Consider the following 144,179-nt stretch of genomic DNA (forward strand, 5'->3'; position numbering starts at 1 on the left):
TGTTTTCATACAGATACTGTATTTATATATTATTTATATATTATTATAATAATAATATAATATGCCATTTAGCAGACGCTTTTACCCAAAGCGACTTACAGTCATGCGTGCATACATTTTTTTTTTGTGTATGGGTGGTCCCGGGGATCGAACCCACTACCTTGGCGTTACAAGCGCCGTGCTCTACCAGCTGAGCTACAGAGGACCACTGAGGACCACAATTATTATCGCCATATATCTAAACAGTGAAGCAAGCGTGCATGTTTTAGCCAAGTAATCTGTCCAAAGTGCCTTGCGAGAGGAATAACAGGGAATAATTCCAGTGAACTATAGGGACATTTACCTGAGACTTTAATTCATTTAGGTGCAAATCCTTCCACATACTTCAATTTTTCAGTTGGTGTCAATGGGAGACTAAGTGAAAATTCTACTTGAAGTGGAAGTGAGGATTCACCCCTAAGTGCATATGTATTCTAACAAGAACAGAGTTTTGGTCATGAAAGAATTCTACGTTCATAAATTGTTGTGACTGTTTTCTTATTCAGAAATGTCCATCCCCAACTACAACATTTTCTGTCTAGATAGAACTGCCAAAGGGGGTGGAGTTGCAATCTTCTGTAGAGATAGCCTGCAGAGCGCTATCATACTATCCAAGTCTGTGCCCAAACAGTTTGAGCTCCTACTTCTAAAAATCCACCTTTCCAGAAATAAGTCTCTCACTGTTGCAGCTTGCTACAGACCCCAGCTGTGCCCTGGACACCATATGTGAATTGATTGCCCCCATCTATCCTCAGAGTTCGTACTGCTTGGTGACCTAAACTGGGATATATTTAACACCCCGGCCATCCTACAATCCAAACTAGATGCCCTCAATCTCACACAAATGATCAAGGAACCTACCAGGTACAACCCTAAATCCGTAAACATGGGCGCCCTCATAGATATCATCCTGACTAACTTACCCTCTAAATACACCTCTGCTGTCTTCAACCAGGATCTCAGCGATCACTGCCTTATTGCAGAAGGCCTTCCTAATTGACCTGGCCCAGGTATCCTGGATGGATATCGATCTCATTCCGTCAGTAGAGGATGCCTGGTTGCTCTTTAAAAGTGCTTTCCTCTCAATCTTAAATAAGCATGCCCCATTCAAAAAATTCAGAACTAAGAACAGATATAGCCCCTGGTTCTCCTCAGACTTGACTGCCCTTGACCAGCACAAAAACATCAAATATAATAATAATAAGCCATTTAGCAGACGCTTTTATCCAAAGCGACTTACAGTCATGTGTGCATACATTTTTTACGTATGGGTGGTCCCGGGGATCGAACCCACTACCCTGGCGTTACAAGCGCCACGCTCTACCAATTGAGCTACAGAGGACCACATCCTATGGCGTACTGCATTAGCATCGAATAGCCCCCGCGATATGCAACTTTTCAGGGAAGTTAGGAACCAATATACACAAGCAGTTAGGAAAGCAAAGGCTAGCTTTTTTAAACAGAAATGTGCATCCTGTAGCACTAACTCCAAAAAGTTTTGGGACACTGTAAAGTCCATGGAGAATAAGAGCACCTCCTCCCAGCTGCCCACTGCACTAAGGCTAGGAAACACCATCACCACCGATAAATCTACAATAATCGAGAATTTCAACAAGCATTTTGTTACGGCTGGCCATGCCTTCCACCTGGCTACCACTACCCCGGCCACCAGCTCAGCACCCTCCGCTGCAACTTGCCCATGACCCCCTGCTTCTCCTTCACACAAATTCAGACAGCTGATGTTCTGAAAGAGCTGCAAAATCTGGACCCCCACAAATCATCTGGGCTAGACAATCTGGACCCTTTCCTTCTAAAAATAGCAGCGAAATTGTCGCAACCCCTATTACTAGCCTGTTCAACCTCTCTTTCGTAACGTCTGAGATCCCCAGAGATTGGAAAGCTGCCGCGGTCATCCCCCTCTTCAAAGGGGGGTGACACTCTAGATCCAAACTGTTACAGACCTATATCCATCCTGCCCTGCCTTTTCGAAAGTTTTGAAAGCCAAGTTAGCAAACAGATCTCCGACCATTTGAATCACACAGTACCTTCTCCACTATGCAATCCGGTTTCCGAGCTGGTCATGGGTGCACCTCAGCCACGCTCAAGGTCCTAAACGATATTATAACGCGATCGATAATAGACAGTACTATGCAGCCGTCTTCATCGACCTGGCCAAGGCTTTCGACTCTGTCAACCACCGCATTCTTATTGGCAGACTAAATAGCCTTGGTTTCTCAAATGACTGCCTCGCCTGGTTCACCAACTACTTCTCAGATTGAACTCTATGTGTCAAATCGGAGGGCCTGTTGTCTGGACCTATGGCAGTCTCTATGGGGGTGCCACAGGGTTCAATTCTTGGGCAGACTCTCTTCTCGTGTATATCAATGATGTCGCTCTTGCTGCTGGTGACTCTCAGATCCACCTCTACGCAGACGACACCATTTTGTATACATCTGGCCCTTCATTGGACACTGTGTTAACAAACCTCCAAATGTGCTCCAATGCCATACAAAACTCCTTCCGTAGCCTCCAACTGCTCTTAAACACTAGTAAAACTAAATGCATGCTCTTCAATCGAACGCTGCTGGCACCCGCCCACCCGACTAGAATCACTACTCTCGACGGGTCTGACCTAGAGTATGTGGACAACTACAAATACCTAGGTGTCTGGTTAGACTGTAAACTCTCCTTCCAGACTCACATTAAGCATCTCCAATCCAAAGTTAAATCTAGAATCGGCTTCCTATTTCGCAACAAAGCCTCCTTCACTCATGCTGCCAAACATGCCCTCGTAAAACTGACTATCCTACCGATCCTTGATTTCGGCGATGTGATTTATAAAATAGCCTCCAACACTCTACACAGCAAATTGGATGTTGTCTATCACAGTGCCATCCGTTTTGTCACCAAAGCCCCATATACTTCCCACCACTGTGACCTGTACGCTCTTGTTGGCTGGTCCTCACTACATATTCGTCGCCAAACCCACTGGCTCCAGGCCATCTATAAATCACTGCTAGGCAAATCCCAGCCTTATCTTAGCTCATCGGTCACCATAGCAACACCCACCCGTAGTATGCGCTCCAGCAGGTATACAGTGAGGAAAAAAAGTATTTAGTCAGCCACCAATTGTGCAAGTTCTCCCACTTAAAAAGATGAGAGAGGCCTGTAATTTTCATCATAGGTACACGTCAACTATGACAGACAAAATGAGAAAAAAAAATCCAGAAAATCACATTGTAGGATTTTTAATGAATTTATTTGCAAATTATGGTGGAAAATAAGTATTTGGTCAATAACAAGTTTCTCAATACTTTTGTTATATACCCTTTGTTGGCAATGACACAGGTCAAACGTTTTCTGTAAGTCTTCACAAGGTTTCCACACACTGTTGCTGGTATTTTGGCCCATTCCTCCATGCAGATCTCCTCTAGAGCAGTGATGTTTTGGGGCTGTCGCTGGGCAACACTGACTTTCAACTCCCTACAAAGATTTCCTATGGGGTTGAGATCTGGAGACTGGCTAGGCCACTCCAGGACCTTGAAATGCTACTTACGAAGCCACTCCTTCGTTGCCCGGGCGGTGTGTTTGGGATCATTGTCATGCTGAAAGACCCAGCCACGTTTCATCTTCAATGCCCTTGCGGATGGAAGGAGGTTTTCACTCAAAATCTCACGATACATGGCCCCATTCATTCTTTCTTTTACACGGATCAGCCGTCCTGGTCCCTTTGCAGAAAAACAGCCCCAAAGCATGATGTTTCCACCCCCATGCTTCACAGTAGGTATGGTGTTCTTTGGATGCAACTCAGCATTCTTTGTCCTCAAAACACGACGAGTTGAGTTTTTACCAAAAAGTTCTATTTTGGTTTCATCTGACCATATGACATTCTCCCAATCCTCTTCTGGATCATCCAAATGCACTCTAGCAAACTTCAGACGGGCCTGGACATGTACTGGCTTAAGCAGGGGGACACGTCTTGCACTGAAGGATTTGAGTCCCTGGCGGCGTAGTGTGTTACTGATGGTAGGCTTTGTTACTTTGGTCCAGCTCTCTGCAGGTCATTCACTAGGTCCCCCATGTGGTTCTGGGGATTTTTGCTCACCGTTCTTGTGATCATTTTGAACCCACGGGGTGAGATCTTTGCGTGGAGCCCCAGATCAGGGGAGATTATCAGTGGTCTTGTATGTCTTCCATTTCCTAATAATTGCTCCCACAGTTGATTTCTTCAAACCAAGCTGCTTACCTATTGCAGATTCAGTCTTCCCAGCCTGGTGCAGGTCTACAATTTTGTTCCTGGTGTCCTTTGACAGCTCTTTGGTCTTGGCCATAGTGGAGTTTGGAGTGTGACTGTTTGAGGTTGTGGACAGGTGTCTTTTATACTGATAACAAGTTCAAACAGGTGCCATTAATACAGGTAGCGAGTGGAGGACAGAGGAGCCTCTTAAAGAAGAAGTTACAGGTCTGTGAGAGCCAGAAATCTTGCTTGTTTGTAGGTGACCAAATACTTATTTTCCACCATAATTTGCAAATAAATTCATTAAAAATCCTACAATGTGATTTTCTGGATTTTTTTTCCTCAATTTGTCTGTCATAGTTGACGTGTACCTATGATGAAAATTACAGGCCTCTCATCTTTTTAAGTGGGAGAACTTGCACAATTGGTGGCTGACTAAATACTTTTTTTCCCCACTGTATCTCACTGGTCATCCCCAAAGCAAACACCTCCTTTGGCCGCCATTCCTTCCAGTTCTCTGCTGCCAATGACTGGAACGAACTGCAAAATCTCTGAAGCTGGAGACTCTTATCTCCCCTCACTAACTTTAAGGATCTGTTGTCAGAGCACCTTACCGATCACTGCACCTGTACACAGCCCATCTGAAATTAGGCCCACCCAACTACCTCATCCCCATATTGTTATTTATTTTGCTCATTTGCACCCCAGTATCTCTATTTGCAGATAATACTAATTGTAGTTATTTTGCACTATGGCCTATTTATTGCCTTACCTCCATAACTTGCTACATTTGCACACACTGTATATATATATTTTCTGTTGTATTTTTGACTTTATGTTTTGTTTTACCCCATATGTAACTCTGTGTTGTTGTTTTTAATCGTACTGCTTTGCTTTATCTTGGCCAGTCGGAGTTGTAAATGAGAACTTGTTCTCAACTGGCTTACCTGGTTAAATAAAGGTGAAAAAAACAAACAAACAAAAAAAATCAATATGTGCATGTCATTTCTACATTGTTTCTTTCAAAAATAAATTCAAGATACATTTGTTACGCTTTCAAAATCGTTACAGTAGTCCAATGTAGACTTTTATTGTTCTTATTGATATTGATTAATGTACTGCATTGTTGAGGGAGCTAGCACATATGCATTTCACTGCACCTTTTATACCTGCCGTAAACTGTGAAGAATAACATTTGATTTGATGTAAAATCTTTATTGGTGCGTGTCAGTAAGCTTGGCACATCTAGCCACTGGGATTTTTGCCCATTCTTCAAGGCAAAACTGCTCCAGCTCCTTCAAGTTGGATGGGTTCCGCTGGTGTACAGCAATCTTTAAGTCATACCACAGATTCTCAATTGGATTCCAAGACATTTAAGTGTTGCTTTAGCAGTATGCTTAGGGTCATTGTCCTGCTGGAAGGTGAACCTCCGTCCCAGTCTCAAATCTCTGGAAGACTGAAACAGAATTCCCTCAAGAATTTCCCTGTAGTTATCGGCATCTATCATTCCTTTAATTCTGACCAGTTTCCCAGTCCCATCCGGAAGAAAAACATCCCCACAGCATGATGCTGCCACCACCATGCTTCACTGTGGGGATGGTGTTCTGGGTGATGAGGTGTTGGGTTTGCGCCAGACATAGCATTTTCCTTGATGGCCAAAAAGCTCAATTTTAGTCTCATCTGACCAGAGTACCTTCTTCCATATGTTTGGGAGTCTCCCACATGCCTTTTGGCGGAACACCAAACATGTTTTTTTCTTTAAGCAGTGGCTTTTTTCTGGCCACTCTTCCATAAAGCCAGCTCGGTGGAGTGTACGGCTTAAAAGTGGTCCTATGGACAGATACTCCAATCTCTGCTGTGGAGCTTTGCAGCTCCTTCAGGGTTATCTTTGGTCTCTTTGTTGCCTCTGATTAATGCCCTCCTTGCCTGGTCCGTGAGTTTTGGTGTGCGGCCCTCTCTTGGCAGGTTTGTTGTGGTGCCATATTCTTTCCATTTTTAAATAATGGATTTAATGGTGCTCCGTGGGATGTTCAGTTTGATATTTTTTTTATAACCCAACCCTGATCTGTACTTCTTCACAACTTTGTCCCTGACCTGTTTGGAGAGCTCATTGGTCTTCATGGTGCCGCTTGCTTGGTGGTGCTTAGTGGTGTTGCAGACTCTGGGGCCTTTCAGAACAGGTGTATATATACACTGATATCATGTGACAGATCATGTGACACTTAAAGTCCACCTGTGTTCAATCTAACTAATTATGTGACTTCTGAAGGTAATTGGCTGCGCCAGATTTTATTTAGGGGCTTCATAGCAAAAGGGGTGAATACATATGCACGCACCACTTTTCCGTTATTTATTTTTTCCTTTCACCAATTTGGACTATGTCCATTACATGAAATCCAAATAAAAATCTATTTAAATTACAGGTTGTAATGCAACAAAATAGGAAAAATGCCAAGGGGGTTTCATACTTTTGCAAGGCACTGTAGGCAATACCAAACACACAGACCCTTAATTTTTCTGAAAATGGCAGAACAATTTAATTTGCACCAGCGATTCTATACTGACTCACAATGAGAGCGCTTGCTTACAAAGGCAAAACAGATTAAATAATTTAGTTACATGGATTACAGTGACCCCCAAATCAAAAGCAACCATAAAAAAAATAAAAAAATAAAAGTAGAGTATAAAAAGGTAGCAGCAGACAATTTAGCAGTTCTTAAAATATATATATATGTCGGAAGTTTACATACACTTAGGTTGGAGTAATTAAAACTCATTTTTCAACCACTCCACACATTTCTTGGTAACAAACTATAATTTTGGCAAGTTGGTTAGGACATCTACTTTGTGCATGACAAGTAATTTTTCCAACAATTGTTTACAGACAGATTATTTCACTTATAATTCACTGTATCACAATTCCAGTGGGTCAGAAGTTTACATACACTAAGTTGACTGTGCCTTTGAAACAGCTTGGAAAATTCCAGAAAATTATGTCATGGCTTTAGAAGCTTCTGAAAGGCTAATTGACATAATTTGAGTCAATGGAGGTGTACCTGTGGATGTATTTCAAAGCCTACCTTCAAACTCAGTGCCTCTTTGCTTGACATCATGGGAAAATCAAAAGAAATCAGCCAAGACCTCAGAAAAAAATCGTAGACCTCCACAAGTCTGGTTCATCCTTGGGAGCAATTTCCAAATGCCTAAAGGTACCGCGTTTCATCTGTACAAACAATAGTACGCAAGTATAAACACCATGGGACCACGCACCATGCTTCACTGTGGGGATGGTGTTCTCGGGTGATTTTTACTACACCCGCAATAATATCTGCTAAATATGTGTATGTGACTAATAACATTTTACTTTATTTGCCTAGATAGCTGCATGTAAATCCCCACTTGAGTTGTGCATTGGGGCAAAAAAATACATGTGAGTTTGTATGAACATGTTGATCATGTCTTTTGTGTAGGCTACATGTAGCTATTTACATGTTGTAGCCTAACTCCACTCCTGAAAAAAGAACATGAAATCGCGCTTATGCTTAATAGCCTACTGAGGGATGGAATGCAATAGCTGGAACATGCGGAGTGGACAGCAGCTACATAAGAAATTCCAACACATGCGCAGAAAATTTTACCAGCACTTGCACTTGACCCCCCCCCTTCTAGCTCTGACTCTACTGATAGCTACGTTATTAAGGAAAAATGTACTTTCTATGCCTGTGATATGTGGTTGTCCCATCTAGCTATCTTAAGATGAATGCACTAACTGTTAGTCGCTCTGAATAAGAGTCTCTGCTAAATGACTAAAATGTAAATCTCTATCTGTAGCCACGGCAAATCGGGTTTCGAGAAAATCCAGAACTGCAGCCACTCCGTTACACACCCCTCCTTTTGCCCTCAGAACAGTCTCAATTCATGGGGGCATGGACTCTACAAGGTGTCAAAAGTGTTCCACAGGGATGCTGGCCCATGTTGACCCCAATGCTTCTCACAGTTCTGTCAAAGTGGCTGGATGTCCTTTGGGTGGTGGACAATTCTTGATACACACAGGAAACTGTTGAGCGTGAAAAACCCAGCAGGGTTGCAGTTCTTGTCGTAAACCGGTGTGCCTGGCACCTACTACCATACTCCGTTCAAAGGCACGGTGTATATAATATTTTGTCTTGCCCATTCACCCTCTGAATGGCACACATACACAATCATGTCTCAAGGCTTAAACATCCTTCTTTAACCTGTCTCTTCCCCTTCATCTACACTGATTGAAGTGGATTTAACAAGTGACATCAATAAGGGATCATAGCTTTCACCTGGATAGTCTCATGGAAAGAGCAGGTGTTCTTAATGTTTTGTAAACTCAGTGAAGATATATGTATATATATACACACACACAGACAGACAGGATACTCCACTGAAATCAATGTAGAGCAGATTTACATAAAAATTGCATGCAGAAAAGTGTAGAAAAACAAGAGTTAGTGATTTAGGAAGAGGTGGAATAGGGTGAGTGTTGGAACAGAATCATTAGCATCTTGGACTGAACTCCGCTAACTAGCCGATGAAAAAGGTTTAAGACGTTTTTCCCCCTCCTATATCAACAGTAAAATAACACTGTGTTTAACATATACACATCACGGCAGATAAACACAGTGCCACAATGATACATCTTGTCAAGCACGTCATTCAGTAACTGTCAAATGAATTGTAATGTGATGACGGCTACGCAACAGTGGCAGTTAGGAAAGTCCCTCAGGTACCCTACTTTTTCAAAGAAAATATAAAAAACAAACATGTATATTTAGGGAAAGGGGAGACATTTCTGGCACATAGTTGTTTACAATCAGAGCAGTGACCGTGACATTCACACACATACAAACACATTGTTTTACAGACACATACAGACTGCAACCTGCCATGACTTGCCTTCTGATAGAGGCACACTATTCGCCAGCACACACACTAAAGCTGTTGTTTCCAGGGCCGTAGAATGACCCTAAAGCAACCAGGGAGTTCATCCTGAACATGTACCAGGAGCAGAACCTAGACAGAGAGAAGACTGTTCACTCCCACTTCACCTGTGCCACCGACAGAGAACATCCATGAGTAGTTTACTGCCTTGAATACTCCCCACCGCGGCCTCTTCTACAACCTCCCGGCAGACCAAGCTGGCTTAGGGAAGTGCAAGGAGCTAGGAGATATTTCTGCCACATGGCTGTGTACAACCGGGAGCAGTGATGGTGTTAGCTAGTGCAGTCTGTGTGTCTGCAAGACGTCCAGACAGACAGACAGTCAGTGTGTGTGAATGAAAGAGCAAGTCTAACCTGAGAGTAAGTAGCTAGTATACTGATGGAGGCACACCCTAACCTAGCACACACACACACACACACACACACACACACACACACACACACACTATCAGGCAACGTTGTACTTTTGCCATGTCTCAGTGCTGGTTTGTGGCACTATGGAGTGACCAGTCAGTTTTATGTAGACTCTCCTGGCGTCCTCCAGCTTGGTAAGAACCCACTGTAGATAAACAAAACCATACACATTTCAATACCAAACCATAGAATTACACCGTCAACAGTCACATTTAAACTGGAACCACATCCTAGATTAACTTGAGTTTGGTGTCGTTGGCTGATAAATATTGTTTGGTATGTATAACGACAGAAACATGGCAGCAGTTTAGGTTGTGCTAACCCACCTCGGCTATTTCTGGACTTCTGAAGTTTAGAATCTTCCCAAACTCTTTGGCATGAAACACAGACTTTACTCTCTCCTGAAACACATACAGGAAAAGGTTGGTATTTTTTATATTTTTTAGATAGCACATGAGTTCTGAGAAATAGGGGGCCGTACTATGATATAATGTAGAGGAATAAACTGTTTGGATGCAAATGAGTGAAGGGGTATTCCCTACGCAGGGGTTTCCAGCTAGCGGGAGATACTGCTTTGGAAACGGGGAGCGGTTTATTCAGATAGTTATGATAAGCAGCTTGGTTAAGATGAGTTTCATTCACGTTGTATCAGTTAATACTTGTGTGTGTATGGATCACTATAATGGGCAGATGAGGATACCTTTGCCCTCAATCCGAAGCCTCCTCCCCTCCGCGATCATGGGCTTCTTGGTGAACTCGTCAAACAGATACTGCCACTCACAGGTCAGCTGCCCAAATGTGCCTTTGGTCACGAAAAAGACTCCACTGGTGAGACGAGAGAGACAGAGCCTCAGAACATTCACTGACAGACAACAGTCACACAGGAAGCCATTACTGAAACAACAGTATCGGCCACTACAGTCTATTTTAATACTACAAACCCCAGCCAGCCTCTTACCTTTTGGTGATCATCAAGAAATCAGACTCGTTTACTTTGGCGTGAGCAAAGTATCTGTACTTGGCGAACTGTCCATTCTCAATTTTCTAAAAGAGAAAAATTAGCTTATCAGATTTCTTCAAACACAATTCCAGAAAATAGACACACGTCTTTATCAAATTGAACATTTAAACACACACGCTATGCTACACTAAATGTTAAGTCTACTGCTGATAAGATACGTAAAGAGTCATTGGGTACCTTTTTCACACTTCGATTAAAATGGCTTTGGGATGTTCACAATTCACACTGGCTCTGGCAGAAGATCTGATGAGTACTGTTACTGATCTACATTGACTTCCCCTACTGATCTGACAAAGGCTTGCATGCAGGACACATCCTAGGCTCTGTTTGAATACTTGATGAATTCCTCCTTCCTTTCTCCATTCCTTGAAGAAATCCCTGATCTGACATGGTTGGATTGGAGAAAGCTGTGCTACAACAGTTGCTTCACACATCAATTTGTGTTAGATCAGTGATAACTTCAAGGGAAGAAGGAAGGAAGGAAGGAAGGAAGGGTGTGTTTTTAAAGTATTCAAACAGGGCCATCATCTTTCCACTTGACTTGTGGACCATCTGTCATGTGACCAGAGATGTCAAACGACATCTAAATATTCCCCTGTGGTACACTGATACTTATTTATTGAGTCTAACACATACCTGTTATAAACCGTTTAAACGGTTCATAATGGCATGGTAATGAATGTTGATAAAGTGATAGGAAAAGGTATGGATGAGAAAACGATGAAATAGATGTTTCAAAATGCACTTTATACAGTAGGAAGAGCAGTGGTGTTGAATGAGTGAACGACTGAGCGCATAGCAACAACTCTTCTGAAAGAGGGAGGGGCCTAAATGCCATGAGGGAGGACTGCTGACTGACCATTACGTCACTCCAGACCAATACAATATATTTCATATTAACTTCATATGAATAATATCAACTTTTCACATAATTTTTCATGGCTCTCTGATAGCATACCATTAATTATTATTTAATCAATTATATTATTATGATTATCGATCTCTTGGTTTTCTGACTCCGCCCCCTTACATGAAAGCGCAGATGGTTGAATGACAGATGAAGGGTAAAATAAATAGAATGATGGTTTTACATGACAAAATGCAAGGGGATCCTGCAGCAGAATCCTGAGAATACATGGGTGTTTTATAAAAAATGCTGGGCACATCTCCAGTTACCAAAAAATAAAGAATAGCCGAGAATGACAAACATTGCCTGGCAGCTGGTTATTCAGGAGGCCTAGAGTGATAAAATGTCCTGCTGGAGCAGGCTACTCCACAATGACCGACACAAACATACAGTACACATTAAAAGCTATGGAAGACCAAATAATTAACTAGGACTTAGCAGTTCGACTGTAGCAGTCATCATCACCATCACTGCCAGTCCTACTCCAATCAGTGAAAGCCACCCTTTTCTGTGGACATGACAAGAGAGAAGACAAAGCCAATGTCAGGGCAGACAGACAAGCCCGTCTCTAATAATATCTGGCTCTACAAAAACACATTGTTTCCATTTAAGCAAATTATCACATAATTTCACCACTTAAAACATCAGTACAGCAGTACAGTGCAGCTTCAAGACAAACTATGAAAGACCAAAGCATTACCTAGTGTTTATCAATTCCATTCTAGTTGTCATCATCCACATCAATAATACATTTCATTTCTATAGCACCTTTTCATCATCATCATCACCACCACCACTGCCAGTTCTACTCCAATCAGTGTAGACCACCATTTTCTGTGGACATTACAAGAGAGAAGACAAAGCCAATTTCAAGACAAAGACAGACAGAAACACATACAGAGAGACAGACGGTACCATGTCTGACACTACGATTCATCTCCAGCTCTACAAAAATCTTGTTTGCATTGAAAATAATATTATCCATCACTTCCCCTGTGAAACATCAATACAGAAGTACATTGCAGCTTCAAGATAAACTGTTGGTACTCAAGCAACTCAAGTTCCTGCCCAACTACATTGCTGACGCATGCCAGATCTTTCAAAACCTGGATATGTATTTAACATATCAGGTAACCAAAATTATACGTTATACCAATCTGATGCCTGACTGCACAGTTGATGTGGCATGGAACAATTGGTTGATGCAATGCAACACCTGCGCATCTAGTCAGGCAGGAGGAACTCGACCTCTGTCACGGTTTGTTCACACTGCAGGCCTTAATGTTCAAATCAGTTTTGTTTTTCAAATCCGTTTTGGAATACTGACTGTCCAAACAGCAAGTTACAAGCTTACCAAATCAGATTCGTGACAGTAGTCATTTGCTGACATGGCTACGCTTAGTTGTCATAGTAACAACAGTGGTGTATGCTGACTGGTGGCAGTGGTGTAAGTTCACTGGGTGGTGGTGCTTGTGCTTCCTCTCACTCACACAAGTTGTGTAGAACAGGGCTCGGGCAGCCGAGCGGAAATGGAGGAAAACTAGACTCCCCTGCGGACCTGGCATCTTTTTCACTCCCTCCTCTCTACATTTTCTTCATCTGTTTCTGCTGCTAAGGCCACTTTCTACCCACTCTAAATTCCAAGCATCTGCCTCCTAACCCTAGGAAGCTCTTTGCCACCTTCTCCTCCCCTGCTGAATCCCCCCTCCAATCTCCTGATTCTGCCTCCTCAACCCTCCTCTCCTCCCTTTCTGCATCCTTTGACTCTCTATGTCCCCTATCCTCCCGGCCGGCTCGGTCCTCCCCTCCAGCTCCGTGGCTTGATGACTCATTGCGAGCTCACAGAACAGGGCTCCGGGCAGCCGAGCGGAAATGGAGGAAAACTAGACTCCTCGCGGACCTGGCATCTTTTCACCCCCTCCTCTCTACATTTTCTTCATCTGTTTCTGCTGCTAAGGCCACGTTCTACCACTCTAAATTCCAAGCATCTGCCTCTAACCCTAGGAAGCTCTTTGCCACCTTCTCCTCCCTGCTGAATCCCCCTCTCTGTGGATGACTTTGTCAACCATTTTGAAAAGAAGGTTGACGACATCCGATCCTCGTTTGTTAAGTCAAATGACACTGCTGGTCCTGCTCACACTGCCCCTACCCTATGCTTTGACTTCTTTCTCCCCTCTCTCTCCAGATAAAATCTTGCGACTTGTGACGGCCGGGCCGCCCAACAACCTGCCCACTTGACCCTATCCCCTCCTCTCTTCTCCAGACCATCTCCGGTGACCTTCTCCCTTACCTCACCTCGCTCATTAACTCATCCTTGACCGCTGGCTATGTCCCTTCCGTCTTCAAGAGAGCGAGAGTTGCACCCCTTCTCAAAAAACCAACACTCAATCCCTCTGATGTCAACAACTACAGACCAGTATCCCTTCTTTCTTTTCTCTCCAAAACTATTGAGCGTGCCGTCTTTAGCCAACTCTCTTGCTATCTCTCTCAGAATGACCTTCATCATCCAAACCAGTCAGGTTTCAAGACTGGTCATTCAACTGAGACTGCTCTTCTCTGTGTCACGGAGGCTCTCCGCACTGCTAAAGCTAACTCTCTCTCCTCTGCTCTTGTCCTTCTAGACCTGTCTGCTGCCTTTGATACTGTGAACCATCAGATCCTCCTCTCCACCCCTCTCCGAGCTGGGCATCTCCCGGCGCGGCTCACTCTTGGATTAGCGTCCTGCCGGACCGGTCGCTCCTACCAAGTGGCGTGGCGAGAAGCTGTCTCCGCACCACGTGCTCTCACCACTGGTGTCCCCCAGGGCTCAGTTCTAGGCCCCTCTCCTATTCTCGCTATACACCAAGTCACTTGGCTCTGTCATATCCTCACATGGCCTCTCCTATCATTGCTACAGCAGACGACACACAACTAATCTTCTCCTTTCCCCCTTCTGATAACCAGGTGGCGAATCGCATCTCTGCATGTCTGGCAGACATATCAGTATGGATGACGGATCACCACATCAAGCTGAACCTTGGCAAGACGAGCTGCTCTTCCTCCCGGGGAAGGACTGCCCGTTCCATGATCTCGCCATCACGGTTGACAACTCCGCTTGTGTCCTCTCCTCCCAGAGTGCGAAGAGCCGGCGTGACCCTGGACAACACCCTGTCGTTCTCCCGCTAACATCAAGGCGGTGACCCGATCCTGTAGGTTCATGCTCTACAACATTCCGAGAGTACGACCCTGCCTTACACAGAAGCGGCACAGGTCCTAATCCAGGCACTTGTCATCTCCCGTCTGGATTACTGCAACTCGCTGTTGGCTGGGCTCCCTGCCTGTGCCATTAAACCCCTACAACTCATTCAGAATGCCGAGCCCGTCTGGTGTTCAACCTTCCCAAGTTCTCTCACGTCACCCCGCTCCTCCGCACACTACACTGGCTTCCAGTTGAAGCTCGCATCTGCTACAAGACCATGGTGCTTGCCTACGGAGCTGTGAGGGGAACGGCACCTCCCGTACCTTCAGGCTCTGATCAGTCCCTACACCCAAACGAGGGGCATTGTGTTCATCCACCTCTGGCCTGCTGGCTCCCCTACCTCTGCTGAAGCACAGTTCCGCTCAGCCCAGTCAAAACTGTTCACTGCTCCTGGCACCCCAATGGTGGAACAAGCTCCCCTCACGACGCCAGGACAGCGGAGTCACTCACCACCTTCCCGAGACATTTGAAACCCCACCTCTTTAAGGAACACCTGGGATAGGATAAGTAATCCTTCTACACCCCCCCTTACCCCACCCCCACCCCCAAAAAAAGTGGTTATCCCGCACACTAAGGTGAATCTTCCATTCCTCTCAAAAATTTTAGAAAAAGCTGTTGCGCAGCAACTCACTGCCTTTCTGAAGACAAACAATGTATACGAAATGCTTCAGTCTGGTTTTAGACCCCATCATAGCACTGAGACTGCACTTGTGAAGGTGGTAAATGACCTTTTAATGGCGTCAGACCGAGGCTCTGCATCTGTCCTCGTGCTACTAGACCTTAGTGCTGCCTTTGACACCATCGATCACCACATTCTTTTGGAGAGACTGGAAACCCAAATTGGTCTACACGGACAAGTTCTGGCCTGGTTTAGATCTACCTGTCGGAAAGATATCAGTTTGTCTCTGTGAATGGTCTGTCCTCCGACAAATCAACTGTACATTTCGGTGTTCCTCAAGGTTCCGTTTTAGGACCACTATTGTTTTCACTATATATTTTACCTCTTGGGGATGTTATTCGAAAACATAATGTTAACTTTCACTGCTATGCGGATGACACACAGCTGTACATTTCAATGAAGCATGGTGAAGCCCCAAAATTGCCCTCGCTAGAAGCCTGTGTTTCAGACATAAGGAAGTGGATGGCTGAAAACTTTTTTACTTTTAAACTCGGACAAAACAGAGATGCTTGTTCTAGGTCCCAAGAAACAAAGAGATCTTCTGTTAAATCTGACAATTAATCTTGATGGTTGTAAAGTCGTCTCAAATAAAACTGTGAAGGACCTAGGCGTTACTCTTGACCCTGATCTCTCTTTTGTGAACATATCAAGACTGTTTCAAGGACAGCTTTTTTCCATCTACGTAACATTGCAAAAATCAGAAATTTTCTGTCCAAAAATGATGCAGAAAAATTGATCCATGCATTTGTTACTTCTAGATTGGACTACTGCAATGCTCTATTTTCCGGCTACCCGGATAAAGCACTAAATAAACTTCAGTTAGTGCTAAATACGGCTGCTAGAATCCTGACTAGAACCAAGAAATTTGATCATATTACTCCAGTGCTAGCTTCCCCTACACTGGCTTCCTGTTAAGGCAAGGGCTGATTTCAAGGTTTTACTGTTAACCTATAAAGCGTTACATGGGCTTGCTCCTACCTATCTTTCCGAGTTGGTCCTGCCGTACATACCAATACGTCGCTACGGTCACAAGCACACGGCCTCCTAATTGTCCCTAGAATTTCCTAAGCAAACAGCGGGAGGCAGGGCTTTCTCCTATAGATCTCCATTTTTATGGAACAGTCTGCCTACCCATGTGAGAGACGCAGACTGGGTCTCAACCTTTAAGTCTTTACTGAAGACTTATCTCTTCAGTAGGTCATATGATTGAGTGTGAGTCTGGCCCAGGGAGTGTGAAGGGTGAACGGAAAGGCTGGAGCAACGAACAGCCCTTGCTGTCTCTGCCAGGCCGGTTCCCCCCCTCCACTGGGGTTCTCTGCCTCTAACCCTGTTGCAGGGGCTGAGTCACTGGCTTGCTGGTGCTCTTTCATGCCGTCCCCTGGGAGGGGTGCGTCACTTGAGTGGGTTGAGTTACTGACGTGATCTTCCTGTCTGGGTTGGCGCCCCCCCTTGGTTTGTGCTGTGGTGGAGACCTCTGTGGGCTATACTCGGCCTTGTCTCAGGATTGTAAGTTGGTGGTTGGGGATATCCCTCTAGTGGTGCGGGGGCTGTGCTTTGACGGAGTGGGTGGGGTTATATCCTTCCTGTTTGGCCCTGTCCGGGGGTTTCCTTCGGATGGGGCCACAGTGTCTCCGGACCGCTCCTGTCTCAGCCTCCAGTATTTATGCTGCAGTAGTTTATGTGTCGGGGGGCTGGGGTTAGTTGGTTATACCTGGAGTACTTCTCCTGTCTTATCCAGTGTCCTGTGTGAATTTAAGTATGCTCTCTCTAATTCTCTCGTTCTCTCTTTCTCTCTGAGAACCTGAGCCCTAGGACCATACGTCAGGACTACCGGGCATGATGACACCTTGCTGTCCCCAGTCCGCCTGGCCTTGCTGCTATTCCAGTTTCAACTGTTCTGCCTGCGCTACGAAACCCCTACCTGTCCCAGACCTGCTGTTTTCAACTCTAAATGATCGGCTATGAAAAGCCAACTGAGAGACCTGAGCCCCTAGGACCATACGCCGGGACTACCGGCCGTGGTGACTCCTTGCTGTCCCCAGTCCGCCTGGCCTTGCTGCTATTCCAGTTTAAACTGTTCTGCCTGCGGTTATGGAACCCCTACCTGTCCCAGACCTGCTGTTTTAAACTCTAATGATCGGCTATGAAAAGCCAACTGAGATTTATTCCTGATTATTATTTGACCATGCTTGTCACTTATGAACATTTTGAACATCTTGGCATGGTTCTGTTATAATCTCCACCCGGCACAGCCAGAAGAGGACCGGCCACCCCTCATAGCCTGGTTCCTCTCTAGGTTTCTTCCTAGGTTTTGCCTTTCTAGGAGTTTTTCCTAGCCACCGTGCTTCTACACCTGCATTACTAGCTGTTTGGGGTTTTAGGCTGGGTTTCTGTACAGCACTTCGAGATATTAGCTGATGTAAGAAGGGCTATATAAAATAAAATTGATTGATTGATTGAATTCACCAATTTGTAAGTCGCTCTGGATAAGAGCATCTGCTAAATGACGTAAATGTAAAACTGAGTGTGGACTGTCTGAATTGGGTTCTTCGGGTGGCTGTGTAAACAAAGCCTATGTCGGATTCCACACACAGAGCGCTACAACATCCATGCTCTATAGGAGAACTATAGAGCAGCCGAGTCAAATCTAATCAAATGAAATGTATTGGTCACATACACATGGTTAGCAAATGTTATTGCAAGTGTAGCGAAATGCTTGTGCTTCTAGTTCCGACAGTGCAGTAATATCTAGCAAGTAATATCTAACAGTTCCACGACAAATATCTAATACACACAAATCTAAGTAAAGGAATGGAATAAGAATATATAAATATATGGATGAGCAATGTCATTGTCAGAGCGGCATAGACTAAGATGCAATAGATAGTATAGATAATCAGAGATGAGGATGAAAGAAACAATGAAGATGAAAATCTATCTGGACTCTGAGATGCAATAAGTGGCTGAGAGTGAGAGAGGGAGGGAAAGTGGATGTTTATGTGAGGCCACACATTAACATGAACCCTGACACCTGACCTTATGGGGTCGTGTTCGTTAGGATACGAATTGAAAAACAGTTTAGAAGATTAGAGTTTCTTATTGGAGTTCACATAATCCCTCCCAATTGAAGTCAGAGGAGTCCTCTGTTTACGGAGGACATAAGGGTTAGTTTATGTTTTAAAGATCATTCCTGTTACCTGTAATATCTGGCTGCCGACGCCTTCTCTCTCCTTATATGGTCGGATGACCCCGTCCTCGTGGATGAAGCGAGGCGGACGCAGACTCTCCACGTCCTGAGACGTCTCAGCCGCCCTCTTGATGCCCTGGAAGGTGCTGCTGGCCATGTCGATGACGCCTCCTGTGGGTCTGGCCACAGCCCCCACCAGCCCCTTCCCAACACCCTTAAAGAAGCCTGCCATACCCTCCTTCTGAGCACCTCTAATGGGCTTGGTGACGATCCCTGTGATCCCACTGACGAAGCCCTAAGATGGAGAACGGGAGTGTTACAGACAGAGAGAACAGACCGTTTCTACTGCCCAGCTATGCTGGTAAGACTCACAGACAGCTGGATTGTGTTCAGTAGGCACCCGACGGGAGAAGACTATCTGAACTTGACCATTAGGAACACCTATTGCTATTCATAAAGCTTCTTTAGTAATAATATTTATATAATAATACGTCTCTTAGGCTGTGTTTACAAAGGCAGCACAATTCTGATCTTTTGCCCAATTATTGGCAAAATAGCTGTTCTGATTGGTCAAAAGACCAATTAGTGGAAAAATATCAGAATTAGGCTGCCTGTGTAAACACAACCATATCTTCAATTTCCCCTGCAACGTAGTAGGTTACGTTGTTCTACTACACACATCCCGGTTCTGTTGTGCTGATATTGCTGGGTTCGATTCTCGGACACCAGTTAGGTTGTACTGGTGTTTGTGTTCTATAGTGGGTCAGACTCACAGACACCAGTCCTTTGCCTCCACGGGTCAGGCCCTCTCTCAGGCCGCTGGGCTGCTTGTTCATAGTCTCTCGTCTCTTCTGCTGGTACTCCTCATCCATCGTCATGGCAGCCACACCCTTCGCCATGGCGCCTGTTATCCTGGAGGCAGCGCCCGCAATGCCCCCTGGGAGAGGAGACAGAGTGAACACACAGTCGCGAAGAGGAGAGAGGAGAAAGAAGAGAGGGGGGCGAGAGAAGAGAGAGGGCGAGAGAAATGTCAGGGTGTAAATATAGTTAAGTAAGTCAGAAGTGGAGGGAAGGCAATGAGGGAACTAAGCAGAATCAAGGTGAGCAGAAAAGAGATGAACGAGAATGACACTTACCCACTGCTCCTCCAACCAGCGCCTTCACCCCCAGTGCCATACCCTCCACAAACTCCTCTGGCCCCTGGATAGCTCCCTGGAGAACCCCCAAAACAGAGTTACTCAGATGCATACCATCTATACAGATAACTACTGCACAGTGTCAAGTATTACACATTCATACTGGCAGTGTTTGACGCTACACAGTACCAGTCAAAAGTTTGGACACACCTACTCATTAAAGGGTTTTTCTTTATTTTTACTATTTTCTACATTGTAGAATAATAGTGAAGACATCAAAACTATGAAATAACACATATGGAATCATGTAGTAACCAAAAAAGTGGTTACTACTTTTTATATTTTATATTCTTCAAAGTAGCCACCCTTTGCCTTAATGACAGCTTTGCACACTCCTGGCATTCTCTCAACCAGCTTCATGAGCAATGCTTTTCCAACAGTTTTGAAGGAGTTCCCACATATGCTGAGCACTTGTTGGCTGCTTTTCCTTCACTCTGCGGTCCAACTCATCCCAAACCATCTCAATTGGGTTGAGGTTGGGTGATTGTGGAGGCCAGGTCATCTGATGCAGCACTCCATCACTCTCCTTATTGGTCAAATAGCTTCAAATAGCCCTTACACAGCCTGGAGGTGTGTTTTGGGTCATTGTCCTGTTGAAAAACAAATGATAGTCCCACTAAGCGCAAACCAGATGGGATGGCGGCAGGTAGCTTAGTGGTTAAGAGCGTTGTGCCAGTAACCGAAAGGTCGCTGGTTCTAATCCCCGAGCCGACTAGGTGAAAAATCTGTCGATGTGCCCTTGAGCAAGGCACTTAACCTGGATAAGAGCGTCTGCTAAATGACTAAAATGTAAATGTAATGGCGTATCGCTGCAGAATGCTGTGGTAGCCATGCTGGTTAAGTGCGCCTTGAATTCTAAATAAATCACAGACAGTGTCACAAGCAAAGCACCCCCACACCATCACACCTCCTTCTTCATGCTTCACGGTGGGAACCATATATGCGGAGATCATCCGTTCACCTACTCTGCGTCTCACAAAGACACGGCGGTTGGAACCAAAAATCTCAAATTTGGACTCAGACCAAAGGACAGATTTCCACCGGTCTAATGTCCATTGCTCGTGTTTCTTGGCCCAAGCAAGTATCTTCTTCTTATTGGTGTCCTTTAGTAGTGGTTTCTTTGCAGCAATTCGACCATGAAGGCCTGATTCACACAGTCTCCTCTGAACAGTTGAGATGTGGCTGTTACTTGAACTCTGTGAAGCATTTATTTGGGCTGCAATCTGAGGTGCAGTTAACGCTAATGAACTTATCCTCTGCAGCAGAGGTAACTCTGGGTCTTCCATTCCTGTGGCGGTCCTCATGAGAGCCAGTTTCATCATAGTGCTTGATGGTTTTTGCGACTGCACTTCAAGAAACTTTTAAAGTTCTTGAAATTCTCCAGATTTTTAAAAATATTTTTATATTTTGTATTTAACCTTTATTTAACCAGGTAAGCCAGTTGAGAACAAGTTCTCATTTACAACTGCTACCTGGCCAAGATAAAGCAAAGCAGTGTGATAAAAAACAACAACACAGAGTTACACATGGGATAAACAAAACGTACAGTCAATAACACAATAGAAAATCTATATACAGTGTGTGCAAATGTAGTAAGTTATGGAGGTAAGGCAATAAATAGGCCATAGTGCAAAATAATTATTTAGTTCCAGTCATTGGCAGCAGAGAACTGGAAGGAATGGCGGCCAAAGGAGGTGTTGGCTTTGGGGATGACCAGTGAGATATACCTGCTGGAGCGCATACTACAGGTGGGTGTTGCTATGGTGACCAATGAGCTAAGATAAGGCGGGGATTTGCCTAGCAGTGATTTATAGATTACCTGGAGCCAGTGGGTTTGGCGACGAATATGTAGTGAGGGCCAGCCAACGAGAGCGTACAGGTCACAATGGTGGGTAGTATATGGGGCTTTGGTGACAAAACGAATGGCACTGTGATAGACTACATCCAGTTTGCTGAGTAGAGTGTTGGAGGCTATTTTGTAAATCACATCATCGAAGTCAAGGATCGGTAGGATAGTCCGTTTTACGAGGGCATGTTTGGCAGCATGAGTGAAGGAGCCTTTGTTGCGAAATAGGAAGCCGATTCTAGATTTAACTTTGGATTGGAGATGCTTAATGTGAGTCTGGAAGGAGAGTTTACAGTCTAACCAGACACCTAGGTATTTGTAGTCCACATATTCTAAGTCAGACCCGCTGAGAGTAGTGATTCTAGTCGGGCGGGCGGGTGCAAGCAGCGTTCGATTGAAGAGCATGCATTTAGTTTTACTAGTGTTTAAGAGCAGTTGGAGGCTACGGAAGGAGTGTTGTATGGCATTGAAGCTCGTTTGGAGGTTTGTTAACACAGTGTCCAATGAAGGGCCAGATGTATACAAAATGGTGTCGTCTGCGTAGAGGTGGATCTGAGAGTCACCAGCAGCAAGAGCAACATCATTGATATACACAGAGAATAGAGTCGGCCTGAGAATTGAACCCTGTGGCACCCCCATAGAGACTGCTAAAGGTCCAGACAACAGGTCCTCCGATTTGACACATTGAACTCTATCTGAGAAGTAGTTGGTGAACCAGGCGAGGCAGTCATTTGAGAAACCAAGGCTATTTAGTCAGCCAATAAGAATGCAGTGATTGACAGAGTCGAAAGCCTTGGATTGACTGACCTTCATGTCTTAAAGTAATGATGGACTGTCGTTTCTCTTTGCTTATTTGAGCTGTTCTTGCCATAATATGGACTTGGTCTTTTACCAAATAGGGCTATCTTCTGTATACCACACCTACCTTGTCATAACACAACTGATTGGCTCAAACGCATTAAGATGGAAAGACATTCCACAAATTAACTTTTAACAAGGCACACCTGTTAAATTAAATGCATTCCAGTTGACTACCTCATGAAGCTGGTTGAGAGAATGCCAAGAGTGTGCAAAGCTGTCATCAAGGCAAAGGGTGGCTATTTGAAGAATCTCAAATATAAAATATATTTTCATTTGTTTAACACTTGTTTGGTTACTACATGAGTCCATGTGTGTTATTTCATAGTTTTGATGTCTTCACTATTATTCTACAATGTAGAAAGAAAAACCCTTGGATGAGTAGGTGTCCACTCTTTTGACTGGTACTGTAAAATATTTAGGTCATACGTTGTTTGAGCTGGCGTGGTTCATACTGGTTGCACTGTGGTCTTACCTGATAGGGCTCATAGAAGAAAGCCTCCACTCCCTCAGACAGACCTCGGATCAGTCCAAAGGGGTTTCCCAGCACGTCCAAGCCCAACACCAGCACATACATCTGCTTTATCGCCTGAGACACGGATGGGAACATGGCTCAGTTCTCTTGTGTATCATAGTAACTACATTACTTGTCAGGGAGGGGGGGATCCTAACTTGAGGAACTTGGATAGAACTAAATTTTCACATAAATCATTAATTGAAATGAATGGGTGACTTGTTAAGAATTGGCCATTAGGTCCCACTTGGAGTGGAGTGTGTGTGAGATGTTACCTGTTTCGAGTAGTGTCTGATGACCTCCCATTGTAGTTGCTGGGTAGTGCGAAACTGGAATGTCAGCTCGAAATAGGCCAATCTAGGGAAGTTACAGAAAATGACTGTGGGTCAGACGCTAGTGTAAATGTATGCAAAAAGGGGACATGGTCAAATAAAGCCTTGTCAAAAGCAAATAAATAGCATGAAGTGGTTTTGTAGAGTTTCTGTTTGTTACGTGTGTGTGTGCCATTGTATGTGTCCATACTTGAAGACGACGTCCTGCACGTCAGTGAGGGTTGCTCCGATGCTCTTCAGCAGCAGATTGAGGGATTGGACAGGGATGACCTCAGTCTCCCTCTTCTCCTTATTACCATCCTCTCCCCCAGAACTCAAAGAGAAACTCAGGTGCAGCTGCCAAACAAACACACCTTACTATATATAGATCATCCCTAGACCAGGAGTTTTCCTGATCCCATGACTATGGTGCATAACTGGTAAATAACAGTTCATGACTAGAGGGCCTACTGTTTTTTACTGGTCAGGCCATGCTGTCTAGAAAAACTCCTGGCCTAAGGTATGTAGCATACACACAGTAAAAGCACTGTGACGACACTGAAGCTCACCTTGATGGGAGAGATGTGGAAGTACTCAAGAGACTGATAGGGGGCGTGTCAGCGGCTGAGATGTGGTTCATCTCAGTCTTCAGATACTCAATGTCCTTCTCAAACAACTCCACCTGAACACCACCGAGAGAGAGGAGAGAGATATATTCAGTCTTAAACCTTAACAGGAGGAGCGGAGAGTGAACCCCGGAACTTTCAGTGCGTTTGTAAACAACCAGCGGTTCTGTCGCGGCTGTAAACAGCTAGCTAATTTTCCCCAAACATCAGACACCCACTGACCTCGGACACTTTCTAGCGGTTGGAGAACTGAATCACCTCGAGCTCAACATTTAAATGGGCTGAAAAATAACGGTAAGTTTTGTGACTAACGACACCCTTTTAGCTAGCTGACCACCGATTTTCAGTGCAATTTATGTAAGTTAAGTTAGGTTTTGAGAGTTTTCAAAAAGTTATATGTACACATTTTGTGGAACACGCTGCATATTGTAAAAATTCGACTGCGCGACAGACCACACCTAATTTAATATCCAACTTTTTACCTCTGAAATATAGCTAACGGATTTTCTAATGTTGCTATCTTAGTTGCTAAATGTTGATAGAACTGCTAAGTAAGCAAAAAGGAAAGAAATTGTAAGTGTTAGATAATACATATCACGAAAACAGCTGCATGTTGTCAAGCTTTACCGTATCAAAATTGGAGTCCTCTGACGGAGGCGTTTTGCACAATCTGCAAAAATGTATTTGGAAATTTGAACCATGAACTTTTCGAGCACCTATCACTGTTGGCTATATTTCATCTTACAACAGCTACATAGAGGCAGTATTTAGTTAAATGGTACAATGTATGCATCAATATTACACTAATTGGGACACTAATTTTCATTACAGATAACATCAAACAAAAAAACGTGGTACACTTTCAGTTATTGTGAAATACTTTCATCACCTTTCAATGCCTTAGCTTTGAAATGTAAATGTTTATACATATTCAGATTGAGTTATCTTTCTAAAATGTGTATAGTATGCCAAGTTATTTAGCTACATGTATTTACCACTGCAGCATGGAGAAAGTCAAGAGAAGCAATGGAGTGAGGTGGACCTATGTTCCATGCCATGGAGGACTGCCGGGGCGGGATGGCTATCCGCCAGGCTGCCAAGGTTAGGCATCTTTTGTTTTTAGGGAGATTACCATGTGTATGTGAATTTTATCTGCTAGTACAGTTTTCTTTTCTTATCTACCAAGGTGCATGGTGTACCTCAGCAGACCCTGGCGGACAGGCTGAGCGGCCGGGTGACCCATGGTTGTCATGATGGACCACCCACATTGCTGCACCAGAGGATGAAAAGTCTCTGGTGCAGTGCTGTATCTACTGCGCCAGCCATGGGTTCCCCTTCACCCAGACAGAGGCTGATGAAATACGCAGACAAATCCGCAGGTATTTGGTGTTCTGTGTTTATGTATGTAGAATGCTGACTGACTGTTATCAATGTGTGTGATGTAAATGTGGATGTGTAGTGATGCCAAACAAACATTTTCATCCTGGATGGACAATTATATATTCTATTCTATTGTAGGTTTCGGCACCCCGGGAAACAATCCCACCACTGGGGGAAGAGGTGGTGGGAAATGTTCAAGAGAAAACACAAGAACCTAAGCATGAGGAGGCCGGACACCCTGGACAGGGAGAGCTGAGTGTGCCACACGTCCGACGATGGACACCTTCTTCGCTTCTTATGAGAAGCACTTGGAGGAGAGTGGGTTGAGGGAGAAACCCAGACAAATCTATAACTGCGATGAGTCTGGGTTTCGTACGCGACCAGAGCAGGCTCAAAGTGCTGGCTCCCGGGCGCAAACACGTGTACCAGCAGGCTCCGGGGACCAAGAGCACATCACAGTGCTGGCCTGCTTAATGCAACTGGGAGGACATCCCCCGTTTATCATCTACCCCAAGTGTTTCCCCGGTGGCCACTACACACTGGGAGGCCCCCCCAAGCCTTGTGGGACGGTCAAGCAGTGGCTACATTGTGGGGACCTGTTCAAGAAGTGGTTTCAGCACTTCATTAAGTATGCAGTGAAAGAGCGCCCTCTCCTTCTCCTCTTTGATGGGCACAAGAGCCACATGGACCCGGAAGTGCTCGCGGTGGCACTAAGGGGAAGGGGTTATACTTCTTTGTCTTCCACCACACTGCACCCATGTCCTCAGCCGCTGGACGTGGCATACTTTGGCCCTTTAAAGGCTGAGTTCTCCGGTAGCTGGAGACCTTAGCCATTTTGACCACTCCTACATGGTAAACAAATCAGAATTTGCCAGAGTATTCGCTACCCGTACCAGCGATGCAAGGACATGCGCTATGTGGTGAAGGGTTTGAAAGTGTGCCCTCTTCCCTTTTGACCCTTCAGCCATTGATGGGTCCCGTTTAATGCCGTCTCGGACCCTACCGGGTCCCAACACCGCCTCTACTGGAACCGTAGCAATGTGCCATCCATCAGACACCTCCTCCCCAGCGACCACAGGAGGACCCTCAGCCCCTGTCCCAGTCCCAGCCGCTGCTCCAGTCCTATCCCTGGCTCTAGAAGAGCACCCCCTAATAGAGGGGGCTGAGTAGCGAGACCTGGGGCACATCCTTACTGTCCTGAAGTATCGGCTGGACCGATACAGAAGACTCCCTGTGGTCGCCACATGCCTCACCGGGGAGGAATAGACGCGCCAGTGGCAGGAGAGGGGTGAGAAGGAGAGGGCCGGGCAGAGGAGAAAGAGCGTCGGGCAGCCCTCAGAACACAGAGGGCACAGGAGAGGGCTGCCATGGATGAGACCACTGACGCCATCGCCTCTGCTGGGCCCCCTGCTGGAGACCACACCTGACAGCTGCATCACCACTGCCAGTGCCTCCCAGTGTGCAACACCTGTAGGAGCCGCCGGAGTCCCCAGCTGCAGAAGAAGGCCACATGCCTACTCCCCCGGCCACACCATCGTCGGCCCCCTCAACCCCACCATTACAAACACCAGCTCCTCCAAGCCGTCGTCGGCGGTTTTGTCCACCACCACCACGATGTACACCACCCCCCATGTCTGTCACCACCAACACGGCCTCCTCTGGACCAACTGCCTCCTCCGTCTCCCCTGGTCACACCACCATAGCAGCCTCGTCTGATGTCCCTGCCCCCCTGCAATTTGAATACCACCACCTCACAGGTAAACACATGTTAAATTACGAAAAAAATGACTGTTTGTTATCTGTTTTATAAAACAGCAATGTAAAAAAATATATATATATATCTTTATATATCTACAGTAAATAGCACCAGCCCTCAAGTCATCTCCGCCTCCTCCAAAACCTCTGCAGCTTCCTCCAGAGTATTGATGTAAAAAAAAGTTGAAAAGGGTTTTCATGCAACATGCTCTCTAACACCACTTTTTCTCAAACTGCAGCACAGAAAAGGAGAGAAAAGCTACACCCGGTCACATCTGATCACACCACCCATGGCACCACTCTCAGGTACTTCATAATCTGTTTTTCTCGCTCTCTCAGTTGTATCAATTACTATTGTTGTTGAAGAACTTCTACATTTTTAAAAACCATATTAATCAATTTGTATTATTATTTAATTTTTTATAAAAGAAGACACCACCTGCTGTGCTCGCTGCGGGAGCGTGATCCGCCCTGCAAGCTCCTCTCAGGAGTGTAGGATCCGAGGTGCCATGGGTGTGCTGTGACTTTTGCCAGCACTGGTTCCACTGCAGGTGTGTGCAGTGGGATCCAGAGGTAGCGGTGGAGCTGGATTTTTATTGTGATTTTTGTGACAATATAGGGATGGAGGTCGAGATTTAATTGTTTGTTTTGTTTGTGTTCATATGAAATTATGTATTTGTTCAAAAAAATAAATGTCTAAAATATAATATATATATTTGTTGAACCCATCTTGTGTATTTCTTCCTTTACTTTCCAAGTGCACCTCTGCAACACAAACTCCAACAGTGTTTTCATTGTTTTATGTTAATGCACATAACTGAAATTAAAGTGTATTTGATGTAAATTATTAATACTCATATTTCATTTGGTTACAACACTGAATATGTTGGTGAAGAACCATTTTTATGAGTCCACAAGAGGGCGCACCGTACGCAATGAAAAGTTGACAGGCAAGTCATTATTTTTACCTGAAGACTAGCCATCTAGTAAACACTTCCGGGTACGTGGTTGGTGTCTCTTTTTTCAACAAAATTAAACGGATATATCTTGTAATTGAACAAAATAGTAAGGTGCCCAATAACTGGGGGCCGTATACAGATAATACGGGACGTATTTTTTTGCTAAACCGCTTATCAAAAGCAGATAACAGTAATATTTTCAAATGAAATGTCAAACTTGCTAATTGCTAAACCGTTAGCTAACATAGTTTAGTTGTTTTCATAGTAATCGCGGGTGGGATGGTCATTACGTCTGGGGACAAATCTATTTTAGAAAATTAAAGTTGATAGATTTCCCAAAGAAAAATCGCAGCTGGCTGCATTGCCTGCATGGATAGTAACATTAGCAGCAGGAGGTGGCGGTGCCAGGATGATATGTAGCACACTGGTAAATTGTTTATCAAGTTAACCAAATATTCTAGGTAACGTCAGTTAGCTACATACAAATAGGATAGACAGCCATCCAATATATATTTTTTAATGACACCAACGTTAGCTTGATCTGCTACAAACAACCTTAGCTACCTAACTAGCTAAAGTGTTTAGTATGTAGCCAAATTAAGTAACGCCTCCACCACAGTCCCACTGACTATTTCTTCACTGGAACACCATGCAATTGGTTTATTATGCATTCTACAATAATGCGGGCGCGCTAAGATTTTGTCATAGACACATACTTTGGGGTTAGACTGATCAGTTTACCATAGTAGGATCTACTTAGGGTTGATTTAGAATGGAATAGGTTTAAGGGGTGCATTTTATATTTGGGGTAGCAGTCAGACAGCTGTAGGTACGTTACACCCAATGAACCCTTCACAGATTTTCAATCCCGAGTCCAAACACTGTCAGCCCTGAATTTGGTCGTCAAACAAATTTCTACTTAACTAACTGGTAAAAGGCAGAAGCTGACGCACCCCTAAAACATTTTTAGAGGTGCAGACTGGTTAAACTATAAAAATAAAGACAACACTATGTTCCCAAACATTTTAATGGGTATAGTAACCAACGTTTCAGCATTGCCGAAACATTGGCTGCTCTACCCATTAAAATGTTTGGGAGCATAATTGGTGTGCAACTTTATTTTTATACTAAACTAACAAGAACTCTTCCACTGAAAGTTGTATGTTATATTTGAGCTTCACTCTGAGATGGCCTGAACATAGCAGAACCTCTATGCAGGAGTCTGATTATCATACCGGTCTGGAGGAAATGCAAGGAATACAGTGTAGTTTGTATTAAAGAAAGGCTTGAAAACCCATTGTGTGTTGGTGGCTGAGAAATGCACTGTAGACCTTGTTTGATTTATTAGACCATGCATATGCAGTTTCTTGTCTTTGCTGTGTTCATTTTTCCCCTTCTACCACAGGCAGTTTTATGTCCTTTCCCCGTCTTGCTCTGCAGAACCAGTTTTCGGTCTAATTCGAAACATTGGCACTTTACCCCCTGGGTACAATTCAGTGTTGCAAATATATTTTGTGTGAAGCTAGAGATTTGCAGACTTTTGATTGCTTTCTATATAAGGAGTGAAAAGGTGGAATTTAAAGATACTATAGAAGTTATGTTTGAAGGTTATTTTATTCACATTTTGATTATTTTGGAAGTTTTATAGTGAACATGAAATAGGCTTACATTACTGTTCAACTGGCCTGACATTGGAATGAATAAAGGATTATGCACAAGCAAACTAATTGTCTGGATATTTTTGGTATTGCAGCAACATGAGAGTGTATTGATGCACCATTGTACTAGGTAACTAGGAGGAATGGGTTGATTTATGAAAAATGTTGAGTTGAAAATGTCCCTAATCAGAACCTACCCATGCATTTACAACTTCTCACCTGTCGCAGACCGTGTCAGTGTAGTAATGAAAACTTTCCACATGGTGAGACACCATACTGTACCTACTGACTTGTAGCTAGCTGGCAGCCAGCCAACTGCAGTATCAAAACAAATCCCTCACCTCTAATACCAAGTTAGCTAGTTTCAAATGTATCTATTGAAAGCTCATGTCTCTGAATAGTTGCAATTCAACCAAGAATTGTCTTGACGTTTGGTGCTGGGAGTCTCCCAGCACAATGACAATGTCAAAAGACAATTCTTGGTTGATTCGCAGCTAGTCTCTGAACAACCTGGCTACTAGTGTGTTCGCAACAGGTTTGCCTCTGCCTGACTCATATACCCTTTCCCACACCGCAGAGCGATTGACTGAGGTTTGGTTGAAGAAAATAATTAGGTCCCTGGTAATGAACAGATTTTCAGTCCCAAAGAGAGAACTATGACAAATTATACAAAAAAACAAATATCACATGTTATATCACTTGAGAATAATGAAGCAAGTCCTGGTCTAATTTCTAATGTTTTCTATCCTCAGATACAGAGACCTGTGAACGCTGCTAAACCCTGTCTGCGGATGAAGGTCACAAAGAGAGTCCCAAGTCCTGGAGAGACTGAAGGGTACAGTGCATTCGGAAAGTATTCAGACCCCTTGACTTTTTCCACATTTTGTTACATTAGACTTATTCTAAAATTGATTAAATAAATACAAATATTCATCAATTTACATACAATACCCCATAATGACATAGCGAAAACAGGTTTTTAGAAATGTTTGTAAATGTATAAAACCAAAACAGAAATATGCATTTACATAAGTATTCAGACCCTTTGCTATGAGACTCGAAATTGAGCTCAGGTGCATCCTGTTTCCATTGATCATCTTTGAGATGTTAGAAACTTGATTGAGTCCACCTGTGGTAAATTCATTTGATTGGACATGATTTGGAAAGGCACACAACTGTCTATATAAGGTCCCACAGTTGACAGTGCATGTCAGAGCAAAAACCAAGCCATGATATCGAAGGAATTGTCCGTAGAGCTCCGAGACAGGATTGTGTCGACGCACAGATCTGGGGAAGGGTAGCAAAACATTTCTGCAGCATTTAAGGTCCCCAAGAACACAGTGACCTCCATCATTCTTATAAGGAAGAAGTTTGGAACCATCAAGACTCTTCCTAGAGCTGGCCGCCCGGCCAAACTGAGCAATCGAGGGAGAAGGGCCTTGGTCAGGTAGGTGACCAAGAACCCGATGGTCACTCTGACATAGCTCCAGAGTTCCTCTGTGGAGATGGGAGAACCTTCCAGAAGGACAACCATCTCTGCAGCACTCCACCAATCAGGCCTTTATGGTAGGGTCGCTAGACGGAAGCCACTCCTCAGTAAAAGGCACATGACAGCCTGCTTTGAGTTTGCCAAAAGGCACCTAAAGGGCTCTCAGACCATGAGAAACAAGATTCTCTGGTCTGATGAAACCGCGATTGAACTTTTTGGCCTGAATGCCAAGCGTCGGGACAAGTCTCTGAATGTCCTTGAGTGGCCCAGCCAGAGCCCGGATTTGAACATCTCTGGAGAGACCTGAAAATAGCTGTGCAGCGATGCTCCCCATCCAACCTGACAGAGCTTGAGAGATTCTGCAGAGAAGAATGGGAGAAACTCCCCAAATACAGGTGTGCCAAGCTTGTAGTGTCATACCCAAGAAGACTCGAGGCTGTAATCGCTGCCAAAGGTGCTTCAACAAAGTACTGAGTAAAGGGTCTGAATACTCATGTAAATGTGAGTGCAGTTTTTTGTTTATTATCAATTTGCAAAAACTTCTCAAACCTGTTTTTGGTTTGTCATTATGGGAGCATTGTATGTAGATTGATGAGGGGGAAAAACAATTTAATCCATTTCAGAATAAGGGGTCTGAATACATTATAGTTTCTCTTGCTCCTAGAGATCTAGGTACTGGGTGTGCAGGTTTCTGTTAAAGGCCAGCCCTGACATTCTGCTAATTATTTGTATTAGACACTATTCAATCATCTCTTGTTTTGGAGTAAGATGAATGTCTATACCCACTAACCATTTACATAGGTGTTCTTTGTATGATATGAAATACAGTGTTGATTCTTTGATTTAAGTATAGTGTATTTTTTGGTCATTGAACATTCCCTGTTTGTCTGTTTTATTTGGTTGTCACTAATTCTCATTTTGTTTGATATTGCACAGATTTGCAGCTGATGTCCATGATCACTTGTGTGGGTGTAACAATCCCTATATGGCTGACCTAGGATGCAACCCCTGTCCACAACAGTACTTCATACCCACAAAGCAGCATCCATTATCCTAACAAAACCATGATCTTGGTTGGGCTAGGATAACAGGACTTTAGGTCTCAGGGTGGGTGACAGCACCACATGATGGCGTGGCGGTAGAGCCGTGAATCAGAAAACCAGTCAGTATCTGGTGACCCCATTTGCCTTATACAGCACGACATCTCCTTCGCATATAGTTGATCAGCCTGTTCATTTTGGCCTGTGGAATTTTGTCACACTCCTCTTCAATGGCTGTGCGAAGTTGCTGGATACTGGCAGGAACTGGAACACGCTGTTGTACACATCGATCCAGAGCATCCCAAACATGCTCAATGGATGACATGTCTGGTGAGTATGCAGGCCATGGAAGAACTGGGACATTTTCAGCTCCCATGAATTGTGTACAGATTCTTGCGACATAGGGCCGTGTATTATCATGCTGAAACATGAGGTGATGGCGACTGATGAATGGCATGACAATGGGTCTCTGTGCATTCAATTTGCCATCGATAAAATGCAATTGTGTTTGTTGTCCGTAGCTTATGCCTGCCCATACCATAACCCCACCGCCACCGTGGGGCACTCTGTTCACAACGTTGACATCAGCAAACCACTCGCCCACACACCGCCATACACGCTTATCTGCCATCTGCCCGGTACAGTTGAAACCGGGATTCATCCGTGTGGCCTCCTGTAGCCAAGTTGGTAGAGCATGGCGCTTGCAACGCCAGGGTTGTGGGTTCAATTCCCACAGGGGGTCAGTATGAAAAATGTATGCACTCACTACAAACTGTAAGTCGCTCTGGATAAGAGCGTCTGCTAAATGACTAAATTTTTATTTATTTATTTTTAATGTAAAAAGAGCACACTGTGCCAGTGAGCACCGAAGGTGAGCATTTGCCCACTAAAGTCAGTTACAACGCCGAACTGCAGTCAGGTCAAGACCCTGGTGATGATGACAAGCACGCAGATGAGCTTCCCCAAGGCGGTTTGTGCCGAAAATCTTCGGTTGTGCAAACCCACAGTTTCATCAGCTGTCCGGGTGGCTGGTCTCAGACGATCCCGCAGGTAAAGAAGCCAGATGTGGAGGTCCTGGGCTGGCGTGGTTACACGTGGTCTGCGGTTGTGAGGCCGGTTGGACATGCTGCCAAATTCTCAAAACTATGGAGGCAACTTATGGTAGAGAAATGAACATTCAGTTCTCTGGCAACAGCTCTGGTGGACATCCCCACAGTCAGCATGCCAATTGCACGCTCCCTCAAAACTTGAGACATCTGTGGCATTGTGTTGTGTGACAAAACTGCACATTTTAGAGGGGCCTTCTACTGTCCCCAGCACAAGGTGCACCTGTGTAATGATCATGCTGTTTAATCAGCTTCTTGATATGCCACACCTGTCAAGTGGATGGATTATCTTGGCAAAGCAGAAATGCTCACTAACAGGGATGTAAACAAATTTGTGCACAACATTTTAGAGAAATAACCTTTTTGTGCGTATGGAAATTTTTGGATCTTTTATTTCAGCTCAAGAAACATGGGAACAGCACTTTACATGTTGTGTTTATATTTTTGTTCAGTGTAGAACATGTTATTGTTTTGACAGTTGAAAAGGTCTATTGGCTCTTTGCACATGCTAGATCAGTGGTTCCCAACTCCGGTCCTCGAGTACCCCCAACAGCACACATTTTTGTTGTAGCTCGGACAAACATACCTGATTTAACTCATTGAGGGCCTGATGATTAGTTGACAAGTGGAATCAGTTGTGCTTGTCTGGGGCTACAATACATTTTTTTACTGTTGGGGGTAATCGAGGACCAGAGTTGGGAACCACTGTGCTAGAACAATTAGCTTCCTGGTTCATTACGAACCTGGAAGCTAATTGAGCTAGCATGTGCGAAGAGCTTATAGAGCACCACTACGGATTACTGACACTACTGTAATGGAAGTAGGTAGTGGGGGTAACGTGTGGAGGACAATTGAGGGGAAGAGAGGGGGGAGGGTCTTACCATCTGCTCTGATGTCATCACACTGGCGTTCTCCAGGGTGAACAGATCCAAGATGGCGTAGAGGAAACCCAGGTCCAACTTCAAGTCCATCTCCTGGATCAGCACCATGAAATACCTGACCAAGACGAGGGGGGAAGAGATTATATATATATATATATATATATATATATAATAAAGAGAGACAGGCAATGAGAAAGTTGGCCGAGAAGAGGTAAGGAAACAGAGAGAAGACACACAGAGAGAGAGAACAGAAGAGAGAGAGAGAGAGAGAGATGGAAGATAGGTGGAAGAAAATTAACTATAGCGATGGACTCACTTGATGCGTGAGATATCTGAGTGTCCGGCTGCCCTGGTAACAATGCTGATGTCGGTCAAAGGTTTGGGCTCTACAGGAAAGTGGGGAGCAGAAACACCCATAGCTATGTGTTTATCCAGAGTACTCCAGTCTAACAATGTCTATGGTTGCGTCGGAAATGGCCCCCTTTTGGCACCCACTTAGGCCCATGTAAGTGTGACTGCACAACACAGAAGGACTTGGACAGAGCATGGTACTGACCTGAGTCCATGGTGACAGACTTGGGTAGTTTTATTGGGTAGAAGACATGGGGGAAGATTGCTCCAGGCAGCTGATTCTGGATCTGTGGAAAAACAAAGGCCTTAAAAAATGAAAGGAATGGCATTGAATTTAATTGAATAGTTGGCCAAATGACTTAACGGTCAATGTAAAAATCTATGGTAGGATAGTCGGGTGGGGACCCACCATAGAGTTGGATAGAGTGCTCACTTTCCAACTCTCTGGAACCCACCTGTATGCGGTTGATCTGGACACGGTAGGTACTCTGGCGGGCCGATATGCTGTACTCCACCTTCACCCCTGGAAGGAAGTTCCTCCTGATTGGAGCATCATATGGCTTCATCATCCTCATGTCTTGCCTGTTTGGCGTCAGAGACACCTGACAACACAGAGTTAGCCCACACACACATGTTATACTGGAGCTGTGCAAAATTGAGAACCACCTTTACCTCTACAAATTGTATAATTTTCAAGGGGTAGGATATCAAGTGGATGGTATACATGATATCAGACGCATAGATTCTGTATAGTGGCATATACAGTTGCTGTCTGACCTGAAAGTTGCTCTCCAGGTCTAAGATGGCGTTGTCCACTTGTCCACTCTCGGTGTACTCTCTGAAATGGGTCTCAAGCAGCGCTGCATATTTAAAACTCAGGGGTTTCCAGCGAGACTTCTTCTTTGGCTTGAACTCCCACACCACGTCTGAACTACACACACAGGGGAAAGCACACTGAATATGCTGCTGCTCTGAAATTGGAATGCACGTTTCCACTCACAGTACAGTCAACTGTAGCACTATCATACCATAGTGAGTGAGTGTGTGTGTGTGTGTACCTGGTAATGCCGATGAAGGACACCTCCTGGTGGCTGCTGTTGTTGACCAGGGAGACACCCACGTCTTGTAGGGAGAGGATGATCTCCTGTTCAGCCAGTTCAGCCTTCTCACTCTCACACAGCAGCTTGTAGATCCGCCGGTCCTCGGTGAACAGCGCCACCCGCTGGAGGCCCTCATAGAACGAGATGAGGTACAGCTTACCCTCCTCATTCACATCCAACCGCAGGTCCTACACACACACACACACACGGATCAAGTGCACATCAGATGCAAAGAAAGACTCAACAACTTATAAAACTATGCTTATACTGCTGTAAACAATTTTCAACTGGTTACCATCACATGTTGCTTCCCTTGTAAAACTGCTCAGGTCATCAAACCAGTATAAGGGCGAAGAAAATGCAGTAACACTTTCAAACTTTCTGGTGGACTTAGCTAAACCCTTTACTAAGCCTTTTGAGGATCGGAGCCTGAATAATGAGACGATTTTAAAGTTGTATGTGATTATTGATGGACTAAACCATATTAAGCAGCTTTGTTAAACACTAAGCAGGAGATCCTTGTCTGTTTCATATTAGTTAATTTTTGTGTAATATGTATACATACAGTGCATTCAGAAAGTATTCAGATCCCTTGACCTTTTCCACATTGTTACGTTACAGCCTTATTCTAAAATGTATTAAATAGATTTTTTTCCCCTCACCAATCTACACACAAAACCCCATAATGACAAAACAAAAACGGTTTTTAGACATTTTTGCAAATAAAATAAAAAACTGAAATATCACATTTACATAAGTATTCAGACCCTTTACTCAGTACTTTTCTGAAGCACCTTTGGCAGCGATTATAGCCTCGAGTCTTCTTGGGTATGACGCTACAAGCTTGGCACACCTGTATTTGGGGAGTTTCTCCCATTCTTCTCTGCAGATACTCTCAAGCTCTGTCATGTTGGATGGGGAGCGTCGCTGCACAGCTAATTTCAGGTCTCTCCAGAGATGTTAGATCGGGTTCAAGTCCGGGCTCTGGCTGGGCCACTCAAGACATTGTCCTGAAGCCTCTCCTGCGTTGTCTTGGCTGTGTGCTTAGGGTCGTTGTCCTATTGGAAGGTGAACCTTCACCTCAGTCTGAGGTCCTGAGCGCTCTGGAGCAGGTTTTCATCAAGGATCTCTGTACTTTGCTCCGTTCATCTTTCCCTCGATCCTGACTAGACTCCCAGTCCCAGATGCTGCCACCACCACGCTTCACCATAGGGATGGTACCAGGTTTCCTCCAGACGCGATGCTTGAGATTCAGGCCAAAGAGTTGATTCTCATGGTCTGAGAGTCTTTAGGTGCCTTTTGGCAAACTCCAAGTGGGCTGTCATGTGCCTTTTACTGAGGAGTGTCTTCCGTCTGGCCACTCTACCATTAAGGCCTGATTGGTTGAGTGCTGCAGAGATGGTTGTCCTTCTGCAAGGTTCTCCCATCTCCACAGAGGAACTCTGGAGCTCAGAAAATACCCGATTTACATAAGTCTTCAGACCCTTTGCTATCAGACTCGAAATTGAGCTCAGGTGCATCCTGTTTCCATTGATCATCCTTGATGTTTCTACAACTTGATTGGAGTATTACTAATCGGTCTGATCGAGGCGTTAGACCTAAGCTACTATGCGTTGTAGGTAGGTTGCACATTGCTAGAATAATATGGAAATAGGCCTAGGCCAACCATCATTTATTTTAGCTCAGCTCTAAGTTTTCTTTTGACTTCTCATTCGTTTCCATCTTGGTATTGTTTGCTCAATTTCACTTATTGTGGGCGAAAATATTTGTCATTCAAAATAAAACTGATTTGAGAATAGAATATGATATCTGAGTGAGACTGACTACCAAAATCAATCGGGGCTCCCCAGACGGTAATTCGAGTGACCATCAATGATTGACTTAAGAGAAAATATGCTGATGCACAACCAAATTTGTATTCTACTATTCTAACTTACAACAGTAAGTTGATTCGAGGGCCTTCAAAAGTGGCTGCCAGTTGCCCATCCTCTGTCACATCACGATGTCATCACCATTGACGATGGCTGTCAATCATCCCCGATAGATGATACTATGGTAATATCACCCAACCCTAGTAGGAGTGAATAGAAAGCCGTGGTACAGTACCTCTTCGCTCTTCAGCTCGCCACTGTAGCTGCCACACTGCCAGACCAGGAAGCGTGACCCGGTGGGCTCAGCCCAGGTATAGTACACCGCCTTCCCCGGGCTCAGCTTGTCCTTCTCCTTCTGACTGCTACTCGCGCACACACACACACACACAACGAGTTAGAAAGCACAAACACGAGACCACGCAAAACCCACCAAGATGAAGATAGCTGACAGTCAGAAAAAAACAGGGGTGATGGAAATTGGTGGCTGGGGAAAATGGAAGGCGCTAGGAAGCAGAGGTCAGATCCCGTTGCCAGAGTCCCACTATGAAGCAAATTAACCTAGAACATGGGGGGGGCAAACGGTCATGACACTGTGAAGCCGGAGCTCCTCCTTGATCACTCCTCGCTCTGTAGTTTGGTCACTATCAATCAGATGACTCGTGGTTGTTGAACCATATAGTGATATTAATATGTAATGCAATGTTTTGTATCATTTATATAATGCACATAATCTATTTTCTTGTGGAGTGGCATGTAAGGAGCAGATCCGACTCCAGCACCAAAACAAAGCAAACAAACAAAAACCAAACAAAATCATAAACACACACAAACTCTGTCAACAAGAAAAAGCCCAGGTTCACATTTCAGACAAAAAACGTGGTACTAGCAAACAATTCTGACTGAAAGCAAAATAAGTGTAAATCACAACAAATCACAAACCAAAGGAACTTCATCCATGCAAACAGGGCAAATACAGACAAAACAACACAACATCAAATAAAACGAAAACCCTGTATTAAAACAAATACAAAGTAAGTGCAAACAACAAACAAAACCAAGGGACAACAATTAAAAACAAGAGATACTGGTGGATCCTGCACGCAGCACAGCCTGGGAAGTTTGCTGAACCGGAGGCTGTAAACATGCAGGTTTCATTCAGAAACCAATGAGGAATAGTAGAGCCTTAACACTTATTTTGTACCGTTTACTTATGTCCCCATAAATAAACGCTACCATCTCATGGACATTGCTAAAAGGAAAGTTGAGACATCCCACTTCAAGATAAACTGTAAGATTTATATAGGTTTTGTTTCAGGGCATTGCGCCTGTTTTAAGAAGAGTAAAATGCCACCCATATAATAAAACATTTCTGCTTATTGCCCTGTTACCTACCTTCCTCCTTCCCTTCCACCCCCCATCAATCCCCCTCCCTCCAGTCTCTCCTTTACCTCTGGTAGAACCCCAGCGTCTGCTCCTTGGTGTGGTTGATAATGAGGAAGGGGGCGGCTCCGTCGTGGTAGTCCGAGAAACGGATAATGATTGAGTGGTCTGATAGGTTCACGTCCACAATGACCCCACCCAGCTGGAAAACACAGGAGGAAGGCCAAATTAAAAGTAGTAGTACTAGTACTTTAAAGAACCCAACTTGGAAAATGTATTTATCACTACAAAGCCTCAGCATCAGTTTATACAGTAGTTACCCACAAACACTCCAGTACCATCCTTAAGTTTGTGTGTGTGTGCGTGTGTAGTGCAATCTCAGGCATTACTCACAGTGTTGTCCAGGTGCAGCAACAGGCAGTTTTCTGGTTTGGTGAAGTCCATGGTTTGAGGGGTTGACTGACAGCCTTCCACTTTGACTTTGAGCTTCTTGGAGTCCCTCTCGGGCCAGAATGGGATGGCTGCCTGAGCAGCACAGAGAGAACGAGAGAAACAAGTGAGCGAGAGAAGAGTGAGAGAGAGACAGAGAAAAACAGAGAGGTCAGTTTCACTACATGGATGTGCTACTTACTGTATGCAGAGTAGGGCTCCACTATTCCATTTCAAAATTCTGTCAATTTAGGAAATTAACTGATATTCAAGCCATGACTTGAACACATTTTTACTACAAGCACTTCCTGAATGGTTTGAATTGCATTTGGGGTTGTAAGTAGCTCTAGTTGTAGTACCTGGTGTGGTCTGGCCTCAGTCCAGTGGTCCTGGCCCTCCTCTCCCACCCTGATCACATGCTTGGTCCTGTTCACCAACAGGTAGTACGGCACAAAGCTCACAATACGGGTCAGGCTGAAACTGCTGGGGTCGATCTTCACCCCGATCTTCAATCAAACCATAGAAAGCCACAATCAACCTGAATAATTTAATCTGTTGATTGTTCAATGTTCAGCAAATCACACTCCATGACCCATCTGAAAGTTGTTGAAAGGGTGAACATCAGACTGTAATTCATCTGCTAGTAGTGTTGATCCACCACCACTCACCAGGTAATCTTTGTGCCTCCCTTTGCACTTTACTTCACCATAGCTACCCACGGTATCCAGGGAGAAATCATCAGACAGCTCGCTGTCCGAGATCATCAGCCGCACCTGCCACGGGGAGAGAAAAAAGGTTAGAGGTCGGCGAGACAAGCAGTAAGGGTTAGATCTTTAAGGTTAGGCGTTATCACTTAAAAGCCCAGTCCAACCCCACCCACTACCTTGTTGTTGTTCAGAAAGTTGCGTGGCTTGAAGGAGAAGAGCAGGGGCATGTCGTAGTCCATGGCGTGTTTGCGGTGGATGTCGTCGGCCTTGTATTGCAGCAGGCGGCCCGTCTTGTTCACCATCCAGTAGGGAGAATGGATGGCCACCTCAGTCTGGCCCGCGTCGTACTTCACATGCACCGCAATGTCCAGCTCTGCTCTCTTCCTCTCTCCTAACCTAACCTCCTCCTCTTCACCGTGCAGGGAGTGGAACACAATGAAGGTGATCTCGTCCTGGTTGCCACGGAGACCATAGTGGGCCTTCCAATCCTGCCCCAGGTAGTCGAGGAGGCGGAGTTCCAGGCTGGACAGGTCCATGACGGCAGTGTGTAGCTCTGCCGAGTGGCCTTCCATCAGGGTGATGGGGGCGGGCTCTTCACTGTCCTGTCAGCCAATCAACAGACACAATATCAATCAGTGACCAATAATAGTCATGTCATGTGAGGGGGAAGGTCTGAGGATATATGATATACATTTATATCACATATACAGTGGGGAGAACAAGTATTTGATACACTGCCGATTTTGCAGGTTTTCCTACTTACAAAGCATGTAGAGGTCTGTAATTTTTATCATAGGTACACTTCAACTGTGAGAGACAGACTCTAAAACAAAAATCCAGAAAATCACATTGTATGATTTTTAAGTAATTAATTTGCTTTTTATTGCATGACATAAGTATTTGATACATCAGAAAAGCAGAACTTAATATTTGGTACAGAAACCTTTGTTTGCAATTACAGAGATCATACGTTTCCTGTAGGTCTTGACCAGGTTTGCACACACTGCAGCAGGGATTTTGGCCCACTCCTCCACACAGACCTTCTCCAGATCCTTCAGGTTTCGGGGCTGTCGCTGGGCAATACGGACTTTCAGCTCCCTCCAAAGATTTTCTATTGGGTTCAGGTCTGGAGACTGGCTAGGCCACTCCAGGACCTTGAGATGCTTCTTACGGAGCCACTCCTTAGTTGCCCTGGCTGTGTGTTTCGGGTCGTTGTCATGCTGGAAGACCCAGCCATGACCCATCTTCAATGCTCTTACTGAGGGAAGGAGGTTGTTGGCCAAGATCTCGCGATACATGACCCCTTCCATCCTCCCCTCAATACGGTGCAGTCGTCCTGTCCCCTTTGTAGAAAAGCATCCCCAAATAATGATTTTTCCACCTCCATGCTTCACGGTTGGGATGGTGTTCTTGGGGTTGTACTCATCCTTCTTCTTCCTCCAAACACGGCGAGTGGAGTTTAGACCAAAAAGCTCTATTTTTGTCTCATCAGACCACATGACCTTCTCCCATTCCTCCTCTGGATCATCCAGATGGTCATTGGCAAACTTCAGACGGGCCTGGACAAGCGCTGGCTTGAGCAGGGGGACCTTGCGTGCGCTGCAGGATTTTAATCCATGACGGCGTAGTGTGTTACTAATGGTTTTCTTTGAGATTGTGGTCCCAGCTCTCTTCAGGTCATTGACCAGGTCCTGCCGTGTAGTTCTGGGCTGATCCCTCACCTTCCTCATGATCATTGATGCCCCACGAGGTGAGAACTTGCATGGAGCCCCAGACCAAGGGGTGATTGACCGTCATCTTGAACTTCTTCCATTTTCTAATAATTGCGCCAATAGTTGTTGCCTTCTCACCAAGCTGCTTGCCTATTTTCCTGTAGCCCATCCCAGCCTTGTGCAGGTCTACAATTTTAACCCTGATGTCCTTACGCAGCGCTCTGGTCTTGGCCATTGTGGAGAGGTTGGAGTCTGTTTGATTGAGTGTGTGGACAGGTGTCTTTTATACAGGTAACGAGTTCAAACAGGTGCAGTTAATAAAGGTAATGAGTGGAGAACAGGAGGGTGTCTTAAAGAAAAACTAACAGGTCTGTGAGAGCCGGAATTCTTACTGGTTGGTAGGTGATCAAATTCTTATGTCATGCAATAAAAAGCAAATTAATTACTTAAAAATCATACAATGTGATTTTCTGGATTTTTGTTTTAGATTCCGTCTCTCACAGTTGAAGTGTACCTATGATAAAAATTACAGACCTCTACATGCTTTGTAAGTAGGAAAACCTGCAAAATCGGCAGTGTATCAAATACTTGTTCTCCCCACTGTATATCTATGTGCAGTGTGAAGGTGATAGGGGAGCAGGCGTAACATACTGTAGGTCCATTTCTCTGCTGGTGGGTAGGGACTCAGGAGTAATGTGGGTAGTAGCCACTGATCTCTGTGGTTGTGTGGGTGTGTGGTTTCTTTTGGTTTTACTACCAGTCCTCACAAGGATAGTGAAACAAGTAACATTCGTGGGGAGATTTCGCCGGTCCCCACAAGGAAAAAGGCTATTTTAGGCTAAGGGGTTAGATTTAGGAGTTAGGGTTAGGTTTAGGGTTAAGGTTAGGTTAAGGGGATAGGAAAAATAAGATTCAATTGTTTGGTCCCCACAAGGATAGTAAAACAAGTGTGTGTGTGTACCTGTAGGCGATAGGTGATGGGGTAAGGCAGAAGGTTCCGGAGCAGTACGGAGGGCCACAGGTGCAGGATGTAGGGCTCGTCAAAGTGCTCCCCGGCCACTCCTGTGTGTTGTGATGTCACTGTGTCTTTCAGAGGGACGATGTTGACCATGAGCACGCTGGCGCTGTTGCCATGTCGATGACAGGTCTGCTGTACACGTGTGCCAGGCTGCTGGCTCACTGACTCGTAGCTGAAACCCTCTGAACAGTCGTAATGATTGTCTCCCTCGGTTACCGGCTGCAGGCTCAACTTTGACCTGGGGGGGGGGCACACAGCAATCAGGTGTGTGTGTGTGTGTGTGTGTGTGTGTGTGTTGAGGACAACTTCCTGGGCTTCAGGAGGAAGGCCAATGGAAAATTGGACACTCGTGCTGCAGGCTTTGGAGTCTGGTCAAATAAAATAAAAATGGTCACATGCGCCAAATACAACAGGTGTAGACCTTACAGTGAAATGCTTATTTACAAGGATTTGTACATTGCTAGTCATGACCGCCTTGTCGACCTGATAGCCAGCGAGTTGAGACAGGTAGTCTCACCAACAGCACACATCCAGGAAGCTGGTTTGATCTTAATGATGATGTGTTTTCCTGTGTGCCAAATACGCCAGATGTTGTTGTTGTTGTTGTTGTTGTTGTTGTTGTGGGGGGAGATGCTCATTTTGGAAGTGGGCTGCTCATTTAACGGCTACATGGAGCAGGCCTTTGCCGACAAGCTGCTTAAATACCAGCCCCTCGTGGCAAGCTTGGACAGCCTCGGCTGTAGGTGCAACGGGTGGCGCTGATATTTGGCGGTCTCGGCCACGTACACAGGCTTGCAGTGCGTGGTCTCCAGATTGCGGGACTGACAAAAACTAGGGCAAAGCAGTTGGCTGGATACTGCTCTGTTTCAGCTGTCGTGGGCAGCCTAACTGTTTGGAGAAGGAGGTGCTGTCTGTACCCTTGAGTGCCATGCATACAGGGATCTTTGAAATGTTTTGATACTTTTTTACTGTAAATTTGATTGGTGGATTCAAATAAAGTATGTAAATGTATGTGTGTGTGTGTGGGTGTGTGTGTGTGTATGTGTGTCACCTGTAGGAGTCCAGAGGAACGCAGAACTCCTCTGTAGGCAGTGAGATCCCCAGACACATGGAGCCCTCCATCACTCTGAACGGGATGGAAAAGTGGTTTATGATCTGTAGGGGAGACACGAGAAAGAGACACGTTGTTCAGATTGAAATTACATTCTCTGGGGTCAAGTTTAGTACATTCTGGGGTCAAGTTAAGTACAGTGGAGAGAGAAGGAGGTAGGGAAGCAACCAGTGTATATGGAGATGAATAATGAGAGTAAATTAGTATTTGGGTGATATCTGCACGAGTGGTTTTGAGAACAGTGAGGCTCCTTGGATGTGAGTTGGAGAAGAACACCCCCCCCCCGGTGACTGTAACTTGCCTGGAAGGGAGAGCGGATCTTGATGTGCTTGCTTCCCTGCACAGAGTAGATCTGACAGACCAGGAAGCGGGTGACCCCAGAGTCTTTGTGCAGGACACTGTACATGCCACGCCCCACTTTGATCAACGGAATCACGCTGGCTGAAGTGTGGCCTGCCGGAGCTGAGGACAAGAACATCAAAAAACCGTGAGATCAATGACTAAATTGACCCTAGACCCAGCGAACAAATCATGTTCGCTCCGCAAACTAATGCCCGAGCATTAGGTCAGAACGCTAACACGTTTGAATATCAGGGACCGTATTCATAAAGCATCTCAGAGTAGGAGTGCTGATCTAGGATCAGGTCCATTTGTGTCTGTATAATCGTATTCATTATGTTATAAAAAGCAAGACTGATCCTAGATCAGCAGTCCTACTCTGAATATGGGTGCTGGTCTGCACTGGTGCAACTGTTGTAACTGTGTTGCTTACTGGGCTGTATGAAGTAGTCCTTGGCGACCAGCGAGGTCATGGCAGAGAACTGGTCTGAGTGGGAGGTGGTGCGACGGTAGTCCATGTTGAGGCTCTCTCCGTTCTGCAGCTCTACCCGGTGCTCCACGGCCTCGCGGCCCAGGGGGCAGAACAGCTCACTGTACATCACTGACACAGTCAGACCCAGACGGTTCTTCACCACGAACGGAGCCTCGTCCTCTTGGAAACTCTCCGATGTCTGCTTGGCCGCCTCCGCAAAGGCCTGCCACGCACACACAAGCACATGTTGGGATGTACAAGAAAAAGGCCTACACCAAGCTATCCCAACACAATCAAAACAATCCACTTACACATAAAAAGTTATTTTGTTAAAATGTTTTGTGATTCTTATTGACAGTACAGATTATGTGATTCCATAACAAAAACAAGGTATATTTTCAGCTAGCCAATAGAATAGCACATACAAGATTGCTGGTAGGTGACATCATTGACTTACCGTGCCCAGGTTACTGAGCATGCCCAGTCCACACTTGGAGAGGGTGATGTTGAGCTGGTCCTTGCTGCTGATGCTGATGACGGTCTTGTAGTCAGGGATGCTGTAGTCCACTTCATCTGATATACCTGAGTACTTTACTGGCTTCTTCTTCATCTGCAGTTAGGGGAAATGATGGCCGTTAAGTGTGTGTGGTGGATAGTGTGTTTACACTATCCGGATGAGGGATGTGTGTGGAACATGGGACAGTGTTTGTGAGTTTGTGTGTGTGTGTGGTGTGAATGAGAGATTGTTTAAAAAGGTCGACTTTGCGCAAAAAAACACAAAACAACGCTTTAAAACTGTATAACTGATCAATGCACCATCATACCAGGTCATTTAATACTTAAAAACATCTCTACAGCTTCCGTCCAAAAACAAATCCCGTGAAATGTCGTCAACACATACTGGAGGAGTTACTGTCTAGCTACAGTGGCTAACAAACTAGCTACGTTGGTCACGGCTCGCAGGACCAGAATGACACGTTGATGAACCACCAAAGGCACAACCCATTTCTGTTTGAAACTTGAGAAAGAGTTGGACCGTTTTTCGTGCCCAAAGTCAACCTTTATTAAGGGTCACCTTTAATCCCAGAATCCAGGATCTGAAGCCGTCTCTGGTCTCGTCCTCTACGGGCTCCAGCAGAGGCTCCCACACCCCCATCACCTCGTTGAAGTAGTGAACCTAAACACACAACACTATGTTCAACTATGTTACAGTACACTAAATGCAGTCTTACTAAACCTGTTTTAGTTGAATTGAGGTTGTGTAGATGTTGTATAGAGGTAGCGTGTAGAGATGTGCAGTGTCTGACCTCCAGGTTGAGCTGGCTGTGCAGGTCGATGAGGGTGCTCCAGTTCTTGACGTCCCCGTGGAAGGAGGACTTGGCCAGCAGCATGGGGACGGTGCGGTGGCCCACCCCAGCCTCCAGGGTCAGGCAGATGGAGTAAATGGCCACCTGCAGGGACTCGCCCTGGGGAATCAACGGGACCAGGGACTGGGCATCTTCGTCTTTACCCTCCTCCTCCAGGAACCACAGCTTGAGGTCCCGCCAGGCCCGGCATTCCCACAGGTCTGGGGGTACGGGGCTCTCCAGCTCAGACTGGGGCGTGTCTGCACCGGCCGGGCTCAGCACCGACTGGATGGTGATCACTGTGTTGATGATGATGGGCGACACCTGGGGGGGGAGGGGCACGGAGGAGAATGGAACGTAAGACACATCACTCTGGTTCTGGTAGCTGTGCCAGAAATAAAAACATAGGAAAAAGTGACAATTAGGTATTTTATTAGTGAGATGCTTCTTCCCGTTCCGTTTTTGGCTGTGGCCTACCTTGAGTGTCAGTGCCTTGATGCAGACCTCCATAGCCTGCGGGGAGGTGGAGGACTGTGTGCTCTTGAAGAACACCTGGCAGGGCTGCAGCACAGTGGTTTCCTTGTTCCTCCTCTTCTCCTTCAGGAAGGGACAGGCCACCACCTTCAGGTCCTTGACCACTGCCGTCATCAGCTGACCATCAGGGTTGCTCTTAATCACCAGCTCGCACTCCATGGTCATGACCAGGGCCGGGGCGTCGGCACGCGTCAGGTCGGCCACAAAGACAATCTTTGGGTTCTTCACCAGAACGATCATCTCCGACTTGACCGCCACTGGAGCTGGAGTACAGACACAGAGAAGAAAGCAGGGGCGTGTTCATTAGGCATCAAATGGAAGAAATCGGTCAGAAACTAAGTGAAACTATCGGACTCCTCCACTATGACATTTGATGTCGTACAAACATGACATTTGTGGTGAATATTGTGTAGTGTGAAATGTGAATGTGTCCTACCTGGTTCCTTGGAAGCAGCGGTGGCTGTAACCGTGGGTTTAGTGCTGCTGCTGTTCTTGGGGACGGCTGAGGAGAAACCCTGCTGGCTGGCCTTGAGGAAGATGTCGGCCACGGTGAGCAGGAACTCCATGCTGGCACAGAGGTAGACGTCCTGCACCACCGTCTCCAGAGAGGTGCCGTCACACCCCTGCTTGTAGTTGACCTCCACCATCACGTTCCTCCCAGCACTCGGACGCGTCGCCATCATCCTGACAGACAGAGTCCAGAGGGACATGATGATCCCTACAGAAAGAGCAATAATAACAATCCCTACAAGGGTCCAATAACACACCCTATCATCAGTGCACTAAATACCTTGTAATCTGTTTGTCAATTGATGTTACATTGAGGAGTGAGACTAACTTTTTATTCTACACTACAGATTGAAAGATTCCATTCTCTCAAAACAATTTACATACCAGATGGAAATACTCATGGGTTTTGAGGAACTGGGAGTGCGAGATTAACTTAAAGCTGCTTTGACTATCATGGGGCTGCTAACAAAAGCCATTCATCTTAGGACTGTCACACAGCTATGTGAGTAGACAGATGGTAAAGCGGTGATGAACATGATGCCACGCTGAAGAACACACACTGAGCCTCGTACATCTACGCCAGCACTGAGCCACACGCTCATATGTTCACAGTACACACACATCACTCTGCGGTATCTCTCCCAGTGTGTTTGAATGTGTATGTAGGCTTAGTACCAAGGTAACTGTGTGTGTTCATGCGTTCTACCTGGCAGTGATATTCTTGACTCTGCGTCTCTTGTCATCTAGCAGGCAGTCTGTGAGTTTGACGGAGGCCTTCATGGATCCGTCTGAGAACATGTGGACAGATGTAGAGATGGTCCCCAGGGTGAACTCAGCCAGCTTCAGCTGATCATCCCTCGAGTCCAACACCTGCACCTGGATACACACACACACACACACACACACAGGCAGAGACGCACGCCCACAGACAGACGGACACAGACACACACTTTTTGGTAAGAATATCTAAGTGGATGGAGTTTTCTGTGGTCAATTGTAGTGTTTTTGAAGGTATGCAGTAGTTACCTCAGTCCCATTGGGGCTGTACAGGACCAGAGTCATGGAATCAAACGTGAAGTCTACTTTGAGTGTGTTCTTCAGCTTAGTGCTCTTCTGGGTCTCGACCACTGCAGCAGTTACCACTAGGTTGCCTACAGACAGGGTTCAACATGATTATTAATATCACAATCATCCAAATATTAAGACTCACACACACATTCAACCCAACTGTTCTCTCCGCTGGTGGGGATAGTACCAGTACCTCCTGTGCCCTGCAAGCCTTTGGTAGTGGCCGTGACGGAGCGGTCCACTGTAGGCGGAGAAGGAGGGGGGGGAGCAGCATCTGACGTCTCTGACAGGTTCTCACCCAGAGTCCTCAACACCATCGTCATGTCATCCTGACTCAGGATCAGCTAGTAAGACAAACACACACACCGTTACACAGATGTATCAACAACAATAATTTCATACTAACATTTCTTGTTCATTGAGAGTTGGCTTTAACTATAACAGACACCACTGACACATACACTCACATTCATAGGTTTGAGGTGGGCAGTGATCTTTATGTCGGGGATGCTGTGGTACCAGGAGGCCGACAGATTCCTCTGGATTGACAGGTCAAGGTTGACCGGCTTCAGAAGTTGGATCTCCCCCTGAAACCTCCCCTTCTCAAAGGTGGTTCTGGACAATCAAACAACAAACAAATGGCATTACAGGTTCTGATTCACTGCACATCCGGGGTTGGACCAGATATGCAAAAGTAACAGAAACACACAGAAACATGTCTACTATCAATACACACTTCCCATCCCTGTGAACAAATGAAGTCATCCGTTCACTTAAAAAAAAACTGAATCCATGAGGTTTAATTCCGATCCATGTACGTCTACAGAATTGCCTGACTACTGGTGTGCCTTACAAGCGACCCTGTACTGTCTCACCTGTACATCTTGAGGTCACTGAGGCCCACGGTCATGGTGTCCATGATGGGGGGGATCTTGACATGCACCTGGGAGTCGACCAAGGCGAAGCAGTTCTTGACCGTGACCATGCCGAGGTCAGCCACAATGACGTTGGTGGAGGAGGAGGACTGCGGCAGGAAGACAAGAGGAGCGTTGAAGTCTACATCCAGAGAGATGCGCGTGCTGCGCTCAGCCAGCTCCATCACCCCCGTGGCTGCCTTCTCCGCTGCCTGCACAGTCACCTCAGCCAGGGCCTCCTTGGCCGCCTGGAAGTTGTTGATGAAGGCCTGGAGAGGGAGATGAATGAGGAGGAGGACAAAGAGCAGTCACGTTACAAAATGCTCATCGATGGTCATATGACGTAGGACAATCCAGAACCGAAAAAGGGCACAGAATGTGATTAGGCTTGGTCGGTTCTGGGGCATTTTGGTACCGGTACTACAAGTAAGGCCATGGTTTGAGACACCCTGGAAAAGTGTTGTTGGTAACTTAATTTTTGAAGCACAGAAAATAATTGGTGATAGTTAGGTGGAGTTAAGAGAAATGGTGGCGTGTCTCTTACCAGGATGGAGGAGACAAACTTGTTGAGGAAGATGACCTGGATGCAGCCCACCATCAGGGTGATGCTGGTGTCCACTTTACCCATGTCTAGATAGGCGTCACCCTCAGTGGCGTCTGTGTAGTTCACCATGCGGAAAGCAAACACCTCCTTATCAGCTATGGACACACACTAGGACGCAGACGCCGTACAAATATACACATTAGAAAAACACCAGTAGAAAGCAAAAACAACAATCATAATTTCTCGTGAATGTTGCCCCTTGACTGGGAAAATAACATCTCTAAAGTAAAACAAGATGGCAAAAATTTGGTGACATTGGGTTTTGGTGTTTGTTCACATTTTGGTTGGTGAAGTTTTCATTTGATCCTTTTTGGATACTGGAGGCCATGAGTGAGCCTTGTGAGTATGGCTAGTCAATGACAGCTGGGTCGTGTTAGTTAGGGCACACAATGGAAAACGAGTTAAACATTGAGTAAAAGCTACCTGCTTGTACAGAGCCTCCTCATCACAATCCAGGATGACTATGTTCTTCAGGTTGGCCAGAACCTCCACCGCCTTTCTCCTCATCAGCACCTCCGACACCAGGCCTGGAACATAGAACAAAGAGGCAGAACACTGAGGAGCAGGTCTAGAACCAGTCTAGAACAAGGCTACAGTAAATATGTCGTGCCCACGAATAACGAATAACGAATTTCAGTTGATTACTATAGCGCCCCCCTGGGCCAATCAGTGTAATTTTGTAAATGCCAGATCTCTATTGCAAGGCTGTGTTCATATCAGTTCCAGAACCAATAGGAGAAAATCAGTGGCCTGAGTATTTCTTCATGTTCACCACAAGGTGGCACTAGCATCATTATCATCTGTGTACGCGTGCCCTGTCCACACATCTAATCACACAAACACACATTATTGTATGGAATTTCATAATTCATGCATGCAGCTCTTGCAGACGTGTGTTGCGGACGGTGACTTGTGTTGCGGACGGTGACTTGTGTTGCGGACGGTGACTTGTGTTGCGGACGGTGACTTGTGTTGCGGACGTGTGTTGCGGGCGGTGACTTGTGTTGCGGACGTGTGTTGCGGACAGTGACTTGTGTTGCGGACGTGTGTTGCCGGTGACTTGTGTTGCGGACGTGTGTTGCGGACGTGTGTTGCGGACGGTGACTTGTGTTGCGGACGTGTGTTGCGGACGGTGACTTGTGTTGCGGACGTATGTTGCGGACGGTGACTTGTGTTGCGGACGGTGACTTGTGTTGCGGACGGTGACTTGTGTTGCAGACGTGTGTTGCGGACGGTGACGTGTGTTGCAGACTTGTGTTGCAGACGTGTGTTGCGGACGGTGACTTGTGTTGCAGACGTGTGTTGCGGACGGTGACTTGTGTTGCGGACGTGTGTTGCGGACGGTGACTTGTGTTGCGGACGTGTGTTGCGGACGGTGACTTGTGTTGCAAACGTGTGTTGCGGACGGTGACTTGTGTTGCAGACGTGTGTTGCGGACGGTGACTTGTGTTGCGGACGGTGACGTGTGTTGCGGACGGTGACATGTGTTGCGGACGTGTGTTGCGGACAGTGACTTGTGTTGCAGACGGTGACGTGTGTTGCGGACGGTGATGTGTGTTGCAGACGTGTGTTGCGGACGGTGACGTGTGTTGCGGACGGTGACGTGTGTTGCGGACGGTGACGTGTGTTGCGGACGGTGACGTGTGTTGCGGACGGTGACGTGTGTTGCGGACGTGTGTTGCGGACGGTGACTTGTGTTGCGGACGTATGTTGCGGACGGTGACTTGTGTTGCGGACGTGTGTTGCGGACAGTGACTTGTGTTGCGGACGTGTGTTGCGGACGGTGACGTGTGTTGCGGACGGTGACGTGTGTTGCGGACGGTGACGTGTGTTGCAGACGTGTGTTGCGGACGGTGACTTGTGTTGCGGACGTATGTTGCGGACGGTGACTTGTGTTGCAGACTTGTGTTGCAGACGTGTGTTGCGGACGGTGGCTTGTGTTGCGGACGGTGACTTGTGTTGCAGACGTGTGTTGCGGACGGTGACTTGTGTTGCAGACGTGTGTTGCGGACGGTGACTTGTGTTGCAAACGTGTGTTGCGGACGGTGACTTGTGTTGCAGACGTGTGTTGCGGACGGTGACTTGTGTTGCGGACGGTGACGTGTGTTGCGGACGGTGAAGTGTGTTGCGGACGGTGACGTGTGTTGCGGACGTGTGTTGCGGACGGTGACTTGTGTTGCAGACGGTGACGTGTGTTGCGGACGGTGACGTGTGTTGCAGACGGTGACATGTGTTGCAGACGTGTGTTGCGGACGGTGACGTGTGTTGCGGACGGTGACGTATGTTGCGGACGGTGACGTGTGTTGCGGACGGTGACGTGTGTTGCGGACGGTGACGTGTGTTGCGGACGGTGACGTGTGTTGCAGACGTGTGTTGCGGACAGTGACTTGTGTTGCAGACGTGTGTTGCGGACGGTGACTTGTGTTGCGGACGGTGACGTGTGTTGAGGACGGTGACGTGTGTTGCGGATGGTGACGTGTGTTGCAGACGTGTGTTGCGGACGGTGACTTGTGTTGCAGACGGTGACGTGTGTTGCGGACGGTGACGTGTGTTGCGGACGGTGACGTGTGTTGCGGACGGTGACGTGTGTTGCGGACGGTGACGTGTGTTGCGGACGGTGACGTGTGTTGCGGACGGTGACGTGTGTTGCAGACGGTGACTTGTGTTGCAGACGGTGACATGTGTTGCGGACGGTGACTTGTGTTGCGGACGGTGACGTGTGTTGCGGACGGTGACGTGTGTTGCGGACGTGTGTTGCGGACGGTGACGTGTGTTGCGGACGGTGACGTGTGTTACCCTCAATGCTGATCTCTGCTATCCTGTGGCTCTGGCCTCTGATGAAAACCTTCAGACAGTTGAGATCAGCTCTGATGTGCAAATTCACTACGTCCTCAAACTTTGACTTCTTAGAAGCTGAGGAGAGTGGGGAAGAGAGACATTTATGAAAGAGTTGTTCCTTCGTCCAAACTTAAAAGAGGCTTTGATGTGAAGGTGATTTTGTTTGCATCACAATACATAAAACGTCAAGTGGTCCATACAATGGCAGAGAATTTACATTTGGTTTAGCTAGCTACGTATTAGAAGGAGAATACATGGAGGACACGTGTCTACTCAATATCTCTACATGCAACAAATATAAAGGAGGTATATTACCTAACCAAAGTCTCTTCCACTTTCGACTAACTTGATTCATGAAATTCTAATCAATATCAACAATGGAAAAGTCTTAGTTCCAGTAACCAGAATGGATTCCATGAAACTGATAATTACATGTTATTTTTGCCACGGCTGATTCCTCCTCCCCCTTTCCCTCTCCCTCGTCCTCCTCTGGGATGGTGGGCAGCTCCTCCTGGCTGGGTGCCGCCTCCTTGGTCGGGGGGAGGAGGCCGTTCAGGAAGTTCATGGCGTTGAGCAAAGCCTCCGTGTGCAGGTGTATGTCCAGAGACGAGAAGTTCACCTGAGACAGAGACATCACAAACACACCATCAACATCATGTTGAAGTTCCAAATGTGGGTTAACACAGTTGTATTGTAAGACCTTACCTTTACTGATTGTTCAGTGTTCTTGTACTGAGACTTGAATTCTGGCCCGTTCTTATCAGCCTGAAAGAGACATTGAAGCTTTTAGACCTGCTCTGCTGTTAATCTACATTGGATGAAGACAGCGTTGACTGTGTGTGTGTGTGTGTGTGTGTGTGTGTACCTTAGTGTACTCCAATGTGAGGAGGTCCTCCTCTGTGTTGTCTAGAGTGGTGATCAGGTGCACTTTCTTCTCCTCTGAATCTGGACAAGAATATAAAACCAGAAAATCATATCACACCAAAACCACACAGAAATGTCTGCAGACATGCCACACCCATACAACCACCAACAATGGCAATGCAGCATATCACAATGTTTATCTTATAATGATCTAGACAATAATCTATTCACATTCCAAGCGCAGCACGGTGCACAGAGCCGTCCTGCTAATGTTCCAAAAATGCAATTGCGGGAAAACCACCATTCTGAAAACACACCAGATGCAAGCCATTTTATGTGACACATATGTTAAAAGCGTAGAAAAAGGGGTGATCTAAAAGATGCAACAACTAGAATGGGTTGCTATCAAACATTACTAGATTACTGCCTTTGAATGCAGTGGACAACGGAACAAAGTTGATTTGAAAAACAAACAGAATAGGAGAGAAATGCTGGGTTCAATGGCATAAACAGGCACATTCAAGTTTGGCTACCTTTTCTGGAGTCTCCCCTAATGTCAGAGCTGGTGTGGAGAAGGCTGTAGCGAAGGCGCATATGACCCATATTTTGACATTTACATATTTATGTACATTTATGCAAATTAGATTACAATATTAATCGAATATTGACATTTTGAAGATACATTTTCGATTGTGAATTTCTGGATCAGTTAGTTGACAGCCCTACCTTTAAGAGACAACAATTCCCACCCACTCCCTCACCTACCCATATACTCTGAGCACTCTAGGCAGATCTCTCGTAGGAAAGTGTTAGATGTCATGTCGAAGGTACGTAGCTTTAGCTCAGAGCCCAGCCGCTCGGTGCCCAGGTGTAACACTGTGACCTCCTGGCCTCCAGACAGACGACACAGCTGAACAGACAGCTAGACAGCAGAAGAAGGGAGTACACACATATACACACGCCGCTTCACTAGCAATCAATACACACACGCCGCTTCACTAGCAATCAATACACACACGCCGCTTCACTAGCAATCAATACACACACGCCGCTTCACTAGCAATCAATACACACACGCCGCTTCACTAGCAATCAATACACACACGCCGCTTTACTAGCAATCAAGAGTGAAAACTAAATTAAGTGTTTAAGTCCTCTCTCACACACAGATGTAGATTAGGTTAAGCATACCTTGTTGATCTCAAACGTCATGAGGAAGTCGGTCATGTTCTTCTTGGGGTCTTTCTTGACCAGACCTCTCCTCTTGACCGAGTCGGAGCGCTGCATAGGGCTGGGCATGTTGTCGGGGAAGAACGGATGGTCGTCTATAGGAGAGCTGGGAGCATCGTAGAACAGGTCCTCCTCTGAGCCTGTACACACACACACTTAAAATGCTAATGCCACACTAACGTCTGTCATGATCACAGTTGTGTGTAAAGTACAGAGATCCATTTGTAATGTGTTCACAGGGCTGTATGTGTGTGTGCATGTCTCTCACCTGATTCCCATATGAGGGAGTTGCGCAGTTCAGCCATGGTTGGTTGCCTGGGGGTTAGCTGAGCGGTGTACGACTGCTTTGGAGCCTGCGGAAGAAAAACAAGCAGAAATTAGACACGCACACAACCCAATAGAAATCTATCTACACACAAAACAACCGACATTACAGACAGAGTCAACCCACAGACAGGCAGAGAGTCAACCCACAGACAGGCAGAGAGAGTCAACCCACAGACAGGCAGAGAGAGTTAACTCACAGACAGGCAGAGAGTCAACCCACAGACAGGCAGAGAGACTCCCAGTAGTTAGTACCTTAGGTGTAGAGTGTATGTTGGTGCTGCGCGGGGCCGGCCTGCTCGCCGGCAGTGGGATACTGTCAATCAGTTCCAGCACGGCCCGCACCTTATCATCAGAGATCCTCAGAGACAAGAGAGGCATCTCCCCGAAGATCTTAAACCTGACAAACACACACACACACAATATAATTTATCTGACCAGCTTTTTGACAAACACCATTACACAGAGTGGTAGTACAAAAAAGGCATCGCACCCACCCCTCTCCCTCCCTCCCTCCATGCACACCCTCTCCCCCACCCCACCACCCACCCCTCTCCCCACCCTCCACCCACCCCTCTCCCTCCACCCCTCTCCCCCAAGCCCTCTCTCCTCCCTCTTACTTGGGCATGCGTGAGTCTGTGACCACCATGGCTCTGCTGAACACCACCTTGACATCGACAGGCTCCAGGATGTGGAGGGCCGACTGCTTCAGCTTACGGGCTTTCCTCCAGTTCCCGTCTAATACACAACACAACAACCACTGTTAAGCCTTATTTAGCTATAGTCTACCTATAGTCTACCTATAGTCTACCTATAGTCTACCTATATGTACGCAACGCAAGAACGCAATAAGCTACAGAAAACGGCTTCCCTGCGTAGTTGCGTCACATGACACATTTTGGGCAGATAATTGTGTGTGTGTGTGTGTGCCTTTGTCCGTGTGTGTGTGTACCTGGCTTGCTGTAGAGGAACTGTAGGCTGCTGAGCTTGATGTCGAAGCTGTCGTAGGCTTGGGACATGATGTCCTGTATAGTACTGCTCCCTACAGAGAGCTGGGGTAGCCCCTTTCTGCTCAGACTAGACACCTGATAACACAAGACAATGGCATAGAACAGGGATTTTCAAACTTTTCTTGCCCAGGGACCCTCGCCCAGGCAATAAAGCCCTTTATCTACTTCCCCAGAGTCGGATGAACAGGAACAGCTAGTATGCCAACTGTTCCTGTAGACTTCCAGTCATTGTGCTAACGCTAGTTAGCATTAGCTCGTGAAACTACCTCTAACTTCCTTCATACTGGATGCAGAGACATAAAAATGGTTTCCATGATGGTATTCTGTTGCAGCTAGCGATATTCATAATCTAATAATTTTCACATACAAAAATACCAAAAATAGTTTTTCCAAAACAAAGCTCAAATTCATGGACCCCAGTTTGAAACCCCCCGGCATAGAACGCCTGGGTGAGGTCCTGTTCATTAGACAGGGTTCGGCTTCCCGGGGCTAGTAAACTAAACAGTCGGGCAAGTTGAGTCTGCTCAGTGGTTGCCTTTAGCAACATGATAGGACCAATCACAGTTCTCAATTTTTCCGTACATCGTCTCTCACTTACTCAAGTCAGATCGAACCGCTCTCTCTACACAAACGCGCATGCTGTGCCAATTGAAGTGACTTACCTTGAAGTGACCCAGGTCCAATAGCATGAGGTTCTGAGTGGAGTCGTAGAACCCGGTTTGGGGCACGATCACATAGGAGGCCATGAGGTTGACGTTCAGATCCAGAACCTTCTGGGTCTCAATCACGTACATCAGCCCTGCAGACAACACCATATAATGGTCAGCATACTACAACATGTTCTTACATAATATAGGATATGAAAGGCAAGGGGTGTGTGTGTCAGTAGGAAGTATGGATTGGAGATTGAGGTCAATGAGGCTTATATTCTGGCTGATTAATCATAAGGTTATCTCACCAACCTCCATGTCCATAGAACATAAATGAATAGAATAGATCTCTATATTTGGGCCTGCAGCACATGTAAAAAATCCATCAGTGCTGTGTTTCAGCCCAGGAGTGTGGCCTGTCAGCGCTAGAGGCGGGGCTCTGACCTGTGGAGGTGCGGTCTCGGAACTGCTCCAGCTTCATGAGAGTGGCGTTGGTTAGCTCGTCTAGCTGGAGGTCATCAGGCGGCAAGAAGAACGCAGACATGCTGTTCACCGTCACCTGCCGGAGGGAGAAACAGGTACCCATGTTGTTACACACGCGCATGCAAACACACACAGCAACAGGGGGTGCGAACTTTCGTTCTAACAACTCCATGCCTGATTGAACCGAGGAACAACTGGCATACAGTCATGTAAACAGGCACACACAAACACTAACAGCGTCATAGATGATCTCCAGAGGCTGGGACTCGACACGGAGCCGCTGGTCAGCACTCTCATCCAGAGGGTTTGTCTCAAACAGGATGTCCAGCAGGGGGGTCCCCGTTACCGTGGCAGCCTTCCTCGATGACAGCAGCGTGGGCGCCGGCCGATTATTGGCCAGTCCTGTCACCTCAAACAGACTAAGCTGGGCCGACAGCCTGAGAGCAGCAAACAACAACAGCAGCATCAGAACCAAGGGAAGAGAGGAAGTGGAAGAGAGTGGAGGGAAGAGAGTGGAGGAAGCAGTGGAAGAGAGAGAAGGTGGAAGAGAGAGAAGGTGGAAGAGAGGGGAGGTGGAAGAGAGAGAAGGTGGAAGAGAGAGAAGGTGGAAGAGAGGAGGTGGAAGAGAGAGGAGGTGGAAGAGAGAGAAGGTGAAAGAGAGAGATACCAACAAACAAAGCATCGCAAAATAGTGTTGTCAGCTGTTCAAGTTTGTTCTTGGATATGGCACAATAACAAAACCTGGCAACAATATCCCATTGATAAAGCACTACAACAGGGAAGGAGGGGGAAAGTATTTAAAACGCAGGGTCTGTTCACAAGCATACAGAGTTACCGATATAAATATATTTTGTAGAACAGATATGATATTCTGTCATGTATAATTGGGCATCACGTCAGCTCTATTCATTTCTGTGTGAAACCACCTCAACGAACACACCCCAGAGGGTGCACTGTGCGTACTTAATGGCTTTTGCTCCGGGCCTCTGGGTCAGCATGGATTTCAGGTTTTCAACTGTGAGTTTGAGGATTTCATTTTGATCCTTGTTGTCTTTCACTGAGAAAGACATACTCTTCATGTGGAAATTAATCTTAATGTCCTCAAACTGCAAAAACAAAATCAGAAAGAGAAAAGAGAGATTGTGAATAGTGTCCTGGGTTATCTTTCTATCTCCACATATTCAAACATCTCTTTTGGAAGACACCAGGGATTGTTGTACTGCACTACGATGTGTGGGAAATATACAGTAGCCACTCACATTCTTTGGCAGGTTGTGATTGACAGCTATCTCACTGTAGCCAATGGCAGTGTAGAGTTTGGCCTTCTCGGCAGAAGTCATAAACTCACCAAAAGCTGAGGAGAATAAAGAAAACAAATGTCATTGTCCATACATTTTGTCTAGCTTCACAAAATGATTCACAAAAACATTAAAACATCATCATCATCAGGAGCGCCTTATCATCTAGATCAGGGGTGTCAAACGTACGGCCCGCGGGCCGGATCAGGCCCGCAAACGGGTTTAATCCAGCCCGCGAGATGATTAAAAAAAATAATAATTGTAAAGTATAGAAATGCGCTGCAATTTTTCTATAAAATAAACTGCTGTTCCAATTGCGTCCACTGGATGGCGCAATAGCAATTGTGTTAAGCAAGCAAACTGTTTATACCGGGGCAGAGCAAGTAGGTCAAGCACGTGCAGCCAATGAGCTACTTGGTTTTGCCCGCGATATTTATTACGGCTTCTACTTTTAACATTATGTGCTTTGGCACCCTCATTGCCCCAATATGTCTCTGTCAAAAAAGAGAAAAGTGGACGCAGAGTGCAGAGTGTTCCAAGAAAAATGGTCATCCTATTTATTCACGGAATTGAATGGGAAAGCTGTATGTTTGGTGTGTTCAGAGCATGTTGCAGTGCTGAAAGAATATAACCTTCGTCGCCACTATGTGAGTCTTCATGCCGACAAATATGACAACTTTCAAGGACAGCGGAGATGAGAGAAGGTGAATGAACTGTTGGCGGGTCTGTCAGCAGTTTGTGTTTACTCACAGCCGAGACATCAGTGACGCTGCAGTGAAAGCTAGCTACCTCATTGCTAATGAAATCGCAGTGGCTTCAAAACCATTTAGTGAGGGTGAATTTGTAAAAACATGCATGATGAAGGCAGCGGAGATTGTGTGCCCTGAAAAGCGGCAGGCTTTTGCAAATATCAGCCTGACAAGAAACACAGTTGCAGACAGGATTTCCGATCTTTCAGTGGATTTGGACAGCCAGTTGAAGCAAAAAGTAAAGTCATTTATTGCGTTTTTCGGTTGCAATTGATGAAAGCACGGACATTACAGATGTTGCACAACTGGCCATTTTTTCATCCGCGGAGTTGATGACACATTGACCGTCACCGAGGAGTTCGTGGAGTTGGTGCCGATGACAGATACAACGACAGCAGCTGATATTTTTACCGCACTCGTCGGGCGCGCTGGACAGGGTCGGAGTGGACTGGTCCCGCGCTGTCAGCCTGGCTACAGATGGTGCGCCCTCAATGATCGGGAAAAAAGCAGGCGTTGTGACAAAGTTCAGAGAGAAAGTGCAATCTGCAAATGGAGGACGTGATTTTTTGACTTTTCACTGTATTTTGCACCAGGAGGCTTTGTGTTGCAAGTCATTAAAGATGGATAACGTCATGAAGGTGGTCATCCAAACTGTTAATTTCATCCGATCCAGAAGCCTGAATCACCGTCAGTTTGACAGCCTTCTCAGAGAGAAAGACCACATCTATGGCCTGCCATACCACACTGAGGTAAGATGGTTAAGCCGAGGTGCTGTGCTGAGGCGTTCCTTTGATTTACGAGAAGAAATTGAACAGTTCATGGAAGAAAAGGGCAAACCAGTGTTAGAATTTCATTCCGCAGAATGGATGCAGGACCTTGCATTTATAGTGGATTTTACAGAGCACCTGAATAACTTGAACAAACAGCTGCAAGGGAGCAACAAAGTTGTCACGCAGTATTATGACAGCATACGTTCTTTCAAGTTGAAGCTGTCATTGTGGGAGACGCAACTTGCCGGTGGTGATGCAGCTCACTTCCCCTGTCTGAAAAATGTGTGCGCGACCCAACATGTGGCAGACATGAAGCGGTTCAAAGATAAAATAACGGGACTGTTACGGGAGTTTGATCAACGCTTTCAGATTTATGTTTATATGTTTTTATGTTGATGTGCTATTGTTTTTAATTGATTTTATTTGTATATTTAACCTATTCTTGACTCTGTGGTTCTTGCACTTGTTTGGGGAACAGGATTTCATTATTTTTTTTATCTACATTTCTGCCTGAGAAATGACACCCTGATATAGTTCTGTGATCTGTGATATACTTCTGTGAATCACTGAGGCATTGTGTGTTTGTGTGTTCTTTGTCCTCAGAACTTTCAAATAACTTGAGGTGTTTTATGATTAATAGTGATGTTGTGCTTTTGGACACTGTCCTCAGGCTCCAGCTTTATGTTTATATGTTTTTATGTTGATGTGCTATTGTTTTTAATTGATTTTATTTTATTTGTATATTTAACCTATTCTTGACTCTGTGGTTCTTGCACTTGTTTGGGGAACAGGATTTCATTTAATTTTATCTACATTTCTGCCTGAGAAATGACACCCTGATATAGTTCTGTGATCTGTGAAACAGTTATGTTAATCACTGAGGCATTGTGTGTTTGTGTGTTCTTTTTCTTTAGAATTTTCAAATAAACTTGACGTGTTTTATGATTAATAGTGATGTTGTGCTTGTACTATTCTGGACACACTGTCCTCAGGCTCCAGCTTTATGTTGTATGTTGATCGTATTAAAACAAAGAAAACAATCTGAAGTTGTTGTTTTTAAGTTATATATACACCATGATTTTTCCGGTCCGGCCCACTTGGGAATAGATTTTCCTCCATGTGGCCCCTGAGCTAAAATGAGTTTGACACCCCTGGTCTAAATCCAATGACACACTCCTCTAATGGTGCCCATGCATCTCTTTGCAAAGTAACAACTTTGATTTGCTGGTGATTTCTCCCAATAAAATAAATGTTTGGTTGGTTCAGAACGCATATGCTGATGCGGTCCTCCAAACTCCAACCGTGCTTCACCTGTGTCAGAGGATTCTCCGGGAAGGAGCGACAGTCTCCTGGACAATGGACGTTAAAGGACTAGTCAGAGGAACAACATGCGCAGTGGATTGACAGGAATTCTCCACCTCAATATCAGTATGGGGTCTTTTCAAGCACCTTGTTTTGGCATTGTCGACTTTTGTAGCTAGGTTTGTACCTGGTAGGCCTACAATGGCATTTCGCTAGCCAAGGCCTATTTCAGGGTGCAAGTGCACAGCCAAAAAGATTGCAGCTGTGGCAGGATGCTGGAACTAACAGACATTCTGCGTTTATTTATTAGTCACAGTGAGACCCTGTATCAAATGTGAAATGTCTCAATTAATAAGAATGTACAGTGAGGGAAAAAAGTATTTGATCCCCTGCTGATTTTGTACGTTTGCCCACTGACAAAGAAATGATCAGTCTATAATTTTAATGGTAGGTTTATTTGAACAGTGAGAGACAGAATAACAACAAAAAAATCCAGAAAAACGCATGTTAAAAATGTTATAAATTGATTTGCATTTTAATGAGGGAAATAAGTATTTGACCCCCTCTCAATCAGAAAGATTTCTGGCTCTCAGGTGTCTTTTATACAGGTAACGAGCTGAGATTAGGAGCACACTCTTAAAGGGAGTGCTCCTAATCTCAGCTTGTTACCTGTATAAAAGACACCTGTCCACAGAAGCAATCAATCAATCAGATTCCAAACTCTCCACCATGGCCAAGACCAAAGAGCTCTCCAAGGATGTCAGGGACAAGATTGTAGACCTACACAAGGCTGGAATGGGCTACAAGACCATCGCCAAGCAGCTTGGTGAGAAGGTGACAACAGTTGGTGCGATTATTCGCAAATGGAGAAACACAAAATAACTGTCAATCTCCCTCGACCTGGGGCTCTCCTCGTGGAGTTGCAATGATCATGAGAACGGTGAGGAATCAGCCCAGAACTACACGGGAGGAACTTGTCGATGATCTCAAGGCAGCTGGGACCATAGTAACCAAGACAACAATTGGTAACACACTACGCCGTGAAGGACTGAAATCCTGCAGCGCCCGCAAGGTCCCCCTGCTCAAGAAAGCACATATACAGGCCCGTCTGAAGTTTGCCAATGAACATCTGAATGATTCAGAGGAGAACTGGGTGAAAGTGTTGTGGTCAGATGAGACCAAAATCGAGCTCTTTGGCATCAACTCAACTCGCCGTGTTTGGAGGAGGAGGAATGCTGCCTATGACCCCAAGAACACCATCCCCACCGTCAAACATGGAGGTGGAAACATTATGCTTTGGGGGTGTTTTTCTGCTAAGGAGACAGGACAACTTCACCGCATCAAAGGGACGAAAAGCCGGCGCCATGTACCATCAAATCTTGGGTGAGAACCTCCTTCCCTCAGCCAGGGCATTGAAAATGGGTCGTTGATGGGTATTCCAGCATGACAATGACCCAAAACACACGGCCAAGGCAACAAAGGAGTGGCTCAAGAAGAAGCACATTAAGGTCCTGGAGTGGCCTAGCCAGTCTCCAAACCTGAATCCCATAGAAAATATGTGGAGGGAGCTGAAGGTTCGAGTTGCCAAACGTCAGGCTCAAAACCTTAAGGACTTGGAGAAGATCTGCAAAGAGGAGTGGGTCAAAATCCCTCCTGAGATGTGTGAAAACCTGGTGGCCAACTACAAGAAACGTCTAACCTCTGTGATTGCCAACAAGGGTTTTGCCACCAAGTACTAAGTCATGTTTTGAAGAGGGGTCAAATACTTATTTCCTTCATTAAAATGCAAATCAATTTATAACATTTTTGACATGCATTTTTCTGGATTTTGTTGTTGTTATTCTGTCTCTCACTGTTCAAATAAACCTACCATTAAAATTATAGACTGATCATGTCTTTGTCAGTGGGCAAACGTACAAAATCAGCAGGGGATCAAATACTTTTTTCCCTCACTGTATGTACAAAATAGAGCGTGGTGATTGGGTACGCGGGCAGTCTCACCTCCGGTCTTGACCTCCTTGGCCTTGGTGCCGCCATCTCCTGACCAGCCGGACCACATCCAGCCCAACCAGCCCTGAGATTCCTCCTCCTCCACCCCCGGACGAAAGATACGCAGACCTGCCTTGTTCGCCTGGAACAACCAACCAATGCCGGTCACAGTCTACACATAACGGCTCAGCCACAACCACAACCACTAACTGGAACTATTGTTAGTTAGACTGTGACTACGTGTTGCACTGGTGGTTACGCTATGGCAGTGTGACTAAGTACGGTTATTTCAGTCATGCTTTACTGCCATTTTGAACAAATGAGTTAGTTGACGGACAGACAGGACAGTAGATGCAGAGAAGAAAGATAGTTAGCTAGGAATAATTCAACAGATAGCTCAATCCGTACCTCCATCTCAGCTTGCTGCCTGGCCAGCGTGATGTTAAAGATATCCAGAGTCCGCTCAGTCTCCTGGGCACATGGAGGGAAAGATGGATCCATTAGAACAGTTCCCGGACCGTTGTGGGAATCCGTCAATTATTACTTCATCAATTACTTAATGTTCATCAATCAATGCAGCAGAGTAGAGAAAAAGACTGGGGTTGCAGCTCTGCGAGCAAGGGAGGAGGAGGCCTTCTAAATCTCCACCACACCTGGGTTCAAAGATTATTTTGTTTTCTTTTAAATACTTTGAGCGCTTGATTGAGCCTGCCCGGAGTGCCAGATGGGCAAGGTTTGCACTTTGGAGAATATTCCATTGGTCCAATTACGGCCAGGCAAGCTCAATCAAGCACTGCTCAAGTTTTGGAAAGGAAAAAAATACTATTTCAACGCAGGTCTGGGTTGCACTCTTTAGGGAAGGCAACGGAAAATGTTTCAAAACCTTTTGCAATGGAACATTTTAATGTGTGCTTCATATTGGACAAGTCCAGGTAGTCCCTCCCTGTTTTCAGTCAGTTTTCTTCCATTTGGTGCCTAATGAACATGACCCTGATCTCCACACACCTCCAGTTCCCTGAGCAGCTTCTCAGTGGGCTTCTTGTTGGTGATCTTGGACTTGTAGAGCGCTCTGTAACGCTTGACTGTCTGTCGGTGGCAGCGGACGCACTGCCACGACCACATGTGCAGCCGTGGCTTCACGTCCACCTCCATGATGCCCGTAATCACATACTGCCACCTGGATGAAAAACACAAGCAGAGTGACAGTCACTATAGCACCAGTCTGTGTACTTCACTGTAACTCAATTGATTGGAAAAAATGTGTCTAATAATCTTATACTGGGTGGCATGCAACATGACACAATTATCATTCACCGTCTAAACATTAACAATAACCACAATTGTCATCAATACATCAAGAGAAAAAGGCTTTAGTTTTTTTTTTGTATAAGAAACAAATGTGTGAGTGCTTACCATATGTAGGCGTTGGTGTGCACGTGGACTTGCGGACGGTATTTCCTGTACGGCAGGTTGCGTGACATCATATCCACCGAGCCCAGTAGCTCCAGAATGCTGACATACTGGAGAGAGGGAAGGGGTCAGAGTTCAGGCGTCAACGAAGAAGACAGAGGGAAATAAGCCAGACTTTGGGTAAAAATTCTAACTCTGGGTGACACTAAAATTCTAACTCTGGGTGATCTGTGGAAAAAAAAATACTGTAACATTTCAAATAGACGGGGTAGCATAATTGTGTAAATCGGAAGCATCAGTGTCCTTCACAGTGGTTAAATAATAGCCACCCTCCTTATTATGCACACTGTTGAAGAAAGGTTTCAACTGAAATCACAATGCAGATTATAATGAGATTTACAATATTTTTGGGGGGCACAAATGTGCTCTTTTGCTCAAAGAAAATGTAGCCCTTTCTCACTCCCTCTCTCATGGTCTCTCTCTCCCAGTCTCACCTGTGGCCTGTTGAGCTCCACAGCCACCTCTCTCAGGTTGACCACCAAGTCCACCTTGGGAGAGGAGAAGTTCACGTCTGACCGGGGGTTCATGCACAGCTTCGCATTGGCCGTTATCGGACAAAAAACTGCCAACATTGAACAGGAAAATTAGGTTAATAAGGATAAACAACAATTCAACAGTGGGTTTAAGTAATGGGAAAAAGTATTTGATTACAATACACTCAAATGACTGATTTGATTCCTGTAGCAGGTGAATGGCTACATGAATATCAAGACTGACACGTGGCCCCGTGTAGCTCAGTTGGTAGAGTTGGCTGGCGCTTACAACGCCAGGGTTGTGGGTTCGATTCCCACGGGGGGACAGTATAAAAAAATGTATGCACTCACTAACTGTAAGTCGCTCTGGATAAGAGCGTCTGCTAAATGACTAAAAATATATATATATGTAAAAGACTGATCCAGACGATGAATGATGTCACACCCCTATATCGACTAGGCGACACACTCACTGAAATCGTGTTTCATGGGGGTGGAACTGTAGATGTCCATGCTGTTCTGGAGGCATCGCTGTGGAAACGACAGACAGGAACAGACACTTAATTAGACGTCATAGATAGACATCACTCTCACTTAAGAGACTCAACGCTCAGCAACGGCGCTGAATGATGACACGGTCACTCACCAGGGCCTCATCTGGCATGTGATTAGAGTACAGCGTTGCGTTCACGTTCCAGTAGGCAAAGAGATTGTTCAACTGGACAAGCTGAGGAGAGGAAAAAGCACAACAGAAAACAGCTTAGAATGCTGTTGACAGTATAACAGTGTCATAATGTGTGTCAAACTCATCTACAGTATAACCATTGCTGTAAAGAATACTCTACCTTGAAAAACAGCTTGGCTTTCTCATTCAAGAGACAAGGTTTCCAGTTCTCATCTGCTGTCTGTGGGGTAACACAGTTTTGGGGTTGAGAAGTTACTTGATACTGTTTCAAGGTCTGACCACAACCATAACAAAACCAAAGCAAAGGCGACACACATTACCTGAAGGCTGAGGTTCTGTAGTGACATTCCAAATGATAATGGGCGATTGGGATTGGTGACCTGAGAGAGAGAGAGAAGATAGAGACAAGAGGAGAGATAAGAGACGAGAGAGAAACGTACAGTAATGCAACACAGTAGTAATATACATAGTTCTAGTACTGTAGTACTACTATAGTACACTAGGCAGAATACTCACATCATCCTCATAGCGGATGTGGATGTTGGAGATCTTCACCTGGAGGTTCTTGATCACCTGCGTCACCAGTTTCTCCACAAAGGTGTCCTGCTTCTCAAGTGCAGGGTTTTCTGTGGCACCAATGAATATGATAACAGTACATGCATTAAAGTCACAGTCCTGAGTCTGTGTTTTACCCCAAAAGGCAGCCCCGCCAAGGGGTGGGGTTGGGGAAATGTAAACACTGACTGACAGTCTGTGAGATACACATTTGAAGCTATACATTATTTACAAAGACTCAAAATGTATAATAATGTAACTAACACATTAACTCTGACCTTGTTTCGCTGCTTTCTGTTTGGTCTCTTCGATCCTCTGCAGCTCCCTCTGACGAGCCTCCTGAAGCTGTTTCTCCTCCTTCTCCGCATCATACTTTATACCTGAAACATGCACAAAGACATAGGCTACCCATTAACAAAAGCAAAGACATGCACACACACACACACTACAGCTAGGGTTCATGCGTATCGGTGATAAGGTCAGGTTCTCACTGGCTGTGGGCACGATGAGCAGGTAAACTCCATCCAGTGTAGCTTCCACTGACTGGTTGTACAGATTCTTCCATGGAATCTTCAGCTCCAAGCGTCCTGACAGAACCACACACACACACAGCAGAGCGAGAGAACAAATAGAAAGAGGTTGAAGAGTGAAAAAGAGGGAGGGGGGGACTATTGTAAATGTCATAGGGTTACGGTAGGTGTTGGGTTGAGAGTCATCGGACAAATCTTACCTATATGTCCGGCTCTTACTTTAAAAGGAATGTCAAGTTGCCTCTGAAACAAGAACAAAAATATTCAGCACAATACAATTTGAATGTACCTAAATAATGAACAACTAACAACTGATGCGTTTAGCAGTAGGCCTAGCCATTCATGTAAAACCTACCAAGGCATTTTCCTTTATTTCAAGATTTCTGAGCACAGCATCACCTAGGGGGAAAAGGCATATTGGTTTAAAAAGATTCAAGAAGCACTGTTACATGAATATGTTAATAAATACATAGTACCATGAGGTTGGAAACATATAGGGTTGAGCCTAAGCTGACAATTAACTTTGCCTCATTTCACTGTACAAACATCGGCAAGCGGCACCTTATGTTATCTTGTGCTCTGTCTGTTGGCAAGGTGTCAGGCCTTGGACTTATAATAATTATTAACTCCAAGTATCATATATTTCTGGTTGTGCAACCTTTAGGTGCAATGACTGAAACCAAATGCTTCCTGTAGTTGTTGATCAGTCGCTCACATCGCTGTGGAGGAATTTTGGCCCACTCCTCCATGCCGAACTGCTTTAATTTCCTGTAGTTGTTGATCACTCTTGTCGCTGTGGAGGAATTTTGGCCCACTCTTCCATGCAGAACTGCTTTAACTCAGCGACATTTGTGGGTTTTCAAGCATGAACTGCTCGTTTCAAGTCCTGCCACAACATCTCAATTGGGATTAGGCCTGGATTTTGACTAGGCCATTCCAAAACTTCAAATGTGTTGCTTTTTAGCCATTTTCATGTAGACTTGATTGTGTGTTTTGGATCATTGTCTTGCTGCATGACCCAGCTGTACTTCAGCTTCAGTTCACAGACGGATGGCCTGACATTCTCCTGTAAAATTATCTGATAAAGAGCAGAATTCATGGTTCCTTCTATTAAGGTAAGTCGTCCAGGACCTGGAGGACTTGCCTTAAAATCAGCCATAGTTCGAACCAGCAACCTTCCGAACACCTATGTGTAAGCATAACTGGGGAGGAAGAGTAGCGGAAGTGTAGTTTGTCAGCTGGAGGCACACACAGCGTATCCATCAGTGCAAATCTGCTACAGTAAGTGTATATTTTATATTTGAAAGATTCATTCTCGCTGACATGAAAGATGAGGGGCATATGTTTCGAAAACTGTTTCGAATGCGATGATTATTGATGTTTCTAAACGTTAAAACACAGCGTCGGGATTGTAGTTCACATGGAGCCAGCCGTGGGCGAAGCTAACTGCTGAAAACCCTACAGAGAAAGGTTTTCGAGAGCTAAGTGTAGCCTAGCTATGCTAAGGGAGACTGACATGCAATCATTTGAGAAGCAATAAGGCACTGACTAATCCTCAACTTAATCCATATTGTGTGTAAAATATGTAATGATTCTAGCAGTAGTAGCTAGCTCATGAAGTAGGCTTGTTGTGTGTTGTCTAAGCCAGGGGTCTTCAACCTTTTCTTGCCCAGGGACCCCATTCCAGGCAAACCGGCGACCCAGGGAACCCCCATCATACGTTATTTTCTTGTCTTATCATCAGGTGAATGATAATAGCAATGAGAAGTGAATAGATATGGTAGATAGTTTTTCATTATTTTGACCTCCCCACACATCTCAGTGCTAGAGGCGTCACTCCAGACCCTGGTTCGATTCCAGGCTGTGTTCCAGGCCGTGATTTGGAGTCGAATAGGTCGGCGCACAATTGGCCCAGCGTCATCTGGGTTTGGCTGGGGTAGGCCGTCATTGTAAATGACAATTTGTTCTTAACTGACTTACCTTATTTTATTTTGTTGAATAAAATTAACTCTAACATAGCCTATTAGCTAGAAAGGTAACTCCAAACACATTTTTCACTAAGAGCAGCTGTTTAGCTGGTTTAACAAAGGTAAGCAATGTTTTGGCAAAAACATCCAAGTGAAAAAAGCTTAGAAGCAGCCAGCGGCAGATACTCCAGTTAGTGTAATTGGCTCCAATGAGTGTAATTTGTCCAATATTAGGAGTTGAGAAATAAAGTTGACATCATTAGAAATAAGATATTTTCCTATTTTCTACTGTAGATATGTAATGGAAAAATGTACAAACAAAAATTGTTGTTGCTAGCAATATTCATATAAAAATATTGCATTAAAAAATATATATATTTATTTATTTTATTTTTTCGCGGACACCCTACAGTACCTCCGGACTTCCTTGAGTGCCCTGTTAAGGTGAAGGAGGTCGAGGTGTCAAGGATCTGCGCAACGATTCTCCTATGTGGAGGCGGTGAAGAGAGTCGAAGGGGAAAGAGACAACAGTGTTGAAGATATAGCGGTGGATGCATTGCAACCAGTCAATGGAGTGATCAGGATTCACTCATTGTGAATAAGGTGGATTTTGTGGCATTTATAGCCACAGTGATTAATTGTACAGCACAAGTGTCTAAGAAGTCCAAGAAGCTGGATATCATATCTGCAGCGGATAAGTTTTTTTGGCTCCAAGACTTCACGGCAGAAGCACTATAAGGACTATTGTCACTAGCAAATGTCCCGCCCTCACAGGAGGCTTCTGAGCCTGCGTTGGGACCTGATTAGAATTTTACAGAAAAGCAGGTTGATTTTGCTTAGTTAATTTATTTTTTGATAGTTTGTATGGTATTGTACCCACATTTTTTGACTTTTTGGGATCCTTATTATGGGTTCCCGAGTGGCGCAGCGGTCTAAGGCACTGCATCTCAGTGCTAGAGGCGTCACTACAGACCCTGGTTCGATTCCAGGCTGTGTTCCAGGCCATGATTGGGAGTCGAATAGGTCGGCGCACAATTGGCCCAGCGTCATCCGGGTTTGGATGGGGTAGGCCGTCATTGTAAATGAGAATTTGTTCTTAACTGACTTATCTTATTTTATGTTGTTAAATAAAATTAAAATAAATAAATTATCCACCCGCACAGTAGGTGGCAGAATGCACATCTAGGTTGCGTTCGTAAATTCGCTCTTGCGATCTACTCCGATTTCAGAACAGAGTGTGCCAGAGCTGATGAATTTACGAACACACCCCTAATTGTTACGAACGCCATTATACCATATAAGAAGAAGTGACCACAGCGTACGCAATTATACCATATTAGAAGAAGAAGAAGAAGTGACCACACTTGGACTCCAGCCAAGTAAACAACGTTGGCTTTTTTGGGTAGGGCTTGCGAGCAAACCTGGGAAGATGGCTAGCTGACGTAGCTACCTAGCTAGCAAATAAAACCCCATAATAGCTAACTAGCCAGTTGGCTACAAAACCTGGTTCACAAACAAGCATGCATAGTAGGAATACTTGCCCTCAGCAAACCAGCCTTGTCTTGCTCGGAAACACTCTTCACGGCACTTCGATACTAGTACCAGTGACTTTTTCGTAGCAGGTTAGGAGAACTTACACAGCAGGTTAGGAAACTGAGGTTAAGGTTAGGAAAAGGGCCAGGGTTATCGAAAATCACTTCGTATTGAAGTGCCGTGAAAATAGTGTGTCCCTTGTCTTGCTAACCATAACACTGAATCGTCAAAGTAATGTTAGTTACCTCCCCAAATCCCGAGCTTGAGTTGTGAGCTGTCAAGGTTCACAACGTAGTCCCCCAGAAACCTGTTTAGGACATCTACCACCACGCTTTCGAAGACCATGTTGCTGTGTCGTTCACCTCTCGGTCACCATGTTTAGTTCAGTTTCTCTTGATTAGCTAGCTACCTGTTGCGCCTAGTCCTGTTTCCCAAGCATTTGGTTGCGTCAGTAAAGTAGTGTTGGGGAGTCGACTCCAAAATAATCGATTCCTCGACTTCTTGCCCGTCGACTCCCATTTCTAGCTGTCAAGCTTCGATTCCGCTTAGAATCGACTCTTAAGATTCAGTATTTTTGCAACGGAGCAAACTAGTTGCGGTTGTCTACTTCGAGAACAAACTCTCGCATCTTTCACAGCAAAGAAAGAGCGAGCTAGCGAGGGATATTGTAGAGGCACAGCCATGTCGGCCACCAGGCAGAAAGTCAGAACCGTGCATCGGTAATCAAAAGATATAGGATATCGCAATTGTGTATTTCGAAATGTCTTGGCTTGCAATGTCTCGCACAAGTTCACTAAAGTAGGGGCTATCAATGAGTAGGCTGAGCTCCTCTACACGCAACAGACCGAAGACCAAACACTAGCGGTTTTCATAGCAAAGAGAAAGAGCAGGCGAGGGAGAGTGAGGATCCGGGCAGACAGACTGTCGGAATACGCGCATAGGCTATATTTTGGTAATCTGTATCTCGCTATGTCTTGTCTAGCAATGCCTCATAAATTCACCAAAATAATATATTAGGCTACCAATGAGGATTGGTAAACTATTCTTCATAGTGCCAGAGAATTGAAATTGAACATCGCCAAATGCATCAGTTTAATTAGGCCCAAATGTGCAATAAAAAGTATTGTGCCTATAACTGATTTAATGAAACCCTGGCTGGCTGTTGATGTCCTAGGTCTGGAGAACTATCTTCCTGTAGGTTTTCGCTCCAACCCCAGTTCTAACTAACCAGAATCAGTTTATCAACCAGCTAATTATTGAATCAGATGCGCTAGATTAAGGTTGGAGTGACCTACAGGATGGTAGTTCTCCACGAACAGGGTTGTAGAGCTCTGTCCTAGGCAATAGATCGCAAAGCAGGGCATCCCCGCTAAACTTTTTGGAAATGGCAAGTTCACTTTCTAATCCATTAACCAATAAATCAATCAAATGTATTTATAAAGCCCTTTTTACATCAGCAGATGTCACAAAGTGCTATACAGAAACCCATCATAAAACCCCAAACAGCAAGCAATGCAGATGTAGGCTAGGAAAAACTCCCTAGAAACACATCTCAAGTGCAAATATGGTTCAGCAGCTCAAATCAGCCGGATGGGGGTCATTGTTATTAGGATTGACGTCTACCATGGATTACTAAAATAATGATTATGATCACACTTCATCAATTTAAATATTATGGGGACATTATACATTTGGCAGCCAAGCACGAGTTATCAGTGTAGCCTATGACGTTGAAATATCTTCACGCCTATAATAAAAACCTCCAGGCTTCCATCATAAGAGTCAATTATATTCAGGTGGTGTAAAGTACTTAAGTAAAAATACTTGAAAATACTACTAAAGTCGGGTTTTTTTTGGTATCTGCACTTTACTTTACTATTTATATTTTTGACAACTTTTACTTTACTACATTCCTAATGAAAAGTATGTACTTTTTACTTCATACATTTTCCCTGACACCCAAAAGTACTCGTTACATTTTGAATGCTTAACAGGACAGGAAAATTGTCTAATTCACACACTTATCAAGAGAATATCCGTCGTCATCCCTACTGCCTCTGATCTGGCGGACTCACTGAACAGTGTGACTGTTGGAGCGTGCCCCTAGTTATCCGTACATTTAAAAAACAAGAAAATGGTGCCGTCTGGTTTGCTTAATATAAGGAATTTTAAATGATTTGTACTTTTATTTTTTATAGGCCTACTTAAGTATATTTTAGCAATTTCATTTACTTTTGATACTTAAGTATATTTAAAACCAAATACTTTTAGACTTTTACTTAAGTAGTATTTTACTGGGTGACTCACTTTTATCTTTACTTTTACTCAAGTATGACAATTGGGTACTTTCTCCACCACTGATTATATTTGGGGGAAAAATTGAATTACAGGGGGCAGTTTGGGGGAAAAAATAATCCTGTGTGACTGGTCCTCTGGAATAAAGCACATGCTTGGATACTAATTACAAAACCAATGTCTCTAGTAATACTCGTCCGAATAGGGCTATAACATGGCAAAGAATAGGCTTATCAGCATAGTGCCTCGCATCATCCCATGTGATCCGTCAAGGCTGTACACAGCAGAAATATCACAGAAATATTATAGTTCCTACACATCACCTTCTATATTCAAACAAAATAGGCATTTTATAAGCAAAGTTGATGACCAAATGGGCATGCTCATGTCAGTCCTCTAGAACGGAAATGTAGTCTTCCTTGTAGGACTCTGCAATAATGAGGTTGTGTGTCCGCATCCGTTTCAACGTGTTTTCGGAGTTGAGCAAGAGTCGACTACTTTCGACTCCGACAACAGGAGTCAGAGTCGGAGTCGATTTTAAAAATCCTGGAGTCGTGGCCCACTACAGTAGAGTACTCTCTTTGGAGTGGCCATAGAGGAAGAGGCCAATAGTGTGCAACTGCAGCCCGCAATTTGGGGCGTTCCTGCATGTGGGCATTCCTGCATCTGCAGGAACGCCCCCCCAACATTCCCAAGCTTCTTCATGAACACCCCCTTGGTTCCTTCATGAACCCCCACAAAAGCAGTGTTGCATGTTCGCGCTTTCCTCGCGAATTGGGATACTTTGAAAATTATGTCGCTGGTGAAAATGTATTGGTCGCGGGTTGCACCGCGGCCGCCATGGCATTTCTCTTAAAATAAATATATTTCAATGTGACCTGCTGCTTACTGTCAGGCAGTGAGGCAGACTGTTGCTGAGTGAGTGTTGGGGAGGGACGGAGGGTGTGTATGTGTTGAGAGAGCGCTACAGCTATTTGCTGAGTCACGTGAGCGAGAGAAGGAGCAGCAGGCGCGCACGTCGTGACAACTTTTTACCAGTTGTAGGTAGGCTATTAAGATTGTCATTATGGAGACACCTATTTCCAACCCCTTTTCCGTAAAACATATTAATACACTATAACTGATGCACATCAAGAAATAATGGAGACAAAGCACTGGAAAACGACTTTGGGTGCATTACATACATTCGCTCGGAGGTGGTTTAAACTGCGTTCTAATGTTGACTTTGGTTAAAGAAAACGGTATCAAGCGAAATGTTTTATGCATGCTCAGTTCTTGGGTCTCGGGGGCTGCCCGAGTGGAAATTTGAAATGGCAAACCAATTTAATAAATAGTCTATAACTTGAGTTTACTGATGTTGTAGCCTTATGTTATTATGCAATTATTAATGGACATGTTTAGTTAATTAAATTGGAAGTTATCAAAGCTATATCGCAATTGCCGATCAGTTGTTAGAACGCATTAGATTGAAGGTAACAGTAGTCAGATTAGGCTACAGGTTATGAAAAAAAAACCACTGTCTGTTGTTGACAAGCATATTCAGTTCATATACATATTATTAATATTTAATTCAGTGATTGAAATTATGACCCCATCCTCAGTAGCCTATTCCAGCAGGTTATTGGGAAACAAGCACTTCTTACCTCGAAATCGCCTCGCTATTCATGTTGAATACATTTGTCTGTTCATTTGAACTAAGCAAGCTGCTTAATTGTTCAGTTTACATCTTGTCTAGACTACTGCAGACTATCTGAAATTTGATTGGGTCAAAAGGGAAATAAAAGTATTATGAGTTTTTATCCGATATAAAGTGTTTTTTTCTCTCCAAGTTGCCAGGATGTCACTTGTCAAATGAGCCACACATAGCAAAAAAGTCACTCTCATTGACCTCCATACAAAAAGTATGGTGGAGCAACTCCTTCCAATAATCAAAGTTCGAATCAAATTCACAAAATGAATGGAGAATCTAAAAGCTGTAAATAGGTAAGTCAATCTATTACTGTTATCTGCATCATTGAGTCTATCACATTGATCCTATTCAAATTCTCTGCTCTTTTTTTTCTTCTTTTTGTGCCTGAAAGCACAAAAAACGGTATTGTTAGTTCACAGCAAACAGCCCAGCAAAATGACCTAGCATCAGTCCAGCAAAATGACCCAACATCAGTCCAGCAAAATGACCCAGCATCTGTCCAGCAAAATGACCCAGCATCAGTCCAGCAAAATGACCCAGCATCAGTCCAGCAAAATGACCCAGCATCTGTCCAGCAAAATGACCCAACATCAGTCCAGCAAAATGACCCAGCATCTGTCCAGCAAAATGACCCAGCATCTGTCCAGCAAAATGACCCAGCATCAGTCCAGCAAAATGACCCATCATCTGTCCAGCAAAATGACCCAACATCAGTCCAGCAAAATGACCCAGCATCTGTCCAGCAAAATGACCCAGCATCTGTCCAGCAAAATGACCCAGCATCAGTCCAGCAAAATGACCCAGCGTCTGTCCAGCAAAATGACCCAGCATCTGTCCAGCAAAATGACCCAGCATCTGTCCAGCAAAATGACCCAGCATCTGTCCAGCACAATGACACACCAGTTGGCCTTCAGCATGATATATCAATTGGCCAGCAACATGACACATCAATCAACCAAAGAGTCTGGCCTTCTGGGTTTAGACTTCCAGAATTTCCAGCCGTGTTAAAAAAGGTCTCAGATTGGGCAAGTGTTGTTCGACTTCATGTGTACCTACACTTTGGTGAGTATAGTTATGTAATGAACTGATCTTAGCTTAATGTTAATGATATAAGTTCCTCAGTTATGAATCGTAATGCTTGTGTGTGTGTGTCACCCTGAGCCCTTCTCCTGTCTCTGTCCTCCTTACTCTCCACCATACTGTCTTGTCATAATCACTGCAGCTGATCGCATAGCACATACTCAACTTTTACATGACGATAATCAACGGCATCAATCAATGTCATTTGTATTACAAACATAATTTTTAGTCTAAATGTAGTCTTGTATGTTTCTCTTTTGCTTTATGTACCCCACTACCCAGCAATACATGTGTGCACAGCGCTCATTCAAAAGTACCCCTCGTTGAGAGGCCACACAGGGAAGGGATATGTAAGAATTCTTCAGTTTTCCTACTCACATGAATTCACACACTAATAACCTTTTTACACCATTGTGCCTACCCAGACCATAATGTGCTGGCTTGGATATTTTCTTCTCACATTGTTATTCCATCACATTTCCAGCAGCATAAGAAGACCATCTCTAGTCTGCTCCTCTGACCTCTGTCCCAATAATCCGTCATGACATTTCTCCTCTCCACATTTTATTTTTTAAGGAGTCATGGCACGGCATGATAAAGAATAAATACAAAAAAGAACGGCAGCCGCTTGCTCACGTTGCACAAGTACAGGAAATGCAGAAGAGGTTTGGGAGGCAAGGGGAAAAAAATTAACCCAGATGACACCGAAAATGAAGACCCGACCAGAATAGCCAAGGTAACTGCATGCAAATAATGGCCCATATTCAATGTGTCAAAGTCGAACTGCTGATCCCAGATCAGTTTTTAAGATCATAAATAAGATTGTGTGGACAGGTGGGGACCTGATCCTAGCACTCTGAGATGCTTTGTAAATACGGGACATTTTGCCTTTTTCTATAGACTTTGATCGTCTTCTCTCACACACAGTGTCAATAATTGTGTCAATATTTGATAATATTTATTTATATTTGATTTTGAGATTGAGACTGGTGAGGATTCCTTCAGTCAAAAGTTACATGTTGAAAAGATGCAGGTGGAGTGCCAAAAAAAGAGACCAAACATAAGTTCCCAACAAGACAAAATGAAAAGGACTGAAAAATAGAACTTTTTATGAAACAACAAGGCACCAAGGACATCTTAAAACAGTACCCAACAAACAGTACCCGCCATTGTAAGTAGACAAAAAGTTTAATAGATAGAAATGGTTAAAAGCACAACTAATGTAACATAGCCAAGTACTGTAATCTGAATCCAAGATATTTTGATGATGCATTATAAACAAATTGACTTTCAGATTTTCGTAGAGATGAGAAGCAAATTCGGTATGGATGTGGACAGAAACATTCTGTCCGGATTCTGCACAATGGCCAACAAAATCATTGCAGAAATGGAGAGGAGGGGTGTGGTGGTGGAGTTGCTGAATCGCTACAAGAAGGCACTTCTCTCACACACGGAGGAGGCTCACAAAGTTAATAATACTGTGTAAGGTGTAAGGAGGGGGTAAATTAGCAACAAATGTTGTACGAATGGCAAACTTTTTGCTGTAGAGAGGGATAGGGGAGAACAGACATTTCTATGATATCTGCAAGTGAGATTTCTGTGACTTTTAAGGTCAAGAAAATTAATTTGTGACTTTACAAGTTTGCCACTCAATGTTATTTGTATTATTGTTAATATTATTATTCTTAATAGAATACATGGGAAATAAAAGGTTCCTACAAGAACCTTAACACCCTAAAAGGTTCTTTGAGGAACCCTTTTAACCCTCCCGTTGTCCTAGGGTCAAAATGAACCGCCACTGTGTTGAACCAACTTAATTTAAATTTTATATTTTTGGGATCATTTGTGAGAAGGAGGCAGTGATACTTTCTTTAAAGTCTCACTGCCTCCTTCTCACAAATGATCCCAAAAATATAAAAATGTAATAAAGTTGGTTCAACACAGTGGCGGGTCATTTTGACCCTAGGACAACGGGAGGGTTAAAAGGTTCCTAAGGGAATAGGTTTCTGGAAGCACCTTAAGGGGTTCCGCCAGTGTTGCAATCTGAGAAACCCCTAAAGGTGCCTCCAGGAACCTTTTCTTTTTAGAGTGACTGTGACGAGTAAGTTGTTGAATCATGGTTTTTGCATACTGCTCTGTACAATTTGTTTGTTGACTGATGAATCAGGCTGTAATACAGAATTAATTGGTATATACAGCCTGAGACATTTGTGTGCAAAATCGTGTAAATGTTCCTTACAAGCTATAATGTTCAATAACATTACATTTAAACGTACTCTACTGGTTATCTGTGTGGTTTGTCCTTCTGCTGCTTGAACGTTGAGACAAAATATCCACAGGAAAGTATTGTTTAGCCTACCTGACTTTTTAGGTAGGTAGGTATACAGTGAGGGAAAGAAGTATTTGATCCCCTGCTGATTTTGTACGTTTGCCCACTGACAAAGACATGATCAGTCTATAATTTTAATGGTAGGTTTATTTGAACAGTGAGATACAGAATAACAACAAAAAAATCCAGAAAAACGCATGTCAATATTTTTATGAATTGATTTGCATTTTAATGAGGGAAATAAGTATTTGACCCCTCTGCAAAACATGATTTAGTACTTGGTGGCAAAACCCTTGTTGGCAATCACAGAGGTCAGACGTTTCTTGTAGTTGGCCACCAGGTTTGCACAAATTTCAGGAGGGATTTTGTCCCACTCCTCTTTGCAGATCTTCTCCAAGTCATTAAGGTTTCGAGGCTGACGTTTGGCAACTCGAACCTTCAGCTCCCTCCACAGATTTTCTGTGGGATTAAGGTCTGGAGACTGGCTAGGCCACTCCAGGACCTTAATGTGCTTCTTCTTGAGCCACTCCTTTGTTGCCTTGGCCGTGTGTTTTGGGTCATTGTCATGCTGGAATACCCATCCACAACCCATTTTCAATGCCCTGGCTGAGGGAAGGAGGTTCTCACCCAAGATTTGACGGTACATGGCCCTGGCCATCGTCCCTTTGATGCGGTGAAGTTGTCCTGTCCCCTTAGCAGAAAAACACCCCCAAAGCATAATGTTTCCACCTCCATGTTTGACGGTGGGGATGGTGTTCTTAGGGTCATAGGCAGCATTCCTCCTCCTCCAAACACGGCGAGTTGAGTTGATGCCAAAGAGCTCGATTTTGGTCTCATCTGACCACAACACTTTAACCCAGTTCTCCTCTGAATCATTCAGATGTTCATTGGCAAACTTCAGAAGGGCCTGTATATGTTCTTTCTTGAGCAGGGGGACCTTGCGGGCGCTGCAGGATTTCAGTCCTTCACGGCGTAGTGTGTTACCAATTGTTTTCTTGGTTACTATGGTCCCAGCTGCCTTGAGATCATTGACAAGATCCTCCCGTGTAGTTCTGGGCTGATTCCTCACCGTTCTCATGATCATTGCAACTCCACGTGGTGAGATCTTGCATGGAGCCCCAAGCCGAGGGAGATTGACAGTTATTTTGTGTTTCTTCCATTTGCGAATAATCGCACCAACTGTTGTCACCTTCTCACCAAGCTGCTTGGCGATGGTCTTGTAGCCCATTCCAGCCTTGTGTAGGTCTACAATCTTGTCCCTGACATCCTTGGAGAGCTCTTTGGTCTTGGCCATGGTGGAGAGTTTGGAATCTTATTGATTGATTGCTTCTGTGGAAAGGTGTCTTTTATACAGGTAACAAGCTGAGATTAGGAGCACTCCCTTTAAGAGTGTGCTCCTAATCTCAGCTCGTTACCTGTATAAAAGACACCTGGGAGCCAGAAATCTTTCTGATTGAGAGGGGGTCAAATACTTATTTCCCTCATTAAAATGCAAATCAATTTATAACATTTTTGACATGCGTTTTTCTGGATTTTTTTGTTGTTATTCTGTCTCTCACTGTTCAAATAAACCTACCATTAAAATTATAGACTGGTCATTTTTTTGTCAGTGGGCAAACGTACAAAATCAGCAGGGGATCAAATACTTTTTTTCCCTCACTGTATGGTTCAGTACCAAGGTAAAATTAGTTTTATATTGGATATTTTCTCTCGTCATTAGCTATTGAACCAAACATGCCATGACAATGAAAATTGTATATTCTGAATCAGGGGAGGATGGATATTTCTTCATATATATATATATATATATATATATATATATATATATATATATATATATATATATATATATTGTGACGTCACGAGAGGCTACACAGCTTTCAGCGGGGTTGCTCAAGTAGTGCAAGGAGACCAGGTTCAACCAAAACAAGGATTTTATTAAAGGTCTTGGGAAACTAACGAAAGTATAACACAATTCTGTTCTCTTGTGGCTCTTTAGGGGTTAACAGTTCAGGGATGTCTCTTCCACATCCAAAATCATAATTCTCACTCGCTCAGATAACTTTTCCCCAGCCTTACTGTAGTCCACGTTGCAGCTAGTGGCCAACCCAGCAAAAAGTCCTTCCAAATGTCTCTCACGTATTTCCACAGGTGCATATATCCAAAGGTGAGTGTTTCCCAAAGGTAAGTATCTCCAAATCCTTATATTCCTCCTGGAAGTGGACGTGCAGCACTCTTGTCCTCCAGAGAGCCCAGGTTGGAGACTGTGTTTCTTCACCCCCCACACACTCCCTCAGTGTGTCTCTTCCCTTCCCAAACCTTCAGCTCATCAGCTCCTCATTTGTTTCAGCTGCGTGGGAAGATTGGCCATAGAGGGGTGGAGTTCCCGACCATACCAGCAGATGGAGCCATAGCTGTCTGGGTTTGCAGCCACCTCAGGGGGATGTAACGTCCCTCCAGGACACAGCCTCTCGTGACATCACACATCCCCCTCCTCGGGACCGACGTCCTCGTCGGGTAAAGGCAGCGAAGAAGGCATCACGCCGGGAGAGGCGTCCGCATTGCCGTGGTGCTTGCCAGCCCTGTGGACAACAGAAAAGTTAAACGGTTGCAAGCTCAAAAACCATCTGGTTACTCTACTGTTTGATTCCTTGTTCTTGGCCATCCACTGCAGAGGGCGTGATCAGATATCACCATGAAACGTCGGCCCAGGAGATAGAACCGAAGGGACTCCAGGGCCCAGACTACAGCCAGACATTCTTTCTCCACCGTTGAATAGTTCTTCTCTCTTGGAAGTAACTTTCTGCTTAGGTAGAGAATGGGATGTTCTTCACCGTCATGTGCCTGGGTGAGGACAGCACCCAGACCCACCTCCGAAGCATCCGCTTGGACAATGAATTCCTTCTTGAAGTCTGGTGCCACCAGGATCGGACTGGAGCAGAGTGCTCGCTTCAGGTTGAGGAAAGCCGCCTCCGCCGCCGGGTTCCACTTCACCATTCGTGAGTGGCGTTTGGTCGTCAGCTCCGTCAACGGTGCAGCTATGGTAGCAAAATCTGCAATAAAGCGTCTATAGTAGCCAGCGAGGCCCAAAATGACCTTACTTGCTTCTTGTTGATGGGCTGCGGCCAGTCCTGTATGGCCCGCAGTTTGGCTTCCTGTGGTTTGACCAACCCCCCGCCCAATGGTGTACCCCAGGTAGTTTGTCTCACTGAAGGCCACCTTGCACTTCTTCGGGTTTGCCGTGAGCCCTGCTTCCCTGAGCGAATCCAGCACCGCTTGTACCCGGGGTAGGTGGCTGGCCCAATCCTGACTTTGTATAACAACATCATCCAAATAAGCCGCTCGTGCCTCTTGTGGGGCGCAAGGACTTCGATCCATCAGGCGTTGGAACGTGGCAGGTGCCCCGTGGAGACCAAACGGAAGTCGGGTATACTGGTAGAGCCCTCCGGGGTGGCAAAGGCTGTCTTCTCCTTAGACGCCGGGGTCAAGGGCACCTGCCAGTAGCCTTTTGTGAGATCAAGAGTGGTTAGGAAACGAGCATGCCCGTATTCTCCACCATCTGTGACGTCACGAGAGGCTACACAGCTTTCAGCGGGGTTGCTCAAGTAGTGCAAGGAGACCAGGTTCAACCAAAACAAGGATTTTATTAAAGGTCTTGGGAAACTAACGAAAGTATAACACAATTCTGTTCTCTTGTGGCTCTTTAGGGGTTAACAGTTCAGGGATGTCTCTTCCACATCCAAAATCATAATTCTCACTCGCTCAGATAACTTTTCCCCAGCCTTACTGTAGTCCACGTTGCAGCTAGTGGCCAACCCAGCAAAAAGTCCTTCCAAATGTCTCTCACGTATTTCCACAGGTGCATATATCCAAAGGTGAGTGTTTCCCAAAGGTAAGTATCTCCAAATCCTTATATTCCTCCCTGGAAGTGGACGTGCAGCACTCTTGTCTCCAGAGAGCCCAGGTTGGAGACTGTGTTTCTTCACCCCCCACACTCCCTCAGTGTGTCTCTTCCCTTCCCAAACCTTCAGCTCATCAGCTCCTCATTTGTTTCAGCTGCGTGGGAAGATTGGCCATAGAGGGGTGGAGTTCCCGACCATACCAGCAGATGGAGCCATAGCTGTCTGGGTTTGCAGCCACCTCAGGGGGATGTAACGTCCCTCCAGGACACAGCCTCTCGTGACATCACAATATATATATATATATATATATATATATTTTTTTTTTTATTGAAATCGGAATATCCAAAATAACCATATACCTACCGGCTCTCTAAAAAGTCGGGTAAACTATACTTTCCTGTGGATATTTTGTCTCAAATTTTGAGCAGCAGAAGAACAAAATGCACAGACAACCGGTAGAGTACGTTTAAATATAACTTTATTCAACATTCTGGCTTGTAAGGAACATTTACACGATTTTGCACACAAATGTCTCAGGCTGTATATACCAATTAATTCTGTATTACAGCCTGATTAATCAGACTAATTGACTGATTGTGTTACATGTGCATGTATACATGTACTGTATGCCCCCTGTTGGAGACAGCCTTATTTTGCTGTCAATGAATTACAGTTCCAGTATTATTATATGTTTTTATATTTATTTATTTATAAACGGTTAGGTTCACAAAGTACAAGTTAACATCCTGGCCCTCTGCCTGCCTGGTCAATGACTGTCTGTCAGACTGTCAACCCCTTCCAACAAGGTTGAAAAGTTTTAAATGCACACACAATGTACACATTGTAAGAGTGTAAAAAGTGATGCCTTGAGCGATTAGTAGCCTAATGGTTCAGTGAACCACAGAACAACAGTCATACAAACTATGCTCCATAAAACATTCTATGATGTGTCACTATTTGCTTTGCACACGTTTGCAGACAACATTTGCTTGGCAAATCCAAATACTATGTCTCTAAGGATTCACATAGCTCTTACTATTCACATTTAAGTGAAGCATACCGGAACAACAAAGACAGATAGCATTATAATAATAATGATAATATTGAATTTGTAGAGCACATTTCCCACGCTTAATGTGCATAATTATAATATGCATAGCTAGGGACCTGGAGAGGACTTACTGGCCTGGTAGTCAAAGCTAATTCTGCTAGACAGCTAGAGCAGAGGGTTGGAGATGGCACAAACAAGGGCCAGACTATTAGGCTATGTACACTATATAACAACAACAAGGGCTAGGAGTTTTCCCTGGTCAGATGACATGGTCAGGAAAAAGTCCTGGCCTTAGGCATAACAATAACACATAGAGAGGTTGGCTGAAGCCCTGGTCACAGGGGCAGTAGCTGGGCCAGGGGTTCGGTTATGATGATCCCGAGCACCGTGCCCCGTCTGAGCCCGGAGGCCTTGTCTAACACCTTCAGTCGGAGCCGCAAGCCACCCAGGCTGTCTGGGCTCAGCTCAGTGAAGAAGAAGTCCTCATTGAACACGGGGCTCCTGCAGTTCCTGATGGTGGCGCTGTCCTGTCTCTGGAGCTTCCCTGGGCTCAAGCTCAGGCTGAGGCAGCAGTGGAGGGCTCTGGGGTCCTCTTCGTCCCTCAGACCCTCCATGGACACCACCCTCACTCGCACCACCATGGACAAAAGAGAGGGCGACAATATGTGCTCGGCCGAGAGGCGGACCCTGCCGTGGCCCCCTGGCAACGAGAGGACATGTTCTCTCTGCAGCCGCTCCTGGCAGTGGAGCACGTCCAGCGGGAACAGGACAGGGGGCGCCAGGGAGTTGACAACTGTGGGAGGACTGGAGCAGGGCTTGATGAGGGAGGTGGAGGGAATGGGTGAGATCGCCCCCCTCCGTCCTCTGGGGTTAACCGCAGAGCATGAGGAGGCTCCTTCCAGTCCCAAAGAGCCACTGGAGGCAGAGGCAGACTGCAGACCTGGGGGACCCTCCGCCCAGGCGGCGGTGATAGAGAGTGAGAGGCCAGAGCAAGAGCGGCTGAGCAGGGGAGAGCCCAGAGGGGAGGAGTCATTTGAGGAGGGCGTATCGCTTTCTGTGCTGCATGTCTCCGACAGGCTCTTGCAGGGGAGCCCAAGTTCAAGCCCCGATTGGATGGGGGGTGCTTTCCACTTTTTTTGCTCTATCGCCACCCTTGTGGTGGGCTTGGGTAGGTTCCTGTCCAGTGTGTAGCCAGTGCTCTTGGAGTGAAACAGTGACTCTTTCCTCCGTGTGTTCGGACTCTCATACATCCCCGCCAAACCGTAGCCCTCTGCGGAGAACGGCAGTGGCTTCTTACCCCTCCAGGCCACTTTGGTCAACTTCATTTCCTCAACCTGTTTAACTTGCGGAGTCACAGAGAAAGCAACAGCACCACAGTCTCGACTAGTGAGCCTCTGACTCACAGTGTGGGGTTCAGCTGCAGTTCTCTCCATGGCCACTAGACTCCTGCACAGCCGAGGGGGCAGGCAGAACTCCGGGATTTTGTCCGGAGTCAGAATGTTACTGTGCAACTTGTTGGAGAGACTGGCCTTGGCTGAGAGATTCTCCTCCTCACTCTTTCCCACGTAGCGTCCGAGCTCCAGGGGAATGTTCTCCATGCTCTCTCTGATCTTTCCCAGGAACCACATTCTGCTGGCTAGTAGGTGTTCACTCTTGACCAAGCTGTCCTGGTTAGTTATCCCTGTTAAAACAAAATGGGTATTGGATTTCTATTCTCATGAACATTCTAAAATGTAAAGTCATGATGTAGTGTATCGACTCCAGTGTGGTATGCGTAGTGTAGCCTATCCATAATAACACAAGTTTCATTGCAAGAATACACTTCTGACATCAAGAGAGTTAACAGTACTATTAATGTTTTCTCACCTGTGTATTCCAAAGATTTGTAAGTTACTGGTATGCACTCTTTCAACAAACAACTGATCTACACCTGGAAGAAACAGCCACAACTGAAGCCAACAGTTCCCTTCTTGAAAGTTAGTGGCCACACAGCGCTAACTGGTGTTTAATTGTATGAGGTTTTGGGTAGGAATCCGTTGGGAGCATTCTTGGAGGGAGTGTTCCGTGCTGTGTTCCATGAATGGCAGTGTGTGTATGAGTGATAGAATGGCAGAGGAGAGGTGTTTTTAAAGGCTAATGTCACTCTCTGCGTCACTAGTCTGCTGCACCCGCAGCCAGGAAACGATTTACACACACACACACACACACACACACACACACAGTTTTATTCACAGTATTCAAATAATCGAGAAAAAAACGTAAAAGATCTCCAAAAGGTCAAATAGGCTTCTGTGGGGGTAAGGGGGACTGCAGGATGTGACCATAGCCACAGGATTGATTTGACCAAGGCAAAGGAATGTGTAATGTGTGCCATATTACATAGTTTCAAACCTCTGCTCTCTAAAAATAGCATCACCATCACTGTGCTCCTCTCTCTAACTGACGTCTGCATCAAAGACCTTCAAAGACAGCAGCTCACCTGGCCTACACACACACCACCTCAAAGACTGACCTTTACACTCAGTACACCCTGTACCTCCCTCCGACTTCTGCCGCCCCTCTGCTGATCCTCCGCCCCTCTGCCACCCCTGTAGCCTCCGTACATACCGCACTGTAGAGGGAGAAAGGCTGCCCTGGCCCATTGTAGTATCAGGCCGTTCAAACAGTGACACCTAGTGACATATAGGTCAGTAGCTCTCATTTCCTTTGTGTCAGACAGGGTTGATGCTGCATGTGAATAGTCCTAGTGGGATTCTCTCCTTGTTTCCTCCTTTCATCTTATCATCTCTGAAATGATGGGACGACTAAAACAAGCAATGTGTCAGAGTATGTCATGGATATATTAAAAGGGATAGATCAGGATTTATCTACTTCCCCAGAGTCAGATGAACTCGTGGATACCATTTTTACGTCTATGCGTTCAGTTTGAAGGAAGTTTCCAACTAGCGTTAGCACAATTGGTAACTAGCGTTAGCGCAATGTAGACTTCCAGTCATTGCGCTAGCTCTAGTTAGCATTGGCTCGTGAAGCTACCTATACATAACTTCCTTCGTACTGGACCCAGACATAAAAATGGTATCCACGAGTTCATCTGACTCTGGGGCTTCATTGCCAAAATCCCAAACTATCCCTTTAAGCAATATGGCAGAAATTCATCAGAATACAAAGGTGAAGCAAGTACCATGTTGCTTGTAGCCTACCTTTCCAGTCTGTTAAGATATAGTGGGATCCCACAGTCTAATTAGGAGGGTTTGAGCACACAGAATAAACCAGAGAAGAAATATATGGTGCAAATATAGGTTTTATTTACAGTGCAGCCCAATGACAACAGTACAAAAGTGATAGTCCTCTAGTAGGTTTTAGAGGTTGATTTGGGATTGGAACCATGTTTCATTTGGGATAGATTTTGTCCATGAAAACATGAATCCTAATGGCCACTAGGGGGTGCAAGCAGACTGAATTTAACCTTGTATGCCAATATGGCTAGAACGATTTTACTAGATTTTTGTTCAAACATGTTCGTATAGGGCAGATCTTTGAGTGTTTTGAACATGGATTTTTTCAATGGATATATATCAAAGTAGAAATCCACAGTATCTCGTATCTTAAGTATCTTTCAATGGATGGTCCAGTAAAGCACAGCAACAATTTGTCACGTTTATTAAGAAAATGTAGTAAAATTGTGTAAAATTAAAAGTCTGACAATAAATAACAAAGTGACACAAACTTGTGTGCAGTTACAGAGAGAGAACATGCCTTGACACACACATGCATGCACACACACACACACACACTACGCGCCAGAGTCTTTGTCTGTGCGATTAGTTCCCCTTCTTTGCCTAATTAAAGACAACATTAATTAAGTGATTGGGAGGAACAACATGCCCGTGTCCCCTCGCACTCCGAGTGAGATGATTAATATGCAGAGGGACTCTGGGCCCCCACCGATCTCAGGGGTCAGGTGGCTTTTTGGGGGAGTTAATATATATTTTATTGTGCCAATAAAAACCCAAGTGCTTCTTCTAATGGAAAGATAAATGATCAGGGAGTCAGTGGAGGACCTTTCCTTTAACCACTGCCACAGCCGCAATTAACACTAAAGAGAGAGAGAGAACCGTATGTAGTAGCTAGACCCCACCGCTCCTGCGTAGCTACCGTACCGGTAGCCTCTACTGCGAGGTCTGGCTCCGTATTCATAAAGCTTCTAACAGTAGGAGGGCTGATCTAAGACCAGGTCCCTGCTGTCGATTGATTATATTCTTAAAGACAAAACTAATCTTAGAACAGCACTCCTACTCTGATTACGGGCCCTGTGGCATAGGAAGCGTACCTACAGTGTAATGTGAAAGCAAGCACCCTAATGTCTATGTCAATGTTAAACTGTTGGTTGCAGAAGACAGATTGTCACCCTTGTGATAAAGAAATCTACACCTACCTATAATGTGAGATCCTATCTCTCTTGAGTACCTATATCCTCTTACACACATTCACTCATATTTTACATACGAGCATACACACACACACATGCACACGCACGCACACACACACACACACCCTCAGGGCTCATGTGATTGATGTGAGCTTCGGAATTATACCTGCTCAAGTTATGCCATACTTATCCATTGTGGTTTATCTAAGAGTTCAAACCCAGGTATCATGGCCCTTTGCTGCCCTACAGTACTGACACATGCAGATTCTTCCTTCTCTCTCTTTCCCTTTGTGCATCTCTCTCCCAAACCCATAACTACACACACAGACATGTTCCTATGCACATCACACATTCATATCGCACAGGCACACATAACATACTATATAAACAGAGGCATCATGCCCATAGGGGGCACAGGGGCACGTGCCCCCTTTAGATTTGTCCTGTTAATATACAGTGCCCTCTGTAATTATTGGGACAGTGAAGCATTTTTTATTATTTTGAAATCGAACAATGACTATGAAGTATAGACTGTCCACTTTAATTTGAGGTAGAATTCAAGGCACACTTAACCAGCATGGCTACCACAACATTCTGCAGCGATATGACATGCCATCTGGTTTGCGCTTACTGGGACTATAATTTGTTTTTCAACAGGACAATGACCCAAAACACACCTCCAGGCTGTGTAAGGGCTATTTGACCAAGAAGGAGAGTGATGGAGTGCTGCATCAGATGACCTGGCCTCCACAATCACCCAACCTCAACCCAATTGAGATGGTTTGGGATGAGTTGGACCGCAGAGTGAAGGAAAAGCAGCCAACAAGTGCTCAGCATATGTGGGAACTCCTTCAAGACCGTTGGAAAAGCATTATTCATGAAGCTGGTTGAGAGAATGCCAAGAGTGTGTAAAGCTGTCATCAAGGCAAAGGGTGGCTACTTTGAAGAATCTCAAATATAAAATATATTTTGATTTGTTTAACACTTGTTTGGTTACTACATGATTCCATATGTGTTCTTTCGTAGTTTTGATGTCTTCACTATTATTCTACAGTCGTGGTCAAAAGTTTTGAGATTATTTTATTTTTTTAGTCATTTAGCAGACGCTCTTATTCAGAGCGACTTACAAGAGCAATTAGGGTTAAGTGCCTTGCTCAAGGGCACATCAACAGATTTTTCACCTAGTCGGCTCGGGGATTAGAAACAGCGACCTTTCGGTTACTGGCACAACGCTCTTAACCACTAAGCTACCTGCCGCCCCGAGAATGACACAAATACTAATTTTCACAAAGTCTGCTGTCTCAGTTTTGATGATGTCAATTTGCATATACTCCAGAATGTCATGAAGAGTGATCAGATGAATTGCAATTAATTGCAAAGTCCCTCTTTGCCATGAAAATGAACTTAATCCCCAAAAAACATTTCCACAGCATTTCAGCCCTGCCACAAAAGGACCAGCTACCATCATGTCAGTGATTCTCTCGTTAACACAGGTGAGAGTGTTGACGAGGACAAGGCTGGAGATCACTCTGTCATGCTGATTGAGTTAGAATAACAGACTGGAAGCTTTAAAAGGAGGGTGGTGCTTGAAATCATTGTTCTTCCTATGTTAACCATGGTTACCTGCAAGGAAACACGTGCCGCCATCATTGCTTTGCACAAAAAGGGCTTCACAGGCAAGGATATAGTTGCTAGTAAGATTACACCTAAATCAACCATTTATCGGATCATCAAGAACTTCAAGGAGAGAGGTTCAATTGCTGTGAAGAAGGCGTCAGGGCGCCCAAGAAAGTCCAGCAAGCGCCAGGACCATCTCCTAAAGTTGATTCAGCTGCGGGATCGGGGCAGCACCAGTGCAGAGCTTGCTCAGGAATGGCAGCAGGCAGGTGTGAGTGCATCTGCACGCACAGTGAGGCAAAGACTTTTGGAGGATGTCCTGGTGTCAAGAAGGGCAGCAAAGCATAATTTATTTCCAGGAAAAACATCAGGGACAGACTGATATTCTGCAAAAGGTACAGGGATTGGACTGCTGAGGACTGGGGTAAAGTCATTTTCTCTGATGAATCCCCTTTCCGATTGTTTGGGGCATCAGGAAAACACCTTGTCCGGAGAAGACAAGGTGAGCGCTACCTTCAGTCCTGTGTCATGCCAACAGTAAAGCATCCTGAGATCATTCATGTGTCGGGTTGCTTCTCAGCCAAGGGAGTGGGCTCACTCACAATTTTTCCTAAGAACACAGTCATGAATAAAGAATGGTACCAACACATCCTCCGAGAGCAACTTCTCCCAACCATCCAAGAACAGTTTGGTGATGACCTTGCCATAAGGCAAAAGTGATAACTAAGTGGCTCGGGAACAAAACATCGACATTTTGGGTCCATGGCCAGGAAACTCCCCAGACCTTATTCCCATTGAGAACTTGTGGTGGATCCTCAAGAGGCGGGTGGGCAAACAAAAACCCACAAATTCTGACAAACTCCAAGCATTGATTGACAGCATGCCAGGGCGGATTGCAGAGGTCTTGAAAAAGAAGGGTCAACACTGCAAATATTGACTCTTTGCATAAACTTAATGTAATTGTCAATAAAAGCCTTTGACACTTATGGAATGCTTGTAATTATACTTCAGTATACCATAGTAACATCTGACAAAAATATCTCATAACACTGAAGCAGCGAACTTTGTGAAGACCAATACTTGTGTCATTCTCAAAACTTTTGACCACGTCTGTACAAAGCAGAAAATTGTAACAATAAAGAAAAACCCTTGAATGAGTAGGTGTGTCCAAACTTTTGACTGGTACTGTATATCTTTTTTTTCTCCTTCTTTTTTTTCTCTGTAAATACTACTACTAGCCACCTAGCAAGTTTATGAAGTTGGGTTTAGCTAGCCCAGATAGGTTCCTAATCTACCAATCTCATAACTAGCTACCAAGAAGCCATTTCAGGCTGTCAATCAAGTTAGAGTAGCTAGCTTGTCTAACTATCTTAGCTGGCATTCCTGCTGGCAAGGCTGGTAGACTTTAGAAAAGCAAGCAACTACCAAATGTACTGAATAAGACTCACATTCCTTTCAATCTTTTACCAAGATTTTTGTAGAGATGCAGAGAAGCATATCTAGTTTCTTAAAAAAAAAAAAAAAACACCAGTCAGGAGGATACAGACAGCTCAAGAGGTATACATAGATATGCAGAAAAATATACTTTTGAATTTGTTTTTTTTACATAGAATTAAGCAGAATAATTATGGATCACGATTGCAGGAAAAAGCCATCATCACATACTTTGTGCCGCCTCAAATTTTGGGGGTACATGACGCCCCTGTATATAAACATCTAAAACCAACATCATAGAAATACACATACAGAGTCTTCTCTCTGTTTCTCTCTTTCCTCCTTCCCCGCAGGCCAGGTAACTCCATATATGTGGCCTTAGGCAGGGAGAGTCCTGTTGCCTCTGCTCTCTTACTGGACAAAGAGGCTGTGGTTCAGTCGGACGGTCAGACATCCACCTATAGATCCTCAACGTCCCCTGAGGTGGGTAATGACACCGGGATGGGAAGGTAAATGGCTGGAACGGTGTAGAGCCCAATCAGGTCATGGTCATATTCATTAGAGCACACCGTAGCAAAACGTTTTGTAACGGATAACAACAACGAGCTCAGGTTGTGTGAAAGTCTAGTAGGCTGCAGTAGATTTACAGTTTTTGCCCATTGCTTACACACTAAAACCGAATGCTTGGACCAAAGCCTCAATACCTAAACTTCTTGTAGCATACCTTAAACACAGTGTAACCATAGCTTAAACACAATGTCAACTTTGCACTTTGTTTGCAATTCTGTAACACACTTATTGCGAAACACTACACACGTTTTCTTACATTAGACACTTTGTTCAAAAACGAAATCACCTGTTATCATTGGGAAAACACTGTTCAAAATGCAAAACTCATCTGGCAATTGTATGCACTTACATACACAACTGAAAACACCTGCACAGAAAACAGAACACCAATCAGTCTGAGCCTTAGCACTACAAATAGGCCTCAGGTAAGCCATTTTTTGAACTTTGCAAGCATGGAGGCAATGAGAGTCAGAGTAAGAGGAGGACAAAGAGAGAGGGGAGTCGGATGTGGAAGAGGACGTGGAAGAGGACGAGGACCAGTGCGGAGACGTATATCAGATGACATCAGGGCTACTCTGGTGGACCATGTGATAAATCATGGCCTGTCCATGAGGGAGGCTGGGCAAAGAGTCCACCCTAACCTCAGTCGCTACACAGTAGCATCGATAATAAGGACATTCCGACTGGAGAACAGGTATATCTTCAAGTTTCTACTCCAGACTGTAACTACTGTATGTGTCACATGATTTATGTGCAGGTATGTGTCACTTTACTTTACATACTATATATTGTGATGTGGGAATGAGGGTTTATGCTGCCACCTGCCCTGCCTGTAGCTTGTAGTTTTTGTCTATACTCACCCAACCCAGCCCCTACTTGTGTGAAAATATAGACATTGTAGTTACTGTATGTGTTTTCAGTAACACTATTCAATATTTTCTGTTACAGACAGTTCTGGAGTTTGATGCCGCCGAACTGCCGCATGAGTTCATCTACGTGGATGAGGCAGGCTTCAATCTGGCCAAAACCAGGCGTCGGGGCCGTAACGTAGTTGGACAAAGGGCTGTTGTAAATGTCCCTGGGCAGCGTGGGGGAAATATCACCTTGTGTGCTGCAATTAGTGTCCAAGGAGTCCTGCATCATCATGCCACTCTAGGTCCCTACAATACAGGACAGATCATTGCATTTCTAGATGCACTACATGCAGTTGTGCAGGACAAACCACAGCAGCCCAGGTTTGTTGTCATCTGGGATAATGTTAGTTTCCACCGGGCTGCTCTGGTCCGAGATTGGTTCAACAACCATAATAATTTCACAGTTTTATACCTGCCCCCTTACAGACCCTTTCTAAATGCAATCGAGGAATTATTTTCAGCGTGGCGGTGGAAAGTATATGATCGGCAACCACATGCCCGCATGACTCTTCTGCAAGCAATGGAAGAGGCATGTGGAGACATTGAGGTGGGATCAATCCAAGGGTGGATTCGGCACACAAGGCGATATTTTCCCCGATGCCTAGCCCGCGAGGACATCGCCTGTGATGTTGACGAGGTCTTGTGGCCAGATCCGAACAGAAGGCGTGATCCATAAGCCCCCCCACCACACACCACACACACGCACACGCACACACACACGCACACACACACAAAACAAGTATATGTTTTTTCCCCCAATAGCAATTTATCCAGTAATTGTTTTGTTTTTTTACTTTTGTTTTGTTGCTAAATTTGATGTTAAGAATGTCTGTAAGAATGATTTTTTTTTTGTAAAAACATTTTTGTAAATACTGTTTGATTACTGCAGAAGTTCTACTTTTGAGTTTTACAGAAGACAATGACAATAAAATGACAATAAAAATAGAAACACAAAGACTGCAGTGTTTTATATAAAGCCCATCAGTGTGTTGCTGATGATATGAAAGAGTAATTCAAATGTTGCTTGTGTATATGGTTTTGTTGCAAGAATTTCATTTTTAGAAAGGAGTGTTAAGTTTTGATTGCAGTGTTTCATTTTGGCATATATGTGAGTTGTTAATCTCCAAGTGCTATGTCTGATTGGCTTGTGTGTTGAGTTTTGACATAATGAGCCAAATTCTGCAAAAAGTGTGTAAGCAATAGGCAAAAACTGTAAATGTAACTGTTCAAAACTATAATTGTTCATACTTGGGGTACAGAGAAAATACATATTGACTTTGTCCTTTCAGTACTTTTTGAGTACCGGTACTCTACCCTCCATTTCTATTGTAGTGCGCTGGCGCTGACAGCTTCTCTCTGTCGCCCAGGCCGATGGTTAATGCTGCCTAGGTGAGCTTTTCATTGGTCGGGCTTGGCTGGCTCCACGGGCAGCAGACACGTGCCAACTATCCCCACCGTCAAGAGGCTGGTGTGGTACAGACGGTGAGGCGGCCATTACCGAGTGGCAGCAGCTGTGGTCCGTACTCCCAGCGCCTGCTAGCAGTGAATCACATATGTTAGCACGATGAGGCTAACTCATTCAGGCAGTCTGTGAGGCTGGCTTTGAAGACAAAAATGCACTGCTGCAGTCCAAGGGTCTTTGTGCATGCTTGAGATTGACTACATTGCAGTTGGCGACTGCAGACTAACTGATGATCTACAAATCACCTCACATCCTAAATGATAGCTCATTGTGATGTTTTGGTAGTCTGCAATCCCCAACTGCAATGTAGTCAATCTCAAACACACCCCTTTTCTCTATAGTTTACCCTGTGTGGATGGATAGACGTGTTAGTTTATGTCCGCACTGATGGTATAACTTGACTATAGATAACTGCAGTGGTGTCGCAGAGAAATCTCATTGTTCACCCTAAATGCTGCTGGATTAAATTATGAATCTATCAATGCAATTATATGTTTTTACCAATTAACTCAATTTCTCTCATGCAATGTTATCCATTATACTAAAATTTACAATCCGTTTCAGAGAATATCATATCTCTGCTCTGCTTAATGTGTGTGTGTGTGTGTGTGTGTGTGTGTGTGTGTGTGTGTGTGTGTGTGTGTGTGTGTGTGTGTGTGTGTGTGTGTGTGTGTGTGTGCTTGTGTGCTTGTGTGTGTGTGTGTGTGTGTGTGTGGATGAATGAGAGCATTAATGAATTAAGCTGCTCATTATGATGGTCTGTTCTTGTTGGTCATTAAAAAAACGCATGTAGAATTTGTCACCCTGGCCCCGATGGAGTCTGGGTAATTATGGTTAATGTCTCATCTCCTATTCAAGACTGGAGCGTTATGCTTGGGAGGGTCGCGCAGCAACGACCTCCTGACCTCATATTTTATTCATCTTAACAGTCATATTATTCATGATTAACAGATTTTCACAGAACAAAAGTTAGATTCATATTCATGTCATACAATTTAGTTAATGCTAACAGTTTTTATAAGATATAATGACGTATTTGCCTTGTGCAAACAAAATATCATAATCTCACTTTCCTAGCCCTATTCAGATTCATACCTCTGTGTCTTTGGTCTGTTGATTTAGTATGACTTGAGAGAACGAGAGAGAGAGATGAATTATAAAAAATATAATTTGAGAGACAGTGTGTGTGTGTGTGTGTGTGTGTGTGTGTGTGTGTGTGTGTGTGTGTGTGTGTGTGTGTGTGTGTGTGTGTGTGACAGAGACCTCGTTAATAATGACACAGACCCATTTCAATCCTAGCTCCCACGTCTTTCCTCCACTTATGCATCTCAATTATTTGTTCTGAGGCTTGTGTGACAATGGCATGGGTTATGGTTGCCTTTGGCATGCTAAACAGGAAGACGGCCTGAAAGTAAATCACTGTCAGTGGGCAGTACCAAACCCTTTGTGTTCTGGAGGGGACCTGCTCCCTGGACTTCAAAGGTGGGATTATGTTGAAAAGAGAAAAACAAAAGAAAACTTCATCTAATGCCCGCTTTTGAAGTTATGGAGATATATAATACCCCCCCCCTCCCCCCATCCATATTTTGTGGCACACACATGCATTGAGTGTGCACACTCATAGGCACACATGTACACACGCACACAAACACACACAGTGCTACCTCTTGAGTTCTTGCAAAAACTGAAGTTAATTGACAGATTTAATAACCTATTCATTTGATGATGAATGTTTAGAGCTTCCATTTATAGGCCTATATGCTACATGTTACAACAATATTGGAAAAAGTATATTTGATGTAGGCATAGCCTAACAGAATGTTTCAATATAGTTCAATATGTGGGACGCTGGTTTTCTGCTTGATTGTATACAAAAACTGTGAAATCCCTGGTAAATAAACGGTCTCACTTGGATAACGAGCAGTAGGTGCCGCGCGAGTTAGGAGGTTTGTTTGGCGCTTTATTGCGCTCGTCCATGTGCGTGATTATGTGTAGATGATTCAAACCTAATAATAACCATAAAAATCATAAAGGCATAAACTACTCTTCAGCTCCTTGACGAGCTCTGTAAATATCACGATACCCCTCAAAGCAAACATTTGCCTACATTTTTGTATTACAACATTTTCAAGTGCATGAATTACAACATTTTCAAGTGCGTGAATGAGTTTGATTATGCTTGAATCTTACCGTATAAATTAAAACCTGAAGTATCGTGTGTAGGCCTATAGGCCTAATAAGTTGCAAAATAGTTGTACTTGCTCTAATGACTTTCACACGAGGTGTCACACACTAAATGAAAACTAGCAAACAATATCAGAAAATAAACGTCTCGATAATTCAAAAAAATCATTCCATAAAAAACTTAACACAATAACTCTGACAGATGATGTATTCCGTTTAAAGTTCTTTATAAATCTCTTAAGATAAACAATGTTATTTTACAGCTATAACATTTCTCTTACATTTCAAATTCATTGAGCGTGCTAATAAGAACAGTCCATATACATAGTGTTATTATTAGACTACACATTTAATTATTCAATTAAATCTAATGAACAAAAACGTTAAAACAATGTATATTATCCACTCAAACTTTTAAAAACTGAGGCAGCAAGTTTTGATCTTCCTCTGTATTTTGATTGAATGAATTATGATTATTAAATCAAAACTCTCTTTTGGGTCAATTCCTGATTGTATTTTAGTGCCACATTTAATGTGGTAAATGCCTTCACTAAATGTGCTAATGGTTTAGGAAGAAATTATGCTGAAATGCGTGGTAGCCAACTCATCACTAGAATGATAGGCCTACAGTCTGAATTCCTTCACAGCTCACCATACCTGCTCAACATTTAGGCAACTATAGGCTAAATGATTAACATTTTAGATACTGCTCTTGTCCCTTATGTTGTTCGTTCCCTCATCGATACATAATCGAGTTTTTGACGTTTTACCCGGTTAAGGCAGCAGGAGAGCCGGGTATATCGGATTGCCCTTGCCCTCCAAAGGGTCGGAACCATTCTTCTCCAGCAAGGATGAAGAGGAGCAGAAATGCGATGGGCCGGACGGAAGGCCCGACAGACCGGGCATCGGACCCATAGACGGGGTCGGTTTGATGGGCACGGGCATGGTTGGTAGCGTCTGTCCGCTCGCGTGATGGTAGAGACCCTTCATTGACACGCCAAAGGGAGCGTACTCTGAGGAGACTGGTATGGGCATGGCGCTCATGGAATCTGACAGCATGCCGACGTGCGGCCACATTGAGTTGACCACACTGCTGAGCTGCGCGGGCACAGGGTAGCCCAGGTGGTGCATTACCGAAGTGATGGGCAGCCCGCTCGTCATCACGCCCTTGTAGTCTCGACCTATGATGTTCTCAATGGCGAACGGGTGCTTGAAGCCGCTGGACTGTCCGCAGTTGATGCTGCCGTAGCTCTGGAAGTGGGGGAGCCTTCCCACTGCCGCGGCGGGGCCTTGGTGCTCATGATGCCCTCCACTCAGCTTTCCCTGGTGGTGGAAGTAGTGCATCATTGGGGAGCTCTTGCAGGCCATGTGCTCAGTGCGCAGCAGTTTGAAGCGCTTCCTCCTGCGTAGAAAGCTGCCGTTTTCGAACATGTCCCCACAGTCTGGGTGCAGGGCCCAAAAGCTGCCCTTCCCCGGCTGGTCGGGCCGCCGGGGGATTTTGATGAAGCAGTCGTTAAAGGACAAGTTGTGTCGCAGAGAGTTCTGCCACCGCTGTGTGTTCTCCTGGTAGTAAGGGAATCGGTCCATGATGAACTTGTAGATGTCGCTCAGTGGGAGCATCTTCTCGGTGGAGTTCTGGATAGCCATGGCTGTCAGAGAGATATAGGAGTAAGGCGGCTTCTGGTCGCTGTACGAGTTCTTCCCCGGACGAGGCATGCTTTTGGTTACTTATTTATGATGTATCTATAGCATATGCTGTATATTTTTTGGTGAGGGCGCCTAAATATTGTTGCAAGGCTTTGGTCAGTATCAGTGACTTTGCGCAAGGGCAGAGTTTTCACAAGTTTGGAGACTCCAAAATCATTGATCTCCTGGCATTGTGTTCGTCTTTTAGTGGTCTACATGGAGGACAATATGTGTCAGTCAGGCAGACACAGACTCTGGTCATGTTCTCTCCAGATGAATTCCCCAAAGATGCGGATCACAAAAAGTACCAAAAGGTTTCCTTGAAGAATCGTGTTCTTTTTTTTTCAACAGGCGCACAGCCTAACACGTTCATCTCGCGCGTAAAAGTACAACACATCAAATACAGTCCGTCTCTTGCCGTTTATTTCCCTGCTACACAGGAGGAGATGAGAGGGCAGTCTCTGCGACAGTACAGGGCAAGGGGTTGGTGATGCTCCTCGCTTCGGGCCTAGTGCTCTTCGTGTGCGCTCTTCTGGCCACCCCGCGCCGTTTTTGTAAGGCTGGCAGCGGCGCAGAGACCCCTGCAGGTCTCGCTCTATTATCACATGGCATCCAGGCACTTACGAACTCGTCGGGGGAGAAGGGGAGGGATGGATGGTGAGGAATAGAGGGGAGGGGAAGGGTGAATCTAAACTCATCCGCGCGCCCTTAGCCTGTGCCAATCGGGAAACTCGCGCGCTCCGAGAGGAAAAAGGGTGGACATAATAGTATTAGTGATGGGGAAAATAAATGCCCATAATAGTAGCCTATTATCTAACAATACTAATGTTAAGGAAATATGATTACTATAAAGAGATTATTAAAAAACAGACAAATGTTCTTACACTTTTTAAAATTGTGGAATAGCCCAATAGCCTAAGTCCTTATTCGAATAAGTTTTAATATAATTTATCTTTCACCAATTTTGTTAATTTTAGTCCGATAGGCCTAATTGTAAATCATTCATGAAAATTAACAACTTGTCTCTGTGCTTTATGTTAGTTAATAAGGTCAAGTTGAAACACTGTGGCTTTTTAATAGGCTACTAAAGATCTCTGAATTTTTAAAGCTGCCTTTAAAAAAAAATCGTTATAGGCTTTATCTTCATTTTCTATCTTAGTTTTCTCTTTGTTTATGTGGAAAAAGATGACCGATTCCAAGCTAGTCCTAGTGTACAAAACATTAGGAACACCTTCCTAATATTGAGTTGCACCCCCTTTTGCCCTCAGAACAGCCTCAATTCGTCGGGGCATGGACTCTACAACGTATCGAAAGCATTCCACAGGGATGCTGGCCCATGTTGACCAACGCTTCCCACATCTGTGTCAAGTTGGCTGGATGTCCTTTGGGTGTTGGACCATTCTTGATACACACAGGAAACTGTTGAGCGTGAAAAACCCAACAACGTTGCAGTTCTTGACACACTCAAACCGGTGCGCCTGGCACCTACTACTATACCCGTTCAAAGGCACTTAAATATTTTGTCTTGCCCATTCGCCCTCTGAATGGCACACATACACAATCCATGTCTTAATTGTCTCAAGGTTTAAAAATCCTTCTTTATTGACGTCTCCTCCACTTCATCTACACTGACTGAAGTGGATGTAACAAGTGATATCAATAAGGGATCATAGTTCCTAATATTTTGTACTTTATGCACGCTGTTCAGAAGGATAACACATACAGTGCCTTCAGAAAGTATTCATACCCCTTGACTTATTTCACATTTTGTTGTGAATTCAAAATGGTTTACATGTAATTGTTTTCTTACCCATCTACACACAATACCCCATAATGACAACGTGACAACCTGTTTTTAGAAATTTTAGCAAAATTATTGACAATGAAATACTGTATCTCGATTTACATAAGTATTCACACATATTACATTTTAGTAATTTAGCAGATGCTCTTATCCAGAGCCACTTACAGTTAGTGAGTCCATACATTATTTTTTTTATATACTGGCCCCCCGTGGGAATCGAAGCCACAACCCTGGCGTTGCATGCGCCATGCTCGACCAACTGAGCTACACGGGAAGGCTGAGTCACCCCTGAGTCAATACTTTGTAGAAGCACCTTTGGCAGTGGTTACAGCTGTGAGTCTTTCTGGGTAAGTCTCTAAGAGCTTTGCACACATGGATTGTACAATATTTGCACATTATTCTTTTTAAAATTCTTGAAGCTCTGTCAAGTTGGTTGTTGATCATTGCTAGACAGCCATTTTCAAGTCTTGCCATAGATTTTCAAGCCGATTTAAGTCAAAACTGTAGTTAGGCCACTCAGGAACATTCAGTGTTGTCTTGGTAAGCAACCCCACTATATATTTGGCCTTGTCTTTTAGGTTATTGTCCTGCTGAAAGGTGAATTCCTCTCCCAGTGTCTGTTGGAAAGCAGACTGAACCAGGTTTCCCTCTAGGATCTTCCATTTCTTTTTATCCTAAAAAACGCCATAGTCCTTACTGATGACAAGCATACCCATAACATGAGCAACTGCGGCCCCTCATGATGAGTTCAGCTTTTTTGTGGCCCCCACCCCCATCAAAGTTGTCCATACCTTATGTAGGCTATGAACACGCACACACACACACACACACACACACACACACACACACACACACACACACACACACACACACACACACACACACACACACACACACACACACACACACACACACACACACACACACACACACACACACACACACACACACACACACAGCACACAGACACAGACACACACACACACACACACACACACACACACACACACACACACACACACTTTGATTAATATCTGAGAGGGGACTCGTTGCAACCAACCTGCCATCTCACATTCACACACACACACACACACACACACACACACACACACACACACACACATACACACACACACACACACACACAGTCATGTTGTTGGAGATTAATTGCGGTGAGGAGACTCGTTGCAGCCAACCTGCTGACTGTCTGTTTAAACACCCTCTTGTGTATCCTACAAGGATGTAGACAAACTTGCTCCCTTCTCTGAGTTGATAAACGGAATAACAAAAGCTGCTCCTGCTTTTGCATTGCCAGGTGTCATGTCTCGGCCCTTGACGGCGCCCACGAATACATTACAATACCCACCGGGCACAGACGTCAGTTCAACACAGTGACGTGTATTCATGGGTGCCAAGGGAAGCCAGGATTCTCAAAAAAAAAGACCAATAAAAAATAAATCAATAATAATATTTAGTCTCTCTGTGTTTCATAATTTTCCTTCAATTGGCAAGAGGCTGAATGTATCTCACAGGAGAAAGCATCCGAGCGAGCAAAACAGCGCCCGTCTCTCTACGTGTAGGCCATCTATCTGATGCTGTCTGGTCCAAACGAGTATGATATTGTTGCCGCCTGTACTGTAGCATTGAACGCAAGGGAAGCCAGCGAGCATCTGGCCTCCCTTGACAAAAACTGTGCGAGCTCAACTGTGAATGGTCCTGGCGCACCAAAAAAAAGTGTCAAGGGAAGCCAGCTTGGATTTGGCGTCACTCCTATCAAATCCCATTGAGAGCATATGTCATTAACACAAAAACTTGAATTGTTGTATCTCATTGTGTTGTTGTCCTCCGGTGGCTAGCTAGTCAGCTAGCTAAAATTGGCCCTATCCTAAATTAGCCATGGATGGAGATAGGGATTTGGACTTGTGGTTTTACTTAATTCTCTGTACTGGACAATGATTACAATGGCGATTCTGATCCAACCATTAATTCATACATTGTTGTGCCCCTGGCCTGAGAGGACGGATGTTCAATATGTAGCTAGATGTAGAAGGCTAATGTTAACTAGCTAACATTGCCCATGAATTGAATTTAGGCTAGTGAGCAAGCATTTTAGCCAGGTAGCGTTTCTCTACAAGTTTCTACTTGCACGAACACACACACAAACACACACACAGAAATCAGAACCATGGACAGCCACATCATATTTAGCTTACTTTGATTGGACTAAATTGTTTTTGGTATATTTTAGTTGTCACTGTATTAGACTAAGCAGAGGTAATTTGATGATGTTGAAATATTGAAGTTGAAACGGTGCTCGAATAGTGGAGGCAGCTCCTGTTTTCTTTGCGACTTGCAGTAACTCTCTGTGGTTCTAAATCGATAGTTGTTTAGTGGTCTGAAAATGTCGGAAACATTAACTTGCTTGACCATGCTGTAGGTCATGTAACTGTCTATTACTGTACAGGCAATATGCTTTGTGGACTTCACTGGACAGAGGTTGCTATCCAGTTTAGTGATAAAACAAAGATGTGGCTGAATTTATTCTGCTACTGTGTATTTTTATTGTCTAGGCCTTTAGGCCTATATATCACGGTCACAAGGCATATGAATTAACACGTTATAGAGCAAACAACGCAATTGGCATCCCCAGTGGTTTTACCCATAAACTGCTACCTACTGGTTCAACGTCTAGTTTTGATTTACATTTGGTTGAGTTGACATCAACAAAAATGTAGGTTAAAAGTTGGGTGAAAAAGATTGGAAATGTTGATGACTTTTTGCAAATCCAGTCAGTTTTCCACGTTGATTCAGCATCATCACAGGTTTGCCCAGTGGGTAATTAAGCCTTCCATGATTTACCTTCCTTGGAGAGAGGTACAAACAAAGTATTAAGCGTGAGCTTGCTATATTAGATACAAATATTCAAACCGGTGTCAATTAATTAGCCAACAGATCTCTCCCATTATGTCTTCCCCCACCACAGTCCTTCAAGCACTAAAGGGTCACCGGTGCCAAAGGAGAGCATATTTTATACATATGAGTCTTTATATTAGCACCTCTTTCTGTCGCTCCCTAACAAATAGAGCACTTTTAAAAACGAATTTAGGCTAAAGGATTCATGAAGAATGCATTGTTTTTCAGAGCCTAAAAATGTGTTGGTGCCCTTTGAGGCCCACAGAGGCTAACACGGGGGTATATATCCTCTTTAAACACGTGGGAAAGATAAATATTACATCTGTTTTCACAAAGGGGGCCGTTAAGTAGACACCACGCTGATATGCATAACAAAATTAATTAGGTAGTCTGCAGCATCCAACTCCTGGACAAATAACTAGGCTACTTGTAAAGCACACCTTCTGGGCATACTGAACATATGCTGGAATTATCCTTAATTGACTAATTACGTAAATTACTCATTAATTTTTTACAGCACATCAATTATAAAAGATATATCAATTAATTTAGCATAAATGAAGGCTGCACACCGCTGTAGAAGGAAACAGGGGGATGAAGGCGCAGAGAGCGGGCACACACATAGGGTTGGGGGTTGCGGGAAAAGGGGTCGTCTGTTTGTTTCGAGAGTCTAATCATTATTTGTTCAGCTTAGGGCAGGATATTCTTCCTCTGTCTCCCATTTGAAAAGAGATGTGGATAATGGCAATTATGATAATAATCTTTAAAGACCCCTCACGAAGTCATCATGGGCGCATCATGGCATGGCGAGCCATTTAAATCAATTAGTATTGTTTCAACAGGAAAATTAGCCGGTTTGGGAGTGGTACGGCTTACCGTTGGAGTAATGGGAAATTATTTAGTGGTGACGCTTAATGCTCCGTGATCGCTCTATTTCCACATAAAACAGCGGGTGGGTGGTGATGGCGTCTCCTTGTTGTCGTTAAAAGTTATTGGAAACTCAGTCAACTTCTGGCGAACCTATACGCCTTGGTTGGTGCGATTACACAAATGTGGTCTTCATTTAGTCATTTGAGTAATGCCGGCCTATACTCAATGTGTCTCATCCATGTCGACTAAGTGAATTACACTCGCCTCGGAGACGGTTTGTTTTTCAGAGAAAATACAATGAGGAAGATCATTTGATTTGGCACGAGACGGTTGTGGTGCAGTGGGTGGTATATAAAGCGAGCGAGGCCGTTGATGCTTTACCGGGCGGCGGACACTGGGAGGCAGTGTTCACCTCTCTTCATTATCTCCCTCTCTACCTCCTCCCCGCCTCTTTAAGCAACAATGTTCTGCATATGCCACACCATTGGTTACGTATGCAAGGCCCAGCTTATTTGCTAAAATATTAGTTGTGAAGTTGACTAGCCTGGTTAGTCCAAATAACTGAAGAAGTCTATTTCAGTTAGAGGTTAAGGTGGGGTAACTTGAGGTAAACGGATCAAATATTTAGTCATTTAGAAAAAGTTAGATATATACAGTATAATCTAGTGAAGTTAGATGTAAACTTTATATACATACCATTAAGGGAGCCTAAAGATAAATAATCCAATTGTTTAGAGATAAAAACTATTTATCCGTTTTTAATGAAGCAGTCACATTTAAGGTGAGTGTGTTGGGGGCAACTGGCCCCTCCTACAATGGGGCAACTGGCCCCCCGGCAATCCAATGCAAGTTCAATGGTACCTACACTGAACAAAATATAAACGCAACATGCAAAAATGTCAGCGATTTTACTGAGTTAAAGTTCATATAAGGAAATACATTAATTAAGCTCTACTCTATGGATTTCACATGACTGAGAATACAGATATGCATCTGTTGGTCACAGATACCTTTAAAAAAAGGTAGGGGCATGGATCAGAAAACCAGTCAGTATCTGGTGTGACCACCATTTGCCTCATGCAGCGCGACACATCTCCTTCTCATAGAGTTGATCAGGCTGTTGATTGTGGCCTGTGGAATGTTGTACCACTCCTCTTCAATGCCTGTGCGAAGTTGCTGGATATTGGCGGGAACTGGAACACGCTGTCATACACGTCGATCCAGAGCATCCCAAACATGCTCAATGGGTGACATGTCTGGTGAGTATGCAGGCCATGGAAGAACTGGGACATTTTCAGCTTCCAGGAACTATGTACAAATCCTTGCGGCATGGGGCCGTGCATTATCATGCTGAAACATGAGGTGATGGCGGCGGATGAATGTAATTACATTGGGCCTCGGGATCTCGTCACGGTAACTATGTGTATTAAAATTGCCATAGATAAAATGCAATTGTGTTCGTTTTCCATAACTTATGCCTGCCCATACCATGTCTGGTGAGTATGTAGGCCATGGAAGTACTGGGACATTTTCAGTTTCCAGGAACTATGTACAAATCCTTGCGACATGGGGCCGTGCATTATCATGCTGAAACATGAGGTGATGGCGGCGGATGAATGTAATGACATTGGGCCTCAGGATCTCGTCACGGTAACTATGTGTATTAAAATTGCCATAGATAAAATGCAATTGTGTTCGTTTTCCATAACTTATGCCTGCCCATACCATAACCCCACCGCCACCATGGGGCACTCTGTTCACAACGTTGACATCAGCAAACCGCTAGCCCACACGCCACCATATACGCTGTCTGCCATCTGCCCGGTACAGTTGAAACAGGGATTAATCCGTGAAGAGCACACTTCTCCAGCATGCCAGTAGCTATTGAAGGTGAGCATTTGCCCACAAGTCGGTTACGACGGCAAACTGTAGTCAGGTCAAGACCCTGGTGAGGACGACAAGCACGCAGATGAGTTTCCCTGAGACAGTTTATAACAGTTTGTGCAGAAATCCGTTGGTTGCACAAGCCCACAGTTTCATCAGCAGATCAGATACCCCAGGTGAAGAAGTCAGATGTGGAGGTCAGGGGCTGGCTTGGTTGCACGTGGTCTGCGGTTGTGAGGCCGGTTGGACTTACTGCTAAATTCTCTAAAACGACATTGGAGGCGGCTTATGGTAGAAAAATGAACATTAGATTATCTGACAACAGCTCTGGTGGACATTCCTGCAGTCAGCATGCCAATTGCACTGTGTTGTGACAAAACTGCACATTTTAGAGTGGCCTTTTATTGTCCCCAGCACAAGGTGCACCTGTGTAATGATCATGCTGTTTAATCAGCTTCTTGATATACCACACCTGTCAGGTGGATGGATTATCTTGGCAAAGGATAAATGCTCAATAACAGTGATGTAAACAAATTTGTGCTAAAAATGTGAGAGAAATAAGCTTTTTGTGTGTATGGAACATTTCTGGGATCTTTTATTTCAGCTCATGAAACATGGGACAAACACTTTACATGTTGCCTATATATTTTTGTTCAGTATAAATTAGCATTTTCCAAATCATGTCCAAATCATCTACAAGTAACTTAATTGAAAGGGAACGGGAAAGGGGGATATCTAGTCAGTTGTACAACTGAATGCATTCAACTGAAATGTGTCTTCCGCATTTAACCCAACCCCTGTGAATCATTGAGTTACACAGTCATTGTTTAGATACCTTAGGAAGATTTGGACATGATTTGGTGCAAAAATGAAAAGAGGGAACTTACATCAAGACCTCATCATAGTGAGGATTAGTGAGATGTGCAATGCCATTTACTTTTAATATTTGAAAATGTTGTATGTGTATGATGGTCATACTTAGGCAAACAAACCATGAAGGGAAATAAGTGGCTACAGTGTACACTTTTTTAGTTATTTAATGAAATGTTGGTTTTAGAAAAGGGGCATTTTTCCCAAGTACCAGGGTAACTAGGAAGATTTTGCCATTTTGTTTCAATATTTGATTTATTTAATTAAAATAAGATACCTAGACTTTAGCTTTTCCGAATGAAATCTATTTTATACATTTTATTTATACATTTTTTAGTACTTAACAGACACATCTCAACATCAGCTGTTCATTATTTGAAATGAATGAATATTGCATTCAGTTATAAAATTCAATTTCAATTTAATTTAATATGCAAATACAAATTTTTAAGGTATCTGTGACCAACAGATGCATATCTGTATTCCCAATCATGTGAAATCCATAGATTAGGACCTAATGAATTTATTTCAATTGACTGATTTGAACTGTAACTCTTAGAAATTGTTGCATGTTGCGTTTATATTTTTGTACAGTGTAGCATTTTCGAATCTGGGAGTAAATAGAGCCAAATATATTGATAAAAGCCACATTGTCCAAGAGAGATTTACATGGTTATCAAAATGTCACACCAGGGTAAGCCTACACGAAACACAGCCCTTATTTAAAATCCCCTATGGGAAAAATGAAAGATGGAAAAATGATTGGAACCATTTCCCTGTTTGACCACTAGATTTTATGGGTATTATGACACCTCCACTGTGGGGCTTTATGGGGGCCAAATTGCTGGTTTCTGTCACACTCCCTTCTAACATGTCCTGTGCGGCCTGTGATCATAATGGAGGGGAACAGAAGGCACGTCCATATTCCAGAGAGTCTTAGCTTAGTCTTAGCAAAATAGCTTATAGCCCAAGCAGTTCAAACGCTAGAGCCAAATTCATAGGAAGAAAATATATTCAACATGCCATATTGGCTTCAGAAACCACTCTGTTCGTATCGCTACCTTCTGTTTATCATAGAGAGCATTTTATTATATTTATCCTTTCCTGGCTGGCAACGTACCAGGATGTTGTCTCTGGTTTTGAATCTGAATTTAGAGAACTGAATGCAGCACTCCATCACTCTGCTTCTTGGTAAAATAGCCCTTACACAGCCTGGAGGTGTGTTGGGTCATTGTCCTGTTGAAAAACAAATTATAGTCCCACTAAGCACAAACCAGATGGGATGGCGTGTTGCTACAGAATGCTGTGGTAGCCATGCTGGTTAAGTGTGCCTTGAATTCTAAATAAATCACAGACAGTGTCACCAGCAAAGCACCCCCACACCATCACACGTCCTCCTCCATGCTTGTAGAAATATTTAGCTCAATAATATCTCTCAGAAACCGGAGCTTGTGAATTCAGAATATACTTTATTACAAAGTAAGAAAGCCGAGCTGGTCCATGGAGCAACTGCCTGCCCTGACTCGGAGCGCTCCTTTTATACAGTTTCATGTTTACACAACATGCAAAGTCATGCTTATACAACATACATAGTTACTCCTCTTTATGTAAATGATTAACATATTTCAGTGCCACGCCACCATTAGCTTTCAAAGTCCAAGTGCCACGCACTGTTTACTTTCAAAGTCTACGTGTCGTTTCTCTAGGCAGGGCCTTTGCCTCTTATCTCATTATATTGGTGGCGTGACACTTTCCCCCAAATAATAAACATACATAGAAAATTACCCATATATTCCCCCCTTTGGGACTTACTAAGTCCCAACCAATAAAACAAAAGTTAACATAAGATGAGTGTAAGCATGCGCATATACTTATTCCTAGCCTTGCCATTTGTGATTTCATTTTATAAGAATATATTCAGATCAATGTATCTTCCTCATTATCTGACCTATCACGATGAGGCCGGGGAGCCCAGTCAGGTACTGGGTTTAGGTCCAGAAGGTTTCCTTCTGAGCTAACCCCCAGTTGTTGCTGTTGAGTTTTGTGACCATGACAGGCCCATCCACCCCCAGGGACAACACCATACAGACATTCAGGATTCCCAAATGGGCAGTCCAGTCGTCCTCCTTTAATATTGCAGGGCTTTCCATATTCGTTAACATACTGTCCTGGAGCTCCCGGGACAGGGTATATTTATTTTGGTGAATTATTAACAATTGTCTGTACAGTCATTTGTTTTACTGTGGTTTGGATCAAGAGTGATTTCAGCAAAGGCAGTACACAGCAAAAGACCACTCCCATTACCACCAGTGCTATGCCTATCATGATTGCCATTTTTGTAAACATTGCTCCCCACTTTCCCAGGGTTAAGTCCATCCAATCCCAGGTGTGAGCATCATGTCCAGCATTGTCCTTAACTTCTTTCCGTAGTCCTTTAAGCTTAGTCATTGCTTAAATGAATGAGCTATCCGGGGCAGTATTGTTGGGAATGAAGGCGCATCACTCATCCCCAAACATAACACAAACTCCACCTTTTTCTGCTAAAAGCCAGTTTAGAGCCTGCCTATTCTGCCAGGTCATTCTATTTGTTGCCTGTACTTGCTCTCCCAGAGCTGTTAGTGCAGAGTCTGTGTAATTAATAAACCTCTGTTGATTATAGTAAATATAATTTATCCATTCTAGGTTTTTGTTGGGTGATATCCAGACGAATATTGATTCAAATCCTGCTTTAATTTCATCTCTTGCCTTATATTCATTTGGAATTCCACTAGGCTGACCTATTGAATCTAAATATACATTGGGGTCATGTTCATATGCTCTTTTTACCCTTTTGTTCTTATTCTGTGCATCCTGGTCTGTTGTTTTTACTGACTCCCATTCTGATATAACTACTTCCTGAAGCATTTGTACTCGAGCACATATTCCCATCCATTTCTTAGGCAGGGTGGTTCTAATTCTTTGTCCTCCACATATCCAAAATAATCTGCCACCGCCACTGACTGCTCCTCATAAGGATAGATCAGTGGTAGGGATAGTGTCTGCTTCTCACATTCCCCGGTGTCACCAGGGCCCCCAGATGTAACAATAACTCCAGTGCTTGACCCTGCTGCCTGATAGGTTACTCTTCGGGCGGTGTCTGCATTCCAGGAGATATCGTTATTTAGATGCCATGTATTTCACACTTTCCCATAAAGTTTCCAAAATCAATTTCTATTTTGCAACCATATTCATCCCAGATGGCTTCTCCTATGTTTGATGATTAGCCCACCCACAGAGTGATAGTTCTGGCAGAGGTTTGCTCCTCCGTATTGAAAAGGATCTTTGAGTGTCTGTAGCTGTCATTTCTTGGGCTGGAATAAAAATACTAGTTCGGGCCGTTTCCAATGGTACCTGCTTTTTTATTCTGCTTTTTATTCTAGCTTCAGAGGCTAGTTCCTTAGGTATTGGTGGGATCATAAGATGTTTGGCTTGTTTTATATCCACAATTTTTTGCATGTTCATTTCCTACAGGTTTTCAATTTTTATTTATTTTGGGCTTAACTTCCACACAATGATTTTTTTAGCATTTAATTCTAAACAGTGCATATCCTTCTATCTGACATCTACCTAGTCTGGGCCAGCCTGTGTACAGTATTTGATCCCTGTTCCTAATAGATATTCTTCCTGGTTCAGTAAGGCTGTCTCTAGAATATTGTATAGTTGTGGGCAGACTCACTACCATCTTTCCTAGGTTAACTGCTATTAGTGTTAGAGCCATTCCACAGCTTTTCAGTTGTTCTGTTCTCCAATTTCTGTTAGGGGGACCATAAGAGGTCAGAGAAGTCAATGGTGGGGAAGCCACCTTCTTCGATGGTAGGGAAGTCACTTTCCCCTCTATCTCCTGTTGTCCCTCCATTGCCTGGGTCATTGCCTGTGCTTAGGGCACCTGCCATAACAGGTATCCCATTAGCAGTATTCCCCACGTCATCAGGCCCCATCTCCTGACTCTCCGGATTTTCAGGAGGGAGTGCCTGCTGGCCTTCGATGTTTGTGCTGAGGCTCGTATTTGCTTCTTCTTCTTCTTGGACTCCGCCTGGTGCCTCACCATCCTCAGCTTCCTCATGGCTCGCCGGTGGCAGGCCGGTTCCCTTAGGGACCCTGGTGCAGTGATTCAGAACGTACCACGTTGTACTTCCTTCCACCTGTATCGCTGTGGGTCAAAACCATGCGCATCAGTTATCAGTATCAGATTGAGCAACATAGTGGGTGCTACTATGGTTCCTTCATGAGACCTTCATAGTCCTGTCGCATCTTTGGTGGCCCCTCTTTGTTACCACATTGTTTGTTCATAAGGTCCTGCTCTTTCCTGCATCCTAATTATATCATCTGGTTGTGGTATAGATTCAATAATGACCATTGGTGCCGTTAACACCGGGATGGTGCATTTAGATGCTTTTTTGGCAGCTTCATCAGCTGCATTATTTCCTTTAATCACAAGCCCATTTCCTTTCTTGTGCGCCTGACATTTTATTATTGGCAGTTTTGTGGGGTACATTAATGCCGTCATTAATTTTACAATCTGCTCGTGGTGTTGTATGGGTGTACCATCACTTTTCCTAAATCTTCGTTGTTTCCAGACTGCCCCAAATAGATGGCATACCCCATGTGCATATGCCGAATCAGTATAGATGTTGACTGTCTTTCTTTTTCCTAGAATGCAGGCCACGGTAAGTGCTTCTAGTTCGGCTAACTGAGCTGAGCATGGCTGTGGACAGTATTCTGCTATCACTTCTTTAAACTCCTTTCCTTGTTTTCGTACTACTGCATAAGCTACCTGATTTCCCGTATGATCTTTATAACAGGACCCATCCACAAAATATTATTCTATGTACTCTTCCCCCATATTAAGCAATGGGGTTGACTCTAGGTCTGGTCTAAATCTGGTAAACGTCAAGGAGTCCGCTACACAGTCATGTGCTTGTCCCTCAAATTCCAAAGGAATTCTCTCAGCTGGATTTACTGTACTGCACCGTTTAATGGAAACATCTGGATAGGTCAGTAGGGTCATATATTCTAAGGTTCTAGCATTGGTAAGGACAAACTTTCCTTTCTCTATTAGCTCCACTATCTCATGGTGTGTGTGTATTGTTACTGGATATCCCATGGTAATGGTGGATTCTTTATCATATGCATATTGTAGCGCAGCTAAGCCTTGATAACAGGGTGGGTATCCCTGGGCAACAGAGTCCAATTTAGTACTATAATACGCAATGGGCTGTTTACGTCTTCCACTGCATGTTTCTTGCATAAGTACTGCCGCCGCATACCTATCACATCTATTTGCCACATACAGCAGGAATGGTTTTGTATAATATGGGGCTGCCAGAGCCAGAGCAGACCGAATCTCTTTTTTCATTGTTTCAAATGCAATTAGGGCATCACTGTTCCATTCAATACTCGCTCTAAGGTCTAGCTGTCCTGCTTCCTTCATAATTTCTCGCAGGGGAGCTGTTTTAACCGCATACTCCTCTATCCAGTCTGAGCTAAATCCAGTCATTCCTAAGAATGTCATCATCTGGGCCACTGTTTGAGGAAGCAGCGCTTTGCTAATCCCTTCTACAGTGAGGGAAAAAGTATTTGATCCTCTGCTGATTTTGTACGTTTGCCCACTGACAAAGAAATGATCAGTCTATAATTTTAACGGTAGGTTTATTTGAACAGCGAGAGACAGAATAACAACAAAAGAATCCAGAAAAACGCTTGTCAAAAATGTTATAAATTGATTTGCATTTTAATGAGGGAAATAAGTATTTGACCCCCTCTCAATCAGAAAGATTTCTGGCTCCCAGGTGTCTTTTATACAGGTAACGAGCTGAGATTAGGAGCACACTCTTAAAGGGAGTGCTCCTAATCTCAGCTTGTTACCTGTATAAAAGACATCTGTCCACAGAAGCAATCAATCAATCAGATTCCAAACTCTCCACCATGGCCAAGACCAAAGAGCTCTCCAAGGATGGGCTACAAGACCATCGCCAAGCAGCTTGGTGAGAAGGTGACAACAGTTGGTGCGATTATTCGCAAATGGAAGAAACACAAAAGAACTGTCAATCTCCCTCGGCCTGGGGCTCCATGCAAGATCTCACCTCGTGGAGTTGCAATGATCATGAGAACGGTGAGGAATCAGCCCAGAACTACACGGGAGGATCTTGTCAATAAATTCAAGGCAGCTGGGACCATAGTCACCAAGAAAACAATTGGTAACACACTATGCCGTGAAGGACTGAAATCCGGCAGCGCCCGCAAGGTCCCCCTGCTCAAAAAAGCACATATACAGGCCCGTCTGAAGTTTGCCAATGAACATCTGAATGATTCAGAGGAGAACTGGGTGAAAGTGTTGTGGTCAGATGAGACTAAAATCGAGCTCTTTGGCATCAACTCAACTCGCTGTGTTTGGAGGAGGAGGAATGCTGCCTATGACCCCAAGAACACCATCCCCACCGTCAAACATGGAGGTGGAAACAATATGCTTTAGGGGTGTTTTTCTGCTAAGGGGACAGGACAACTTCACCACATCAAAGGGACGATGGACGGGGCCATATACCGTCAAATTTTGGGTGAGAACCTCCTTCCCTCAGCCAGGGCATTGAAAATGGGTTGTGGATGGGTATTCCAGCATGACAATGACCCAAAACACACGGCCAAGGCAACAAAGGAGTGGCTCAAGAAGAAGCACATTAAGGTCCTGGAGTGGCCTAGCCAGTCTCCAGACCTTAATCCCATAGAAAATCTGTGGAGGGAGCTGAAGATTCGAGTTGCCAAACGTCAGCCTCGAAACCTTAATGACTTGGAGAAGATCTGCAAAGAGGAGTGGGACACAATCCCTCCTGGGATGTGTGCAAACCTGGTGGCCAACTACAAGAAACGTCTGACCTCTGTGATTGCCAACAAGGGTTTTGCCACCAAGTACTAAGTCATGTTTTGCAGAGGGGTCAAATACTTATTTCCCTCATTCAAATGCAAATCAATTTATAACATTTTTGACATGCATTTTTCTGGATTTTTTTGTTGTTATTCTGTCTCTCACTGTTCAAATAAACCTACCATTAAAATTATAGACTGATCATGTCTTTGTCAGTGGGCAAACGTACAAAATCAGCAGGGGATCAAATACTTTTTTCCCTCACTATAGTTGTCCTGGCGCTATTGCCTTTGTTCCATGCGCTATTGTTTGTCCTAGGTATTCAACTTGGGATTGGCAGTACTGGAGTTTTGTTTTTGACACCTTGTGTCCTCCTTCTGCCAATCGCTTTAAAACCTTCATAGAATCAGCATGACATTGTTCCAAGGAGGAGGCACAGATCAATAGGTCATCTACATACTGAATCAATGTTCCTTCAAGTATTAGATCTTCTAGGTCTGCTCTTAGCACCTGATTAAACACATGAGGCGAGTGCTTAAACCCCTGTGGCATGCGGGTATATGTGTACTGTTTTCCTTTGTACGTAAATGCAAACAAATGTCTGCATTCTTCCGCCAGGGGCACACAAAAAAACGCTCCACATAGATACATTACTGTAAAGTACTTGGCTTCTGGGGGAACGTTGGTCAATAGCGTGTGAGGATTTGGAACTTCAGCAGGCCAGTCCTGTACTATGTCATTTATGGCCCTTAAATCATGGACTATCCTCCACTTCTTCCCATCTGCTTTAAGAACCGGCAACAGAGGTGTGTTGCAACAACTTTGTGTTTCTATCAGTACTCCTGCTTTTATTAGTCCCTCGATTGTCATGTTGATACCCTCTTCTGCCTCAGGTTTCATATGGTATTGAGCCTTCCAAGGGGGCTTAGCATCTGATTTTATCTTGACGCATACAGGACTTGCTGATTTTACCAATCTGACATCTGTATCATGTTGTGACCATACCTCATCTGGTATGTTTCCTTCCATTTCCTGTTTTTGCTGGTTCTCTGGTTCTGTTGCTTCCCCTAGCTGTATTAGCTGTTTGGCTGTAACTTCTACCTCCCTTGGGTCTCCAGTCATTACTGTGGTAGTTAATATTGACTTGTTTTTGCTCGTTTCATCATGGGGCCCAGATCTTTAGCCTCCATTCCCTTATTTACTAGTAAAGTAATGTGTTGGGCAGCACTGGAAACATTATACTATTTTGACACAAAGTCTGAGCTGTCCCTGTCTGTTACTTCCATTGCTGCTCCCTGTTTTCCTATAACTACAGTGGGGGAAAAAAGTATTTAGTCAGCCACCAATTGTGCAAGTTCTCCCACTTAAAAAGATGAGAGAGGCCTGTAATTTTCATCATAGGTACACGTCAACTATGACAGACAAAATGAGAAAATAAAATCCAGAAAATCACATTGTAGGATTTTTAATGAATTTATTTGCAAATTATGGTGGAAAATAAGTATTTGGTCAATAACAAAAGTTTCTCAATACTTTGTTATATACCCTTTGTTGGCAATGACACAGGTCAAACGTTTTCTGTAAGTCTTCACAAGGTTTTCACACACTGTTGCTGGTATTTTGGCCCATTCCTCCATGCAGATCTCCTCTAGAGCAGTGATGTTTTGGGGCTGTCGCTGGGCAACACGGACTTTCAACTCCCCTCCAAAGATTTTCTATGGGGTTGAGATCTGGAGACTGGCTAGGCCACTCCAGGACCTTGAAATGCTTCTTACGAAGCCACTCCTTCGTTGCCCGGGCGGTATGTTTGGGATCATTGTCATGCTGAAAGACCCAGCCACGTTTCATCTTCAATGCCCTTGCTGATGGAAGGAGGTTTTCACTCAAAATCTCACGATACATGGCCCCATTCATTCTTTCCTTTACACGGATCAGTCGTCCTGGTCCCTTTGCAGAAAAACAGCCCAAAGCATGATGTTTCCACCCCCATGCTTCACAGTAGGTATGATGCAACTCAGCATTCTTTGTCCTCCAAACACGACGAGTTGAGTTTTTACCAAAAAGTTCTATTTTGGTTTCATCTGACCATATGACATTCTCCCAATCCTCTTCTGGATCATCCAAATGCACTCAAGCTAACTTCAGACGGGCCTGGACATGTACTGGCTTAAGCAGGGGGACACGTCTGGCACTGCAGGTTTTGAGTCCCTGGCGGCGTAGTGTGTTACTGATTGTAGGCTTTGTTACTTTGGTCCCAGCTCTCTGCAGGTCATTCACTAGGTCCCCCCGTGTGGTTCTGGGATTTTTGCTCACCGTTCTTGTGATCATTTTGACCCCACAGGGTGAGATCTTGCGTGGAGCCCCAGATCGAGGGAGATTATCAGTGGTTTTGTATGTCTTCCATTTCCTAATAATTGCTCCCACAGTTGATTTCTTCAAACCAAGCTGCTTACCTATTGCAGATTCAGTCTTCCCAGCCTGGTGTAGGTCTACAATTTTGTTTCTGGTGTCCTTTGACAGCTCTTTGGTCTTGGCCATAGTGGAGTTTGGAGTGTGACTGTTTGAGGTTGTGGACAGGTGTCTTTTATACTGATAACAAGTTCAAACAGGTGCCATTAATACAGGTAATGAGTGGAGGACAGAGGAGCCTCTTAAAGAAGAAGTTACAGGTCTGTGAGAGCCAGAAATCTTGCTTGTTTGTAGGTGACCAAATACTTATTTTCCACCATAATTTGCAAATAAATTCATTAAAAATCCTACAATGTGATTTTCTGGATTTTTTTCTTCTCATTTTGTCTGTCATAGTTGACGTGTACCTATGATGAAAATTACAGGCCTCTCTCATCTTTTTAAGTGGGAGAACTTGCACAATTGGTGGCTGACTAAATACTTTTTTCCCCCACTGTATGTACTGAGACATAATTGGTACTGATTTCCCATTTACGTTTAACAACCACAGCTCTTCCAAAAGATTATCACGATAGGGATCATATTGCATTGTGCAATGATATTCTGATTTTGCTTTCTCTGCTTCTGGTATCTGAGCCTGAATAAACCTACCCCATTTCTTGACTGTCTTATCTACTTATGTTTCAATGCCCACTAACCAATATACATTTGCTGTGCCCTGTGTCATTACCATTTGCAAGTTTAACCCTGCTTTATCTATAATCACCCCTTCAGAGGAACACCAAATTTGTATACCCATTTTGCATAAAGCATCTCTTCCTAATAAGTTGACAGGGGTGTGTTCTGATACTAGTATAGGGAGGGTTGCAGATTTGTCGTCAGCTGTCAAGCGAACTGGAGCTGTCATTGGAATTAACTGCGTTTGTCCTGAGAATCCTACAGTTTTGGCATATTTGCCAGACAGGGAGGTGAGAGGCATAATTTGGACTTACACAAGTGTAAGTGTCTCCAGTATCTATCATCATGGGTGTGCCTCTATTTTATATTTGAACCTGCAGCATAGGTTCCTGATCAGCTCGCATAGTTAGCACTGGAAACTGACCCTCCCCTGTAGGACTCTCTGGGCACCCCTAGTACCCCTGATTGGGCCCTGCCCATGGGTTCACAGGACCTTGGAATTGTTTTTGATTTTGTTGCCAGCCGCCAGTTTGTTTCCAATTACTTTGGTTTCTGTTTGTGGGGCAGTTTCGCCTGATATGCCCCAGCTGTTGGCATCCCCAGCAGATCCCTGGTGGCCCTTGTGGGCCCCGGTTTCCTCCTCTCTGATTGTTTTGCAGAGGTTTTTGTTGTCTATTGTTATTATTCCATTGCTGGAGTTGTTGTGCATACACATTCACTACTGGTGGTGTGGGTTGCACTTGAGCCTGTGGCGCAGGAACCAGTTGTGGCCCTCCGGAGGAGACTGCAGCCACCATTCCTGTCTCTGGCACAGGTGCTGTTACTGGAGCCTGGATTTTCTTCTTCCCTTTGTTTGTCAGTTCTTCCAGCTGGAGTTGAGTCAGCTTTCTTTTAATGTCTCTCCCCTGTTCCGTGGGTCTTTGTTCATCCTTCCTGTGTTTTTCTACTGCATGTATCACATGGTCACATAATTCTTTGTGTGATTTTGAGGTTAATCCTACCACATCCTCCAGCCTGCTTTTCACCGGCTGGGCCATGGCCTCTATCACTGAGTTTCGGAACAAAGTTGTCATCAGTGGGTCCCCCTCTGGATCTCGTTCTGTTTCCAGTCTCCATCGTTTCAGTTGTTTGTGTAGATAGGCAGCTGGATTCTCTGTTTCCCCCAGTGTTCCCCCTTTTAGTGACTTGGGATCAATTTTTGCCGGATATTCCAGTCTCAGTGCTCGCCTGACTTCAGGGCGGTGTGAGTCAAAGTCCGTCCCGTCTCCTTGCATGTCTCTCACTTCCCTCCTCAGGTCACTGTTCCCCAGTTTATCCTCCATCTTTGCCACTCCTACAACCCTTGCCACAGTGCCTTTAGATCCCCCACAGCCAGCAGTTTCCCCATGGTTTGTTCCTCAAAGGTCCTTATCCATTTTCCTGCCCCATCATGCAAATCTGGCAGGCGGGCAACCAATCCTTCCAGGTCCTGTGATCCCCACGGAACTTAATGTGCCTGGGTACCTTTTATTAAGATTGGACATTGCGCCTCATATCTTTCAGGTTTTTTCGCTGTTCTCCTACTCTGCACTCTTCCCTCTCTTTCTTCTTGGTTATAAACTCTCTCCCTTGATTCAGCCGCTTCTCTTTCTTCCTCCTCCTCTAGTTCCCTGCCAGTCTGTTGTCTCAACCAGTTCTGTTCTCTTTCCTTTCTTTCTTCCTTTTTCATCAGTTTTCTCGTAATTTTGTCTATTTCTCTTTCTATCAGTTCATTTGTTGCTTCGACAGTTGTCATATCTTCATCCGGAGAGTCCTCATCGTCTTCCTTCATCACCTTCATTTTTCCTAAGGCCTTCCTTAACCCTCCATAGCAGTCCAATCTTTTTGGATTTATTCCTGCCCTTTGTTTGATTCTTGATTTGTTTCTTTCAGGTCCTTTTCTCTCCTTAGAGAAGGTGTAAAAGGAGTTTCCCTTTCTTCTTCCATTTCTATTTCTCCTTTTATTGACACTACTCTGGACACCTGTGGACCGGTGTACGGCAGAGGTCCCATGGATCAGTCCACTTTCTTTCTGTTTGTTTTCTCATCATCCTTTCTCAACATGTTTCTGGCTCCCCATATGTTTTTCAGCAGTCCTTCTCCCTCTATTTTAAACATGTTTAGTACCTATTTTTCTCTATCTCTTTTGGCCTTTCTCTTATTTCCTGTGTCATTTGTTTTATAGTTTTTTTATTAGTGTTTCCATTTCCTTACACACCGAGACGTCAAACATTCCTCCTTCTGGCCATTTGGTGCCCATCTTCCTGGTGCATTGTTCCCATTTTTAGTTGTTGATGTTTTTATTATTTCTTCCTTGTATAGGGGATACCTAGCACTCAGGATTTCTATTGCCGTTTTGTTCATATCTATAGCCTGTATTCTTGAACTCTCCAATGCCAGTCCCAAGAACCCTTTTGGCTTCTTGTAATATCCGTACTATTTTTTGTTTCCTAGTTCCTTTTTACCTTGTTATTTGCTTTTTCCTATTGTTAATTTGTCCACACTCTTGATTCTCCTAGCCAGAACTTAGTTATCGTAAATGTGTGTGTTCAGTTTTCTCTTATATCTCCTGATGTCCACTTTTCTTTTGTGTGGAACACCTCATAAATCTTCTTTTTATTCTTATTTTTCTTATTTCCAAACCACTTGACAGCATGTATCTTTCCACTCTTAGTACTTTAATGGGCATTCACGCAGCGTTCACTCTTCCTCTCCCAGTGCGAGACTGGATGCATCCTCTCTGCCAGGTTACACATAAGCAACGATCCAGGAGAGGTGCGCAGCCCCTTCCCCAACCAGGACAAGAATCTCTTTCACACTTCTCACTTTCAGTATTTTTTTATCAGACACTCATTCACGTTCTTCCTTTCCAGTGCAGACTGGGTGCGTCCTCTCTTCCAGGTCACTATTATGAGACGATCCAGGAGAGGTGCGCAATCCCTTCTCCACCCGAGACAGAAGCTTTCACACTTCTTACTTTCAGTACTTTAATCACACATGCATTCACACTTTTCCCCCTAGTGCAAACTGGGTGCGTCCTCTCTGCCAGGTCACTTTTATGTGACGATCTAGGAGAGGTGCGCAACCCCTTCTCCACCCGAGACAAAAGCTTTCACACTTATTACTTTCAGTACTTTAATCACACATGCATTCACACTTTTCCCCCTAGTGCAAACTGGGTGCATCCTCTCTGCCAGGTCACTTTTATGTGACGATCCAGGAGAGGTGCGCAACCCCTTCTCCACCCGAGACAGAAGCTTTCACACTTCTTACTTTCAGTACCTTAATCACACATGCATTCACACTTTTCCCCCTAGTGCAAACTGGGTGCGTCCTCTCTGCCAGGCCACTTTTATGTGACGATCCAGGAGAGGTGCGCAATCCTTTCTCCACAGAGCAGGAATTCCTTTCACACTCACTTGCACTCTCACACTTCCATACGCTTTCCTAAGCGACCTGCAAATTCAGCCCCTTTCCTGATTCAATTCCTCGACACAAGAAAAGCGGTATTATACAGGATTTTTGCCTACCTATGCAGCCTCTTAGTGATATACTTCCTCGACACACTTAGAGCGGTATTCATAGGACTTTCTGCCTACCAATGCAGCCCTCTAGTGATACACTTCCTCGACACAATAGAGTGGTATTCGCAGGACTTCTTATTTATTTTCTGATCGCCCAAACCGATGGGCAGCCGCTCACGCTGAAGTGAATCAGACAGAATGACCAGCAGGACGAACAAATGAATCAGACGAATTGAACAAATGCCTCAGATGAACAACCGAGTGACCTCGATGAATTGAATGCACGAATTGAGTCAGACCAGTTGACCAAGATGAAAGAGTTTGTTATGATGAGTTTCTCGGGTGTTCAAAGAATCAAGGATGCAAGGATATACTGAGACACTTTGTAGAAAGTTAATAGAATTATTTAATGATCGGTACCGGGTTCGTGACAACAATGACCAGAGCTTTGCCCTTGATGCTACGAACTAACTTTATCAAAGAAGACCCTCTACTTTATATAGCCTTTATTACCCTTCTGCTGGCATACATCTGGCAAGTCTCCATGGGCACTCCCTGTCTTTGATGTTCATCACTTTCTACCCCAAGTCAGTATCCTGCCCATCACTCATGCTATTCTAAACATCACTAATCTACCTTGACATAAGGAATGTAGACTTTATGGCCCCAAACCACTCATCTCTTAACTCTCCCTGTCCTCACAATCCTCTGACATGACATCATTACAGAGTTGCTTTTGCAAACTCAAGCAGGTCCAATAAAACCAGTCTTGTACAAAACGAGTCAGACAAAACAATCGAATCAAACGGATTGATCAAGCTGATCAGACGAGCAACCTGAATGAGACAGATGAAACATCCAACTTGACCACAACTGAATGAATAGTTCTTAAATTTGGAGATACCTACTTGGTGTCCTGCAGCTGAGGCCGGGCCCCGGAGCGAACCACACAAACTTTATACCATTAAGCAAGAACTTGCTTACCTTTTTAGTGGCCACTTGTTTGTGTAGTTCGTCCAAGCCGTCCACAGTCACAGGTGTTCACCGTCTCTGATCCCTGTTTGTCACTCCTGAATAGCTCGCCATTTATGTGGTAGAAATATTTAGCTCAATAATATCTCTCAGAAACCGGAGCTTGTGAATTCAGAATGGACTTTATTACAAAGTAACAAAGCCGAGCTGGTCCATGGAGCAACTGCCTGCCCTGACTCGGAGCTCTCCTTTTATGCAGTTTCATGCTTACACAACATGCAAAGTCATGCTTATACAACATACATAGTTACTCCTCTTTATGTAAATTAACATATTTCAGTGCCACGCCACCATTAGCTTTCAAAGTCTACGTGTCGTCGCTCTAGGCAGGGCCTTTGCCTCTTAACTCATTATATTGGTGGCGTGACTTGGACACTTTCTCAAAAAATTATATACATACATACGTTAAAGGACAGTTACACAATGTATTGACTATAGTCACTATCCAGGCATGCATCTTGATTACAAAGTGTCAATCAAGTTTATTCTATTTTGCCCTTATCATTTCATAATATATGTACAAGAAAATTACCCATACAAAGCACCCCCACACCATCACACCTCCTCCTCCATGCTTCACGGTGGGAACCACACATGCGGAGATCATCCGTTCACCTACTCTGCATCGCACAAAGACACGGCGGTTGGAACCAAAAATCTCACATTTGGACTCATCAGACCAAAGGACAGATTTCCATTGGTCTAATGTCCATTGCTCATGTTTCTTCGCCCAAGCAAGTCTCTTATTATTATTGGTGTCCTTTAGTAGTGGTTTCTTAGCAGCAATTCGAACATGAAGGCCTGATTCATGCAGTCTCCTCTGAACAGCTGATGTTGAGATGTGTCTGTTACTTGAACTCTGTGAAGCATTTATTTGGGCTGCAATCTGAGGTGCAGTTAACGCTAATGAACTTATCCTCTGCAGCAGAGGTAACTCTGGGTCTTCCATTCCTGTGGTGGTCCTCAAGAGAGCCATTTTCATCATAGCGCTTGATGGATTTTGCGACTGCATTTGAAGAAACTTTCAAAGTTCTTGACATTTTCCAGATTGACTGACCTTCATGTCTTAAAGTAATGATGGACTGTCATTTCTCTTTGCTCATTTGAGCTGTTCTTGCCATAATATGGATGTGGTCTTTTACCAAATAGGGCTATCTTCTGTATACCACCACTACCCTGTCACAACACAACTAATTGGCTAAAACGCATTTAGACTGAAATAGATTCCACAAATATTCTAAGAAGGCACACCTGTTATTTGAAATGCATTCCAGGTGACTACCTCATGAAGCTGGTTGAGAGAATGCCAAGAGTGTTCAAAGCTGTCATCAAGGCAAAGGGTGGCTATTTGAAGAATCTCAAATCTCAAATATATTTTGATTTGTTTAACACTTACTACATGATTCCATACGTGTTATTTCATAGTTTTGATGTCTTCACTATTATTCTACAATGTAGAAAATAGTCAAAATAAAGAAAAACCCTGGAATGAGTAGGTTTGTCCAAACTTTCGCTGGTACTGTATAAGTATTGAATTTGAATATTACATTTAATTGAAATTTAATTTTAAAACTCAATGTAATATTAATTCAATTCAGTTTCAAATCATGAAATACAAGTTCAATTTATGAATTCAATGATTCAACGACAAATTCAACAATATTACATTCAAATTCAATATCCTAATACAAATTCAAAATTATGGAATTAAAATACAATATCTGTTGGCACTGAATTCACTCCATACACCTTACCCTACCCCTATTACTTACAAGTGTAAAAGTTTAAAGTTTGAAATATTGCTGAACAACCACATGGGGAGCCAAAACAGTACACAGTTACATTTAAGTCATTTAGCAGACGCTCTTATCCAGAGCGACTTACATGAGCAATTAGGGTTAAGTGCCTTGCTCAAGGGCAAATCGACAGATTCTTCACCTAGTCGGCTCTGGGGATTAGAACCAGTGACCTTTCGGTTACTGGCACAACGCTCTTAACCACTAAGCTACCTGCCGCCCCAGTTACAGTCACTCACCCTTCTAGATACATTGAAACAGTCTAACCAGGTCTTGTGTCTTGAAGTTGCTGATAGCTAGTGCTAGTCAACTTATTTTGCCAATTAGCTTTGGCCAGGTGTGCGACCATGGCAAAGTTGGTTTGACATTGAACAGCCTAGCTCTGGGGCTAGTTAGGGACTGTCAATAAATTACACAATGTAAATGGAACAATATTTTCATGTTGCATATCTTTTAGTTGTATCATTAAATGCTTTCAATATTTTTATATGAATTTCTACACTTTATGGTTGGTTTGATGTTTTTAAGTCATTGAAATTTGTAGCTATTGAAATGTTTAAATATTGTCCCATGTACATTGTGTTATTTACTGATGGTCCTTAACTAGCCCTATAGTGATATGTCAAACCAAATTGACCAAAGGCATTATGATCAGGTCATGTGCAGCTGCACTCCTAATTGATGATTACTTCATAGGGGCACCAGCTGTGGTCATTTGGGCAGGATTGAAATAAACCCAAACCTAGGAAAACTGTTACTGTACCCTTCATCATCTTGACATACCATTTTTTCCTATTATCTCGCAAATCTCCGTTTCAGATGAGACTGACTGATCAAAACGATCCTATTTACACTTTGTATGGTCAATTTTGACATTAGAATAAATGTTTCTGACTCATATCGATGCCACATAGGCCGTTTTCAAAACAAGAAGTTGCTTTTTAGGGGCAGTCACTCTAAGCCTATTTGAGACGGCCGCTGTTCACTGCACTGTGGTGGTGAATGCCAGATCTCGGGACCCCTCTTATGCGGCTGTCCATGGTGCTGAAATCTCAAGTCGCCGGTATTTGTTGCTCATATCGGATGTTCAACCAAGGAAAAACAATATTCATTTTGACAAGCCTATTCTAGCCTATTTTATTTTATAGTAAAATTATACAGAATTACATTTTGTTGAGGAACGAGATTATTACCAAGTGCTAGCCAGTCAGTTACAGTCATGACCACAATGACTAGGCCTCCTGTTTACAGAGGACAGGAGTGAGCTTGAAGAGCGGTGAGGCAGGCTGCTGAGGTCTTTGTTTCTCCAATTTTACATAGGCTACCATGGTTTGATATTGTGACAATGAGAACTGTGTACGGCCAAACGCAAGTAACCTGGCTGCCAAGTCCCCCCTAAAAACGCAATGTCACCTGAGAGAGTCCCGAATCCAAATGGATAAATCTGATGGCACAGTGACCTCATGATAAATGCTCTGTCCATTTTAAATAGTAAAGTTTCAGAACTGGCCTGTTTCCCAGACCTGTGTGTGTGTGTGTGTGTGTGTGTGTGTGTGTGTGTGTGTGTGTGAGAGAGAGTCAGACAGAGATCTTGCCAAACTTGTGTTATTTTGTTCTTATAACAACATCCTTTACATTGCGCTGTAATTAAATTGGGGGTTGGGGTTGATTTCTGTTCAATACCAAAATTATACAAATAAATAAAATGTAAGGCAATTATATAAGCATTCAACATTTTAGTGACTATTCTTAAAAACAACCTCTCTCGGCTTTTGTTTGTCGTGCAATGCATGTTGTCAAATTGTGAGCCAAAGGGAAGCGCAAGCGAACACACGCATGAAACACTCACGCACATAAACACACACACAAACACCGTACACACACACCATCCTAGGCCTTCATGGCTGCGACAGTCTCATCAGTAGGCTACTGCTGACAGCTAACCGTATCCTTGGTTCTGCAACATTCTGCATTTATGAAGTGGCTGGGCGCGGTACATGGTTGATTCCCAGTTACAAACTGCTTTAATCTACCCGGATACATTTTTGCCATTGGCGGCGATTCCCCAAACGCTGGGTGCCCGTTGAATACAGCGATAGCGCCCCCCTCTGCATAGCTTCTCGTCACATCCACTCCATAGTGGGCCAGCCCATAGAGATAGATAGAGGACTCATCTTTGACTGTGCCATTGTAGCGTCTGTGACAGCATGGGCAGCGCCATTGAGGCTACAACCCATAGGAATCCCACCCAGTTGACTACTTTAAAATGGTGGAAGCATGGTGGAAGCCGGTTTCCACTAGTTACCACAGGCACAAAATCAGAATTGGCTATATTGTAAAAGTTCATGAGAACAAAAATATGCTTTTGGGTCTTAATTTAAGGATAGGCATAATGTTAGTAGTGTGTTTAAGGTTAGGGTTGAGGTTAGGTTCAAAATAAGATTTTAACGGTAGAAATAGGCGGGGTTTATGGCTTTGTGGCTGTGGTAACTAGTGACGAACGTGGAAGTCCTCAATGGCGCTGCCCAGACTAAATTTGCCTTTTGGCCACTAGAGGCCTCTATCATTCTCTATGGGCCAGCGGGGAGAGGGAGGACCGCTAGCTGAGCAAGCGCTGCAGTGAGCGCAGCCGGGGATTCGGCGGCCAACAGTGCAACGACTACAACAAACGTTGTAAACTTCTACATGGAGGCTGAAGCGTCCCCGCAACGACAGAGGCCAACATAGAAGATTATTTGCGTTGGGCCAAGACTGCTGGTAAGTTTTAGCCTAAACAGCCCGGGATTAATAAGGGTTTTACTGGTTGGGATGATGACGACGTGCTACAGGCTGTATTCCTGTTGCTGAAACCGTAGTTTCTTTACCCCCCATGCACCAGGAGTAGGATAGGCTACGTCAGACGGCCGGAATGATGAAGAAAAACGATTGGTCCAAACCATAAACTTCTCCTGCCACACATTTTAAAATAATTTAAATGAGGGAATGCATACTGTCTCGGCAGAACACATACAAATAGTTTCCAGTAAAAAGTTGTTGAAAACACCTGTTGACAGGTAGGCTAAACGATACTAACTGTTAATTGCAGGAAGGCTACATCACAATAAAATAAATGCGTTTAGGCCTGTAGTAAGCCTACAATCAACATGTGGGTGTGTTTTAACAATCAACATGCAGGTGAGGTCTAAAGTTGCTTGATTTTGATTGGTCATTCTGCCCAAAGTATTTTTTTATATTCAACCCCATGAATAGTCAGACCCCAGTGAAGGCAGTCTTATTCTGCATTCTGCATATCTCTAGAACCCTGCATTACAGTGTGATGTCATGGGTGTTTGAAGCCTAATTGTGGCAGTAGGCCTATTGTTGGAGTTGTGTTGGAGTGTGTGTGTAAGAGTTGTTTTTTGCTAGTCCATCTATTGGCTACACAGTCCCCTTTGTGTGATGAGACCATGGGGTCCTAGGATGACATAGAAGGATAAGACACAATTCAAACAGTCATCACTAACCGGCCTCTGCCCAGTACCCTGCCCTGAACCTTAGACATGGTCACTAGCTGGCTACCACCCGGTACTCTACCCTGCTCCTTAGAGACTGCTGCCCTATGTACTGAGAGTCATTGAACACTGGTCACTTATTATATACTGTATTCTAGTCATGGCTCATCCTATGTAACTACTGCTGTACTCACCTTTTCTTTTCATATACTGTCCATACTGTCTATACACACCATTCACAAACATACAGTATATATTTATATTCCAGACTCTGACATTGCTCATTCTGATATAGCTTGTTCTGATATGTCTTCATTTCTTGTTATAAAAAAAAAACTTTTGGATTGTGTTTTCCCGAGCACATGGATGTTCCCCAGTGTAAGGCGCTAGTCGATTCAGGCGCAGCTGGGAACTATATGGACAGGGCATTCGCACACCATATAGGCATTACATTGATTCCTCTATCCATTCCACGCCCCATCAGAGCACTTGATAGTCGACCATTAGGGTCCGGGTTGGTTAAGGAAGTTACTGCACCATTCACCATGATTACCCAGGAGACTCTCTGTGAGCAGGTTACTTTTTCCATTATTGAGTCTCCTGCTTCCCCTGTGGTATTAGGTATCCCTTGGTTAGCACTCCACAACCCCACCTTCTCATGGCCGCAGAGGGTTCTCATGGGGTGGTCGCGAGAGTGTCAGGGTAGGTGTCTAGGTGTTTCCGTTGGTGCAACTGTGACAGGTTAAAGGAAATACTCATAGCCTGTTATACACTAAAAAGTATTAGTAAGTTCATGGTATGTTAGGATCTTAAAATATCTAAGGTTAAAAAGATCATGCATTCAGTACGAGTTCATAGAGATTGATAAAATTCATATAATTGTGTTAAAAGGTTAAAATCCGTCAAGGGTAAAAATTGGAAGAGGAATGTGTAAACGTTATATTGATTACTTTATTTTGTGGTGCCTAATTTAAGGGTAAAAGTGTTAATCTGTGATCTACTAAATGCTCTTAATCTATGAGCCTGAGATCGATTGCTCTGGTCTCCACCCAAGTTCCCCGGGAAATTGCGGTCTTTTCCTCATTACACTAAAGTTCTCAGTGAGGAAACATAACTGCATCCCTCTCGTGATTATTTCTCCCCGTTTTCAGGTACGTTATTGATATAAAACAGAGTTAATTTAAATGTAATAACTTGCTAACATGTCAAGAGTGTTTAAGGTGTGTTTTAGTAACATCTCGAGTAAGTTAGAGTTAAGTTTGCAGAGTGTAACATGTGCGTGTGTGAGTGGAGCCCCGCTCGGTTGCAGCGAATAATAGCTTCGTACTGAGAGTAGCTGCCATTTTATGTTAATTGTGAATGAACATGTACGCTGTTAATAATATATTTTGCGGTTATTTGTATAATGTGTTTCGAACACTTTATTGACACATTTAGTTATGGGTTACTGAGCTAAAGCTACTTTGTGCTTGACAGTTATATTGAAAAATTAGTATATGTTTTAGTGAATTACATTTTTTTTTTTTTGTCATTTAGCAGACGCTCTTATCCAGAGCGACTTACAGTTAGTGAATACATATATATTTTTTTATACTGGCCCCCCGTGGGAATCGAACCCACAACCCTGGCATTGCAAACGCCATGCTCTATCAACTGAGCTACATCCCTGCCGGCCATTCCCTCCCCTACCCTGGGCCAATTGTGCGCCGCCCATGAGTCTCCCGGTCGCGGCCGGCTGCGACAGACCCTGGATTTGAACCAGGATCTCTAGTGGCACAGTTAGCACTGCGATGCAGTGCCTTAGACCACTGCGCCACTCAGGAGTATGCTGTTGTGACTTGAATAAGCCTTGTACCCTACAAAACTATCTATTTCCTGTAGATCTGTTGTTCTGTAAAATGTGGTACTTTTGTAAAATGATTACACTAAAGTTCTCAGTGAGGAAACATAACTGCATCACTCTCGTGATTATTTCTCACCTTTTTCAGGGGCCGTAACACAACCATGGTGGAAAGTCCAGACAGTACCTCCACCGTGCGCATTCCCCAAGAATACCTAGATCTAGCGCAAGTGTTATCTAAAACGCAGGCTACTAAATGACCACCTCATTGGGCAGGGGATTGCGCGATAAACCTCCGGGTAGATGCTGTACCTCCCAGGAGTCATATATACCCACTGTCACAGGCTGAAACGGTAGCTATGGAAACATATGTCACCGAGTCCCTGCGCCAAGGGTATATACGTCCCTTCACTTCACCCGCCTCCTCGAGTTTCTTCTTTGTGAAGAAGAAGGACGGAGGTCTGCGCCCGTGCATTGATTATCGACCACTGAACAGGGAGACGATAAGATTTAGTTATCCTCTCCCCCTCATTCCTTCAGTGATTGAATCAATGCATGGGGTGTGCTTCTTCACCAAATTAGATCTCAGGAGTGCGTACAACCTGGTGCGTATCCGAGAGAGAGATGAGTGGAAGACACTATTCAGCACAACGACGGGGCATTATGAATACCTGGTGATGCCCTATGGTTTGATGAATGCTCCCTCAGTTTTCCAGTCCTTTGTTTCGGGACATGCTTGGTCGCGGTGTAGTGGTCTACATCGATGACATCCTGGTGTATTCCGCTACGCACGCCGAGCATGTGTCCCTGGTTCGCAAGGTGCTGGCCTGACTGTTGGAAAATGACCTTTATGCTAAGGCAGAGAAGTGTATGTTTTTCCAGCAGTCCGTCTCCTTCCTTGGATACCGCATTTCCACCTCAGGTGTGGAGATGGAGGGAGATCGCATTTCAGCCGTGCGTAATTGGCCGACTCCAACCACCGTTAAAGAGGTGCAGCACTTCCTTGGCTTTGCCAACTATTATCGGAGGTTATCTGGGGCTTTGGCAAGGTCGCAGCTCCCATTACCTCCCTGTTGAAGGGTGGGCCATCCCGGCTCCGCTGGTCAGCTGAGGCTGACCTTCAGCAAACTGCGGGGTCTATTCACCTCAGCCCCAGTACTAGCCCACCCCGATTCATCACTACCGTTCGTAGTGGAGGTGGATGCGTCCAAGGTTGGGATAGGAGCTGTCCTGTCTCAAAGCTCGGGTACGCCACCCAAGCTCCGCCCCTGTGCGTTATTTTCCAAGAAGCTCAGCCCGGCGGAGCAGAACTACGGCGTTGGTGATCGAGAGCTGTTGGCTGTTGTCCGAGCCTTGACCGTGTGGAGGCATTGGCTCGAGGGGGCAAAACACCCTTTCCTCATCTGGACGGACCACCGTAACCTGGAGTACATTCAGGCAGCGAGGAGGCTGAATCCTCGCCAGGCCAGGTGGGCCCTATTCTTCACCTGGTTTGATTTCACTCTATCATACATCCCGGGAACGAAGAACGTGAAGGCAGACGCGCTGTCCCGGCTGTATGACACAGAGGAGAGGCCCAGAGACAACACACCCATACTCCCGTGGGTAGGTTCCTGCAGTCCTACTGCCAGGACCGGCCGGGGGAGAGGTCGGTGTTCTTGCCATGGGCAGAATATGCCCAGAACTCTCTCCTCCACTCCTCCACTCCACCACTCCACCACTAACCTAACGCCTTTCCAGTGTGTTCTAGGTTACCAACCGGTTCTGGCACCGTGGCACCAGAGCCAGACCGAAGCTCCTGCAGTGGATGATTGGTTTCGTGGGATGCTGCCCACATTCATCTCCAACGCGCCGTGCGTCGTCAGAAGGCCAATGCTGACCGCCACCGCAGTGAGGCCCCCGTCTTTGTACCGGGGGATCGGGTCTGGCTCTCGACCCGGAATCTGCCCCTCCACCTGCCCTACCAGAAGCTGAGCCCGCGGTTTGTGAGAGTCAACGAGGTCACATATAGGTTATTACTTCCCCCTGATTACCATATTAACCCCTCGTTTCATATGTCTCTCCTCAGGCTGGTGGTAGCTGGTCCACTCCAGGAGTCTGAGGTGCGGGAGGTCCCTCCACCTCCTCTGGACATCGAGGGGGCCCCGGCGTACTCGGTCCGTTCCATCCTGGATTCGAGGCGTCGGGTGGGGGGCCTTCAGTACCTCGTGGAGTGGGAGGGGTACGGTCCGGAGGAACGGTGCTGGGTCCCGGTGAGGGATATCCTCGATCACTCCATGTTACGGGATTTCCACTGTCGCCATTCGGCTCGTCCTGCTCCGCGTCCTCCTGGCCATCCCCGAGGCCGGGATCGGCGCGCGGCTAGTGCCGCGCGTCAAGGGGGTGGGTACTGTCACGACTTCCGCCGAGGCTGCCTCCCCTCCTTGTTCGGGCAGGATTTGGCGTTCGTCGTCACCGGCTTACTCGCTGCTGCCGATCCATTTATCATCACTCCACTTGTCTTGTCTAATTAATCACACACACCTGGTCCTTATCCCTAATTAGTTATTGTATAAGTGTTCCCTCTGCTTCCTTGTCTGTGTGGGTGATTGTTTGTAGTGAGCTGTGTGTAGCTCGGTTGAGCTACCCTTACCTTGTTGTTGCCAGGGTAGAATTTTCCCCTGTGCCTGAGTGTTGTTGTCGCATGCTTGCGCAACTGTTTATCGACGGAATAAACTCTTTGGATGCGTATTACTCTCCTGCGCCTGACTCCTTCTATCACACGCATCACGTGTTGATTTGAAGACAGAGATGATGTCATAACAGAAAGCAGGAAGTACACATGGGAGCATGGTATCCCGGATGGAGATTGGGTTAAATTGGGCCAGCAGCAGGGGTATGAAAGAGGGAGAGTAATTGGACGATAAGGATGCTAGCTGATGAGTGTCATGGAGGTTGTAGATAATGTGTAACACAAGACATGTTTATCAACTTGAGGACTGCTCCCCCCTCTGTCTCTCTCTCCTTCTCTCCATCTCTGTCCACCTTTCTCCCTCTCTAGCACTGCAGTGTGCGAATGGCTTCTCTTCCTCTGTTTTCTCTCCTCCTCCTGCATGGCAACCATCTAGAACATACATACCTCTAATTGGCTTCCCTGTATAAGTGCTTACTGGACCTATATTTCTTTTTTTCTCACTCTCTTTCTGTCTCTCTTTCTCTCTCTCTCTCATGTTTTTGAGGAACACATTGATTAATTTATAGGATTCATATAGCATTCAACATTGAGTTTCACACGAGGAATCAAAATAAATGGTCAAAAGCCATTCACAGACCCCCCACGCCAATCCCACCCCAACAACCAGTATACATTATCAGTTCTCTATGTTTGACAAGTAGTATGTAGCTGCGGCTCGAGGTATTGTTTCAATGGACCAGGTATGACAGCAACCCATGTTTAGGATAGACTGCTTACAGGATAAGAAAACCATTCTGTAATTTGAGTGAACTATCCCTTTAACAAGTGGTGGTGGGGGGGTGTATGACCACTTCTTTGGATTCCTCATGTGTTACTCATTGTTAGAAAAAGTTTGGTCCAAATCGGATATTAGGTACTCTCATTAATGAATATTATATGAATCCTATAAATTAAAATGGCCAATTTGGGTGCAATCAATTAGCTTAATTTCACAGAGATCAAACTATATTTCAACAAAATAATGTTTCCAAATGCTTATCTTATGTTTCTAACTACAGAAGCGATTACAGAACTATCTGAGATGGTGGGTGTCATGGCTTGTTGAAATGACATGGAATGACCCTGTCCTTTACCTCATGGCAGAACCCTGCCCAGTGCATGCACACTTTGAGGAGATTGGAGACAGACATACAGGTTCATACAGTAGATACAGTATATTGCCATAGTAGACCTAAAAACATTTAGACTTGGACAGTCTTTGACTTGGACAATGAGTGTGATTGAGGGAAAGAGACAGCGTGGGATTGACACAGGCTATGTTACATACATTTTTGTATTTTTAATTTTTTTTTAGGGGGTAGTTCAGCTTTAATATTGCAGATAGATTGTAACTTCCATCAATGTAATTGTCTGCATCACTTCCAATCCCCCATATGTTTTTTTTCCCTCGCAAATATATACAGTGGGGAGAACAAGTATTTGATACAGCATCTCAAGGTCCTGGAGTGGCCTAGCCAGTCTCCAGACCTGAACCCAATAGAAATTCTTTGGAGGGAGCTGAAAGTCCGTATTGCCCAGCGACAGCCCCGAAACCTGAAGGATCTGGAGAAGGTCTGTATGGAGGAGTTGGCCAAAATCCCTGCTGCAGTGTATGCAAACCTGGTCAAGACCTACAGGAAACGTATGATCTCTGTAATTGCAAACAAAGGTTTCTGTACCAAATATTAAGTTCTGCTTTTCTGATGTATCAAATACTTATGTCATGCAATAAAATGCTAATTAATTACTGAAAAATCATACAATGTAATTTTCTGGATTTTTGTTTTAGATTCCGTCTCTCACAGTTGAAGTGTACCTATGATAAAAATGACAGACCTCTACATGCTTTGTAAGTAGGGAAACCTGCAAAATCGGCAGTGTATCAAATACTTGTTCTCCCCACTGTATATATATTGTCAAAGAAGTGTGAATCATCATTATTTGGTCTGTAAAGATTAATGAGCCATATCTGTTTATGGTCCAATAACATATTTAAAATAATCCATCTACCTTGCGTATGTTGTTTCTTAAATACATGGGAAATACATGTGTGTGTACGTGTGAATGCGTGTGTGTGTGTGTGTGTGTCGGTCTGTGTGTGTCTGTGTATACATTTGTATAAAGAGCTTTCTTCTGATTCAGGACTCACTGTAAATCACTGATTCCCAGGCAGCTGTTAGTCATTGGAGTCTTTAGTAAGGAAGGCAGCCCTGGTAAATTAGCCACGTCACTGGAGAAGGAATCACAATATTACCACTGAGCCATAGAGGAGGGGGGAAGGGAGGAGTATGGGGTAATGATAACAGAAGACAGTGGTGAAAGAGGGAGGGAGGGAGGGAGGGAGGGAGGGAGGGAGCGAGTGAGCGAGAGAGAGAAAGAGAGAGAGCGAGAGCAATAAGAGAGCTAAGGAAGGCATGCAGAGCAAGAGAAAAGCAGCAGTGCGTCTGTCCACCCCGAGCCTCCTTGAGATTAATGGGGTGAATTTTAGATGAGGAGCACACAGTGAAATGGAGATGAGAGAGCGGTACCGGCTGTGTTTTCTGTTGTCTGTGTGCTCTGCTGCTGGTGCTGCTGCTGTGGAACAGCCAGTGAGTGCCCTTTCCTTTCTAATGTGTCTCTTCCTCCCTTAGCCATCAGAGTATCGACGACCCACTGCCCCCTCTCCCCTCCATCCTCTCAGAAACATGAGTGATGCCTGCTCGACAGAAACCAGATATTAGCATCTCAAACAGATATCTCTGCCCAGTTGCCCACTGTACCCCCGCTCGCCTACTCATCCGCTCTAATCATGGACCTGCACAGTAATATGAGACTGAGATATGGAGGGATATTCATTGTAATATGAGACTGCGATATGGAGGAGTATTCTTTGTAATATGAGACTGAGATATGGAGTGGTATTCATTGCACATTTTCCTATTTGTTCTATAATTGTATCCAGAAGGGATAGCAGCAGGCCAGTGTGGCACAGTATACTGCAGTTGGTGTGTATAGCAATGCAATGTAACCACCACCCCAGATACTTACTACCCCACCCGCTTACAACTATGTACGACGTAATACTCTTCATACTAGCAGATGGCAGCCACACTGTTTTTATTGGTGTAGTACTAGTATTGGTAGTAGTAACTAGGATACACCCACAAAGAGGGACCTTGGAAAATTACAATTGGCCCAGAACAGGGCAGCACGGCTGGCCCTTAAATGTACACGGAGAGCAGTGGCGGTCAGTGCCGTTTATGATGAGGGAGGACCATTTTTTTTTTCATGAGCATGGCCTTATTTCTAATACAGCATATTGGATGACTGTCATTCATATTCCATTCACCCAGTTCAATGTAACATCGATAGGTTTAGGCTACTACATCATACTTGAATTTCCCCTATACCAATCATGAGGTTGATACAACCTAGCCTATGAATGAAAGTTTACAACGTAGGTGCACACAGGTCGAGAGAGAAATTTGAGGTGACAGACAGTGACACATTCAATACCGCCTTGCACACTCTTGCCTGCATCTAACTTATCTAGGTAATCATGTGCAATCATTAGTCCAACAGTTGCAAACAAGAGTTTCTATTAGACAAATTCAGGTATTTTTATCCCTGTTTCATTTGCTTCCGTTTAAGAAATGTTTTTCAGCAGAATCGGCGGAATGAATACACCCCTGATCACACGTAAACACAGTTCAATTTCATAGCAGCCACGTTGTATTCTTTCTTGCATCTTTGGACTCTCCTCCTCTCACCTTTTCCCTTCATTTGTGGACTTCAATGCACAACACATCAGCTGTATGTGACCAGGCGAAAATACCTTTCCAAGCCAAACCATGTCATAACCACTACACACAGCCTACATCGTTGTCTCCATATTAGCTAAAGTAACGTTAATGTCCTAGTCAACATAGCTAATATAAATTATCCTTAGTAAACCCGCTACAACCATGCAGTAACGTTACAATGTATAGTCAGCAGTTTAGCATTTACATCGGTGGGCCCATCGATGGCAATTAATTAATAAAACCAAAAGCTTACCTTGACTTGGAAGAGTTCCAGTGTTGTGTTGGATAGTCATAGCCAACTAGCTAACATAGCATCCCACTGTTTGAGCCGGGTGATTGAGTAGGCTGAACTAGCCATCTGCATTTGCTAGCTAAGTAAGTGAAACTGAAAGTGAAAACAAAATGACGAAATCTCTCTCTCTCTTGCTTTTCCTTAATTTTTGAATTAACCTGAAAACTGTTCAACTATTGTCTTTCTCTCTTTTTGAGTTAACTACTCACCACATTTTATGCACTGCAGTGCTAGCTAGCCGTAGCTTATGCTTTCAGTGCTAGATTCATTTTCTGATCCTTTGATTGGGTGGACAATTCATGCTGCAAGAACTCTGATAGGTTGAAGGACGTCTTCCGGAAGTTGTCATAATTACTGTGTAAGTGTATGGAAGGGGGTGAGAACCAAGAGCCTCCTAGGTTTGTATTGAAGTCAATGTACCAAGAGGAGGACAGAAGCTAGCTGTCCTCCGGCTACACCATGGTGCTACCCTACAGACTGCTGTTGAGGCTACTGTAGACCTTCATTACAAAACACTGTATTTTAATCAATTATTTGGTCACGTGAATATATTTAGTATAGTTTTATCCAAAAATGATAACTTTTTTAATGTTTTACCATTTTTGTTTTTATGAAATTCACTGAGGAGGATGGTCCTCCCCTTCCTCCTCTGAGGAGCCTCCACTGACGGAGAGCTAGCATGAATAATATGCATGTAAATCTCTCATGGCTCAAAGTGGAGGAGAGATTGACTTCATCACTACTTGTTTTTGTAAGAAGTGTTGACATGCTGAATGCACCGATGTGTCTGTTTAAACTACTCAGCTCGGACACCCATGCATACCCCACAAGATATGACACCAGAGGTCTCTTCACAATCCCCAAGTCAAGAACAGATTATGGGAGGCGCACAGTACTACATAGAGCCATGACTACATGGAACTCTATTCCACATCAGGTAACTGATGCAAGCAGTAGAATCAGATTTTAAAAAACAGATAAAAATGCACCTTATGGAACAGCGGGGACTGTGAAGAGACACACACACGCAGGCACAGACACACATACACATGGATTTTGTATTGTGGATATGTGATAGTAGAGTAGTGGCCTGATGGAACACACTTAATGTGCTGTGAAAAGTGTTATGAAATGTAATGTCATGTAATATTTTAAATTGTATATAACTGCCTTAATGTTGCTCGACCACAGGAAGACTAGCTGCTACCTTTGCAGTAGTTATTGGGGATCCTTAATAAATACAAATACACACACCACTGATCTACCATCATGGCCACCTCAGGGTACATGAATCTTACAGTCATCTCTTTCATGCATATTAAATAATATTTTGCATTATGCATGTTTTTCTGAGTGCTGCGTTCCAGCACAGTCATACTCGACCCGTACTGCTCTGGGGATGTGATGATCTCAGCTATCTCTACCTACACTCTGATTACACCACTTCTCACAGCTTAGCTTTCTTTCATGTCACAGGCTGCAGTGGCATAAGAAGTTTGTCATTTCAAAGTCAGCCCATGCCATTGAAATACCACAGATGTAGGTTCAGCAATTGTGGAAAAACAAACCGAAATGTAAATGTTATCGATGTAATAAATTTGACCTTGCGTGGTCTTTTGAACCTGTATGTTTGTTTGTATGTTTGTTTGTTCCAGGCATCAGGACCTGATGGTCCTAAAGTCCATGCAGTTCTAGGAGGGATGGAGCCAGATGTAGATTATGTGGCTTCAACACTGAGTTACGCCTACTTCCTCAGCCAGGTAATGTATGGTGACATGGTCACGTGTGCATGTTATTTATGTGTGTGATTTATGTGTGTACTGTATGTGTGTGTTTGCGTGTGTGTGTGTGTGTATTGCAGCCTTTGTGTACTTGTTTATGTGTTTGAGGTTGAGCTTATGTGTATCTGTGTGTCTTGTATTTGTACTTTCTGTGTGTGTGTGTGTCTCTCAGAAGGAGCGATCAGGCTGTGTGATGTCCCGGTCCTGTTTAGTCAGCGGTGTGATGTGGGGTTGCCAGGGGAGACGGTACGGTACCTTAAGAGGGTGAGGGTGTGTGAGTCTGCTCTGCTGTGGGAAGGCGACATCAACCTACTGCAGCTCCACCACAGAGGAAAACTCTCCCTCACTCTGATGACTCGGTTAACAACCACCAGGTGAGAGGGTGGGTGTGCTGTTAGGAGGGACGGGACCGCAGAGTAACAAGTCATGACATCTAGGCAGAGAGAGAATAGAAGAGTGTCAGAGAGTGTAAGTGTGTGTGTGTAAGTGTGTGTGTGTGTGTGTGTGTGTGTGTGTGTGTGTGTGTGTGTGTGTGTGTGTGTGTGTGTGTGTGTGTGTGTGTGTGTGTGTAATGATGTCATGTCATAGTATCGTGGGGACCAGGTTAGAGTTGGTAGATAATTGGCTTGGTGCCACATTCCGTTATGTCAAAGGAGATTACTGATGTTTATGATAGCATGATTGATGGACAGGATATACTGACTTAGGGTAAAGAGTAATAACATCAAAGAATGGGAGTACCCATGATGATTACCAGATGTTCGTGGAGAGACTTGTAACAGAGTGTATATATAGAGAGAGTGGATCTTTGTTCTGGAGTGAGGGAGATGATAGAGGCAAAGCTCTGTTAGTCTGTTATAACTAACCATGTACATATTAAATACTAATATGAACTCCCCATCAAAAGTGTCTAAGTACATCCTTTCATTCGTAATCACTTGATACATAGAAACTCATCATAACAGATTGGCATCTTAACGAACAGGATGCAGTTCACAGCCAAACTAACAGGTAAGCAGACTTTCATTTTTTTTGATTATGTCAAATTCTGCTTATCTGTGGTAAGGCTTAGCTGTAACGGACGTTTAAAATTCTATATTTTTAAGGGGGATGATGAGTGGTATTGAGTTATGTTAGGGATGTAAGGAGGAATATCAAATTAGGACTATGACATGGTGTTATGATTCAAAAATAGGGTGTGTTTAAAGTACTGAGTAAAGGCAACAAGTGGACAAACGAATAGGCGCAGGGCCTCTATGATGTAATAGTACATCATAACGAGAGTGGATGATTCCATTAATTTAAAACAGTACATTATAAAATGAATGGGCTCAGGTAAACCCTTGATGTTAGATACATCATAAAGAGAGTGGGCGCACGGCACCTTTAATGTACAGTACATTATAAAGAGAGTGGGTTTTTTAGTCCCGTAGTGTGTAAGACATTATAAAAGAAATAGGTTACGGACCTTTGACGTAATAAATCGTCATAAACAGAAGAAGAGCCTTGTAATTACTCAAAACGACCAGGAGATGGAGCCAATGCAATGTAACATATTGAATCATAGCACCAAAATGACATTTAAAGGCAAACTAAATTTTAATACATATCAGGATGGGGATTTTAATGTAAGTATTTACTTACTAATAATTGCATGAACTAATAGTAATAATGAATGGCCAGCTTAGTAGCAATATCTGGAAAAACAGTCACCGTTAAGAATAAAGCAGAGCTTCATTTAACTCGAAGTGAGAGACAGGAAATGACTAAATTATTACAGGCAAATACGCAGTAAGAATAAGTATTTTGTAAAAGTAATGTAAAGTTAAGTAATTAAATGGGACAACATGGGTGATTTTAGGAACAAAGAGCAGAAAATAATTTGAATCTGAGGGGTGCATAATAAGTTGTAAAAATGGGTATAATAATTTGATATAAATTTGGATAAGAAGTTGCGATATATAACATAATTAATTCATAGAATATCAAGGAGTGGTATGGATATTGTGAGGTTATTTTAGAGAGTAGTAGAAAAGTCTGTATTTTCTGGACAGGCAGGGCAGTGTCCGGGAAATTACAGTCTATTTTTTGGTTCCGCTGGGAAAATGTTTGAAGAAGTGATTTGTGTCGATTAAGAATGGTTAAAAACACCACGATGGGATTATTTGATGTGAGTACCTAGAAGTTTCTAATGCTATATATGTATTAACTTGCTCACCCAAACGTTGACGTATGTCATGGGTGGGAAAGTAATTAATATGGGTTTTCTAAGTTTGTACCGTTGTGGGATCATGTGATCGGAATAAACTGACCATAAGTAATGTGGTTATAGACGTAATGTATAATATAGTACTAAGCCAATTTAGGGTTTCCATTAAACTAATTATCAGGGTAGAGCTAACGTAGTGAAGTGAAGGTACTTCATTTTGTATCAGAGGGTAAGATGACAAATCATTGTAATTGAGCTATTTGTGGAATTTATTTGTCATTTCAATGGCATAGAGTAACATCTGTATTTATGATTCAACTGATGGTGTTGCTTGAAAGGATACTACAGAGTATTTGGTTTGGTGATGTTGAATAGAAGAGTAGAAATAGAAAGACTCACTTATTTAACAGGTATAGAGAGACGATTGCGTGGTAGTTATTTCTTTTTGGGCGTTGACTAAGGGTTTGCTAGATTAAACGATTGAGAATGGTGGCGTAATGTCTATAAATAAATTGGATATTGATAATATGGATATGAATTCAATATATGATGGTAAAATACAGCAAGTGTTTGGTGTTACTTGTAGCCTACTTAGAAAGGACAGTTACCTAGATCTGATTTATTCTGATAATGGCGGAGTGATGGTTTCATAAGAGCTGTAGCTATAATCTTAGTTGATTACAGGGGAAATAGAATGTAGTTTAGGACGCACAGAGAAGTGAATGTCTTATATTCATTGGAAGTGAAGCAAGGGAACTTAGAGAATAATAGGAATATTAAACAAACACTAGGGATAATGTAGCTTTGTTAGAAGTATTATGGACATACTATCGTAATAGATAAACTGAACCAAACATGACGTTACTACAGCAATTTAGGATGGTTAATGTTGTTACGTTAGTTTTTAAACCCTACGATAGAGGTAAATGTAGAACGCTGTTTGAGAGTGTTTTATTTTGTCTACTAGTAAAAAATTGAAAATGCCCATGTTTTTTGTCTGTGGGTGTTAACCATTGGGGCTCTCTGAAACGTGAGAGCACTGTAAGGGACATTATGGGTTACATTAGGTGTACAAGGATCAGTGGTTGCTGTGGAGAAGGAAGTCATAGGGGGTTGAATGTTTGGTGTGAAAGGGCTAGCTAGTTAGTGGTGCGAACTAGTGATGTTAAGAGTGGTGACGTAACTTGCTATGCGACGTGGAAGTAGTTGTTTAACTTGCTTTGCAAGGATAGCGGATTTTGTGGAGCGACGGGTAAAGGTGTTTCGATGGTAAATGTTGGCGATATGTGTAGAGGGTCCCTGGTTCAAGCCCAGGAAGGGACAGAAAGCAAATATTTTACATTGATGCAATTGACCTAGATTACTAGATGAATTGTTAACATTACGTGAAAGGAATTGTCTTACCAACACATAGAGGATAGTATAACATAGTAATTACAGTTGCATATCGGTGAATAGATGTTTTATTTGTTTTGACTATAACTTCACAATAATTTATATTTTGTTGAGGTACCGTTATATGGAAAGTTAGCGATAGAGAATAATAGATATTGTAGAGGGTTTACAAAGTAAGTAAGTTAATTGGGTGATGAGACATGTTGAATTGATGTTGAATTGGATTGTTTAATAGACGGTTATTAAAATAATTATTTATATTTAGGTGAATGAAAATATGTTATTAGGTAGTAGTGCTTTGTGGAGACAATTTACTAATGACATGATTTCGTAAGAGGGTGAAAGGAAGTAGTGATAGTTGGGCTATATTGACATATGTAGGAAGCATTGGGATGATATGAAGAACATGTCTAGATAGTTGAATATGGAACGTTATTTGATAATTGGTAATTATTATTATTACATTATATAGTTTGTTTAAACAACATTGAGTTATGCAGACAGTTCATTAATTCTAAAAACAATAATCTGTTTATGGTACGTTGAACAATGGGATATAGTTGTTACTATTAGGATGATGGATTAAATAAACATTTTTTGTAAGTTATGAAGTTATTAAACAATAGGTTTATATTTTAAAACATCAATGCAACAGGTTGCAATGATTACATTACTAGAAAGGGGTTATAGGTTTATATTAGAAGGTGTAGTGAACTTAATGAAACGTGGTATTATATAGTGTCTTCTGAGTGGGAGTGTTTTTTTCTTCTCCAGGATTGATGGAAGTCTACTATAGTATTATGTTAAGGGAAGTAGGTGCTTTTTAAATAGATGCCTGGGATAAAATATCACGTCTTCCTTAAGCGGAGTACGTGATTGTATTGGTTAATGAATGAAATATGATATTTACAGGGGTGACAGGAACAATAGATGGGGAAACAGGTTTTCCTATGTTGTTGATCAAGTAAACGATAATGGATCATTTGATATGGGATCACATGGAGCAGATTTAGGGGTTCAATAATCATTGTGAGATTTAAAGAGGATATGATCTGAAGGGTAATCAATTAAACATAATCATTGTATAAGTGACATTTGAGTGGTTTTCATCTTTTGAGAGATTTTATATAATCTTTTTATGGAGTAGTTATGAGGAATTAGATTGGAACAAACGATTATTGATGAGATAGGACTGTGTATATCTGTATCATGTTTTGTGTGTACTTAATATTTTTGGATTACTGATTGTAATTGAATGTTAACAAAATGTATAATTTCTCTTCCAGGAGAAAGGGGATTTGCTTATCTCATTGGAATGTTGCCAAGGGCTAAGGGGGAGCAGTTTAGTGAAGTTAGGCAGTATTAGGTCGTAAAAGGGAGCTACCAAATTAAGTAAGGCCTGGCTATTTTTATTTGTTGTTTTCAATTGGGTTTTTCAAATAAAACACAACACACCTAGTATGATGTTTATAAAGAGTTGTTATTTTGATTTTAGGGGGTTTTCAACAGGTCAAATGTGATAAGTCTTAAAGGAGCACACACAGTGAATTTTATGGAGTTTCTTTTTCTTTTGGACTGAGTTTTGGGTATATACATGATTTCTTATGAGAATAAATGTTATGAGGACTTAATGTACACTTGGGATAAGTAACATTTATGAAATGTTTTGAATGGTGGTAATGTTTAGTACACTGCTCAAAAAAATTAAGGGAACACTTAAACAACACAATGTAACTCCAAGTCAATCACACTTCTGTGAAATCAAACTGTCCACTTAGGAAGCAACACTGATTGACAATACATTTCACATGCTGTTGTGCAAATGGAATAGACAACAGGTGGAAATTATAGGCAATTAGCAAGACACCCCCCAATAAAGGACTGGTTTTGCAGGTGGTGACCACAGACCACTTCTCAGTTCCTATGCTTCCTGGCTGATGTTTTGGTCACTTTTGAATGCTGGCGGTGCTTTCACTCTAGTGGTAGCATGAGACGGAGTCTACAACCCACACAAGTAGCTCAGGTAGTGCAGCTCATCCAGGATGGCACATCAATGCGAGCTGTGGCAAGAAGGTTTGCTGTGTCTGTCAGCATAGTGTCCAGAGCATGGAGGCGCTACCAGGAGACAGGCCAGTACATCAGGAGACGTGGAGGAGGCCGTAGGAGGGCAACAACCCAGCAGCAGGACTGCTACCTCCGCCTTTGTGCAAGGAGGAGCAGGAAGAGCACTGCCAGAGCCCTGAAAAATGACCTCCAGCAGGCCACAAATGTGCATGTGTCTGCTCAAACGGTCAGAAACAGACTCCATGAGGGTGGTATGAGGGCCCGACGTCCACAGGTGGGGGTTGTGCTTACAGCCCAACACCGTGCAGGACGTTTGGCATTTGCCAGAGAACACCAAGATTGGCAAATTCGCCACTGGCACCCTGTGCTCTTCACAGATGAAAGCAGGTTCACACTGAGCACGTGACAGATGTGACAGAGTCTGGAGACGCCGTGGAGAACGTTCTGCTGCCTGCAACATCCTCCAGCATGACCGGTTTGGCGGTGGGTCAGTCATGGTGTGGGGTGGCATTTCTTTGGGGGCCGCACAGCCCTCCATGTGCTCGCCAGAGGTAGCCTGACTGCCATTAGGTACCGAGATGAGATCCTCAGACCCCTTGTGAGACCATATGCTGGTGCGGTTGGCCCTGGGTTCCTCCTAATGCAAGACAATGCTAGACCTCATGTGGCTGGAGTGTGTCAGCAGTTCCTGCAAGAGGAAGGCATTGATGCTATGGACTGGCCCGCCCATTCCCCAGACCTGAATCCAATTGAGCACATCTGGGACATCATGTCTCGCTCCATCCACCAACGCCACGTTGCACCACAGACTGTCCAGGAGTTGTAGGGAGGTCATACAGGCACGTGGAGGCCACACACACTACTGAGCCTCATTTTGACTTGTTTTAAGGACATTACATCAAAGTTGGATCAGCCTGTAGTGTGGTTTTCCACTTTAATTTTGAGGGTGACTCCAAATCCAGACCTCCATGGGTTGATAAATTTGATTTCCATTGATAATTGTTGTGTGATTTTGTTGTCAGCACATTCAACTATGTAAAGGAAAAAAGTAATTAATAAGATTATTTCATTCATTCAGATCTAGGATGTGTTATTTTAGTGTTCCCTTAATTTTTTTGAGCAGTGTATACTATAGGATGGAACATTTCGTTGAATGATTTCAAGGACCTCTGATCTCTGTTTTGACTTTCTAGTGTGAATTGATCATCCACACTGGTGATTCTAAAGACAATGAGAAGAGGACTTTAAGATAGTTTATTTTACCGAGTTGAGGGTAATTTATAAAACTGAAAATTGTGGTTCGAACCATAAAATAACAAAAGAGAGAGAGCGCTTTCCCTGAATGGGGGATACCTGTTGCTAGTTAATTGTACTAATCTTGGGTTACATTACGGGATAGAAGTAAGTTGAGGTATTATCAAATGTTGTCATTTTAATTTCATTATTATGGTTTAATAAACAATGTTGGTGTTTTGTTTTTGAAAGCATGAATCACATTGTGACTCGTGTTCAGAAAAGGGGGTAGTAATGATGGTAAGAGGATTTATTGGTACATTTGCATATTGTAGTAAGAATATGAGCAGTAGTAATTATTGTGTTATGGGTTAGATTAAATGTTTTTGGTGAAAACGTATTTGTGGTATAAGGTAGAATGTAGTGGAGGCATGTCAATGGAAACTAGTGACTATAACAAGATGCAAGAATGTGCATTTCCTAATCGAGGCTTTTCCTGACTGATTGATAAATAGACTGTGTAAAGTAGCATACTGTGTCTCAACTAACAATGTTATGAAGACTTTCTTTCAAAAAGGTGAAGGCAACTCTGCCAGACCTACCAGGAGAATCTGAACATTTTCTGCGACTTGGAGACTATGTGGTGGTAAAGGATTAAAGAAGTCAGAGATGGACAAAAACCCAAGTGGGAAGGTTAGTAATAGGTGTTGCTGGCTACCTTGATGGAGGGGCAAGTAGCAGAGAGAGATTCCTAGATCTATATGTACCATTGTAGGACTTTCCTAACGCAGAGGAGGATGATGGCATCGCTTCGGCGGAGCATAGTTTTGTTTTGTCTGTGTGTTTTTGCAGCAGGGACTATTGGTACACTGATAGGACACACTCCACAGAGAGATGGTGATAAATGGAGAAGGACTCTGCATGACCATAGAACTAGTGAAGGAAGAAGGTTCATGCATCGTCACACAGTCTACACCAACAGAGGTATGGATAGAGGGGAGGTTGACCAGGTATCATGTCAACCACTGCAACAGATTGCTACGAGGAAACTGACGATCTAGAGATGAGGGAGATGAGGCTGCTGTTGATGACAATTATCAGGTGATGGAAGACGATGTCAGAGGAATGATACTGATGAGCTGTGGGTTATGGCTGATTACCTCAGTGGAGGCACAGAGCTATAGACCTCCAAGAATTTCAAGATCTTCCAGATTTTCAGGAATCAACTGACTGTCATTCCATTCGGTTATATGTATTTAAAGGGTTTATCTAATAGAAATTGGGAAGTATATTAGAAATTGGTATTAATAATAATTGTTAAAACATATTAATTTGTCATATGGTCAATGATTGTATGGATTTATTGGATTAGAAATGTAATCAATTAAACTGTTATGTTTTGTCTTCTAGTGAGATAAATACAGATGGTGTCTTGATGCATAGCAGGGATAATTTTGACTAGCATGGTGTGAACCTAAATAAATAAAAGTAACAAACTTATGAACCGGCTGTAGATGAATATCAGAGGCGTTGAAGATGTTTTTGT

The 144,179-nt window shown here is 44.1% G+C and overlaps 3 protein-coding genes and 1 long non-coding RNA gene across 4 annotated transcripts; 1 reads left to right on the forward strand and 3 right to left on the reverse strand.

Moving 5' to 3' along the window:
* Window positions 1-11,408: 11,408 nt before the first annotated feature.
* Window positions 11,409-71,085, reverse strand: LOC121584548 (vacuolar protein sorting-associated protein 13A-like). Its single transcript, XM_041900495.2, is given in 68 exon segments — window positions 11,409-12,093; window positions 12,354-12,419; window positions 18,700-18,984; window positions 19,463-19,626; window positions 19,826-19,901; window positions 23,065-23,178; window positions 23,379-23,460; window positions 23,626-23,771; window positions 23,984-24,012; window positions 24,015-24,096; window positions 34,309-34,423; window positions 34,625-34,694; window positions 34,865-34,946; window positions 35,115-35,261; window positions 35,437-35,590; window positions 35,718-35,947; window positions 37,866-37,992; window positions 39,079-39,212; window positions 39,404-39,535; window positions 39,799-39,945; window positions 40,108-40,212; window positions 40,323-40,748; window positions 42,820-43,114; window positions 43,928-44,031; window positions 44,289-44,449; window positions 44,760-45,021; window positions 45,256-45,408; window positions 45,874-45,975; window positions 46,106-46,468; window positions 46,622-46,941; window positions 47,115-47,362; window positions 47,895-48,064; window positions 48,215-48,339; window positions 48,450-48,600; window positions 48,724-48,871; window positions 49,132-49,439; window positions 49,715-49,882; window positions 50,198-50,301; window positions 52,571-52,687; window positions 53,045-53,231; window positions 53,318-53,377; window positions 53,478-53,557; window positions 54,242-54,398; window positions 54,668-54,846; window positions 54,975-55,059; window positions 55,286-55,430; window positions 55,651-55,768; window positions 55,983-56,115; window positions 56,703-56,839; window positions 57,135-57,249; window positions 57,409-57,610; window positions 58,137-58,279; window positions 58,433-58,527; window positions 63,294-63,423; window positions 63,690-63,752; window positions 64,287-64,458; window positions 64,695-64,801; window positions 65,186-65,313; window positions 65,698-65,755; window positions 65,871-65,951; window positions 66,070-66,129; window positions 66,230-66,289; window positions 66,426-66,535; window positions 66,743-66,844; window positions 66,956-67,051; window positions 67,195-67,237; window positions 67,350-67,393; window positions 70,740-71,085. Coding segments are annotated over 68 exon segments (9,483 nt in total). The 5' UTR covers window positions 70,840-71,085; the 3' UTR covers window positions 11,409-12,012.
* A 3,725-nt stretch (window positions 71,086-74,810) lies between these two features.
* On the forward strand, window positions 74,811-77,036 carry LOC121584071. The gene is made up of 5 exons (XR_006003649.2): window positions 74,811-75,541; window positions 75,842-75,909; window positions 76,136-76,295; window positions 76,539-76,730; window positions 76,854-77,036. It is a non-coding gene; the product is annotated as an uncharacterized LOC121584071 (long non-coding RNA).
* A 6,140-nt stretch (window positions 77,037-83,176) lies between these two features.
* Window positions 83,177-84,469, reverse strand: LOC121584290 (C2 calcium-dependent domain-containing protein 4C). Its single transcript, XM_041900113.1, has one exon. The coding sequence runs from the start codon at window positions 84,467-84,469 to the stop codon at window positions 83,177-83,179; it is 1,293 nt and encodes a 430-aa protein (XP_041756047.1).
* An 11,295-nt stretch (window positions 84,470-95,764) lies between these two features.
* On the reverse strand, window positions 95,765-97,638 carry LOC121584072 (forkhead box protein B2-like). Its single transcript, XM_041899904.1, has one exon. The coding sequence runs from the start codon at window positions 97,165-97,167 to the stop codon at window positions 96,226-96,228; it is 942 nt and encodes a 313-aa protein (XP_041755838.1). The 5' UTR covers window positions 97,168-97,638; the 3' UTR covers window positions 95,765-96,225.
* Window positions 97,639-144,179: the final 46,541 nt, after the last annotated feature.

This window comes from Coregonus clupeaformis, chromosome 16, assembly GCF_020615455.1.
Source record: "Coregonus clupeaformis isolate EN_2021a chromosome 16, ASM2061545v1, whole genome shotgun sequence".
In the NCBI taxonomy this organism is placed as follows: Eukaryota; Metazoa; Chordata; class Actinopteri; order Salmoniformes; family Salmonidae; genus Coregonus; species Coregonus clupeaformis.

Excerpts from the sequence above, each read along its gene's own strand:
- LOC121584290 (XM_041900113.1), bottom strand. The coding sequence starts at position 84,469 with ATGTGGTTCCTGGGAAAGATCAGAGAGAGCATGGAGAACATTCCCCTG.
- LOC121584072 (XM_041899904.1), bottom strand. The coding sequence starts at position 97,167 with ATGCCTCGTCCGGGGAAGAACTCGTACAGCGACCAGAAGCCGCCTTAC.